At 40.3% G+C, this 143,527-nt stretch overlaps 1 protein-coding gene across 4 annotated transcripts; it reads left to right on the top strand.

The window, feature by feature from the left end:
* The first annotated feature begins 54,872 nt into the window (after positions 1-54,872).
* rnf152 (ring finger protein 152) lies at positions 54,873-125,346 on the top strand. Of its 4 annotated transcripts, none has more exons than XM_085172064.1 (4): positions 54,873-55,271; positions 83,492-83,522; positions 101,517-101,594; positions 123,451-125,346. In XM_085172064.1, exon 4 carries the CDS (start codon positions 123,591-123,593, stop codon positions 124,221-124,223), a length of 633 nt encoding a protein of 210 aa, XP_085028190.1. In that variant the 5' UTR covers positions 54,873-55,271; positions 83,492-83,522; positions 101,517-101,594; positions 123,451-123,590; the 3' UTR covers positions 124,224-125,346. The 4 variants fall into 4 exon arrangements, 2 of the variants coding, with proteins under 2 accessions (XP_085028190.1, XP_085028191.1); XR_014875985.1 differs by lacking the exons at positions 54,873-55,271; positions 83,492-83,522 and adding exons at positions 83,529-83,723; positions 85,221-97,169 and having other exon boundaries at positions 97,568-101,594; positions 123,451-123,594; XR_014875986.1 differs by lacking the exons at positions 54,873-55,271; positions 83,492-83,522 and adding exons at positions 83,529-89,590; positions 89,627-97,169 and having other exon boundaries at positions 97,568-101,594; positions 123,451-123,594.
* The last annotated feature ends 18,181 nt before the right edge of the window (positions 125,347-143,527 follow it).

Genomic DNA, 143,527 nt, shown 5'->3' with positions numbered 1-143,527 from the left:
CTGGAGTTTTCTGGGAATTCAGGGGAGAAATCCCAGCTGGTTTAATTGGACCTGGAAGTTATATCCATATTTAAATACATTTTAAACTCACAAAAATACACCGAATTCAAACAAATCTGCAGTCCTGAGTTTGAAGCGACAGCAAACCTGATGAGACGTCAATTTGTCATGATCTGGGTGATTGGCTGGAAATTTCCACCAGGTTCCCGAGTGTCCTTGGTGTTCGCTCCTAGACATAGCTGCCATGTCTGCGACAGCCTCACTCACCTGGAGCTAATTGAAGCAATCAAGCTGGGGAGATTTAAGCCCTACGCTGGTGTTTTATCTCCGCCTGTTCGTCAGCTGCTCCATTGGCTTCTGGAACCTCTTAACACCCCCTCAATAACGTACCTTCTCTTTGGGAATCTCTCTGTTCCTCACCTGTCTCCCCTCCTGCCATCACACTCCTTAGGAACCAACAGAACTCAGGTTAGCCATCTCACACCATCTAACTCACCCGGACTCACGCCGCCTCCCCCTCAGTGCTTCCTTCACGCCTCCTGCAAGTAAGATGGAAATACAGCCATACTCACCTTCTCCAAAGCTCACCTATGACTTCTGTTCTAATCCCGTTTCCCCAGTGGGACCATTAACATACCAGTCACGGTCCAGTTGCTCCTCCTAGTCCTGTTTCCCCTATTTTGCCCACGCCCACGTTATCACGCCACACACACCAGGCCACTGTGTATTCTTTGCCTAGTTGTTTAGCCACTGCCAAGTATTACCTTGTGATAGTTCAATAAACATTGGTCAAACTTTCTTGCTGCCTCTGCTCAGGGTTACTGCGCTTGGTTTCAGTTCTGGTACTGGTCTTCGGCCCCTTGTGACAGCAGTAGGTTAAAGAGTTCCCTTTTTTCTGGCACTAGAATCAGAATTATGATGTAAATATGCTGCAAAATGTGGGAATCTGTAGAATAAAATGTGTACACATACAAGGATCTCGACTTCAGCTATTTCTTTGCTCTCAGTGCACGTAACAGAGTAGACAACAGAAAATACTGACAACATGACACACAAAACAACACGTCCTGCATATTTATGAGTGCAAAGATGCTGGAATAAATAAGGGATGGATAACTAGTTTCTACATACACAGTATATACTTGAGGTCTTCAAGTGCAAAGCTTTTATTTGGTGGCTCAGGAGGTAGAGCAAGTCATCTACTGATCGGCAGGTGGGTGGTTTGATCCCTGGCTCCCCCTAGTCTGCATGCCAAATATCCTTGGGCAGGATATTAACCCCAAGTTGCTCTCCAATGCATCCATCGGAGTGTAAATGGTAGTTCGTAAGTGCAAAGAAGACAGTGAATGTGATGAATGTGGCATGCTGTGTAGCTGTATAGAGCGCTTTGAGCACTCTGGGATAGTAGAAAAGTGCTATATAAGAATCAGTCCATTTATCATTTATTTGAAAACAAGTACGTGGTTAGAGGTGAAAATTTACTGAACATTAATTTATTTATTGTCATGGTTTAGGGAGGGTCAAGGTTTTTTCCCCCTTCTTTGATGGTCGGCAGGTTCTTGAGCCACCTGGTTTCCCTTCTTCTACCAATGCATCTATTCCTTATCTTATCATCTCTCACCACTACTTAAGGATCAGCCTGAGTCATCATTCTCTGCCAGGGTGGTAAGCTGAGAGCAAGGAGATGAAAAGTAGTCAATAAAATCAATTCTAAAGCATACTGGGAGCCAGAGTTAAACCACTAAAACTGTGCTGTGGTCCCATCTTTACTCTGGTTAGAAGCATAGAAGCCTTGATTACTTAAAAGACTGTAAAAAATTCAGGTTCTTATCTCAAAACTTTTTAGAAATTAACTTAAAAATGAGTGTTAGGGTGATCCTCAGTGAGTAAATTAAAATAGGAGGTTTGAGGCAAAATTTGTCAAACAGGGGTTACAAACTAAACTAATAACTCTTTTGGCTAAACTATAATCTGGGAGTCCAAATTAGGGATGTACCGATACCATTTTTTTGGAAACGAGTATGAGTATGAGTACTTGCATTTCAGTACTCGCCGATACCGAGTACTTAATAAAAACATGATTCAAATTTGCAGGTAACAGCTTTAGTCCTATAATTTAACAAAAACTCGGTGCCTGTGATTAACCCCTTACATGCCACTCAAACATAGACAGGTCTCAGACCGTGGTATCGGTCCCCGGTATCGGGGGACTTTTAACGAGTACGAGTACTTTAGAAAATGTGGTATCGAGGCAACACGTTCTCACTCCCAAAGCGTCACATTTTAGGCTAGGTGACAAATAGTCAACATATTACGTTTTCGGCTACCCACCACGTTCCTAAATGACGACCTCAGAAAAATGAGGAAATATGAGAACCGTATGGACTCAATCTACACGTTCGCTCTTTTTCTTCAAATCATTTAGAAACACGCTATTTAACATAATTAAAGTCATGGTTAAGGTCAGGAAAAAGGTTATGGTTAGGGCTAGGGATAAGGTTAGGTTTAGGGCTGGAATACAGGGCTGGAACGTCTATTACCGCGGGAGCGTCATTGCACTGGATTTCGGCCATAACCTGCCACGTACCATAAGAACGCCGAAGGTCTCCTTTCGCGTTCCTCAGGAACGCCGCGGGACGTGACAAAACGTCGGCATGTTACACCTCGGGAGTGAGAACGGGCTGATCGAGGCCGATACCCGATATCGGTATCGGTGCATCCCTAGTCCAAATGTTAACCTTTTAGGGTGTATAATGGTTCTCCAACCCAGTAGGATACACACTGGACAAATGTTAAAGTAAAATTTTCTTAACCAAGCTCGTCATACCAATAAAGATTTCTTTTCCAGACAGACGTTCACATGAAAAAATAAAATCATGTAAAATAGTCTGTTTCTCTAAATATTAAATGGATCTTATTTTTGAAACATTTCTAAGATGAGCTATGACACCTTCAGACTTTAATGAAGAGAGTCATAACGGCATTTGTTGTACTGGGCAGCAGATTCCTCCATTTTCAAATCGTTCTTTAACTGACACAGTTGCTTCATGACAGTCCAGAACGTTTAATTACTCCAGTTTAAGAGATGATTATGTTTGTTAAAATGAATTAAAACACTGCAGACAGATTTGCAGGAGAACAGGTGTGACTTGGCCCGACTTTGAAGTGATTTGAAGTGTTGGAGTAGATCCAGATCCAGGAATTGCTTTAATGTTGCTAAATAGGCCAAAAATAAATGTTAGGTGTCATATCTTCAAAAAGAGATATTAGATCTAAACAAGAAAGTTCTTAGGCATTATGATGACGTTCTCAAGAAAATACCACAAACCTATCTGGACATCATCTGTATGCAGAGTCTCAATTCATGCACGCTGTGCAGGGGCTACTCTTGTTTCCACAATCAGTATTCCTCCTCGTAAATCATTAAAGTTACTTCTTAATATTTAAAATCTTCCACTGTTTCCTATCTTGCAAACGACACATTGCTGGATTCTTTTTTTGTGAGTTGCCAGAGCTGCTAGATCAGTGAAATAACAGAAACCATTGCACCAGTGTTGCCAAGTGTCACACTTTCATAGTTTGGCTTATTCGCAACCAGCCTAATTATTCATGCTTTTTACTCTGATAATGTATTTCTGAAAACTCAACTAGGATCTGCTTTTAATGACCCATTCACATATCTGTCATTGTTCCAAATTAAAACTTTACTACAGTGCTTTATGGTTTGTTTTGCAATGAAACCTTTTGCTGTTTTCAAGCTCTTCGTGGCCTGCTTGATGAGATACATACTGCTGGGGGAATGACTTTACTGAGATACAGATGCTGGAACTATGAGGCAAAATAAACAAAACAAGGACTTATTCATAAAAAAATGTTTGAATTTTTTTGATCAAATCACATGATTTTAGAGTAAAAATCTAAAGAGGATTATTTATTAAATTATTTTTTTCCTCGTAATTAAGAAAAACTATTACCATCAATTGCTGGAGATAAGAAATCATATTTATAGGATAATAATGATGATGAAGTGGACACACACACACACACACACACAGAGAACAGGACATTCATCTTGTGAAGTAATTATCAGCAGTAAATACTGCTGATTATACTCAGTTCAAGGCATGAAATGAATATTAAGTAGACGTAAATTATCGGCTCGTGGATAAAGAGACATAATCAGCTGCTGAACAGGCATTCAGCAGCCCTGGATTTATGATATACATGACTTAAAGTGGACCTGTTGTGCCTATTTTCTGTCACATATTTGCACTACTTTCAAATAATGAGGTCAGTGTATGTGCAAGTAATCCCCGTGAGGCAAAAATCAGGGTTCGTGCTGCTCTAAACACTCAGTTTCAGTTTTTTTTCTACTACTCAATCTTTATGATGTCAGACAGTGGTGATGTCCCAAATATTGTCATCTAAGCACACAGTCACCTGCTGAACAGGGTAGTCAGGGCTGCCGTGGGAAGGCCTGGGAATGTCTTGGTGTCCCACCAGATGAACTGGGGGATGCTGTGATGAGGGTAGTCTGGGCATCCTCCAGATATGATATGAAAATCTTAGGAGAAATTTTCTTTCATGCTCCTTAATCATTTCTTGGATGTCCATACCCTACATGCAGACTGTTCATGCCCGACCACTCTGAGTACAACTGGCTTGCAGGGAGAGGAGCTTAAACAGCTTCTTTTTAGACAGAAGATGAACAGAAGGGCCGCGCCAAAGTCCAGTATAAGATAAATAAGGATTATTATAAGCTGTGACTCATGCAAAGCTACTGTGGTGTAGTCCAAGAGTTGAAATGTGCATAACAGGTCCACTTTAAGATCACAGTATGACTTATTGAACACTTGAGCTCAGCTTCAAAGACTATAAATAGCTGAGCATGGACTTGTTTTCCTGAGTTGAGCATTGGCAGCACTGCTACCCCACCCGGAGGTAATCAGCTTGGCATCTGGGGCTTTTCAGGCCTGGGCGCAGGGCATTTTACCCAAACAAACACAGCGGGACTGCCAATGACGAGCAAATTCATGACGACGGAGATTGCAAACACGTGTAGCTGGGGCCCTCGAAGAGCTCGGAGGAATGTTGTTTTCCCCGTTAATTTGCAGTAACACGCAGCAGATGTGGCTATCAGAAGCTGAGCGCTCATTTGCAGGAAAGGATTACAGAAGAGGTTAGGAATAGCAAACAATAGCGAGCAGGATGGAGGAATGAGATAATCCTGATTATGTAATGTGGTGGGGAAGTGAGGTGGGGCACTGCGGAGAAACAACACACACACACACACACACACCTGTGAAGCTGCAGCTGCCTCTTTTAGCATTTCATCTGAAAGTTTAGCAGCTGATTACACTGTGACACAGCACGATTTGAGTCAGGAAAAACAGAATTTTCTGGAGCCTATTTTATCTCTTGTTTTCTTTGATGTGTATATTCTGGTGCACTTTGGGTGCTCTTCTGCTGAAAAACAAACAAACACCTGATTTAAGGTAAAATGTCAAGAAAACAACCCTCCAAAGAGCAAGATGTAATATTTGTAATATTTCTTAATGGCACCAGTGAAGACAATGTGCCTGGTTTAAATTTTTTTCCATGTTTGGCATGGTCGAACACTTTAGTGGCGGATATTAGACAACAGGCCACTGCACACGGACTTGTAAAACACCCCCCATCGCTCCTACATGAGCTTGTTTTTCCCTGCAGGAAGCGGCAGGCAGGAAATGAAGGACCTGAAGGACTTTGCTTTTAGTGCCATTTACAGAGGGGATAAAAAAGATTTCTGAGAAACTGTTAGGCAGAGCTTAACACTGATTGGTTCACCATTAAGCAAGCACCGTTGATCAACAATGTATGATTAACACAGCGAACAGCAATGTAAAAGCCATCAAGTTTCCCTCCATAGAAAGGTGGAGGAATGACAGCTTGTTCAGTTATCTTTTAATGAATTCAAAGAAATGTCTAAACATCACCCAAAGACATTTTCACATTTTGTCCTACAAAATAAAACATGTAAATGTCTCACTGGTGAATTTTGAAGCCCGATTGTTAAGATGTAGCTGAGGTGTGTAACTGCAAACCCCTTTGTAACCCTACGGTATGTCATAACATGATGTCCACGTCCCATGAAATGTACACATATGTCATGTTTATGCAGCCTGCAACTGTTGTGATTGGCCTGCTCAGTACTATTCAGTCCTCCTGTTTATTTTTTGCTACTTTTTGCAGTTTTTGCAAGAATAAGTGAGAGAAAAATAATCACAGGGTCAAAAAGGACCCCACAGATGTCAGCAAATTCCTGCAGGGACATTGCCCAAAGTGGAGAATATACACAGTGGCAGAACTTGAAGGGCAGATATGGTTTACCTCCAAGAATACAGAATGGAGATCCAGGAGGGGAAAATATTCCAGGATTTTACATATTTCTGTTGTGCATGGAGCCGCTTATATAACACTGGGACAAGGTAAGACTGAATGCTTTACGTACAAGCTCGAATGCTGGCAGCGTCGTAGGCTTTACAAAGATTTACTGCAGAAATCTAAACCAACAGTCAGTCACACAAGACTAGAGAATGGTTGGTAATCCTATCCCAACCTCCAGTTGCTAGGGGAAAATGTGTATGTACCATTTAGCAAGTGGTTACTGACAATTTCTTGTTCAAGGGTAAATTAGTCACAAAGAGGGTGCCGCACCTGAAACTTGCTTGCCAACTACTTGCAGAATGGTAGTGACACGACTACGTTTCATTGCAAAAACTGTATGGAAAATCCCATTTTTGTCAAGGAATCAGGGTAATGCTTGAAACTGAAGCGCTCCCAAAAAATTACATCAGTTTGTGAGACACAGGGGCTCAGAGGCCTGACTAGGGGGATGTTCAAGTTTCTGCTAACTCAGTGTTGTAGTGGAAAGGAGCCAGCAGAAGCAAGACATCAAACACACAACAAACACATCAGTGTTTCCAGCATCTCTAAAGTTATTTTTCTGTTTGTGTTGGTTTGGTATCAGGTTCTGGTTCATGCTTGGTGGATTTTTCCCCCCATTCTCTCCTTCCACTTAAAATTAGAGGCAGCTTTGCATCTCATTCCAATCACACTCTCGCACTTCAAACCATTGTTCATCTGTAGGATGTTGGGACCAGCTGTGGCTGCAAATCTCCACCAGATCGTTACTTTCACTATGTTGGCAAATAGTCTCTTTCCTTTTCTCTTTTCCTTTTCCTTGCTATAACTCTGTTCCTGGAAAATTGTAACTCACCTAAAAGACTTTCCTGCCTTGCCTCTTGGACAACCCTTCAAATCACCAAAGCCTCGAACTCCACAAAGTCCTGCTCGCTCAGGAAAAGCACCTGCGTGCTGACTCTCCACTGTTCATTTCAGCCAACTCTGGAACGCAGCACGTCCTCTGACATACTCCATTGCCACCATGACCTTCTCGACAGAAGAACTCGGGTGGAGTTAACTCCCCACTGCCTACCAGTATTAACTGTGTCTCTCCCTTTCTGCAGACCCTTCCTGACCATCAGAGTAACTGGTACTTTCTTCCTGCTCAGTTCCTAGACTCAATTCCTTCTTCTTATATCCGGTAACAGTGAAATCGTGACAACACAGAAAGACCGAGCCGATTAGGAACTGAGAATTATCAGCAGACTTTGCTATTTCAATAAGATGCAATATCACAAGCTGTTAAGTGTATCTAGTAGTGTCCAAATATAAAAATAAGAACTTGGAAATGAACTGAATAGATCCCCTTTAATAAATGTCCTGTAATTTAATATCGTCATCCCTAAGCAAACATATGGCAGTAACTGTAAAGATAAGCTGCTGCGTGAACCAAACCTGTCACTCGCTTTTCTCCAACACTTCAGCTCAGACTCACAAAACAGTGGGAGCCTCGCACACTAAGATCTGCAGCCTTTATACTGTCAGACACCATAATGTGCTCTTTCAGCTGAGCCCTCTTTGTGCGTCTCCTGCGATAAGCGCCGCTACATTTTCACCAAAGACGATGAGACTGAAGCACAGATGGCGCGAAAGCCTTGACCATGCTGTCTGCTAAGAGAAAAGAAACTTCTACTGTACTCTCCTTTGCCGTTTTTGAACGATTCACGCTGTGCCGGTGCTTCCGCAACAACGCACACTCACTTTTCACAACCTAATTAAATCTGTGATGCTCAAACCCTGACTCATTTATCTCACAGATGCTTCTCTCAGCTGATGTTCTGATGTGAAGCTAAAATGAATGGTATCGTCACTAGATTTAACGCTTTCCCTGTAAAATTAGCTTATCTTGCAAGTGTGATGAATGAACCTCGAGAGCGAGCAAAAACTTGATCCCCTGCCTGCTTGTTGGAGCCTGTTAACACAAGATATGGAGTTTTCCCCCCCTTTCTTCTCCTGCTTTCCTGCGGCAGGCTGATATAATCCCTCGTGGATAGGAAACAGCTGACCCGGTCACTGATTTCTGGAGACCCTGCTGCGTGTCTATCATGGATTAGTGGAGTTGAATTTGAATCAGAGGTGGGGAGGAGATGCAGCCGATGGGCAGAGGCGCCGTCCAGGTGTGAAAGTGCACACATTTACCGTCATGGTTTGGTTCATCTCAAAATGCATGAAATTTCCTCCCTGGAGATCGTTCCATAACGAGGTCATTAGACCCCTGGACACAGCGGGAGGGAAAAACTCTGCAGTGGTGGATGCGGTTTGCTGGGCTGTTTCTATACACAGTGCATAATGTATTCAGCCATTTCTGCCGGTATTAAAGCTGAAGGTCAGTTTTGTGAAATAAGAAGCAGTCGTCCTCAAAACTCAATTTCTGATTCATTTCAAGGCTGCGACAGGGGTGTTAATACAGCCTCCCAGATATTCAGAGGCCAGTTCATTTAGTACACTGCACAAGTACGCCTCTAACATTTAGCATCTCCTGGTAGGGATTTTCAGTCTCCTTGCAGCTCTGTTGAATAGTTATTTGTCTCCTTGTAACTATTTAGAATCTTTATGAATATTTTGGGCCTTGCTTTGCACGTCTTTGTAGTCATTCTGCTTCTGTTTGTGCACATTGCTGCTTGTAATGATCATTTGTGGTGACTGTGTGTCGTTTTGCAGTTCTTATACTGTGTTTTTGCCTTTCTGTCAATTTTTTTTTATGTCTTGTTAGTTATTCTGTATGTTTTTGAGTCTCTGAGATTGTTTTCCATCTCTATTTAGCGATTTCATTTTTTATTTTTTATTTATTTTTTTATTTATTCATTTATTTTTTGTGTCCCGTTTGGATCTTTAGCCATCAGAATTGTTGTCTCAAGGCCAAGAAAGATGCCAAGCGGATTTATTTTACCAAGTGGATCATCATGGCCTTACCATATTGGTCCATTTGATTGACCTTTATTATAATTATGAATTTATTTTATTTTCGGATGCTACAAACGGGACAGACATGACTGGGGGATAGGACAGGGAGAAAGAATGAAAGAAAGAGAGGGAGAGAAAGAAAAACCGAGGGGAGAAGAGACGGTGAGAAAGGGGGGAAGAAAGAAAGAAAAACAAACAAAACACCTGGATCACCTGTATGGAGAAAAAAAACAGAAGAGAAAGCAAACGAAAAAAGAGCAACATAATAAATACAGCACCATCAAAATAAACTAGCTAGCAGTAGATAACAGTAGATACTAAATATTAAACGATATTGTGCAGCACGCAAGATAGACAGCGCACAATGTGCTTTGAGGTAGCAGCCAAGAAAGGTGTAGTCCGCGTCTTTGTACACCTGTGTGCACACCTGTGTGGATCAGCATGCTTGTATTCCAAAGGTTTCTCCATGTAACGATCTGCTAGGGAGTGTGGGGAGCCATAGCCCCGTCCCCCAGGGCATGAAGCAGGTATGGAGGAGATCCAGGCCCCAGATATCCAGAGGCCCCAGAGTAAGCGATTTCATTTTTTAATAGTTGTTTTTTATTGTTATTCTACAATTGCAATGAATTTCAAATTTTATTCATAAAACAGGACGTAGAAGCTGCACAATTTTAAGAAAAAAACATCGTCTGGTTTTGAATTTGATGACTACAATTTCAAAAAAGCTGGGATAAGGCCATGTTGACCGTGTGGCCTCCTCTCTACTTTTTTAAAGTTATTTTTTAATTTTTAAAAATACTGTATTTGAATTAAATTGTTAAAATGTATTTAGTCTCTATTCTTTTAACAACAGTCTACAAACACAGGGAGATGAAGACACCAGTTGCTGGACTCCTGGGAGAGGAATGTTGACCCATTCTTGGCTGAGATAGGAGTTGCTCCACAGACCTGGGTCTTCTTTGTTGTATTTTTTAGTTTCATGGTGCTCCAAATGTTTACAGCTGAGCTGCAGGCAGGCGAGTTCTACGAAGCCATGCTGTTATAATAGATGCGTCCTCCTCCTCTCTGCAGCATGCATGTCATTTTTTGTGTTTTCACTGTTATTTTGCATGTCTTCAAAATGTGATTTTGCATATCATTGCAGCCTTTTTTGTGTTTTTGTAAGTTATTGTGATCGTTTTTCTTGTTTTCCTAGTGTCTCTCTTATTGTGTTGAATCATTTTGTGTCCTTTTTTAGTCATTTTGCATCTTAGTGGTTACTTTGCGTATTTGTTTTTCTTGTGTCTTTGTAATAATATTGCTCTAATATAGCATCTCTTTCTAGTTATATAAAAAATTACAGTATAATAAGTTTAAAGCTAATAATACATTTTCACTTGCCATCAATTAACATTAAAACTGAAGCTCCTCTATCTTGTATCTGTTGTTGCTCTGTAGTATTTTTTGTGCCTTTTTGTGTGTTTTCAGTCTCATTGGTCTGGTTTAAAATCCTTTTCTGTCTTTTATAATGAGGTCCCTTGACATATAAAAACCTCTGCATGATACGAGCTGTTTGGTGGGCTGGTTCTCTGTACACAGTGTATAATATATTCATCCATCTCCACTTAGCATTAGAACTGAAGGTCAGTTTTCTGACATAAGAAGCAGTGGGCCTCAAAATTCAATTTCTGCTTCATTTCCAGGCTGAGATGTTAATACAGCCTCCGATATATTCAGAGGCCGGTTCACTTTATACTTTGCACACAGCCGCCTGCTGACATGTACTGTACCCACCAGCAGCTCTGCCAGATAGCGCTCGACTTGTACTGTATGTGCTGCCAAGTAAATTAGTGAGAGGTCATTGATCACCCACAGCCTGAGATATATGAGAGAATTAATTAGACACAGAGATCTGAAAGTGAGACAGACAGACAGGAGGACAGGAAAGAGGAAATTTGGGTGAGAAAGTAGAGCGACACCGTGAGATTAACAGTGTCTGCAGAGTGAGATGCAGCGAAAAACACAAACCGAGTGGATTTACAGCTTTTTTTTTTCTTCTTTGAAGACATCCACAGCCAGACTCTTGGTGTTGTCCATCAAGCTGAGACAGTCGTCCCCTCGAGTCTCTCCATGTAGCTCCTCGGGCACTCTATTATCTGAAGATAGTCCCACTATCACAATCAGGGCATCCTGTCTTACAAAGCTCAATCTGCATGACATGTAAAGGACAGCATGCTGCAGATACTGTCAGCATTGTGTCTTAATCCTGATCTGTGTGGGATTTATTCCCCTGAGACAGGTGGGGTGGTTTTTAGATTACATGCCCTTGTCACTGTCCTTCTTTTCTTCCTCTCCCTTCATCCTTAACTCTTGTTTCTGGTGTAAATGTGTGAGTTTTGGTGGGATCAGAGATCTTCCACAGACCTATCTTCCAACACGTATGTCTGATACACTCATCATCGTCCTCCACATGAAAGGATAGGCTTTTCCACGAATCGTTAGGGCTCTGTTGTGTTTCAGTCGTCACCGTCCCGGCAGGCCTGAGTTTGTTTTCCTTCCTTTCTCCCTCTCCCTCTTTATCACCTCTCAGGCGTAGCAGGGGGCTGGTTCTGCAGATTTTTCTCCAGCTTTTCGTACCTCCAGCCGTCCCACCTGGTTGTTATTAGCTCATCAAGCCTGCAGTATTTAAAGACCATCTCAAGCCTCCACATTCTGCTCGATTGTTGCCTCCTCAGTTGTGACCTTGCTCTTTATTTTTTCCCTGGTGCTCTTATCCTCTGTGTTAAGCACATTAAGTTTACCTTTAATGAAACGTGTTGTACTGTATAAATAAAATTGCCATTGCCACAAACAGCTGGAAACTGCTCTATGAATTTTGTTCCTCAGTGAAGGGTTTTTGGATAACTTCTGCAAACTTGACTCACCTGCTCTCACAAGCTGGTCTAATCCTGCTGGGGGAGAAATACCTACCCATTACTCACCTGTTTGCCCACTCCCCCCTCACCTTTGGACTCCTCTGGCCTGCCTCCTTCCATCCTCACAATCTGCTAAAAAAATCCCAGGTCCTGTCCTTTTGAATCAAGACTGTAAATAAACAGTTTTTCTAGTTTGTGGAGTTGTGCTTTAGGATCCATATTTACAGGCATCATGACATCAGTATTTCTGCCTGTCTGGAAACCATCTTTGGAATCATACTCGCAGAAGGAAAAAGAAAGCAACCTTGCCCAAAACCTCACCTCAGTAAAATGAAATGCTCCAGTAACGTCCTCCCTCATTTAAGTCATCCTGTTAAATATGACAGCCCTGGTCAGTGAATTAAGTGTGTATAGCTTTCACCTCCTCACTGATAATAACTCTGATAAAATGAGTCGCCTGTACTTAGTCCCAGAATATAATGTCCAAGCTGCTGGTGTATGACCAAGATGTCATTTTCTAGCTGTATGTGATGCATACCGGCATCATTTTAACACTCTTTTAAAACCTGATCATGATCATTATGACCTGTTTAGTGCCTAAACATAACCTAATACCAAGAAAACAGATATATTCCACCTTAATCTTTGCTACTTTCAGCTCAGTTTCAGTACTGAGAAATGCTGAGAGGGCCAGATGTGGTCAGGAGCTGGGCTTGAGATGGGTTGGGACCACTTATTTTGGCCAGATGTGGCCTAAATCCCACAACACATCTGACATCTGGCTCATATAAAGTGGACCAGTGTGCAAGCTGAGACAACCAAACTCAGCCCAGAGTCAAAGTTTTTAGTTAAAGGCAAAAGTGGCCCTAAGAAAATGACTAATGATTACTAATGAGGTTTTTAGTCCCTAAATCTACAGCAAGCAAATGTGCAATCAGTCTCTGGCTGATACTTTCTATTAATATGCACCTTCAAGTTCCATAAAACCAAGGCGGATGGCTCTCATGGGTATTGTTATTGCTACAACTGGTGCGTCACAGATGCCAAAGGACACATAGTGTGTAATGCTGAGATGGTGAGATGCAGGCAATGATAAAATAACATTACGTGACACGCTGGGATGAGAACATGCTCAAATAACATCCTGTTTTTCAATCAACTCCTCCAATAACTCGAGTCTTTCTGGGGGAAGATGTTCTTTTTCTGTTTGCTTTTTTCTTTTCTGAAATTTAGTTTTGTGCGAATAGGCAGGAAGTCGAAAATGTTTCTGCCAGTCTTATGGACGCCAACAGATACTTGGAAACCAATGCTTGTGCTGGCCAATGAATGAACAAACAAGCAGTTTCCACTTGTCTTTGTTGGTGGCTCAAACTGAGTTTACTCTGGCATAAACAGCCCTCAGGAAGTTGGCATATTCTCACACTCACAAACTTTTACCTTACATGTGTATTTACATACTTCCTGTAAGGTTTGGAAGCCTTTCCATTATCTCTTCATCCAAAACACTTAACGTTCACAATGATCCATCCTAAACCCAACAGTGCAGCAGAGAGCTTTATTCCAATAATTGTATTATTTACAATAAAACGTGCCTCGAGGTACGGAGCCCCGCAGGGGACATGGGAGAAAAAAAAATTAAGACGGACTTTTGCGAGATCTCGCAAAAGTTTTAGCCGCATTCTTCTTCCAGCTCGAAGCCGACCGGGAGGTCGAGGCACGATGTGCCGGGAAAGCGGTGTTCTTCCCGGCTGTAGTAGGTCTCGACCTCCCGTTAGCTTCGAGCTAGTGGGTGTCAGATCTCCGAAAACGTCGGAGCACTTTTGCAAATATGTGATGTCTTGTAAACCGAGCAGGTATCTGATGTTTACACAACTACATTCACGCCTCAAAATATCTTAAAAGTGTATTTTGTGACCCAGAAAGAGTAATATTACAACTAAGTAGCTGCCGCCATTGTTGGAATTCAACTTTTGCCAGATCTCGCAAAAGTTTTGTGAGATCCCAAGTTTGTTTTGCGAGATCTCACAAAAGTCCGTCTTAATTTTTTTTTCTCCCATGTCCCCTGCGGGGCTCCGTATCGAGGTGACTGTTGTTATGACTTGGTGCTATATAAAAAAACTGAATTAAATTCAATCTTCAGAAGTGGATGTCCATACACTCTTGATAAGCTTTTATTTTGGCTATGTCTCTTAAATGAAATCCATGGATTGCTGAACTCACACCAACAGTTCGAAGAACTCTTTTGACAACGTGATAAATGGAGGGTATTTATATAATGTTCTAGTCTAACTGAGCACTCAAAGCACTTTTTAAAACAAAGTTCATTTAGCCAATCACAAACGCATTCATAGGGCTGGATTGGTAATCTGCCAGACCACACATTTACTCACTGGACCACCAATTCAAATCTCTTAATGCACCCAGCCCCTCTTTTACCTTTGCTGTGCAGTCGTGCATCTTGCAGAACAAAGTTAAGTGTGGACATAACTAAGAAGGAGGGATATAATTAAGAAACGGGCAATTCAAGGATTCGAGCAAATTGAATAGCTACTTCGACCATGAGCCACTGCTAATATCTATCTTTTAATTGTCACATGCTGCACTGCAACTAAGAAGTCCCAACGCAGCAACAACTGTGCCAGCCAGATTAAATAGGAAGACGTGAAGTTTGGCGGTAGGAACGTCATATTGTGGGGCTGTTTTTCAGTATATAGCCCTGGCACACTTCATGTAATTGAAGGAAGGATGAATGGAAAAATGTACAGAGACATTCTTCATACAAATCTTCTGCCATTTACCAGGATGGTGAAGATGAAACGAGGGCGAGTGTTTCAGCAGGACAGTAATCCCAAAAATACAGCAAAGGAAACTTGCAATTGGATTCAGAGAAAGAAAATAAAGCCGCTATATTGGCCGAGCCAATCACCTGACCAGAATCCAATTTAAAATCCTTGGCTAGAACTAAAGCTCAGAGTTTATAGAAGAGGCCCACAGAACCTTCGGGATTTAAAGACTCTGTGTGTGGAAGAATGGGTCGAAATCACATCTGAGCAGTGCATGGACTCGTTTCTCCATACAGGCCGTGTATTAAGTACATGTCAGTAAGCCTGGTCAATACTTTTTCCCTGTTCTCATTATTACACAGAACTTAATTTATGGACATCTATGCTTTGATTTTTTTTGCATGTGTGGATTGGATGGATTATTCTCAAAATTGTCAAAGGAGCTTGCAAAGAAAAGCGTCTGGACTTCTTTAAGTTACTTGAAGACGTTTCACCTCTCATCCGAGAAGCTTCTTCAGTTCTAAGGTCAAATGGTGGGGAGTCCCAGATATAAACCTAAGGATGTGAGTGGGCGTTAAGGCGCTTAACGCCCACTCCGCTTTTCTTTGCAAGCTCCTTTGACTACAATGACCTGGATGAACCTTCAGAGACATATTGTCAAAATCCTGTGAGAATTTCATGTCCATAGCACCTTTAGAAATCTTCAGGTATGTATATAATATAAATATAAATCAGGGTCCAGTGTCTTCCACTTCATATGAAGCTGCATTTTAATGTCATTATATTTGGTTATAATGATTTTAAAACTTGGGAAATCAATCCAGTAGTTAATTTTGATGTAAATAAGCTAGCTCCTAAGATGGACATCTTGCAACAGCCTGAATTCACCTATCTATCTATCTAGCTATCTATATATATATATATATACACACATATATTTATTTATTTTTTGGATGCCACCAACCACTCCTATAAGCACCAACAGCACCTGTTAGATGCCATGAGATGAAAATTGCATTGTTTTCCTTAATTCTAACAAACAAACAGGATAACCTGCCAAACCTTTGACATCTTAAATGTCAGGAAAGAATTCCGACATGCCACGCTATTAGTAAATGAATCACAAACACAAACTGTCACAATCTTGGAAGAAGATCTTGGAAGATCTTCTGCTGCACCACAAACATGTTGGTTTGGGAAGAACAGGAGCACAGAGAGGGAGAAAATCAACCTATCAAGTCCTGAGCGTTTGCGTAAACTCCTTCAGGTGATGACTTCAAGAAGCTGTTTGAGAAAAATGAAGAGTTTGCAAAGCAGGAGTCTGCTTTGAAGAATCTAAGACTGAAATATATTTTGCTTTGCTATACTTTTTTCTTGCTTCCCACACAAACCAAAATGTGTTGTTTCATCAATTTTGGTGGATTCCAGTAAACTTCTGTGTGAGGGTTGACACTGCACAAAAAAACTACAAACTGATAATGCGTGAAATCTCTTTTATTCACCTTTTATCTTAATGTGGAAGAAGCTACATTTTCCAGCTTTTCCAGTGCTAATTTGCACCTCAGATTTACTTGGGCGGTGTTTGATCAGACCTTTACTGCAATAATCCCTGAAATTCATCTCAGCTTGGCTTCAAAGGCAGAAATGCTACAGGCTATTCTGCTGATTTAAACTGCATCAGAGAGCCTGTATCCGAGAGGCAACACCAGCGTGGAATCTACAAGGACACAATTAAAGGCTTCATTTTAAATGCTTAAGAATAACGAGGCAAAGACTGGTTACTTTCATCTGTAATTCCCCTTAATTGAAGAGATTGGAAGCACAAGCTGATTCCCCACATCATACTCAGGTACAGTAATTTATCTTTGTTTGTTAACTAAGGCAACGTTCACACTGCAGGTCTTAATGCTCAACTCCGGTTTTTTGATCAAATCCGATTTTTTTGTCTGCTTGTTCACACTACAAATAAAATGCGACAGCAAACGCGCTCTAGTGTGAACCCTCAAAGCGGCCTGCATGCGCAAAAGAAGACGTCACACACAACGCGCTCTGTTTAGACCCAGAGCAAACAGTATTGTTTGACTGATGGTCCTTAATATAAAGACTTCGGACTTTACGTTTCCCAATTTTTGCTTTAAGTTATTTTGTTATTTACATAATAATGTAGATAACCTAATAATGATCCTTATTGCTGTTTTAGAGGAGCGGTGCTTCAAACGATAGTTGCAGATTTCTGTCAGAATCTGCAGATTATACAGTACAAATAAAATGTTCACGTTTCTTCCCAACAGTTTCACTGTCATCTACACCGTTTGGCCAGGAAGTGTTCGCGATGTTTTCTCGGGCGCTTCTCCGGAGCTGATAATTGGCGTCTGTCTTGTGTCAGTGACGTAAAAGACGGATTTAATGCGACATGACCGTTCAAACAGCAGTCGCTTTCTGAAACATCGGATATGTATCGGATTCAGTACCACATATGAAAGTGAGCCAGATCGGATTTGAAAATATCGGATTTGTGCCGTTCACACTGTCATACCATGATCGGATATGGGTCGCATAGGGTCAAAAAATTGGATTTGATGCGCTTTCGCCTGCAGTGTGAACGTAGCCAAAGAGGCAACAGAGTGTTCTGATGAGAAAGTAAATAAATAAAATAGAAACATCTAGAATACAACATAAAATATAAAGTTATTTATGACTTGAGAAAATAATTGAAAACATGTAATATTTGCAGTTTAACAGCCTATAATGCTCTGTGATTTGGTTCAGGCTCAGGCAGGGACAGCCATGTGTGTCACTCTTATGTTACAGTAAAATTTGAGTGTCCACTCTGAGTCAAAGCACGACAGAGACTGTGATGTAGAAGTTCACCCAACAAGGAAAAGACAATCCTCTGTGATTTTAAATTGGTGTAAAGTAGTGTTTTATTAGCAGCACTGTTGCTGTTACACGTGTCTTTCTGTGAACTATGTGAATTTAAAATAAAAAAAAATCATTGTTACATAAGATAATTACCTTAGTTACAGTCTTAGTTACAGTGCCTTAAAGTAAGAAGCTGTTTGCTGTCCAACAGTCCAAGCAGCTCTATCATTACATAAAGAAATTAAACAAACTGTCACATCAGAGCACGTGGGAAAAAGTGATAATGTCCATTTAAGCTTATAAATGTGAATGATGACAAAATCATGCAGCTCAGGACACAAAATTAATTTGGGTTCTAATCCAATCAGACAAAAATAAAAATATTTTTAAATACAAATTTGTGCAAATATATAAACTAAAAATAATCCACATTGTTAAAAAACCATCCAACTTAGCCTGGCTCTGTCATAAAGTCATTCAGTAACCTTAGTGATAGCCATTATCGACAAATAGAGAAAACTTGGAACAGTGGTCAACCTCCCCAAGAGTGCCCGGCCAACCAACATTACTCCATGAGCGTATCAGCTGCATGTCAGGGGGGCAGAAAAGAACACAGACCAATATCTTAAGCACTGCAGGCCTCACTTGCCTCAGTTAAGGTCAGGATTCCTGATTCGACAATGGCAAAAACAACATCTATGGGAGAGATTCAAGGTGAAAACCAATGCCGACCAAAAAGAACACAAACACTCGCCTCGCGTTTGCCAACAAACATCCTGATGATCCACAACACATTTGCAAAAATATTCTGTGGACTGACAAGACAAAAGTTGAACTTTTTGGAAGGTTTAATAGCTTCCCCCCTCTAATAAATTAAATAATCATTTATAAGCTTATAAATAATTTGATCAATTTGAAACATTTAAGTGTGACAAATATGTAAAAAACAAAAAAACAAAGTAGGAAATTAGCAAGGGGGCAAACAGGACTATATACCACATGATTTCAACACTTCTGAATTTTTAAAATTCATCTCAACAAAGATAACAAGGATGTATTACCTTGAATAATTACCTAATGTCAATGTGGCACCAAAATACGAAAGTTAAGGCTTAAAAATGGGGAGATGTGACATCACATGCTGTGAACCAGTATCAGTAAGGTCAGGGATGATCAAAGTCAGCAGGGTTTGTATGGTCCTCATAATAATTCATTGTAATCCATCCAGTTACTGATAGGGTATCAGTGACCGGATGAAGACTTACACTCTAAAAAATATTGTGTTGCCTCAACTTAAAAAATTAAGGCAACGATTTCCACTCAGCTTTTTAAGTTACAAATTTTGCATATTATTAAGTAAATTCAGCAATTTTTACGTTTGGCTAACTCAACTTGTTTAACAAACCAACATGATTTACCTTGACCTCCAAAAGCATAATTAAGTTTATGCAACCTAATATTAATTTAAAATTTCTGGTAAAATTAAGTTGAGAAATTACATTAGTTGATTTAAACCAACTAACTTTTTTACATACATCCTACTCACAATTATCCATGCCAATTAGTTTAGGTTTCCATAGTAACTTTTCTAAAATCACACAAAGCCATTTCACTTATTCCAATTGATTATTTTATTACAAAACATTTTCAAAGTAATACACTTCTGTGTCAATACAACATAAATGAAGCATTACAGCAGCCCTTTAATTATAAATGACTAAGCAAAAAAAAAAAAAAATCTTCATGTACATTAACCCTTTAAAGCCGTACTTACATCTTATGCCATCAGCTTGTCCTAGGTCACGGTTTTCTTCCGCATATAGCTTTGCAAAAACTGCTGAAAAAGCGCTTGCAGCAACACAAACATAATATTCCAGAAACACGCTCCGATCAGCTGTTTGTAACACTTCCTACGGTGGAATAGACGTCAGCGCCCGAAACCGGAAGTGATGTCATTTTCGCGGAAATGTAGTTGTTTTACCATCAGGGCCTCATGATCTATACTGGTGTTTTTAAAAGTTATCTTTGACTTTATGACTTTCTGTGTCGTTTCTGGGATGCTTAGGACTCATATTGCACTAAATAGTATAGTAATAGGAAATAGTTTATTTTGATGCATATGCTGTTATTTTGCAAATTTGCATTATAATATTTATTTTCGTTTTTCCTGTAGTATATGAAAATTGGTGTATTTCAAAAATAAAACTATGAAGACACTCAAAATAAATTTCCTGTGGTGGGAAACTATTTTGTGCAACTTTTTTGTATTTACAGTTTTGAGGGATAAGCCTCTTAAATTTCTCTAACTAGAAATATATGTTAAAAAACAAAAACGGTTTAATTTTTTTGTAGTTTATTGCACTTTTTTGCAATTTATGTAATTACTATGCACTTAATGCATACATATTATTAAAATCTGGGCTATAATGGTTGTATTGATGTATAGCAACTTGAAATGCTCCCAAAAATGGCTCTACAGCATGTAAAAATATAATATAAGCTCTGGCGGACTTTGTTCTATGGTAGGTCTTAAAGGGTTAACATTAACTTAAATTGGTATCAACTTGTTCAGCTTGTTGCATGATCAAGGAAATGACAAAAGATTTTAATGTTCAACAACGGAACAATCCAAAGCTAAGATTATGTGTATTACAAACTTTTCTCAAAACTACACTCATCTAGGACTGCATACAAAAACACAAGAGGCACATCGGTCCAATTCACATTTGTTTCACGACAGAAGTTTGCACTTAAGAGACATTACCCGTGGACTGGCTTTAAGCCCATCAAGTTCCAGAAATACCTTCTGGAATACCTCCAGAGTGTTCTTTACTTGTTTTGGGTAGCTCAGATTGAGAGCGTATATAAGCCCCATCATTAAGGCACATGCTCTGGGCACATCAAGGTCTTCCAGGACTGCTGTTCCTTCAATCACAATTTTAGCGACAGCTGGGAGAGACACTGCTGCACGTCTGCTGACTACAATCTTTACCACTTCTTCTGGGAACTGTTGTTCACCATCCTGGCAAGTAGGTAGTTTAAATAGAAACATGTCAGCATTTTATGTGCCATTTAAAAATAAAACAAAAGAATGCGAGATTCACCTACCAGCCGTTCTCTGAAAAGATCCTCTTCCTTCTCTTTCAGATACACCTTCAGGCGACGGATTGCGACCTCTCTCTTCATTTCCACCGAACTCTGGAGAATAAAAAAAAGCAAAACAAAACTAAAAGTCAAAACTGTTACGTTTATGTGACTTGCGTTGTGCCAAATATTGATTTTAAATATGTTTTTAAAAGAATTAAAGATTTAATCTTTGTAACTTCAATTTAAACTGTTACACACTGGCCTGCTTTAAATTCCCACTTTGCTAGCAGTAGGATGAGGTGAGTAAAAGTAAATGTAACCTAAATTTCATCAACAGCACAATTGCGCTTTTGATGAATAGGACCTGAAGCAGAGGGAGAAATGAATTGTAACTGTAACAACTAATTCATCAATACACCTGCGAGGTACATTATATATCCTTTCCAGTTTTAGTAGGTGGGCTAAATGTTTCTCAATTAAATTAGGCAATTCACCAATTTCTTCATCCTCTGCATTTACTACATCTTCACATGATGGATTTTCATTATGTTCCTCAAGAGGATCATCTCCTGCAGTCAAACGACTGACACACCTCTGTATCAGCTCAGGCTTGAAGTCATCCAATGAGTGAGGAGCGTGTTTTCGGTTCCTATGAGAAGCACATGTTCAACACGTTCCATGAACATTTAAATGAGCAGTAACAATCCCAGTACAGGCAGGGCATAAACAGTCCACCATGGCTATGTCTAAGCCTGTAATGCTTTCAGAGCTCATTCCTTCTTGATGTTTCAAATTTGCAAATTTTGCAAGTCCAATGCATTTTGAAATTTATTGCAACTTTTTGTAATGCAACGAATTATTGAAGCTTTTGAGTTAACAAGCTATTTTAAGTATAAAACCTTCTCTAAAACACTACAATGCAACACTGAAAAGATGAATCACAAAGACTGAACAAAATCGAATTTTAAAATTTACATTTACAGACTGCAGCTTAAACTTGTAATAATGTGCCAAATCCAAATGTGTAAGAGAAATTTCTTGTAAACTATTTATATACTACTGTGGAAGTTTGTTGAAACTCATTTGTACATGTTACACAAACTTAATATTTTCTGTTGTTGATTGATGACAAAAGTATTTTATTCAATATACTCAAACATTTAAGTTAAGGAGCTGTTTTTTAATTTTTGTGTTGCACTGACTTTTAACATTGATTAGTCAACTTACTGAAAATGAACATGTAGACAACTTACTTTTTTTTTTTTTTTTAGCAGAAAAATGCTTTTTTGTTAAGTTCTACCGACAAAAACAACAAATATTTTTTAGAGTGTACCAATGGCCAAATGCTTTGCAGCAAACTAAAGTTGACCTCTGGTGCATTTTTTTCTCTCGCCAAGCATAAACTGATTGTTGTTTCAGAGGCTCAAGGAGCAGCGGCCCCATCTCATCCTCTGTAAAGTGATTACTCTCATTCACAAACATCCATCCCTGCGCAAACACTCTGGGAAAGCAGGTCAGTGGGGGCCTTTTTTTACCTGGGATAAACTCAATCTCATGTCAGAGTATCCAATTATACAGCCTTGCCAGCCTCTTTCAGAACGAGGTCACCTTAACTCCTATCTCTTCCTCATCGAGTTGAGATTGAAAGAGGGGATTTGATTGGATGATAGCAGCCGAAGCAGAAGGTGGTGGCGGTGGGGTATATTGGTAAATTATCATCAACATATCCCGTCTATCTTTTTTAGAAGGATATGCTTAGGGGAAGGTAAGGCCAAGGGAGTAAAGCCAGCTGGAGTGTGAAGCAAAATGGAGCAGTCAGGTGGTCAGTCGAGGGGTGAGTCAGCAGATGTCTTATCGCTTTTCAGCCTGTTTTGTGCAGTTGAGGGTTTGCTTGCTGGAAGGTTTGTGTGAATAAAGATAATACGTAAAGGCTTCAAACGTGTTGTGCCAGTAGTTTAAAAAAAATTATTATTTTCATTCTATTTTTATAATAAACAAATTTTAATTCGAAGCACTAAATGCATAGAAAGTGTAACACTTGCAGCCAGAAGATGATCTGTGGCAGTGTCTCATAAAGGATCAAAGCGTTGCGTTTTTAAAGTTACGATTTAGTATGACGATGCTCTTTATCCTCATAACCATTTCTCATCTTCAGCTTAACCTCCTGACTACCAGCAATGCAAATTTGTCCTCTGTAGAGCACCTTTCTAAACCTGAATATCTCCTATGCACTGCATACTACAGAATTGCCTCCTTTTGGTATCTACAGAGGACATTTAGGGCTTTCCAATGATACCAAATGTGAAGAGGTGGAGCTTTGGGAACTTTAGTTTTTTCATTAAGGAACATGGTGGCCATCGCTGCAAGCACATTTTATGGGAAGAAGAAAAGTAAGTGCATAAAACTTCTCACTGCATACTACAGTATGCAAAAGTTTTGCGAGATCTCGCAAAACTAACTCGGGATCTCACAAAAGTTTTGCGAGATCTCGCAAAACAAACTCGGGATCTCGCAAAAGTTTTGCGAGATCTCGCAAACGTTTTAGCCGCATTCTTCGGACGCTGGCTCGAAGCCGACCGGGAGGTCGAGGCACGATATGCCGGGAAAGCGGTGTTCCTCCCGGCTGTAGTAGGTCTCGACCTCCCGATAGCTCGAAGCTAACAGGAGGTCTCGACCTCCCGTTAGCTTCAAGCTAATGGGAAGAATGCGGCTAAAACTTTTGCGAGATCTCGCAAAACTTTTGCGAGATCCCGAGTTTGTTTTGCGAGATCTCGCAAAACTTTTGCGAGATCCCGAGTTTGTTTTGCGAGATCTCGCAAAAGTTTTGCGAGATCCCGAGTTAGTTTTGCGAGATCTCGCAAAAGTCCGTCTTAATTTTTTTTTTCTCCCATGTCCCCTGCGGGGCTCCGTACATTTCCTCCATTTTGTTCTGTTTTTTTAAATGACCAGAAAAGGAGTCCTTTTTAGAAGCAGAAAGAAATTTATTGCAGTTTGATGAGGGAAACCCAGATCTTGAGTTGTCTGATGGAGAAGATCATAGGGAATAAGCCCTTGAAGAAGAAAGAAGGAGGAGCATCAGGGATGGTACTCAGACCTGAACTTGCTGTCATTAAGTGGTTGGACAGTTGTCATGGCATCCTCTGCCTATGGCAATCAACCTCAGGACAGACGCACAAGATAGTCTAAGAAAAACAAAAGGTTTGTCCATGTGCCAAGTCCACTGGCAATTGCTGAGTACACTACCAACATAGGTGACGTGAACCTTGTTGCCGAATGTTGAGTTTCTACAGGATGGTCTCTCACACTCAGAAATTGACAGTATGTGCAGTTTTCTAATTTTGATCTGGCAATCACCAACTCGTGGCTTCAGTATAGCAGTGACTTGCAGTTTTGGGGGAAGAAACCACTACAGTTCCTTGAGTTCAAACTTCTCCTTGGTGAAGAGTTGAAGCAAATATTTGCCATCAAAGTTCATTTTTACATGTTTGGCCTTCCAATGTCCTCTGCAGTGGACATGTGATATCTAAAAAATGTAAACTTTTTTTTCCCAAAAAATTATTTCAGTCTTTGTGTTTGATATGTTTATTGATTAGCATTCAAATATCTCAGTGAAGACAGAACAAAGATTTACCACAAAGCAAGAAAGCATGAGACAAGGCTAATCAAAAGGTATTGGCTGAAGCATTTGCTTATTACGCCAACCCTTTTAACAAAAGATCTTTTAGCATGCAGCTCCTGTACACAGGGCTCGAAGCAAATAATAAAATTCAATTCAATTCAATTTCATTTATATAGCGCCAAATCACAACAAATGTCGCCTCAAGGCGCTTCATAGATACAGAGAGAAAAGCCCAACAATCATATGACCCCCTATGAGCAAGCACTTTGGCGACAGTGGGAAGGAAGAACTCCCTTTTAACAGGAAGAAACCTCCGGCAGAACCCGGCTCAGGGAGGGGCGGCCATCTGCTGCAACCGGTTGGGGTGAGAGAAGGCAAACAAAGCAAAAACAAAACAAACAAACAAACAAACAAGAAAAAACACCACCACCTTAGTAAGTAACTACATCAAAGCAAAAGAATCAAGAGGTTTTCTGTTTTTTTTTTTGTTTTTTTTTTTTGCTCTTTTCATTCTTGATATATATATTTTTCTAATACTCTATTTTTAAACATATTTTTAAACAAGGAAAATGAACTACACCTTTTTAAATCACTGTCATAACTATTCCACAGGTTAACTCCTCTAACAGAAACACATCTCTGCTTTATATTTGTCCTTATCTTGTTTTTTTTAAAGAAATCTGTTCCCCTTAAGTCATATTGACTCTCTCTGACTTTGAACAGCTTCTGAGTACTGGGGTAAAGCAAGTTATTTTGTGCTTTATACATTATCTGTGCCATTTTATATTCAACTAAATCATAAAATTTCAGGGTATTCAGATTAATAAACAAAATGTTAGTTGGTTCTATATAGTTTGATTGGTTTATAATTCTTATAGCTCTTTTTTGCAACTTGAAAATAGGAAGAGTGTTCGTTTTATATGCATTACCCCATATCTCCAGACAGTAAGTCATATATGGAAGCAACAGAGTACAATAGAGTGTGTATAATGATTTTTTGTTCAGGACATGCTTTGTTTTATAGAGAATAGCAATGGTTTTTGACATTTTTGTTTTCACATGGTTTATATGAGACTTCCAACTCAGCTTATCATCAATTATCACTCCAAGAAATTTATTTTCGTACACTCTTTCAATTTCAATTCCATTAACCCTGATTTTAGATACATTTTTCATTTGTCTAGTGCCAAAAATAATCAATTTTGTTTTCTTTATATTTAATGATAACTTATTTACATCAAACCAGTTTTTTAATATATTTAACTCCTTTTCCGCTGTAGTCAGAAGCTATTCTAGGTTTTTACCTGAGCAATACAGAGTGGTATCATCAGCAAACAATACACATTTTAACAGTTTGGAAATGCTACATATGTCATTTATGTATAATATAAATAATTTAGGGCCCAGCACAGAGCCCTGAGGAACACCACAAGTTACCTTCAACTGCTTAGATTTTACATTATTGAATTCGACATATTGATATCTGTCATCCAGGTAACTTTTCATCCACTTGTATGCTAACCCTCTTATGCCATATCTCTCTAGTTTATTCATTAATATAGAATGATCAATCGTATCAAACGCCTTTTTTAAGTCTATAAAAACACCAACAGTATATTCCTTATTATCTATAGCATTAGATATCCCTTCTACAAGTTCCATCACTGCCATCGAAGTGGACCTTTTCACTCTAAAGCCATATTGGTTATCACTTAGGAGATTATGCTTCTCAATATATTTATCAAGTCTATTAACAAATAACTTTTCTAAAATTTTTGAGAACTGTGGGAGCAGTGATATTGGCCTATAATTGGTAAACTGACTTCTCTCTCCGTTTTTATGGATTGGAATAACTTTTGCTATTTTCATTTGTGAGGGAAATACACCAGTTTGAAAGGACAGATTACAAATGTATGCGAAAGGTTGCACTATATATTCTATAATACTTTTAACTAATATCATGTCAATACCAAAACAGTCAGTGGACTTTTTATTTTTAAATGTCTTCACAATGTTAATTATTTCTCTATGAGTTACAGCACCAATAAACATCTTCTAATTACCTTACAAACATTGGGGGATTTAATTTTTTTTTTGATTGATTTTTTTTCCTGGTAGTCAGGAGATTAAGGTGAATGATGCAGTGGACAGTATAGTTGGGACGTTTGAAGTTTACATGCATCGCCTCCAACTGGTGCAGAACGCTGCTGCTCGCATGCTGACCAGTTCCAAAAAGAGAGACCACATTACTCCGGTCCTCTGCTCTCTCCACTGGCTCCCAGTTGCTTTTAGGATTGATTTTAAAATTTTACTGCTGGTTTTTAAGGTTCTTAACGGTACTGCACCTCCTTACCTGGCAGAACTTCTTAGCATTTACCGCCCCAGGAGATCTTTGAGGTCAGCAGACCTGATGCTTTTAGATGTTCCCAGGTACAGATTAAAGACTAGGGGAGAGAGGGCTTTTGCTGTGGCTGCACCCAGACTGTGGAACAGTTTACCTCCTCACATCAGATTCTCCACAAGCCTAGGAACTTTTAAAACTGCTCTTAAAACTCACCTCTTCTCATTGGCTTTTAGCAAGGTTTAACTTACTGTATTAACTTATTGTTTTATCAGTGAGGTGTTTTATGTACTTGTGTTTTATTGTATTTTATATTTGTATTTTATTGTACAGCACTTTGGTCAGCCTTGGTTGTTTTTAAATGTGCTTTATAAATAAACTTGACTTGACTTGACATGGATGTCATGGGGATTTGGGGCTTTTAAGGATTTCTTTGAATTGTTCTTTTTGCAGGCTGGAACGATTTCACAGCATACATATTAAATGAGTTTAAAAAACAAGAATTGGGTGCATGAGTTTGAATTTATCTTGGATTTTCTCTATTTATACATTTAACTGTACACAGTAGGTTAAATGTATAAACACAGGGTTAGTCACACTTCCATCAGATAATTTTGGTAGCCATCAACAAGCTTCATCCGTCCGTCCATCCATCCATTCATCCATCCATCCAGTCAGTAGCCTAAGCAGAGAAGCTCAGACCTCCCACTCCCTGACCACCTCCTTGAACTTGTCTGAGGGACAATCATGGCATTCCCATTCCAAAACCAGTTCTGATATGTGTTTCGGATCATTGTCCTGTTGGAATACCCGACTGTGTTCAAGTTTCAACCAGCCGGCACCACTGAGTGGAAAACAGCCTCAGAGCATAATGCTACCACCACTCTCCGTGACAGCTGGTGTCAAGAGATTTATTCTAAAGACACTTCTTTAACTAAGAATCAAAAGGTAGAAACACACAGACGCTGCAGCTTTTACTTGCAAGGGCGATCACAGAACGCTCACACCAGAGTGGTGGCCCTGTGACGTGCGCCCTGTTACCGCTCTGGTCTTTATTTATATACAAAAGTAATACAATAGTGAGTAGACAAAGGAATGTTGGTGCGTATGTAGAAGGGAGTGAAGATAAGAGTGGTTCAGGTGTATGTGTGTGTGTTGTGGGATACAGAAGGACGCGGCCCCTCTTCTTGTTAGTGAGCACAGATAAAAGTGTCCAGCTTTCCTCTTGCTGGCAGGAGTGAAACTGCTTGTTCAGCTATTATCGCTGTGAGAAAGAATTTATAAAACAGAAACAAGTCTTGTAGTGGACAACAGTCTAAGTCTTCAAAAGGTCAACATGCATTTTCTATCATATGCAAACTTATATCATTAAAAGCTTATACTGACTACTAAATACAATTTTCCATTGATGCTCTTAACCAACACAGACCATTTTCAGTCCCAGCAGCTTCTCTGGGCAGGTCTGCGGCTACACGAAGACTCTCATCAGTAACATCAAACTATGTGATAAGAATCTTATTTTTGACCAGCACTGTATTATTTTATTATCATTATATTTAATTCAGCTGCTTTTGTGTAACAACATTTGGGATACATGTATATATATTTTATATTTTAAATGTAATTCTTCGGTTTTGAATTTTGAATTTCTCAAAGGTCATTCAATGTTGTTTCTTTCATCTTAAGCGATGTTTAAAAGTCAGCTTTTGAAACATTGCAAACTGTAATTTTCAGCCCGTAACTTGAACTGTTAGCACACACTTTTTTATACTGTATTGATCATTATAACTCACTTTTCACATCAGTGTCTCAGTCCTCACTGGCTCCAGCTAGTTCAGAACACAGTTGTCATGCATAGACCCAAAGAAGTCTTGGTGAAGCTTAAAACAGCGCAAATAATGTATAAAGTAAGAAATAAATTGCTTCCAAAGGAAATCTGTAAATTGTTCATAGAAAGAGAAGGTGGGTATAACTTAAGAGGGAATTTAAAAATACAAAGTGCTAGAACAACTTTAAGAACTATGTCTATCTCAATTGCAGGAGTTAAATTATGGAACAGAAGAAATAAAAGAAAGTAAAAACATTATACCGTTTAAAGTAAAATATAAAAATCTAATTTTAAATAAGTATAAGAATGAAGAAAACGGGGCTAACCCAGGACGGTAATGTTGCTGGTAATGGTGTTGTGGTTCTTTTTGGGTTTTTTTGTTTTGGTTTGTTTGTTTTTCCATAACTTGTGTATCTGCAAATATACACCTTCTGTATTTTTCATATGAAAGAAACTATACTGTGGTGGGGCTTGCTAATTTCTTGTTTTTGATTTATGTATGTTTTGTTTTGTTTTGCTTTACTTTTGTTTCATATGTTGTTTGTTTAATTTAAGACTAAAAAAAAAAATTTAATGAATGAGAGGTAAAACTTGAGGGGGTAGGGACCAGGGTTTTAATAGTTTTGCAATTTTCATTAGTTTTTATTTTTATTTAGTTTTGACTTCAGATTTTCAATTTTATATCAGTTTTAATTAGTTTTTACCAATTGTTTGCTAGTTTAGTTTTTATTTTTTTGAAAATCCTTAGTTTCAGTTTAGTTTTAGTTGTGTTTGCAATAATTAAGTGTAACAAAATCCCAGTTTCATCATATCAGTCATTCTCTTCTGCTTATCCTTCCAGCTACCATACTGCACCCTGGACAGGTCGCCTGTCTGTCGCAGGGCTAACACGCAGAGACAGTCAACTCACATTCCCACCTATGGGTTCTTTAAATAAATAAATAAAGGCAGATGAACAACCATTGATACCAGGCAACTATAAAATGTATATCTTGGCCCCAATGAGACTATTAACTCTTGCAGCACCGGGTGTTCGTAATTTTGGTTCAAGTGAATTGATAAACTTTTTGAAGGTAATTGACTCACACAGTTGTGTAGATATCCCCGTCCTGTTGTCTCGGGATGCATCACGCTGCCTTGCCTGGGGTTAGCTTCTGTTTTCTGGGGATGAGGGTTGAGTGTGCTCCCTTACCTTCTCAAGCTAAGCTAGGTTAGCCTTCTTGTGTGAGCTTTTCAAGTGCACTTTAAGGTTTGTGGGATTTTTTTCCCTTTAGAAATGTCCCTCATAATTTGTCTGTTTCCACTACAAGACACTTGCTTTATCCAAAACACAGTCATATTCAAAGTAATCCCAAACTGGATTCTGGCTCCCGACTTTTCCTGACATGATTCTGCGCGTGGACGGAGCAGCAACACAGACGACTCGACTAACGTGCTGCCACCTGCTGACATAATTAGACACAGCAAGAAATCTGTAAACTAAACTTCATTTTCACCCTTGACTATTGTATGACACGCACACATCAATGAAAACTAAACACATTTTTGCTATAAATTCAGTTAATTTTAGTTAGTTTTGTGAACACTCATTACAGTTTTAGTTAGTTTTCCTTTTTTTGTTTTTATTTTTATCTCCGTTAACAAAAATGTTTTTTCACTTCTAGTTTTCGTTAACAATAATAACCTTGGTAGGGACAAAGTAGTAAATACTTCTGCCTACTCCTTTTCAAACAAATAATGGGATGATATTTTGTAATGATTGTGAAGGCGCATGTTTGAAATGTTTGAAATAAAAATGAACTGAACTGAAGATTACACTCATACATACAACTGATAGCTGTTTGAAAAGGTTTATTTGTAAAGGTGGAATGAGTAATCAGAGAGCCAGTATTTGACTCTAGAGTATTCACAGCTGGAGTTTCTGCTGAACAGGAGAGTAGATGTTAACAGTGGGCAACTGGTATCATCTTGCATATTAATATGATTCTGATGCCTTACTTGCTGTTTTCTTGAATAGGTGATTCAGAGGGGCAGCAGGCAGGCAGACAAGGGGAATTCCAGTCAGGAAATAAGAGATTCAATAGAGAGCAGGCAGGCAGGTGAGCTGCAGGTAAGTCCTTGGTTTTGTAGCTGCAGCGGCTGTTTGGCTCAAACTGGCTGTGCTCATTAAACTTCTTGAAGTTATGCAGGTCAGTGAACTTGGAAGCATAACGCAGGCTTCGGGCAGACAACTGGAGAACAAATGAGAGCAGAGAATTACTGGATGAAACATATGAGAGGAGGCCTATTTACCACCGTGATGGTGGAGCGTAGCAGCACCAGCTGGTTTTTAAATACCATGAGCTGATTAGTCAATGAACTACAGGTGTGGGAGGAAAAAACACAGGAAAAGACAATTCCACCTGCAGGCTGACCTGCGAGGAAGCAGTGGCCCACATCTTCACCTGAGAGCAGGAAGTGACAAGATGGAAGAAAGCATGAGAGAGAAGACAGGGAAGAAAAAAAAGCAAGCCTGCCCGCATCTAAGCTGGTGCTTGCACGTCACTGCTGTTCTGAATGATTATTTTAAAGTCTTTGAGCCTTAAAACAGCTGCTTTTGTGATTTGGTGCTTCATAAATTAAACTGAATTAAGTTCTAAGATTTTATTAATCTGTTTTATTAATTTTATTATCATCTGATCGGTGTATTCTGACTGTTCCATGCTCTTCTTTTAAATCCAGAGACTTCCTCGGCTCATCAGTTTGACTGAATCTATGGTTTAAAACAAACCACAGCTGGTTTTCTATTGTTTTTGGCTTCACTGCATCTGGATCTGTACGCCTCTTTGTAACTGTGTGCTGCACAGGTTAAGCTTTTATTATACAGTTATTATTAACTCACCCATCTAATGGGGGAGTGCATTAGTCAGAGCTCAGCCACACATGTCAGTAAGTGCTCAGTTTTCAAGGCTGTTTAGCTCCTTTGTGAACGTTGTCTGATGATGTTATGAGAAAACTACGGCTCCGCCGCTGATAACAACATGAATGTGCACACACCGCCACAGCTTAGATCATAAAACAAGGAGCACCAGTGATTCACACAAGGTCAGCCTCGGCCCGTGGGCCCTGCTAACTGTAAATCACTCTTGATACCAGCAGCAGCCAAATGCTTAATATGTAAATGTCCTCATCACGGTGGCTGAACCTGGTGCCAAGCTCGCGGGGTGCTATCAGCCGAGGAAGCCCTGCGGTGGTTGGCAGGGAGCAGATGGGGGACGGAGCAGATCCCTCTGATGAGAGAAGTTCACTGATTACACTAATTTAACAGGATGAGCTTCATTTCAGTCTGCTGGATTGGTGGATGTCATACAAGCCCCTCTTTTCTTTTCTTTTTTCTCTGGCTTTGCCTGTCGTGCTGCTGACTTTCATGCTCTTTGATGTTACCAGCAGAACCTGAAATATGAGAGTCTCTGAGTGTATGGATGGACACAGGTGCAGGATATCTATTTCTGCCCTCATGGGAACAATCTGCAAAAATGTACACCTCAGGACTAATTATTTTTTATCTTTGAGGGCCAAAAACCTACACGTGTATCCGATCAGGGTCAAAGTGGAGCCAACCTTCAGCCCAGAAGTCCACTTTTAATATAAATGAAGCCACAAATATAGTACGTAATCTACATTAAACAGTGTGGTAATATGCTGCATCTACTTTTAAATGAGCCCATTAGACCTTGCTACATGTCCCATATTCCATCATTTAATATTTATGAACAAACACATGATGGGGAAAGGGTGAGAAAAAGTGTAATGAGGAATGAAATCATGAAAAATAATTGATGTACAATATAAATACCATTTTGGAAATAGCTAGTGTATTTCTCCAGAGAGAAAAGCTGAAAAATGGAAAATATGTTTTAAAATAATGGCTGGATTTTTATTGGTCTGTCACCTGAGCAGGTGTAAAACTAAGATGTTAAGTTAAAACAATTACCACAATAAAAGCTTCCAAAATATGTAAACAACAATAGAAAATGAGCACCAAAACTGCGCACTGAATAAAACAAGCATAAATATTAAAAGAACCCAACAACATTAATAATAATTTAACATGTTTTCATCTGTGAGATCATTTTGGGAGGGTAATGGCTTGAAGTTCTTAATTGAAAAGGATAATTTAAGTGGAGCACCCTACTGCAAATAACAGCACAGACTCATCACAGTCAAATGCATTGAAGGTCATTAATGTTAATGTGCACTGATGAGACGATCCAGTTGTGTCAATAATCTGCTGGGAAAATGCATCATTTTTGTAGTTTAAATCAAACGATCAAGGTGTGATTGAAACACATACTTCCACCTTAAACTTAAGAGGTTTTACTGTCATTTTATAAATGAGGTAAAATCAAAATTAAACTTTGAGAGCAAAAAGTCAGCAAATCAAAAATCTGGTAAATTCTTAAGAAGAAGGAATGCTCTGATCTGCTCAGCAACACCAAAAGACCTGATAGACCAAAGAAGACAACACAAGTGCATGATGATAGAATTATTTCCATGGTTAAGAAAACCTCCTCCACAGCATCTAATAAAGTCAAGAACAGCTTCAAGGATGTAGGCGTCCCACTGTGAAAGTCTACATCTGTCACGTCCGGTTGTGGCAGACGTGTGGAGTTGTAGAAAGGACCCAAAAGGTGGCAGCTCTGGTGCAGGTGAGTATTTATTTACAGGAGTGGGTACAAACAGCAATGGTGGGTGAACATGAAACTGGAAAACCTAAACTGGGTAAAACTAACAAAACAAACCAGAAACGAAGATGCAGGGAGGTCCGGGGAAATACAAACGGAGAGACGCAGGGAGACCGAGGGGAAACAACACAGACGAACCAGCAACGACTAAGACAGAAGACATGACTTAAAAACACTCAGATGCTGTGTCCCAATTCAGGGTCTGCACGCTTGAAGTACGCATTTCAAGTGTGATTACATCACCGCCACGCGACGACGGCTGTCCCAATTCGAAGTGTACTTGAAATGCATACTCCAAATGCGCCGTCGATTTCCCCAAATATCAAGCGTGGGATATGGACAATTCATAGCGCGGCGGTGGGTGTGGATAATTTTGCCGCAAAATACGGCAGAAGGGAGCGGCCGAAAAGTGAACTGTCAAAAGTAAGTACTGAATATGACGTCACTTATTCATGTGCGAATGTTTAATAATGAAGAACATTAAAACATTGCTGTTGGCCACATGTCGGCAAAGTTATGTGACACTAGTGATGTTTGTACTTTCAGCATTAACTTGGTTTTAAAGCCTCTACTTCTATATGTATATATAGTCGACCTTAATCTTACAGAGAATCTGATGATTTTATGGATAATTAAAGTCAGTCATATATCCACAAACACAACAAGCTGAAAGTCAGTGATATAGATATATATATATATATATCATAATAATCTGACAATACTATAATATTGGCCATATTATATTTACATTACCATAGTGAGATGACTTTAGTCTTATGAACAACATTAACTAATTATTATTTACTAGCTAATCTTAAATGACTGTTCAGTACAGAAATGAAGCCCTTGAATCATGTTTTACAGTCCTGTGGTCTCAGCCTCAGATACTCAACTAATCAAAGTGATGTCATGACAAAAATGAATGACCAACAAAACAATTTTCTCCTTCATTTCTGTCACACAAAGCTGTATGTAACGTGTCTCGCGGTTAGTATCATGGTTGCTAGGCAACCTGAACAGCGCGATGAAGCATATACCGTCCCATTTCACAAGCCTCTCACTTCCGCACTTCTCGTACTTATAGTACGCACCGTACGTAGTACGCGTAGTGCGCGTACTTCAAGCGTGCAGACCCTGAAATGGGATACAGCCAGGGAAACACAGGGAGATTACACACAGGTGGGGGACACAGCTGGGAGTGATTAACGTGACGAGACTAGGGAGGCGAACTGAAAACACTCACATAAGACGCAGACCTTCACAATAAAACAGGAACTTACACATGCAAGGACACAGACTAAGAAATGCGGACTTGATACAGGAACACACGGGCAGAACAGAGTAAACACTAAACAGAGGAAGAACAGAACCAACAATCACACTAATGGAAAACACAAAACGCTGGGTCAAAAGGACCCAGGACCATGACAACATCTACAATCAAGAGATGCCTTCATGAATAGAAACACACTCAACAACAGAAAGGTCAGATTAGACTTCATCAAAACACAGCGATAAGAGCTGGCACATAAATAACAATATTTGAACAGATGAAACTGATGAACTTGATCCAGAACAATGGGAAGAGAAAAGCATGAAGAAGATGAGAAACAGCTCATGATATGATGAATTCTGCATCATCTGTCAGACATGACGTTGCATGACGTGCATATATGGCTGCCAGTGGGTCATTAGTGATAAACAGATTGCTGGGGTTTATTAAAAACTGCTGATAGAAGTAGAAGAAAGAACTGTGAAGTGTGTAGCGGTATACTCTCTGCTCAGACTCACAGAAAAGCTGCAAAACTGATCCTACAGTGCTTCACGTCACCAAAGGTTAATGGCCGAAAACAAACTGCAGAAAAGTCTTTTAAATGAAACAAATGAGATATTTTTCAACGGTCAAGTCAGTCAACTGATCTCAGCCTAATGAAGAAGGTTTTCAGTTACTGAAGACCAGAGATGGGCGCGTTACTGTAATCTGATTACTTTTTTCAGGTAACGAGTAAAGTAAGGGATTACTATTGCAAAAACGGTAATTAGATTACCGTTACTTTCCCGTAGGAACGCTGCGTTACTGCGTTACTAAAACCGTGATTTTTTTTGCGAGAATGTCTCATGACAGTGACGTAAGCGAGTGTGACGTTCGTAACAACAGCTGTGTGCAGATCAACAATGGATCATAAACCGAGTGCGGGGAGAGTATGAGCGTGCAGCGTTTAAAGCGTGGAAGTACTGACCTTACTTTAAGTTTGATTCCATAAAAAGTGACAAAAACATTAGTGTCCATTGTGCGTGGGAAGAAAACCCCTTAACTTCCAAGCAAGCACCGAGTAGCTACTGTGCTAGAATGTGCAGAAAATAAGTTTAAATGTTAAACAAATTTCTTCCAGTCAGTGAATGTTGCATATGATTAAATTTTTGCTTGATGCATAAAATTAAAAGATTAAAAACTAAAAACAAGTTTTAAAAAGAGAGTTTTCCATTTGATTACATTTTGTATGATGGATTATGCAGAAAAAGTAGAACTGGGCTGAAAGATCTATCGCTTTATCAACTATACAGGTTGTAAATCGTGTTTTTAAAAAGTAACTAAGTAACTAAGTAATTAACTACTTTTGAAAATAAGTAATCAGTAAAGTAACGGGATTACTTTGGGGAAGTAATCGGTAATTAGTTACTGATTACTTTTTTCAAGTAACTTGACCAACACTGCTGAAGACAATAGTGAAGCCAAACAGACCCACAAACAACCAGCAGCTGCAGTAAAGGCCTAGAAGACAATCTGAAGGGAGGAAAGTCAGTATTTTGTTTTGTTCACAGGCTCCAGATTCCAGGCGGTCATTGACTTGCAAATCATTTTCATCCAAGCATTAAAAACAATCGTTATATTTAAAATTATGCCAGCTTTTCAAATTACATTTGAGCCTCTGAAAATGAGAGACTGTGTGCAGAAGTGGCTGAAATTCCTAAACACTTTTTTGGGATTAAAGCTGAAAGTCTGCACTTCAGTCACATGTTGATTGTTTGATTTAAAATCCAACAGTGATGTACCGAAGCAATACTAGAAAATCTGTCAACAACGATTTTTTTTTACAAAGTCTAAGAATCAGAGTTACAAGTGGATGCCAATGCAAGTGGCAATGTGCTGCACTAAATATCTCAGTCATGTTTTCTACCACTTCTACGTTTTTGGAATTGAGTTAATTGAGTTAATTGAGTTAATTGGGTTAATTGGGTTATTTGACTAATAATACGACTTGCTTTGTGGTGCAGATGATCCAAGATATCTGATGAGCCAAGAAAACAACATTATGGTGGCTTGAAAATGCAGCTACATCCACCTTTTATAGAGTCCGCCATTAAATCCAGATGTTCTTTCCAGCAGAAAGCCAATTTCCCAAATATAAAAATGTTACTTTACTTTTAAAGGATGGGATCTGTGAAGTATTATACTTGGTTTGCTGTGGAAATCATTTCTAGGCTGCTAAACTATCAGAGTGGAAATGATTGTACATTGGCATTCAAAAATGCTGCTTCTGTCTCCTCGTCCTTCGTTCCCAGACTTTCCATCTGAACGCCTCGCAGCTTGTGACTCTGAACAAACTTCTTTGGACGGGCAAAGAGAGCAGCTGACGAACTGGTTGTCCTGGGAACGCCGCGTGCATGCTCACTTTCCACTCGACATACATTACACTTCCACTTGACATGTACATTACATTACAAGAGACACACGGCGGGGAGGGGGAGAGACAAGGACCAGGAGTTACTTTTCTGAGGATGAGGCTTGTCACAGCACATCACAGAGACAGCCGAGCTGCGAGCACAATAGGCAATTAGAAGCTCCCATGGAAGCGGAGGAGACATGATGTAGCTAATAAGGGAAAATAGAGGAAGGACTGGGTGTAGAAGAGAAGGGGGTGGTTGTTGTTGTTTGGATGTTGCATCCTTTGAAGAGTTTGATCCCGCCAGGAGGAGATTCACCTTAATTTACTTGCAGGAAACATCGGGAGCTTGAAGGGTTTGTGTTTGGGAAGTACACAGCAGCCACGCGCTCTGCTGTGATATCGCAAATTTCTCACAAACACGGCATTAGCCTGCATGCTTCCCTAAATTACTCCATTTATAGCCTGAAGTGGCAGCAGGTGTTTGATTCTTTGTGGTGTAAAAGTCGACAGGAGCGGTGAAAATCTCCGCCGAAGCTTTCCGCCTTTCATCTCAGCCGCCGTCCCGTTTAGAGATGGCAGCAGCTGACCTAATTTTCCAGGAATGTGGATGCTCTGTTTTTAAGCCCATCGATACCCTTTCAATTGGCTGGATGCACGCTGACATATCTGTGTTGTCACATTTGTACCTTGCTGTGGGAAACGCCTTATCCATCATGCAACAGCACTGGGGAGAGGTCTGACCCGCTTCCAAATTCATTTTGCAGGCGTACAAACATAAAGAGCTGCAACAGTTCAACAAGCACAGGTCCTCTGGAAGAACTGAAAGTAATTTATTTTATTGAAGTAACCCTGACCAGAGAGCCAGATTGACGTAGATAAAATAAGTGACGTACCATATATTGAACAGCCAAACAGAAACATGACGCACAAAGTTTTGAAATGTGTTAAAATCCATAAACTCTGATCAATTGATCAATGATCAATTAGATTAATAGGAGATGGCAGTCATGCACTGGGGCTGGAAACAGAAGAAGTTAAAGTTTTCTTCTTCAAACTTTTCCTGCATCTCCCTCTGTGGAGTCTGGGGATCTCTGAGCTGCTACACTGATGTGTGTCACAGCGTGGGAACAGCAGGCCAAACATGGTAAATGGCCTGTATTTGTATAGCGCTTTTACTAGTCCCCCAAAGCGCTTTACACACCCAGTCATCCACCCATTCACTCTCACATTCACACACTGGTGGAGGCAAGCTACAGTTGTAGCCACAGCTGCCCTGGGGCAGACTGACAGAAGCGAGGCTGTCATATCGCGCCATCGGCCCCTCTGGCCAACACCAGTAGGCGGTAGGTGAAGTGTCTCGCCCAAGGACACAACGACCAGGACTGTCCGAGCCGGGGCTCGAACCGGCAACTTTCCGATTACAAGGCGAAATCCCAACTCTTGAGCCACGATCGCCCGAATGCACAAAAACAGCCAATCAAGAACAACCAGACTGGCTGGTATTTCTACTGTTTGTTAGCTTAATACTGAACTTTTTGCATTTCTCAAAGCTTAGTCAGTTTGTCAGTTGTCGTCGCATAAACTGCGAATGCACTGTGCAACTTTGTGCTCCAAATTCTCAGCATTGCTCTGGGCTTTTAGTGATGCTGGTGACTTCACCAATGCACACTCCGTCTTTCACCACAATCCAGATGGAGTAGTGCAGATTGTGATCGATCTGCAGTTTCTTCAAAACCTAGTGGAGCTTTTACTTTGAAGTTAGAAGTATTTACCTATTTGCATTGTTACCAAACCACAATTAGTCAAAGACACAGTTTGACATCTTTACGGTAACAAAGACAGTTAAGGCCTTTTCACACCAAGTGCTTTTGCGACAAAATTAGACGAAATTCAGATGCAAGCTTGTCGTGTATCATCCACAAACACACCAAAAATGTGCTGCTTTTTCAAAAACTTTGTCGTTAAAAAACTGAATTTCAAAATTTGTAATTGATAACTGTTAGAGTCAAATTGCTCAATGTTGCCATTACTGTACTTCAATAAGTCTTAGTTCAAACTATGTGATCAAAGACATTCCTTTGTTTCTGACCCCCAGCCTGTTGAATGGTGAGGCGAGCTGTAGTGTAACTGTAGGCACATCTTATGTGAGGGTTCTGCTTTCTTATTTATTTAGATGCGCTCACCTGTGCTTGTGTATGGTGAGACCGTTAGAGGGGTTAAGCCATATACAGGGTGGGGGAGATGACCCTTTTGTGATCAGCAGGAATGCACCCTCCACATTCTCATACACACACACTCACGTGCACATACACACACACACACACACTCACACACACATGCATACATATACACTCAATGCCTTAGGGGTTATGATGCACCATAGGAGTTTTTTTTACAATGGGTGTTGGTGTAAACTGTGTGTCACAGAAATAAAAGGCTGCTGTTGGGTGATGCTTCTTCAAAGTGGTCTGACACCGAGGGCAGAAGGGCTGCTCTGAGATCCTTCCCTTGCTAGCATGTGAAAACCGGTTGAGCTGTTCTGTCTTGCTTTGTTAACGGGAATAAGTCTGAACGAGCGGGCCACTAGCGGGCCTGTGGAAGCGCAGACCCAACAATAACAAACAATGATGAGCTGGTCACTGTGTTTCTAAACAGTAACTGAGATTCTGGGTTCATCCAGTTCTCACCAGACGCCAGCAGCAGGGAGAATTTCACGGTTTCATCCAGGAGTTGAAGCTGTATCACGATCGCTTTCATGCATATTTCAGGATGTCAGAGGGACAGCTTGAGCTCTTGTCTGCAGAGTTGGGACCACATCTGAGGACTCAGAGAAACTGATTGACCCGAAGCAGCGTCCAGCTGTGTGTCGGAAATAAAATAGTATTTTTTCACTATTTCCATATCGTTGTACATTCAGTACTGATGTGTGTTTTGATCTACGAGCATGCTTGTTGCCAGATCCAGTGGTCTGATTGGTCCGATTGCATGCAAAAAATAGGAAAAATCAAAACAAATCAAGCTAGGTTTGAAAGATCAAAATGCCACAAATTTGTCCTGCAAAATTATGCGATCGGTGTGAACAGTGAACAGTGAATACTTTTAATGCATAATATATTTGCACATTTTACACATCCGGTGTTTAAAGGTCTTTAGTCTGGAAATGTTTTGGAAACAGAGTAAAAAGGTTTTTTTTAAAAGACACCAAAACACCACATGCCAGCCGTTGTGCATCACTTTTGGCTTCATGCTGCTGTTTGACGAAGATGAGCATAAATTCAGTGTAATAAACATTCAAGACTGTTACTCTGTCATAAGTGGTCTCCATCCCTCCAGTTGCTAAGTTTAAGTTATTTATGTTGGACCCCTCCTGGGGTGAAAGAGAGAAAATATAGAACAACAGCACAGGAAGTAAACACACTCACACGCAAATAAATAAATCTATAAACAAACTCTCCACATCCAAATATAAATATAAGTTCATTTGAAAATGTTACGAGTGCTGTATTGTAATATCTTTAGCACATATACAGGCAGATATTTCTGTCTTTGCTACTTAAAATCGTTGTTATGTGTCTGCAGGCTGATGTCAATCTGGGGCCGTCCAACTAATTAGAGGAGGGAGACCCTGATTGGACAATCCAGGAGTGCACACCTTGATAAGGAGACTCACCTGTGGCTGGGCGTGGCTCTCTTCCCTCCTTTGAATTGTTTGGTACATGCGTGAAGTTTCTCTGCTGGCCTTCTTTTGTTTGATAATTGTGGTGGGAGTAAAGTGGACTAGGTAAGTTTGGGGACCCCATACACTTACTCACGTAGAGTCTTTTTGTTAGAAACACTAGGTAAGTAGGTTGGTGCCACCCATGTAATTTTGAGCTTGTTTTGAGTTGAGGTTTAGGGTTTTTCCCTCTTGTTTTTGCTTTTCTAGGATAATAGCTCAGCTAAGTTTTGCATTTGTCGTTTTGGTGTTTTTTGTTTTGTTTTTTGGCACAACCTAACTGTCCCTTTCTCCCCCACATTTGTTGTTTGAATTGGGGTTATTTATTTTGTGAGAGCGCTGCCATTAAACATTTTTAATAACACCTGTACCGAGTTTCCGGAGTTGTTGTGTTATCCCCTCCTGCCCTCGAGGAGACGTAACAATCGTCCAAAAGCTTTCTCAATCTACAGAGTGCACAATACCTGCCACGTCCAATACCACGAAACCATCGAAACCTCATAAATTAACACCCAAAAGAAACATCTAGACTTCACAGGAACACCTGGTTAAATATTCTATCATTTATACAGAAGCTGTTGTTAAAAATCACAGATTTCTAACTTTGCCTCAGGATATCACATCTCCTCATCTCAGCTGCAGCTTTGCTGTACCTGCCATTCACTGCACATAAATAAGTCAATCATGCATAATCAAGTATTTGTTTTAGCTTTGCCATCAATTTAAAAACACTCTTCTCCTGGTTATTCTTCAAGCATCTAGACTTAGGGAAGGGGCATCATTGTGATTTTGAATCCACCGGTTGGCTGAGTGCCGTTTGTGTGGAGTTTGCATGTTCTTCTGGTGTGTTAAGAGTGGGCGAGAACAACCCACAGAATAAAAAATATAACCTTAAAGCACAGGAGGGGAAAAAACATGGGATGATAAACAGACAGGTGACTTTATATATCCAGACACAATGAGGAGAAACAGCTGAAACTACAAGAGCAGGAAAGCAAGACACAGGCTGTATCCCAATTCAGGGTCTGCAGCCTTAAAGTACACAGCCTTAACGGTCCACAAGGGCTGTGTACTCAAAGACCGCTAAGGCCGGAAGTGCGAGGCTTGTGAAATGGGACGGTCTAGCCTCCGTTGCGCTGCCCAGGTTGCCTAGCAACCATGATACTAACAGCTGGAAACGTTTCATACAGCTTTGTTTAACAGAAATGAAGGAAGAAAATCTTTTGTTCATTTGTTTGTTTCTACATGAGCTTTGATCATTCTCTGTAAGATTAAGCTCAGCTATTGAACGGCGTATATTTTAAAGTAAAGGCTTTAAAACCAAGTTAGTACAAACGTCACTAATGTCACATAACTTTGTCGACATGTGGCCAACAGTAATGTTTTAATGTTCTTCGTTATTAAACATTTGCACATAAATAAGTGACATCATATTCAGTACTTACTTAAAGTTTACTCTTCAGGTGCCCCTCATCTGCCGTTTTTTTCGGCAAAATTATCCACACCCACCACTGTGCTATGCATTCTGGGATATGTTGGGCCACGAAGTCTACACCGCCACAGCCTTAAAATTCAGAGAAATGAAGGACGCATTTGAGGGCCGCATTTCCAGCAGCCTTCGAATTGGGACAGCCTTCGTCGCGTCGCGGTGACGTAATCGGCCTTAAAATGCGGCCTTTAAGGCTGCAGACCCTGAATTGGGATACAGCCTAAATATAGGACAAAAGAAACAAAGACTATCAAAATAAAACAGAAAGTAACTAAACAGGGAAGCATCTAAGAGAGACAGGAGGGAAAACCTGAGGTAACAATAACTAGAACTAAGAATCTAACATTATAAGACCAATAGTTAAACTAAGGATCGAACAGAGAATATTAATATTTAATATAGTAATATTTAAAATTTCAAAGTTTAAAAAAGTAAAAAAGAGAACAAACAAAAACAAACCCAGTCTGCGTCTCAGAAGGAGGAAGATGACACTGTTTTCTTCAGGTACTTTGGCTTCCTCCCACAGCTTGTTACGTTAATTGCAAACCTTTCATAGCTCTTATAAAAAAAATAAATATACTATATAACAATACAAATAAGTTGTTTGGCTTTTCTCTTTTATTGAGTTCTCACTCTGGTAATTAAGATATTACCGTTGTCCATTATTATTGTTATATGTGTGTATCTATAACTATGGCCTGTATAAAGTTTAGTTTGTAATTTAGTTTTTTTGATACCAACCTCGCTGATGTATCTTGGTTTTCCACTTTTATCTTTTCGTTTATTTGTTGGAAATAAACAAATCCATCTGAATGGCAGTCTAAAAGAAGCAGGAAAAGCTCGAAGAACGAGAGGTACACAAACAGAAATTAGAGACAGCAGCAGCAATGAACACAACACAGACAATAACAAAAGAGGGAACAGAACAAAAGCAGCCGGTAAAACCACAACGAGAAACGAGAGACAGAAGTAAAAGCAACAGAGGTGGTCGCTGACATTTTTCAGCTATAATTGGTTTTAAGACTTAAAGGCAAAAAAGCAGATCTAACACAGCTGATGATGTTGATGTGAGTCAGACAGCGATAAAACCAACCAACATAGCATAATGTGGAATACTTATGCACAATAATTTGACTACTATAGCACCTAAGCAAATACTAACAATAGGTGTGTTTCCCCTGAACAAATAGTCTGAGCAGAAGAGCAGAATAGCTCTGCTTTCTTTCTCCTCCTACACTGATGCTACACCTTTTGTCAGCAATAACGCAGCAGCTTCCCCATCAACAATGAACACTGACAGTCTGCCCAGGCACCCTGCAAAATGTATAGACTTAGACTGTAAAGACTGTAAAGAATTATTTGACCTGTCCTTAAGTTTTTGGTATTCATGGACAGTGTTGGGAAGGTTACTTTTAAAATGTATTCCATTACAGAATACAGAATACATGCCCCAAAATGTATTCTGTAACGTATTCCATTACGTTACTCAATGAGAGTAACGTATTCTGAATACTTTGGATTACTTAATATATTATCATGCTGTTTACAACTACGTGAATGTACTATTGCTGTGATTTATTACTGTTACTGAAGGTCCGCGGCTCCGAACCGTAGTAAAGGGACCTCTGGCTAATACGGTGGGTTCTGTGTCGGGCTTGTAGCTGAAAACTAGCTTTACTTTGTTGTCTGGGTCAACTTTGCTAGCAGAGACAGAGAGAGGAGTTGAAAGGCTGCTCCAACAGAACTTAGTGTTTTTGGAGGAAAACACGAACACGGTGTACAGTCGAGTCTTAATAGCTTACTTACAACTGGGCTCGTCAGGCACTCTTCTTGGCTGCAGTGGTTATTATTATATTTACATGCTTCCAGCTCCCGTTTTTGCTCGATGACAGCTCATACTTTTCCTTTTTCTCCCTCCCTCGCTCACAGACACATAACGTGTATGGCAGTCCATTCTCCCTGCAGCACGGACTACACTGCCTATGATGCTACATTCTTTAGAGCTATACCTGTAGCATTCTGCCTATTAGCTTAGCACAACAACAACAGGCACTCTCTCACCCAGGAAACACGCAGAGAGAGAACGTCACCCTGTAACCATGGCAACCGTAACGCTGCCACCTGGAACAACAGAACGTAGCTGTCAAACAAAACCCAAACAGTCCTGACCCGCCACAATATGAAACAGGGAAGTACCGCCGTGTAATCCATTTATTTCAACAAAGTAACTGTATTCTAAATACCACCTTTTTAAACGGTAACTGTAACGGAATACAGTTACTCATATTTTGTATTTTAAATACGTAACGGCGGTACATGTATTCCGTTACTCCCCAACACTGTACATGGATGATGCCTAAGAAACACTGGGAGACACAAAATGCACATTTGAATGGAGGAATCAGGAAGAAGCTGAGAATTCAAGCTTTTGAAGCCCGATAAATAAGACAGTTACAATCCTGCTGACACAGATGATGCTGATAATTTGTGTAGCATTATGAGTCCTCAGGAGAGGCTCTTGATGAGGCTGCAGCATTTCAGCACTGGAAAGGATATTCAGAGAAGGCCTGACGGTTGGAGAAATGTTCACAATAGATAATAATTCTTAAGATAAATACCGAATTGATCCTGCCCTGCTCTATCCAACCTTAATTACCACACCAGATTGCTAGTTCTGGACAATTTAGCAGCAGCTTCGATAACACACAATTGCAATATTATTGCTCTTTCCATCAATATTGGAAGGGTTCAGCAGGAATCCCAGCCATCTGATTTTTTCTGCACATCCAAGAAGGAAATGTCAGATATTTCGAGCTATGCAAGGTGCAGCTGTTCTTATCTTATAGTGGCGAGGTCCCCAAAACAGCGCTGTGTAGGGTGACCAGATGTCCCTCCTTATGTAGGACTGCGCAATATTTTTAGCCCTTGTCCTCCTGGCCCACATATTAAGACAATGCCCCACATTTTGATTGTCTCTGCTTTTCTAAAGTCAATACTGTAGGACAAGACAGTTTTCTAAGATCTGGCTTAAAAAGAAATCCAGCTGCAAAAAAGAGGAAATTTCCAATGTGTGTGTGAAACAGGTTGAAGGTGATTATTATTATCTGAATAATTATTTCCTGCTCAAAATAATAAATATCAGCTGAAATACCAATAAACAGCAGTTTGGGCTCTACTGATTCAGACTGGACTACAGTCAGGGTATAGTGTGGTATGACCTACAGTCCCAAATCCAAAATGATTCAATTTTAGATGATGCAGAGAAAAGCGTTCACAAAGAAGTGGCAGAATCCAGACGATGTTTAACACTGATGTAATGCTTTCAGAGAGAGGAGGAGCCATACCAGAGGCAGGGAGAGTAAAATCCAAATATTTATTCCAGGCTTAAGAGCAGATAAAAGATACAGAATGACTGGAAACCAGAGGATTGTGCTATAAAGCAGAATTTTGGGTTAACTTTTAGGATGAACTGTTACAATGATGGTTCACTTACTGGTGTAAGTTATGCGACAGATCTGGTTCAGAGCAGGTTGTTTTTGAGATAAGAAATGTGCAAGGACAAACCAACCGCCTACTGGCCTATTAATACTCTGGAAAATAGCATCACGAGGCCTGGAAGATGCTCAGATATCAGTGTGTTGACAATAAGAGGCTCTTTGTCTTTCTCTAATGAGCATCAGTAACAAATATGATTCTTAGATGAATCTGTTTTCTTGCCTCATATCAAAGTTGCATGTAGTCCCACATGGTCAGCCTCCTGCCTTTAGCAAACATGCTGAGGGCCTCTTAACTGCTCCTATAAAACCAAAGGTGATCCCAGGCTTTTAAGTTGTGGCTGCTAAACTTTGGAAGCGTCAGTGCGTCGGGTAGGCTAACCTACCCGACGCACTGACGAAGCACTTTGTGACTGTATGTTTTAAAAAGTGCTCTACAAATAAAAGTATTATTATTGCCAGATTACGTCTATGTTTGAATTCTATTTCTAGATTAATTCTTGCTTTCAGGCCATTAAACACCTTTGCTGAAAGAGTAAGAGCTAAACCGGCCCTGTGTCCATCTAAATATTACATTATAGAAATAATAATTACAGTATGACATTTATTCAGTGCACTCTCACATATACTCTCACGTACACATGTGCTGCTTTCAGCCTATATTGTGGCTTCAACCGTATTTTTCTAATATCATATTTTTATGTTTCTTATGTGAATCAGCTGCTCTGCTGCTGTCCATGGACATGCTGATATATCTGATTGGATAAGGAAATGATAATTTGGGTGAGGTGAATTGCTTCATAGTGCAGGAATGCATGAGAAAATAAACTAATAATAAACAGAAAAAAATGGAAACTGAAAGCTGGAACGGTCAACTTGACAAAGTGCAAAGATAATCTGGCAAGTGGGAGGTGGACAACTGGTGTATGCACGAAGAAGGTGGTGCAGACACTGAACAAAGAGCAGAAAAACTGTCTGAAACTGAAGTACAAGTGGCAGAAATGAAAAACTATTGCCAAAAATAACTTGAACAAAGACAATAAGAGACTAAACTTTAAAAAATGCCTTACAGGAGTGATATAAATTGTTTAAATTACATTTTATGCAAACATAATTAAGAAAGAAGTGCATGGTGGCACGGTGGTTAGCACTGTTGCCGCACAGCAAGAAGGTCCTGAGTTCAATTCCACCATCAGGCCGGGGTCTTTCTGTGTGGAGTTTGCATGTTCTCCCCGTGTTTGCGTGGGTTCCCTCCGGGTACTCCGGCTTCCTCCCACCGTCCAAAGGCATGCAGCTTGTGGGGATAGGTTAATTGGATAATCCAAATTGTCACTAGGTGTGAATGTGCGAATGAATGTGAGTGTGAATGGTTGTCTGTCCCTGTGTGTTGGCCCTGCGACAGACTGGTGACCTGTCCAGGGTGTACCCCGCCTCTCACCCTATGACAGCTGGGATAGGCTCCAGCGCCCCCCGCGACCCTGAAAAAGGAGAAGCGGAAGCGAATGGTTGGATGGATAATTAAGAAATGTTGTTAATGTTTTCCAAATATGGTCATTCAATATGTTCAGGGAAGACACGAGCATCCAAGCTTGTAATATCCACTACACTACACTTTTGGTTGTTTGCTTTTACGGGTCCACAGTACATCATTTATCTGCATCTCACCCTGTTCCTACCATCCTCACTTAGCACACCAACCCCCTACCCTACATCTTGCTTCACTTCACTACATCCATGAATGTTCTGTGGTCTTCCTCTTATTTTCTTGTCTGGCAGCACAATATTTACCACTCAGTCCAATATATGCACTCTTCCTTCTCTGCATGTCCAAGCACTAGCACTTTTTGGTTCTGATAGAACCAAGTTAGAAAAAGGCAATTAGCTGCTTTTATTAAAGAAAAATCAGAGTTTGAAAATAGACCTCTTTTCCTTGACCAAAATGTTCTTTTTGTTTGTTTTTTTAAGCCACTAGAGTTTGTGGTGTGAGAGTCGAGTGCTTTGTACACCCACTATCCACCCCCACCTCCTCCTTCTGACACTGATGTAGTTTGTAAATGCTTCTCCTCATTTATTTTAAATCAAAGCTGCTTCTGGATGTGATCCAGAAGGAATTATATGTCAGCTAAACTGGGAAAATAATTTATCTGCAATGAAATATTAGAGCCAGGACAAGTTAAGAAAAGGAAGAAAAACTAATCCATGCGTTGACCATAAGCAGATATGATCAAGGGCAACAACAATCATTGCTAAATCTAGGACGTAAAGAATAGTTCGTCAGAATTTTGTGATGAAAACTTCTTAAAGTGCTCTTTCCCCACCTAGCATAGTAAAGGGCAAGACGTTGTTTGACATTTTTTCTGTTGTACATTTACAAACTTGTTTTTGATCACTGTTGATTCCTTATGATCAAGTCTTGAAAGACTGAGCCTTGTATGATGGATATTATAAGCCTCAGCCACACGGGCCTAGAACCCGCTGCAACCTCCTGTTATAGGGAAAAAAATGTATATTTCCTGACCAGTTGGCAAGTGGTTGCTAGCAGTCACAAGGTGGATGTAGCTCCAGAGGTAGAGCAGGCCATCTACTAATTGGAAGGTTGGTGGTTTGATCCCTTGCTGATCCAGTCTGCATGGACATAGTCTTGGGAAAGATACTTACCCCAAGTTGCTTTCTAATCCATTTAGTGTGAATGTTAGAGAGCACATACACAGAAAAAGCGCTTTTACGAATGAAGCAAGTTGTATAAAGCACTTTCAGTGCTCAGAGGAGAAAAGTGCTATGTAAGAACCAGATCACATGTAGTTGGCACCAAAGATGCTGATGTTTCTGCAAAAGTTGAGAAAAGAGCACAGCAGAAATGGAAAAGGTTCTCTTTCAAAGTAAAAACTGTACCTCACAACTGCAACCAACATCTTTCAAAATGCACAGTTTGCTCTATTTCCTGTTTATCTTGCACTTTGCACAGTAGAGTAGAATAGTTGGCGAGTGTTCGCTAACAACTTGATGTCTTCCATGCAAATGTGTGCAAATGACCAAAACAATGAAAGGAGGCTCTTGGTCCTGCACTGTATGCCTCTTTGTGACCTAGCGACACCAACAACCTCCATCGACCATTAATACTTTGTGTTGATCATACACCAGCCTCTAGATCTTTGTGACTGGGATCTGATGTGTCATCTGTTAGTCAAGTCAAGTCACGTCAGTCTTATCTTATCAGTCAAACTGGGCAGTTTAACCTCACGGACAGTGTCCAGGAACCTTAAGAGCTTTTTCTCTTTGCTTGTTAAGTGAAGATGTGTTGAATGTGTTTCTGTCCATGTGTCTCCTGCACTGGCTGAGGCTCTCAACTTTTAAACCTGATCCAGTGATTTGATTTCCTTTTCTGAATAGACAAGAACTCCCAAAACTTTTCAGTTGGCCTCTCCAGCTTTATTTGTACTATTCATGTGCAGTTTTTCCTCTAAGCCAAGTTTACAGGTTAAGAAATCCTCCCGCAGCGGTTGCTCGCGTGTCCGGTGAGCTGCTGCAGGGCTATCGATCAAGAGAGATGAAGACTGAAGGTTGCATCCTGCCTGTCTGTGTGTTTATTTAGCCTACAGTAAGGAGGGGAGCGTGTCTACCGAATGCCAATTAAGCCAGTGATGGTCAGATCATTGTCACGCTGCGCTGATGACTGGCAGGTCTGACAAGCTGGCTGAGCCGTGCATGTGGTTCCTTTAATTAACTGCATGTGGGCGGACAGAGCGAATGTGCATGTCAATGGAGAGCAAGCTTCGTATCTTTTTTGTAGAACAAAGGATAAGAAATTGGGGCAGCGTAAAGCTTCACTGCTCTCTGACAGAGTAAAGTGAACGCTCTTCTATAAGTTGGTCTCCTGAGGACAATTTTTTGGTTTCTGCCAAGCATTTTGTTTGTAAGTGCAAAGCAGAATGGACAGCATTTAAGTGAGGGTAAGCTAATGCTTAGCTTTGCTCTCCCGTGACAAGTGCACGTCTCTATCACAGGCTCACTCATGTATTTGAACCAGTGAGTCCCATGGGCTGCAGCCAGATTTAGGCACCAAAAAGTCAGCATTAGCATTTCAGATGTCCTATCTGTTTTCATTAACTCAATCTTGCATGAGACTTCCCAAACTTCCCTGGAGCCCGAAGCTCTGTCAGACATTTGTGGACTCCAGGGGGAGGTTGCCATTTCAGAGTCTTGATGCATCACAGATTCAAACTCCTTATCCTCCATAATTAAAGCAAATGTGTTAAAGGCTGCAGCAATACAATCATTGAACTCTAGCGGGACCGAGGCTCAGGTCTGCATTACAGGTGGCTTCAAAGAAACTTAAGCACACACATTCACACATACAGTATATCTAAGATCTTTTTCAATGCATCCCAAGGCCCCCTTTTAATAATTTAACTGAGAGACTTCCCTGCATCTACATCAGCTGTCTGCTTATGAGCTGCATTTGCCATTACTTTTAATTACTCATCACATTTAATCCTAATGTTCAATCTGGTGCTGGTGAAATCACTTTTGAAGCAAATCAAAGCTCCTTCACTGACAGAAAGTGGTTATAATACACCCATAATACTCTCAGAGGATCAGACTTTAACAATTATGGTAGTTTTTGAATTTCCTATGAGGGAATATGGCAATATTCTCATCTTCTGCAATCTATTATATTAAATAGAAACTTCTTTTACTCTCTTAGAGTGCCTGGTGTTGTGATTAAAGAAAGTTTTTACTGCATCTTTGCTTTTATTTGACTGAGTAACAATTGGTTCGAATAAGGCAACTTTAGTGAGCAGAACCACCTACTGCAAAATTATATATATACAACAGCATATATATATGTGTGTGTGTAAACAACAGCAACAGTTAGGCTGTTTAGGTTAGCCTCAGGGTCGTTTAGCAACAATAGAGGTGTTTGGTGACCAGTGGGCCCCCACCTACTGCTTAATCTATCAGGCTCATGCTAACAGGCCAGTTGTTTTCATTTCCATTTGAATGGCTACTAAAATGTACTCCTTTGCCTATTTATAGGTCATTTGCATTCTCATCAGTATTAAATGGGGATAACAAAGGATTTTATAGGACATGTCGTGTAGATGGGGGTGTAATTACAGGTACAGTAAAATCATCATTGGAGAAAGAAAGCAATGAAATTTGAGCTTATCCAAACCATAATCATAGTTTTACTGCATAAAATTAAGCAAACAGTGACAGAAAATAAAAGTGGGAAGGCAAAACTACAACTTAAGTGTAAACCTGGACTGAGACTCAAACATTCTGGGTGAAAAGTCTGAGTTGAGCCTCTGTTTATACTCTGAGTGGATTACAAACAAGTAGAACAGGCCATCGTATCACTAACAGTCCATCCGGGGTGGCTGTAGCTCAGGTCATCTACTGATCGGAAGGTTGGTGGTTCGATTCCTGGCTTCCCCTAGTCTGCATGCCAAATATCCTTGGGCAAGATACTAACCCCAAATTGCTCTCCGATGCATCCATCGGAGTTTGAATGTGTGTGAATGTTATCTAGAAAGCACCTAGAGAAATGTGCTTGTGCGAATGGGTGTGAATGGGTGAATGCACAAGTTGTGTAAAGCGCTTTGAGTGCTCAGAAGAGTAGAAAAGCGCTATATAAGAACCAGTCCATTTACCATTTACCATTTACCATGTCCACAACAAAGTCCGCTGCCTGGAATGCATGTTGGTGCACTGTAATGTTATTGGACAAATCTTTACAGTCACAGAAGCCTAGCAGGCATATGGACATCCCCACGAGCCTCGTGCTCACCGTCTAATGACGAAATTGACATCACTTGAAAGTAAACTCAAAGCCAAATTCCACTGCCTTCCCTCCAGTTATTTAAAAGAGACTTTTGTTATTCTTTTAAACTGCAACACACTGATCAGCCACAATATTAAAAGCACCCACCCAAAGCTATGATTATTACAGATCTATTGGTTATTGCTTGTGCATAACCATAACCATTCAATGCTCGCACTTTAGGCATGCTTGACTCGCTGCAGCCTTGTGTGGAGGTGTCACAACAGGAAACAAAGCAATTCTGAATGTTTCTTCATGGCTTTCTGCAGAATGTTTCATCTTTCCCAATTAGAAAAGAAAACGATCTCCCTCAGCACGATCTGGGAATCCTTATGCTCCCGCAGAGACCAACTTTCTTACAGGCTCTTGCCTCCAGCTTGCTTGCTCCAGTAGACATGGCATCAGAAGGACAGGCAGTGAACATATCCTGCCTATAATATGACAAGGCAGCCAATCCTTTGGGTCCTTGAGTTGTGGGGCTTCCAGGCTGGCATATACCATGATGTGGTGGTGTAGAGTGTAGAGGACCCAATCTACAGAATCCTAGATTAAACCCACAAAGAAGAAGAAGAAGAAGTGGCAAAAAACAAACAAACAAGGAGCACAGGCTGGTAAAATAACAGACAATGCACTAAAGATGGAGGCAGGGCTGTATTAATACATCTATATTGTTAGATTGGAAGCAGTAGCTGAATGAAACACAAGTAAAAGTGATGAAGATATTCAGACAGAGAGAAGTTAAATCTCAAAGCAAGGAGACACTAAAACAAAATGTAATTACAAACAAATACGATGATTTGCAAATCTCATAAACACATTTGATTAATTTTTCTGAAAATACATTTTCAGAAAATTGTACATGTCAATTGTACAGTTTTCTGAAAAACAGAAGGTCATTTTGAACAGCTGCTAGACGTAAATGGTCTTTGGCGCAGAGAACACGGCAGTGTTTGTTAGCATCCAATATTGATTTTCAGCCTTGTCCCTTACACACAGAGATTTCTTCATATTCTCTCTGGATGACTGTGACAAAGTGGAGGAGCAGTTGTAATGCTCTCCATTTGTCCCATATGTGTTTACCTTTTCTTTGCACATTATACACATTATTCTGTTTCTATGTATTTGCTATGATTTGCTATTTGTCATGTAACATTGCTTCACTCACTATCCCGGGTTTGTTTGTGTAAGCGTTCTGTTGCCGGCAAATCAAACATTCTGCAAATTAAGCTAAATACTCAGTTATGTTTCTTTATATTTTATTATGTTACAGATTAAGTCATTTGTTCATACTTTGTCTTTTCAGTCCTCATAAGGGTCAGGTGTGGGGAAACGCCCACCGGCATTTCCTTATTTTAAAGTCCTGATGATGTCATATATGACATCAGTAGGTCAAACCAAGTGGAGGGGTTTCTTTGTCCATAGAAATGCTTCCTTTTGTTTGTGTTAAGGTTTAAAGGGATTTTTTGAATGTTTTTCCTTTCGTTAATACTGCCATTTAGTTGTGTAAATGTGCATGTTAGAAGTGTGTAGAGGTTTTGTGTTTTTGGATAATCTGTGTAGAGTTTTAGATCCCTCAGTTTGAGTGAGTGGTACTAGCTGGGCAATTGGAGGGAAATTGATGGCCCTATTTAAAGCCAGTCTCTACCAGATGCAGGAGAGAGGAGAGGTGAGCTGTGTCACCAGATCCATGTTTTGTTAATAGAGTTTATTTGGGGGGAAGTTTTGTTAAGTTACATTAAATTAAGTTCACTGTAAATAAATTGCTCACCCTGGAACCCTGAAATGTCTGCATAGTCTGCTCCCCTACCACCTTCCTTGACGTTCGAGTCTGACTACTTCACAATGACATTCAAAGTCTTGATTCAACAATTTGTAGATGGAGTTTTGCTGATTTTGTAAACCTCTGCCCATCTCTACTTCTGAGAAACTCTGCCTCTCAAAGATGCTCTTTTTAGACTCCATCTGTAACTGACCACTTCCCATTTAACCTAATTAGTTGCAAAATATTCCTCCAGCTGTTTATTTTAGTACCACTTACATTTCCAACCCTTTGCTTCCCCTGCTACAACATTAATGAGTTCTGATACCGCCATGAAATTCAAAACGAGCTAATATTTTAATGTATCAGTTTAAACATTTCATATGTTCTCTATGTTGTATTTTGTGAATAAAATAGGGGTTTATGATATTTGCAAACTGTTCCTGTTTTTGAACTAAAGCAGGACATGGAAAGAAACTAAACTTTCAAAGTGAAGCAGGAAGAAAGTAAAAGAGAAATACTGATCACACAGACAAGATGATTCAGGCGGGGAAACACTGAGGGAACTAAAAATACCACTTTGACCAAGACCTACAGTGCATGAAGAGAATTATCATGAAAAGGAATCAAGAATAAGAAAAAATCATAATGACAAACAAGAATCTGAACCACAAAACCCTGGGATCATGGATGCTCAGTCAAAACAGCCCTGGTGTTTAGGTGGGTGGTAGATCCATAGTTTGTAGTTGAATGTCAGCCACTACAGCTGGCAGTGTTTTTATAGTTGAGGTTCACTGGCTTATGACATTTCACAGCCGCCCTTATATGGCGTGACAACGACCGGAGCTTCGTTGTTGTTGGAGGAGGCCGCCTGCTGGAGCTATACATGGAAATGGCATGCAAGTGGGAACAGCCTTTAGGAAGAAATGGATATAGGAGGAGATTTAGCTTAAAATTGCCTAACTTAACTTAGCTTGCCTCCACCAGTGTGTGAATGGGTGGATGACTGGGTGTGTAAAGCACTTTGGGGTCCCTAGTAAAAGCGCTATACAAATACAGACCATTTACCATTTAAATTTAATGACTGCGTGAATGGGCAGGCACTTAAAATGTAAAATGGAGGCCACTTAAAAAGTAGGACAACCAAGTTAAAGGATCTTGGGTAACCACGGGGGTTGTTAGGGCTTAAAAGGGGGCACAAATAAATCTATGTGACTGGACTGGACGGGAGACCAGAGGTGAAACTGGGTCAAACATCGTGGGCTTTTGTGTATCTAGGGTTCGGATTAATTGATATAATAAGGCGTGAAAGGAGGTGGGGGTGGTTGCGTGGGGTGTAGACATGCCCCAGCTTTTCTGAATGGCACTTGTCAAAAAGGACAGACTGTACCCCTCCTCCTCCTCCGGGCATCTGTTTCCACTTTAAAACCGCACATGCCTTTTGCAGAGCAGTTAGAGCCCCAGAGGAGCTCGGGAGTGCAGCAGGACCCGCATCACATCGCAGCGCAGCCTGTTTTACTCTGATACCTGCAGCCTGTGATGTATTTATTTATACACATTATTTTGTCTTCCCCTGACAGTGAGAGGGCGTATCCGCTTTGAGAAGGAGGCTGAGCGAGTACAGCGTGAGTGCAAGGAGTGGGAGGGCTGGTTGGAAACACGGGATGAAAACAGTGGAGAGCCACGCCGCCCACTAAACAAGCCGAAGCGCGTACCAACAATTTCGCAACCACCTCTTCTGCTGCTGCTGCTGCTGCCCTGCTTAAATCTACAGAGGAGCGGTGGAGAGCAGACATCCGCCGTCATACATCAGGCAGACAGAGGAACTAACAAAAGGTAAGCGCCGTGTCTCTCTTTCTCTTATCTCTTAAAATGGTGATTTGGTGAGTGAAGCCTGGTCTAAGGGGTTCGAAACACAGAAGAAACAAGTTATCATGAGGGAGAGGATTGCTTTGTTTTGTCGTGCAAAGGTAGGAGCAGCATCCCCGTTGTTTGGCTTTGTCTGCTCACTTTTGCGTGCGCATTGTGCTCGGTGATTCGCGCAACACGGAATGCATGATAGTGACTTTATTTAGGTACTTATTTTAGGAAAATGAGTATTTTAGCAGTGTGCACTTCTGCAAAAGCACAAGAAGTTCCTGTACGAGCGGATTTACCTTCCTCTTTGTTTCTTTATCGCACTTCCTTTGTGTTGTTATCAGGATCCCTGCGCCTTCATCAAACTGCCCTTACCAGTATGCACTTCGGTAATTGGGTCTGCTCAGCTTTATCTGCCCGCTGTGTTTACTGAGACTGCGAGCATTCCTGTTTAAACGCCAATGTCCTCAAACACTGCCTGAATTTTATTCTGTAAATGGTTTTTAACAACCGACAATAAGTGAAGCGCCCCAGCTGTGCCACAGGCCATCCATGTTGTGCTTTACGCAGCGCTTGTTGTGCCTTTTCAGCAAGAAGACACAGGGTCATTTCACGAAACTGTGCACTCTGATTACCACTAATCTAAATGTAAAAGTTGATCTAACCCAGTCTTAATCTTCCCTATGACATTGTCATTTATTTATTTATTTTTTCAGCTGCCAGACTTCATGCAGCGTTTAGGATGTTTGCGCTCCTACCTAATTTTGGGCTTTAGCTTAATTATCTGGAACTATTATCACAGTTTTATTTCCCTGTTGCGCAAATAATTAAACGTTTACTGGTTTATAACCTGTACTCCCCCCCCCCCTTTTTTTTTTAACAAAAAAAAAAAAAAATACACGCAGTTCAGTGTAATCAGTGTGTCAGACACTTTCAGCAGGCGACAGTCTGTCAGCTCTTCCAAATGTGAGAATTTGGCTGCTAAATTTAATTATTTGAAAAATACCAAGAAGTTTGAATGCCAGTAAGGCAGTGAAGGATCCATTTCAAAGGGCCACAGGGTTGACAGTGAACTGTAGCCTTTTATATAAAGTTAAATTTAAAAAAAGGTGTGAAAAGAATCTGCATTGTCTAATAACCAGCAGGGTGTGACTCCTCTGGTTTCTAATCCATTGTTGAAATCTATGGGAAAACAGCCCCAGGCCTCTTGAGCCTGACTAACCACTTTCCTTTATGGGATTTACGTATTATTTAATATGATATGATGATTATTTTGTAATTCTTGGTCACAAATTAGAGTAAAAAATCAGAAGAACAGAGGGTATGCTTAAGAAGAGGGTTACTTTGTCATTGACAGGTAAGTGAGCGTAGCTACTGTTTCTTGTCCTGCACTCGTCAACCTGGTTTCAAATTGCTAGGATAAATGCAAAAAAGCTTTGTAAACATGACTCAATAAACCAGTGCTCCAGGTCTGTTTGCAGTGTTGCTTACTATTCTTACCACTATTAGCTTGTGACACATGTCAGTTGGTTGAGTTAGCACACTTTTAAATAAGTCTTATGTTTGCAGGCTAGCATTAGATTTATCAGAGTGTTGAGTTGGCTCACTCCAAACAAGTTGCATATTAGTTACTATAATAGCAAGTTGCTAACCTAAGTTAGCCACTTGAACTAGCTTTATCTTAAAAGATCAGATATTAGCACTTAAATGTTAGCTTTGTCAGTGGTTTGCTATATAGGAGATATATATATATATATATATATATATAGATATAGATATATATATATATATATATATATATATATATCTATATATATATCTATATATATATATATAGATATATATATATATATATCTATATATATAGATATATATATATATATCTATATATATATCTATATATATCTATATATATAGATATATATATATATATCTATATATATCTATATAGATATATATATATATATATATATATATATATATATATACACATATACACAGTGGGGCAAAAAAGTATTTAGTCAGCCACCGATTGTGCAAGTTCCCCCACTTAAAATGATGACAGAGGTCAGTAATTTGCACCAGAGGTACACTTCAACTGTGAGAGACAGAATGTGAAAAAAAAATCCATGAATTCACATGGTAGGATTTGTAAAGAATTTATTCGTAAATCAGGGTGGAAAATAAGTATTTGGTCACCTCAAACAAGGAAAATCCCTGGCTCTCACAGACCTGTAACGTCTTCTGTAAGAAGCTTTTCTGTCCCCCACTCGTTACCTGTATGAATGGCACCTGTTTGACCTCATCATCTGTATAAAAGACACCTGTCCACAGCCTCAACCAGTCAGACTCCAAACTCCGCCATGGCCAAGACCAAAGAGCTTTCGAAGGACACCAGGAAAAGAATTGTAGACCTGCACCAGACTGGGAAGAGTGAATCTACAATAGGCAAGCAGCTTGGTGTGAAAAAATCAACTGTGGGAGCAATCATCAGAAAATGGAAGACATACAAGACCACTGATAATCTCCCTCGATCTGGGGCTCCACGCAAGATCTCATCCCGTGGGGTCAAAATGATCATGAGAACGGTGAGCAAAGATCCCAGAACCACACGGGGGGACCTGGTGAATGACCTGCAGAGAGCTGGGACCAAAGTAACAAAGGTCACCATCAGTAACACACTACAACGGCAGGGAATCAAATCCCGCAGTGCCAGACGTGTTCCGCTGCTGAAGCCAGTGCATGTCCAGGTCCGTCTGAAGTTTGCCAGAGAGCACATGGATGATACAGCAGAGGATTGGGAGAATGTCATGTGGTCAGATGAAACCAAAGTAGAACTTTTTGGTATAAACTCAACTCGTCGTGTTTGGAGGAAGAAGAATACTGAGTTGCATCCCAAGAACACCATACCTACTGTGAAGCATAGGGGTGGAAACATCATGCTATGGGGCTGTTTTTCTGCCAAGGGGACAGGACGACTGATCCGTGTTAAGGACAGAATGAATGGGGCCAAGTATCGTGAGATTTTGAGCCAAAACCTCCTTCCATCAGTGAGAACTTTGAAGATGAAACGAGGCTGGGTCTTCCAACATGACAATGATCCAAAACACACCGCCCGGGCAACAAAGGAGTGGCTCCGTAAGAAGCATTTGAAAGTCCTGGAGTGGCCTAGCCAGTCTCCAGACCTCAACCCCATAGAAAATCTGTGGCGGGAGTTGAAAGTCCGTGTTGCTCGGCGACAGCCCCAAAACATCACTGCTCTTGAGAAGATCTGCATGGAGGAATGGGCCAAAATACCAGCTACTGTGTGTGCAAACCTGGTAAAGACCTATAGTAAATGTTTGACCTCTGTTATTGCCAACAAAGGTTATGTTACAAAGTATTGAGTTGTATTTTTGTTATTGACCAAATACTTATTTTCCACCCTGATTTACGAATAAATTCTTTACAAATCCTACCATGTGAATTCATGGATTTTTTTTTTCACATTCTGTCTCTCACAGTTGAAGTGTACCTCTGGTGCAAATTACTGGCCTCTGTCATCATTTTAAGTGGGGGAACTTGCACAATCGGTGGCTGACTAAATACTTTTTTGCCCCACTATGTGTGTATGTATGTATGTATGTATGTATGTATGTATATATATATATATATATAAGTTTTATTAGCTATATAGGCCACGTGTTAGCTAATTTTAGGTTGTTGAGTTAATGCTAATGCTAATTTGATTAAATATTAATGAAATAACAGTAGTTTTGGTAGATTGTTGGGTTGGTTCACGTTTATTAGATAACAGCTAGCATTAACTGATTCAGTTAAGCACATTTTTACCTGGTAGTTTCTACGTAAATTGTTGGAGTGGTTTAATTTTGTGTGCAAAAGTTCTCTTAATTCAGGCTTATTAAACAGTTGGTGCAGCTAGGTCCAGGGCCTTTTGCCTGGTTATACCTGCCAAACTGGCAGGATTTAATGTTAATGACATTAATTGAAATTAATTAACAGTGTTTATCAAAGGCTGTTTAAACGAACAGGGTTCGGCGTTGGTGACTCATCAGGAGATGTTGCAGAAATAAGTGCAAGCAAGTAGGCATGGTACAGAAAAAACAGAATATCAGACTGAGTGCAGCAGGAGAAATGTTTAACTTTAAGAGTTCCTTCAGTGCAGTCATCCTGCTACAACCTTACACTTATATTATTAAAAGACAAAATATCTCCCCAAGTTACACAGTTTTCATCCATTGGCTCAAACTAGCTTTATATTGCTGCAGTTTTGTTTCTTCTTTGCCAACACCATCTAATTAGAAGTTGTTCCTCCAAACAAAAGCCACATGTATTCATAAGTTGCTTGTTTGCTGGGAAGAGTTGTGGTAACCCGTCAACCTGCCTGAAAAGAAAGTTTGGCAGTGAGAGTCAAAACAAATCTGATTGTACTCTGTACTTGAAATGTGATGGATTTGACAAGCTTGGTCAAACAAACCAAACAAAAACAAACCAAAAAAATGTACATGTTCTCCTCTCACAGATTTGGGCTTGCAGTAATTTAAAAGCTGCTGAGGTATTTCACAGAGACATTGCGGTCTTTGTTTTAGGCAAAAAGAACAAAAGTCTGGAGCTGCAGTTTAGGTGTATCACTTAATTCAAGGAAGCAGACGTGCAAACATTTTATAGTGCTTTGTATGTGAGAAATAAACACACGGAGTGAAAATCTCATAAATCTTAGGAAGTAATGCAAATGGAATGTTTTTTTTCCTCCTCCGGATATGTGGTCATACTAGATGGTCAAAAGTATATGGACAGGTTTTACGTATACTAGTTTGGACTAGAGGGAAGCCTTAAAGATGACTTGCTTTGCTCATTTACAGCTGTGCATTTTCATCCTTGTTTCGAGTGAATTTTCATGCACACAGTTGAAATTAATCTATATTTGTCTTCCTCTGGTCCTTGTCGCAGCCCCCTTTTAAGCCAACGTTCTTTTAGTAACAAATCACAGCGATTTTAACAGACTTTCAAGGGAACAATGTAACATCTCTGCCCTACATTTGCATGCAGTCCTTGTTAGAAGTCCAGGTTATGCAGAGTCGCAGACTTCAGCACCAGTGCGACTAAATCTCTGGGGGAGTATGTCGCCTTATATCACCAACACTTACCAATATTTACTTGGCTTCATTCAGCAGCTGCCTGCCTTCTGCGAGCAGTCAGAGGGAATGAAGGTAAACACTGCCTTTAAGTTTGCTGAGGCAAGGATCCTTAGAAACATGCACAGCTTTCAGACTGTCCTCTGGAGAGCCTAACTCGTCCTGGCATCTTATTCCAGCTGCTTGTCTCTTTCTCTGCTCTCGGGTAGACGTTTGATATTTAACATCATGAAATGTTGCACGTTCGTTCAGTGTCAGTTGAAACGGGGAGATTATTTTCAACCCTGCAGGTTAAGGTTTTTGTAACAGCTTGCTGGTGCTGGGTTTTTGACTTCAGAATTATTTACGGCATAGATTTACCAATGCTCACTGAAAGATTCCTCACAGGTTTTTTATTCATATTTGTAGAATAGAACAGTTGCTACACATCCGTGATGTGATATTCCCATTCCACCACATCCCAAAGATGCTCTTTTGGATTGAGGTCATGAGTGACCGTGGAGGTCACTGGAGGTCAAGTGAGGGTCGTCATACAGTGAACTCATTATCATGTCATGATGCTCAGCTTGTGCGGAGTCCAGAGCGTGCCTAGAGAATAGGGCTGCCACAAACGATTATTTTGATAGTCGACTAGTCACCGATTATTTTTGCGATTAGTCGACTAATCAGATCATGCATCCATTGGACGTAAAACGTACAGCTTATTGCACCAGCAGCATCTGCTGCTCTTATATAACTATCATTAGCTTACAGCTTTAAGTGTTTAAGGTATGTGCTAACTAAAAATAAAGACAAGATGATAGTTTATTAAATTTTAATGAAATTTGCAGATTGTTTCGGTGAAGTTTAATAAACTCCTTGCTATCTAAAATGTAACAGGACACCGGAGTATATTCTCGAGCATCTCACACTTCTGATAATCAGTTGTCTGCTTGACGTTTATTCAGCTGTGTAAAAACTATAACTTTAATCTCAGCCAAACCGATTTACTCAGGAACAAATAAAATACTAAAAAAGCCAAACAATAACATTCTTAAGTTATCTAAGTGACTTATATATATTTAACCTGAGTAGCGAAAGACGGCGGTGGGTTTGAAAATGATTTGTCGGGAGTCCGGTGTTCTCACGGCTCTAGTTAGCCTAGCCCCCGGTTAGCTATCGAGCTAGTGGGTAACAGACGTCTCCGAAAACGTCGGAGCGCTTTTGAAAATATGTGGTGTCTTGATAAACTGAACAGATATTTGAGGTTTACACAGCTACATTCTCGCCTGAAAATATGTTAAACGTTTATTTTGTGACCCAGAAAGAATAATAAGAGTAATATTAAAACTAACTAGCTGCCGCCATTGTTGGAAACTGAGCTGGGCTGCGCTATGAATTCTGGGACACAGCTTCTTCTTCTTCGGGGTTTAACGGCAGCTGGCATCCTTGTACATGCAGTGCTGCCATCTTCTGTTTTAGTCCGTTATTACACTCTTAAATCCTACTACTTATTCCTGCGTCTTTTGGGATCTTACAAAGCTTCAAACGACGCGTCGACTATTAAATCAGTCGACGTAATCGTGACTAGTCGACTAATTGTGGCAGCCCTACTAGAGAATATCCTCCATGATCAGACTGAACCACTCATACAAGGAAGGATGGATCCACGTTTTCATGTCATTTATATGAAATTCTGAACCTACAATCTGAATGTTGGAGCAGAAATCAAGACTCATCACACCAGGCAATGTTTATTTCAATTTTCTATTCTCCAACTTTGGTGAACTTGTGTGAACAGCCGCCTCAGATGCTTCTTAGCTGACAGGAGTGGTCTTCTGCTGCTGTAGCCCATCTGCTTCAAGGTTTGAGGTGCACTCAGAGATGCTCTTCTGCAGGCTGTGGTCATAATGAGGTGTTATTTGAGTTACCATTGCTTTCTGTTATGTTCAGAGCTCTAGCATGAGTAAGGTATTTTCATCCGATGAACTGTCACTCACTGGATATTTTATCTTTTTCAAATCGGTCTCTGTAAACTCTAGAGATGGTTTTGTGTGAACGTCCCTGTGCATCAGCAGAACCATGCAACATTCAAAGTCACATATATCAGTTTTCTTCCCCATTCTGCTGTTCAATTTGCTCTCCGACAGGTTATTTTGACCATGCTTTGAATTGCTGCCACATGATTGGTTGATTAGACATTTGCACTAACAAACAGTTGAAGAGGTGTGCATTCACAAAAATTCAACAAATTGCCTACGCATCAAACCACGAGCAAAGGCATGAGCATAACAACTGATCTTTGATCCTGTATAGCTCACAGCCCTGCCTTCTCGTGTAAATTTTAACACGCATAAATCACAAACTTACTTTGCATTTATTTTCTGCACCTACACTGATTGGTGAGCCACAGTTGGAGTTTGCAAAGATTCATTTTGAGTTGGTTAAATATGACAGGTAGGTCAAATTTGAGGCATTTGATATATCAACCTGATGCTAATGCAATATTAATAAACATCCTCCTTAACCAGATATTTTTCCCCCCTTGTTTCTGTTAGCTCTCTGGGGATCTTCAGTCCAGCTCTCTGTGCTCCCTCCATACATCATTTCTCTCTTTTTTTCTCTTTCCATTTTCCAAAAGCGCACTTCCGCTGTCTCCTCCATTAATTTCTCCTCTCCCAGGACGTTGGCAGGTCCGCTTCCACCTTTCCCTCTGCTTCATTTGCATCTTGGCTCCACACGGCTGCCCAAGTGTTTTCTGGGAGTCAGGTGGCTAATTGGTTCCCATCTGTTGGGAGAAGGCGGCCTTTACGGGATGGTGGGTAATTTGTGTCAGGAGTTTTACCATATTGATTGAGTTCTTTCCTTTTGTTTCCTTTATGCTGCCTGAGCTCTGTTTTCTGCTGCTCTGCCTTTCATAGAAGTGAAGACTGTTCTCCTGCAAGCTTTATTTTCACTTGTTTCTGAGGAGAAGTACATCAAGGCTTGTGCTTCAATGTTTGGCTGCTTCTGTGTGTTAATAGTTTCACAATCCTTATCTGCAGCATGAGTTTCTCTCTGTGTAAAGATAACTCTGAGAGGAGGAAGTGGTTGGATCTAGCATGGGCCCAGCAAACCAAAACAGGAAGTGGCAGGAAACACTGAAACGCTTGTTGAGACACACGTGAGAGCCATGAAAAGGACATTTTGTTTACTTTGGAGCTACCTGAAGTCGGGGACATAATTTCACACAGCAGCCCAGGAGACTGCTGGCTCTCTTCCATACAGCACTTTACTGCAGCAGTTTAACATTCAGTATTAACAGAGATGACTGTGTTTAGCCTCAGGGGGCTGCAAAGAACCAGCATGGTGAGGGGTGAGGGCGGGGGGAGGGGTGGCGGTGTCTGGGCTGAGCCAGTGTGGGCAAACGACAGACTGACTGCAGTGTTAAGTTGGAGCGTTGCAGATTCTGTGATAACTTACCAAATGATGGGGTGCCTGGCAAGGACGAGATGCTCTCTGGTTGTACCCTAAAGCTGTTGATTTGGTGGATTCATGACTATTGGCATATTCTACCTTAGTGGTGCAACGGATCAAAAATCTCACAGTTCGGATCGGATCACGGTTTTAAGTCACGTATCGGATCAATTTTCGGATCAGCAAAAAAATGAAAAAAGACAAAAATTTAACATTTACTTTTTTACTTATTGAAGTATTTTTTTTGCCTGTTAAAAACATTCAACTCAAGACTCATTCCACCCAATTATTTAAAAAAAAAAAAAAAAGGTATAATATAGGGCTTTGTATCTACCACTCAATTCAATTCAATTTTATTTATAAAGCACCAAATCACAACAACAGCCGCCTCGAGGCGCTTTATATTGTAAGGTCGACCCTACAATAATACATACCGCTCATTATATTGCACTCCGCTGTGATCGGATTGATCAGATCGGATTACGGATCAACCGTGATCCGTTGCACCACTATTCTCCCTCACTATCATCGCCTCTCGGCTGTATTAACTTTGCTAACTTTGCATTTGATATGTGTTTTTAGTTTTCATTCAAAGGATTTATTGCAGACAAGTTGCAACATCTGGGCCACTTGATGCTGTGTTTGTAAGAATATCAAGCATGTCTGTCGTATTCTATCTTTTGAAGTGTTTTTATTGCAATTATGTAACCAGTAATATAGTTTGCCATGTGGTGCAGTTAGTCTGCAAATTCCAAGCCTCCCCCCCCCCCCAAAAAAAAGCGGTCATTATGTAAGTGCAAAAAACTGTAGTTCCTTTAGTGGCCACTGGAGTCACTCCCATTTATAAGAAAGTGGTTAAAGCTTAAAAATGAATGTGATTGATGCTTTGATTTAGGGCATGGGCAGCTGTAGCCAACCAGTGTGTTTGGCTGATGGAGTGTTTTTAAGAGTTGTAATATAATTTTCTGTGAGGTACAGAACATCCAATAAGTTTGTGGTTCAGTTTTAGTGAGTAAATTTCTAGTATTTTATTTATATCCTACTAATCTGCGTCTCTGTGTGTTACAACTATAAGTTGATAAATGCAGGTTGGCTGCGTTTGCTGATAACTTGGCGCTCCTCTTGTCCAAATATGGGCACATCTAGCTCCCAAAAACCCACATAGCAGCAGCCATGATGCAAACATTTAAGTACAACAAACAAAGTTTGTTGAGTAACTGGTTTCCTGTTCAGTATTCTGGAGTCATATGACTGCTAACCACATGATGTTGACTAACTTTAAGTTCCCAAACTATAATAAATATGACGTGTCTGGGAAGTATTGACAGGTGTCTCAATCTGGTAGATAAATATAAAAAAAAGAGACCGCAAACTGAAAAATGCCACCAGCTACAGGTTGAGACGGCAGTCGGTTTGTATTCTTCTGATACATCAGTCGCCTTCCTTCTCCACTTGTGAACATTTGTGCATCACATCCTGTATCTGTAAACCTGCTAGAGTGAAGTTTTATGACATTTTATTAAAATTACAAAGGCTCAATGATGAAATCCATGTTTTGCCCCCTGAATGTGTTGTTGTATAAAGACCTTTTTCACACTGCACATTCTGCGTCTTCATGTTATTAATGTAATGACTGAAAAAGCATTTGTATGTTTGTGTTATTATTAAAAAAAACTGAACAAGATTAAGTGTTTTCAGGAGACATTTGCATAACAAGAAGAGGGAAATAAACCCCTGCCACAAATGAGCTTCATTTAATGTGGATCTGAGCACCAAACAAGCGTTTAGGGAGAACTTTAAGGTTATAGAAAGATTTTAAGCGCCCACTCATTAAATATTCCTTGATTAAATACCTTTTACTGTCTGTTTTTAATGGACCTAATTTGCAACTAAATAAACATTTGTGTCAGGTAATTTTCTTTTAGTCTCTTAGCTGATTGCTTTGAACGTATTTGGCACTTTTTTTTATATGATTTTGTTTTTATTCTCTGACAGAAAAATTAAAACATTTTCTCCTTCATTTCTTATTTTGAAGTGTTTCTTTTCAGATTTCAGCAGTACTTTATGATCTACATTACCTTCATATAATGCTTAAGTATTATATTACTGTATGTTTTCATCTCCTGCCGTTACCTCTGACTGTTCAGGACAAGCTCTCAATCATCTGTGTGTTTCTACTCATAAAGTTCATCACACCATCCCCTCTGAGAGAGCCGCCGGTGATGAATCAATTTCAAGCTTTTCTTGAGAGCTCCCCGACACTCGGTGGGGTGCCAGTGTTGACCTTGTGTAATGAGGGAAGGTTTCCATATCTGCAAGTTATAAAATAAAAAAAGTGAATAGCATGAGGAGATGGTGAATGGTGCACTGCTTGGGTAAATTTAATTTGGCATAAAAGAAAAAGGAAAGAGGAGAGAAATGATGAGCTGGCGTGTGGCAGTTGAGGGAAGATGAGAGAAGTAAGTGACATTGTTAGAGCACCACAAATTGAGACGCTTTCAGAGAATTGCACACATCAGTATGTTTTAATGCCGTTATCGTTTTTACTTTCCTGATATCAAGGATTTGATTGCTTGCACCAGGCTTGTGAGCTGATACCGCCGTGTTTCTCCTTCCCGCGGCCTGACAGTCGATTTGTTTAGCTGCTGTAATCTAAAATGACTTGCATGCATGCATAGAGACTCGTACATCCATCCTTAATGACACCATTTAATGCTTTTTTTTTTCCCCTTTGGAGGAGTGCTGTGTACCTGTGGCCACGGATTCCTGAAAAGGATCCAATTTGATTCAATCACACTCTGTCCTGGTGTTCCTGTTGTTTGGTGGGTGTCTCCGCCAATGATGGATTCAGTTATTTCCATTCGCGGGATGCATTGTAAACGGTGACGAATGGTGCAGGCTAATGCATCATGTGTTGTCAAGGAGAATCATTTACCTTGCCTTCACAATCCATTAAGCCGATGAGAAGAAGAAAAGTTGGATGTGCAGCTGTGGTTTCTCTCTGACACTGACAGAAGATGGACTGAACGGGATCTGTGGATTCTGCAGTTTATATGTAATGCGCGTGCCATTGTGAACATTAAGTTCAGTGTATGAAATGCAGTTTGATGGCTGACGGTTCTTTACATTTAGTCTTTGCTGAAAATTGGCTCCAAAACAAATGTGCTGACGCTACTTCAACATCTGATCAGCTCGACTGTTGTGTGGATTTCCGTCTTGGACTCTAGCAAGGAAAAATATGTACAAAGTATCTGATATCAAAATCTCGCTTGTTGAGATTTGAGCCTGTACAAACCTGAGCTGGAGACCATAACTTATGCTATTGTTCCTGTTGGTAAGGTGAAGAGTGTGACAGGTACAGTACTGTGCAAAAATCTTAACCTGGACTTTGTCTGCTTTTTCACATATTGTAAGTCCAGGCCTTGAACTTGACCTTTTTCTGATGATTCTTTTTAAACCAACATTGAATTCTTTGAGCAAAGGGTTTACTAGATATCATACTGCTGTATTATCCATCCATCTAGAAGCTTTAAAAAAATCAATAAATTTTTTTTATACAACAGAAAAGAAATGAACATTGTGCTTATTCTTTTGTAATGGAAATGAAAGTGAAAGAAGAGCCCATTCTCACTCCCGGGGCGTAGCATAGCGACGTTTTGTCACGTCCCGTGGCGTTCCCGAGGAATGCAAAAGGTGACCTTCCGCGTTGTTATGGTCTACACGGGGTTATGGCTGAATTCCAGTGGAATGACGGTCCCGCGGTAATAGACGTTCCAGCCGTAACCTTATCCCTAACTAGGGATGGGTATTGATAAGATTTTCACGATTCCGATTCCATTTTCGATTCTGTTTAACGATTCGATTCTTTATCGATTCTCTTATCGATTCTTTTTAAAAAAGGAGAACACTAAGGTCTAATAGCTTAGAACTTTGTTTTAGATCTTCTCTTTGAACAAGATAGAAATTTAGGAGTAACATGGCCTTACAAACCCAACAGTGAGATCTTAACAGATCCAACCTACGGCTCTTCAATGGGGTGTCACTGGGTCCCCAGGAAAAAAATTGTAAATGTAAAATAATAAAATAAATATTCTTCTGTAGCAATAACAAAGTATAACATAAATTATTCTGTAGCAATTACACAAGAATATCCAGTAATGTCCCTGCCTACAATTAAACACATTCACTTACCGAAAATCATCTGCTGTGGCAAATGGGTGCAAGGCTTTGACCACAAACTGAGTCACTGCTCGGTGACATTCGTCTATCCTGGCCTGAAAGGAGACGCTACGGTAGACTGCAGCGAGAACTGCCAGCATCTGAGCCAGACTCTGTCTCTCTCATCATGGTCACCTAAATGCACAGTAATGGCAGGTTTTTTAATAAGGCAGATCGCGCTAACATAATATGCACTGTTAGTTGATTATTTACCTGCAGCATTAACGGGAGAGGACGTGCAAACGTTACCGCTGCTGCTGGGTTGAGATTCATGAGTCCGGAGCGGAATTAAAAACACGACATTCATTTAAGGTCATCGTGTGTTTTGTGAGCAAATGCTTTTGCATATTCGTAGTGTTTCCTCCCTTAAATGAAATATCTACTTTTCAAGTATTGCAAGTTGCCCTGTTGTCTTCCCTTCTTGTAAAGTATAACCAAACTTTTTAGCGTTTGAGCCGCTTAGGCGCCGTGTTTCCTGCCAGGTAAATGACACTCCGCAACGTGGTGATGTCATTCGGGGCGACTGGAATCGATAAGGGAATCGTTTGCAAAAATGGCAAACAATTCCAAGGAATTGAAACAGTGGGAACCGGTTCTCCACAAGAACCGGTTTTCGATACCCATCCCTATCCCTAACCATAACCTTATTCCTAACATTAACGAGACGTTAAATGATGTAAAATAGTGTTTTCCAAAGCGATTTGAAGAAAATGAACGAACATGTGTAGATTGAGTCCAAACGGTTCTCACATGTTCTCCTTTTTCCGATGTCGTGATTTTAGGAACGTGTTGGGTACCCGAAAATGTAATATGTTGACGATTTGTCACCAGCGTAAAATGTTACGCTTTGGGAGTGAGAGCGTGTGGTGAGAGGTACAGCATTCAAATACAGCTCACTGTCACTAAGAATGAATTGTGGAGTTGTTGACTCAAGTGTTAAATGGATAACAATATATCCATTAAGACAAGTGCAGGGTGCCCTTAATTAAACAAGTCATCATCAGCTTTCTCTATTGTGTTAGCCAAGGAGAGCCACTTTGTTTAGATAATTATTAGAGAAGAGATAATTTGGCACTTGTGTTTGTGTAATGGTGGTCCGTTGACCCACAGGGCTTGATCAGGCAAGCGCTGGACGACTAAACTGTGTCGATTGGGATGACTTTTTCTACGGAGCTGCCATATTGTGACCACAGAAAGTGATTTTTATAGTGCTTGTTCACTATTTGAATACCCCCCTTGTAGTTCCTGGGGCAGGTCCACCTACTCAGCCATGCTTTTTTAATAAGTTGGTCTCCCACGGTGATTTAGCCACAGTGTCAGGCAGTAACTGAGTAAAATATTCATATCTGCTGCCCTTTCTCTGTTTACCCAGGTAGTGAGCTAGTGAGCATTTGAGATGCTTATTTGAGGAATTATGCAGCGAATGCTTCATTTATATATAATGTGAGTGGCGTTGCATGTCACAAACTTTGGTAGTCGCGGTTGCTAATTAGCTGAGAAACAGTCAAGCTGGGCTTCTTCTCACTGATTTGACAAAAGGCTCAGGTCCAAATGACCTATTACCTACTGATTATTTGGTTATAATGCAATCGACTGCTGGCATTCATGTTGCAGATTAGCAGAGATATCTCACCCATGTCTTAACAGGCCTGAGCTGTAGTAAAACCCGAACCATGTCAAAATCTTCAGGTTTAAATGTTTTAGGTGATTATTGTAAATGCATTTTAATTAGACACTATTAGGGATACTTCCAAAAAGAATTCTTTGCATAATAATCAGGCATCCAAGGGCTGATTCAAAATATGGTCTGTAATTCTGAACACGAGCTTCAGTTATTTTTAGGTCAATAGTGTCGCTTTAGTGAAAACCATATAAAAGCAACTTCATATTCCAAAAAGACGTCTATAGTAATATGACTCCTCAGTCTTGTAGTTTGATCAACTCAGCAAATATTTGCTAGTTTTCCTCAGTTTCTCGGTCAAATGATAGCGATGGAGGCAGTTTCAGGCTTCACAGCGAAACTTTGCCTGCTAACGGTGACATCACCATGTGTGATGTCACTACATCCATCTTTTATGTACAGCTGGGGCCTCAAACTCTAGTCCTCCCCTTTAGATTTACTTGAGTACAGTTAGGGGTTGCCACGTAAGCATGCAGTCAGGTTCTATAGTCTTACTAATGACCTTTTAATTTTATTCAGGTATGTTGCAACAAGGACACATGGAAATGTTTAGGACACAGCCCGGAGTTTGAGACCTCTGGTGTACAGTATGTGGTCTCACACAAGATTTAAAGCCAGCACACATAATATTAGACCACACAGTATTTTTCTGCACTTCTTTTTATATTATAGAATAGAATTAGAATAGAATTCAACTTTATTGTCATTGCACATGTCACAGGTACAGGGCAACGAAATGCAGTTTGCATCCATCCAGAAGTGCTTTAGCCAAGATATTATTGAGGTACATACCAGCCCATGAGTTTTGTGTACCGCTGTTGAATTTTATTCAAACTAGATGTCATCCATTTCAAAGTAACAGCAGCAAAAAATGCAGAACTTTTTCTTTTTTTTGGTAGTTGTTTTCTCCTTTTTGCTCTTTTGCATTTAAATGCGAAGTATCCACATGTTCTTTGCAGAGCAGTCATTGTAGTGCTAAAAAAGAGCGAAGGGCTAAAAGCAAGATACCATCGCAAGGGTTGAACTGATGGGAATAAGGTGTTAATAAATGCATAATTAAGTTTTTAAGTGTGCAAAGCTCACTTTACGGTGGTAATTGTTAATGGGCTGAATTGAGGAGCTTTAATAAAACAAGGGTGTGTTGTGCGATTTGTGAAATGATCCAGATATGATTGATGAGCTGGACTGTAAATGGTCGATTTACGGTGAAAGACGTATGTCCTGAATGCTGGGATTTGCATGATGAGATGGCGTCGGCTGGCGTCGGGGTTGGGATTTCAATGTCTGAGGCAGACGTTGGAGGATTGATGGATGTTTTGTATTGGAGACGTATGAGGCTGTGAAGCATTGTTGAGCTGTGAAAAATCTGGAGCGCACAACTCTCCACTGTGCAGCGAGTGATGTATCGAGAGCTGGCAAGACGCCTCTGGGAGTCGTTCGTCGGGCAGTTCAGGCGACGTGACTCTACGCCTCACCTTTTGACCTTTTAATGAACTGCAACCAAAGGACTCGCGAGTTTATGCCCTGCTCGGCTCAGGTGTGATCACCGCTTGTCATGTGACCTGTTTTTCATTTTTATTTAAAGCTTGACAGATTTCAACCATCCGTTCTCCGGTTGGGCTGAAGCCTCGGCTTGCTCGTCACGCAGCCGTGTGCTCAGCATCAGCTAGACACCTGACCCACTTTTCTTTTATTCCAACATCTGGGGCCGTCTGCCTCGATTTGACGCCTCGCGCATGCCTTCGTTATTCATTACGGGGATGTGACACAATCTGTGACAGCTGCTCTTCATGAAGGCATCATGAGAGAAGAAATATAAACAGCAGCAGCATATGGCGCCTTAAATGATGTTACAGATGCTCTAAAAAGATAAACCCTGTTTGTTTATTACTTATTTTTTCTCTTTATCTTTATCTCTTTGCACACACATCTTATTTGACCGGGGGACTGAATTAGAAAGCCATAACAGAAGCTAAAAATTAGGCTTCTGCAGTTGTTCTGTGTATTTCTTTTTTCATATTCTGTGCCAGGTTCTGGCAAACTGAGGCCCGGGAGGTGAGTTGTTAATGTTGTTGTTATCCCGGGAAATGTGCTTTATTTTTTTCAGGGTGACCTCTCCTTTTGAACCTTTTGGAGCTTTTTGGGGGACGTTCTGTGGAAATGGCTGCATGCTGTTTTGTGTCTGTAGGGTAGAGGAGTCACAACGCACTCCTGCCGTGATTGAGTTTTTATTTTTTTTTATTTTTTGTACGTAGGACAAAACCCCAAAAGGCATGCAGCTTGATGGTGCAAAGGGAGGAGGAAGAGAAGATCAGTGATAACGGAAAGTTTAGAAGAAGGGCACATAAAAGGTAGATGAGCAGCAGAGGCGTGCATTTGATTTTTAATTATGCTTGAGGCGTAGCTCCAAGTCCATCAGCCCAACTCTTTGGTCCTGGGTTACATAGCTTTGAACCATTCCTTATTACTAGGATACCTGGTTTTTTGGAAGTTACTTCAAAGTTAATGCTATGGTGACGAGCCTGCAGAGAAATAACCTGCTGTGTCTGTGAAGCTGGGAAAATATTCATACTAAACCTACAAAATACTTCACTTTAATAACCAGGTTTGAATTTAGTAAAATAAAAGTGTCTCGACAGCTGTCATGATCAGCAGGATGGTCCGTAACAAAGGATAAGACTGATGCTGATAAACTGTGACTTCATGTGACAGCTCACCTGTCTAACGTGAAGGAAAGTAACCTTCGCAGTCTTGTTTAATGTTAGCTCCTGAGTGATTTTGCCCTCGACGTCCTCGTTCATCAGAATGCATAAATGCACGGATCTTTCTAACTTTAGAAACTCTTGTGTCCTGCTGCTCTCTAAAAGCTGTAATGTTGATTTGTAGGCATGTTGTCAAGCCTGTATGCTAAATGTTTCGCTCTCTTTGCAGCAAGCTTACCAATGTAAGGCTTAAGAAATGTTAATAGACAAAATGCTATAGGCACAGTTTAAAAGTGATTTTTGGCATTAATTCAGATTATTTCATAAGAAAGGTAAAATTGGGCATAATAAATACAAAGGCAACTGATGTAAGACAAAGTAGGAGACACTGTCCCTATTCCTGGAGACCTTGTGCATCGAAATCTTGCACAAAAAAAAAAGTGCATATGCAAAATTACCATTGGATTTATTAAATGTGCACACTGGCCTAGGGGTGGGCAATATATCGTATCTACTAGATGTATTTGGAACTGCATGTAATTCATTCAGGGTTTTTTTTGGTCTTTTTTTTTTAATCCCACATGTTGCGAAGGCATCACTAACTCCCCCCGCCTAATCGGAAAATGTTCTGCCTGCCACACTGCGCTGAGCATGCGTGTTTACCAGATAGGGGGGAAAAAAATGGCGACAACAGCACTTTCAGATGAGCGAGGGAATGAGACTAACTGAAGAGGAGTCAGATGAGCTAGTTCCAAATAGAAACAGCACTGGATCAATGATCTGGCAGTGGTTTGGATTTCACAAGAAGAATGTTGAACAAAATGTAATAATTTTCAAGAAAGGTGGAGCACCATGAATTTATTCTACCACCTGAAAAGTCATCCACTGCAAAATGAAGAATGCTTTAAACTCCGCATATCATCATCTCCCCACACACCAAAGAAAATGTCAAATGTTTTTATTTTGAATTATTCTATTTTGTCTCCTAAATTCTTACTTGGTGTACTTTTTTGTCGCTTTAAACATTTTTTTTGTTAAATGTCTAGTGTTGACCACACAAAGAGACGCACTGTGAAAATATTGTAATTTGAGAAAAACCTCTGTGTGCAGCTGATGGTTAAAAAATGGTTAAAATAAAACATTTAAACTCATTTTGATTTTTTTTTTATTCAAAGTAGGAAAAAATATTGAATTTTGGATTTGAATGAGGATGCCAGTGCAGTTTTGGGCATTATATGGTTGAGAATAATTCAATTCAATTCAATTCAATTTTATTTATATAGCGCCAAATCACAACAAAAGTCGCCTCAAGGCGCTTCATAGATACAGAGAAAAACCCAACAATCGTATGACCCCCTATGAGCAAGCACTTTGGCCAACCAGAGCTCAGGGAGGGGCGGCCATCTGTTGCGACCGGTTGGGGCGAGACAAGAAAAACAGGATAAAGACATGCTGTGGAAGAGAGACAGAGATTAATAACAGATACGATTCAATACAGAGAGGTCTGTTAATACATAGTGAGTGAGAAAGGTGACTGGAAAGGAAAAACTCAATGCATCATGGGAATCCCCCGGCAGCCTACATCTATTGCAGCATAACTAAGGGAGGATTCAGGGTCACCTGGTCCAGCCCTAACTATATGCTTTAGCAAAAAGGAAAGTTTGAAGCCTAATCTTAAAAGTAGAGATAGTGTCTGTCTCCCGAATCCAAACTGGAAGCTGGTTCCACAGAAGAGGGGCCTGAAAACTGAAGGCTCTCCCTCCCATTCTACTTTTAAATACTCTAGGAACAACAAGTAGGCCTGCAGAGCGAGAGTGAAGTGCTCTAATAGGGTGATATGGTACTACAAGGTCATTAAGATAAGATGGGGCCTGATTATTTAAGACCTTGTATGTGAGGAGCAGGATTTTGAATTCAATTCTGGATTTAACAGGAAGCCAATGAAGGGAAGCCAAAACAGGAGAAATCTGCTCTCTCTTTCTAGTCCCTGTCAGTACTCTTGCTGCAGCATTTTGGATTAACTGAAGGCTTTTCAGTGAGTTTTTTGGACATCCTGATAATAATGAATTACAGTCGTCCAGCCTGGAAGTAATAAATAAATGAACTAGTTTTTCAGCGTCACTCTGAGACATAACATTTGTTTTTGGAGGTTATTTGAACATATCATGATATATATCGTGTATTGTGGAGAAAAAAATAGCCCGACAAGCCTACACTGGCCTATATTGCTCTTTAACCAACAGATTTCTATAATCTGCAAACACTTTTCATACCATTTATACACTGACACAACCCCATTTCCAAGCAGAGAAAGTGGTGACAGTGTTGTAAGAAAGTAGTTTGGACATCAAAGTTGATTTTAAAAAAAGACTAATAGACAACAGCAGGTATTTTACTGCCCGTGAAAACAGGAGAAAAAAATCGACAAGTCATCTAATCTACAAGAAATGGCTAAAATTGAGCTCAGCTACTGGAAGAAAGATTAACTGTACAAATACTGTGTATTTTTCTGAGCCCTTTGAAACCATCAGTCACATTCTTTAATAATCAGATCATGTTGCTAAAATGTGGTGCACTTCCTGCTGTAGTTGGCATTGCAAACACACTGTCCTAGATCAGTTTGCAGAGTGTGGCTAACGTTAGCAGTGCAGCTGTGCAGAATTGCTCCACATAGACATTGTTCCAACTGAGTGTTTAAATATCAGTAAAAATCTGATTCCATCATTTTAGTACTGCAGATCCGCGCTGGTTCATGCTTCTGCTATGTTTATTTTCCAACTCGCTGTCAACTTCCTCTCGCAGAAAGATGGAGGGGAGCTCGTTTCTGTTGGATATCCCTCTGTTAGTCGCCAGTGGCATTATAAAAACTTAGAAGCAACAGTTTACTGGTGTAAAACATCCATTAAATATGAATATCTAGCTGACTAGTATTTAGCAATATTTAATCGTCTAGTTGACTAGCGAGCTTTAAAACAAACGGCAGCCATGTTTACATGGAAACAAGTAACCAGATCAAAAGCCTGACCAAAAAAAAGCTTAATGTAAACACACTAGTTGGTAGATTCTGACCTGATCAGACTCGTTTGGAACAAAATTTCTGTCTGATTAAGACAGGTGGTTTATACAAATCATTAATTAGATTGGCTGTAAAGACGCCTTTGTATGTTTGATGTGAAATTATTGTGGTTTTTCTGGCAAGTTAGACATTTGTATTGTACAATCACACGTAATTATATTGTATTGTAACTATTTGATGTATCTTCTGGGTCTAAAAGGTTAGGGCAATCCAGAAGAGCCATAAATCTGCTTTCTTTCTAATGACTAGCAGGTACAGCCACTGCAAAAGGTTATTTTGGTTTACAGAAATCTTGGGAAAAATGGTCCTTGGGCTCCACTGATCCCTGGTCTCAGTAAACGCCAAAGCAATGTGTCTAGTGTCCTTGGTTTCTCAGTCAGATCTATCAAACATGTTCAGATTGACGCTTTACAGCTGGATTTGCCAAGTGATGTGTGATATTGGGATAAAATAAGATTTCATGTTAAAATTTGTTTTCATTGGAGTTTTTTTTTTTAAATCCACCATGTATGAGTGACTGAGCTTTGTGCCAGATGATGCCAGTCAGCCTTTCCTTCCGTCCTTCATCATTAGTCCACTGCTCCACATTTTGAGTCAGGTCTTTCTGTGCTGCAGCTATTTAACGGTAATAAAGATGTACTGTCTTTGGATTCCCCAGTGCTCACTCTGTTCAGCTCTGCCAGCGAACCTGTCCTCGTAGCCAGATTTATATGCTTGGCAGCCATTCCTCGGATCATTGTTGGACATAAAACAAGCCATGGGTGGAGGGGTTGGAGGTGGAGAGGATGCTCAAATGAATAACTTTCATTTCTTTTCTTTCATTCTCACCCAGAAAGGAGTCATTCCTGAGATTAGATGTCACAAATGTGATTGGTTTTGGTATTAATAGACTAGTCTGTCATATATGCTGATATTATGTACTGCTTCCTACACCGTCCATCTACCTGGACTCTAATGTGTCTTTACTGCTGCCAGGAAGCACTACAGTGACTTTAATCCCTCTTTTTCCTTTTTTCCCTCTACCTGTTTTTAAGTCTGAGTCAGCGCTCAAACAGAATGACAAACTGGGCCCAGCCGCCTTCCCTTCTGCTGCATTAGACGTCTGAGTGGCTGTGGATCACCATGGTGGGTGGCGAGGCTTTGCCCAGCACCTTGCCGATGGGGAGGTTGATGGTTGCATGTGGAGCAGCGTGAAATGACCCTTTTGATGCACACACTTTAAACACACATAAACATAGAGCTTAGTGTGGCTGTGGGTCAAGATGTTATATTTTTCTTGTTTTAAACATTTAAATATGCAGGTTTTAGTTGATTAAAAGCAAAATCCTGAAACGTTGTTTTGATTCAAAGATTTTTGCAAATGTGTACAGAATACGTTCATTTTTATGAACATGTTAAGATCGCACTCAATTAAATAGACAAGTATGCATTTTTGCAAGTCTTTAACGTTGACTCCGTAAGGTGGTAGAAAAGGTCCTTTTAAGGGTTTTGGTGGCTATTGTAGGGCTGTGCGATATGACAAAAATCCCGTATACCAATATAAGACATATACATAGCCCGTCCTTTAGGAATAAGGTCCTCGATTTGTTTTGACTGGTCTTTCTGTCTCAACAGGGTCTTCAGCTTTATTGTGAAAGGTTTATGTGGAAAATAAATAAGCGGACGGCAGAGCCACACGCTGGGTTTAACTTCATTGTTGCTAACGACAAAGCGTAAAAACAGCCGTTTGTCCGCCCGTAGTGTGGTTATTTTAAATATAAGGGAAAGGGGAAACTTTAAGAAATTAACATAGCTACTACAGTGACTAGAGGTGGGAATCACCATACATCCCACGATATGATATTATCACAATACTTAACGCACGATACGATATTATTGCAATTTTTAAAAATATTTTGCGATATTCAGATTCTGTACATAAAGGTAAACTTTATCAATATTCATTTTATCTAATATCAAAGTTTCACACTCAGTCTTTCTCTCATTTCAGTTTTATTGTTGACAAACTGAACAGTTTGTATTACAGTCTAGTCCAACTTAACTGAATCAACCATCTGGTACAATTATAGCTATTCTGAACTATGCAGTTTATGAAAACTATGCAGCCCCTTCAGCAACTGAAGAATTTGAAAGTAAATTAAAACAAAATATAATTTTGCATTAAATAAAAAAAGTTTTACACTTAATTCAAATAAAACATGTCTTAAATTAAAATAAGTAAACTGTCATGTTTATTGCTGCCATAAAAAAGTTAAACACATTTGGACAGTGAAGGAATGTCAGGATTCTTGCTCAGAAAAAGGATCAACATGCTCTGAAGTCAGAGCACAAAAACGTTTTTGTAACAAAATATCGATTTCTGCTGATACATTAATAGCAAACAAAATATCACGATACTACACAGTATAGATTTTTTTCCCCACCCCTAACGGTGACCGTCAAAGCGATGAAAAATTATAGCTGTAAACAGTTTATTTTGCGACACCATGAAACAAACAATAGCGTAAAATGAAACGGTCAACGTCTTTATATTCGTCCGATATATATCGTTATATCGAACAGCTCTGGGCTATTGGTAAAAAAAAATAATGGAAGTTGCATGTTGTTTTTTTGTTTTGTTTTTTAACATATGAATGCTATGCTTGTAGGTTTTTCTTCAAAGATAATTTTCTGTTTTGTAAATCTATATACACTCACCAACCACCTCATTAGCTGCATCTTGCTAGTACCTTGTTGGACTTCCCTTTTGCCTTGAGTGCTGCCTTAAATCTTCACAGGATAGATTCAACAAGTTGCTGGAAACGTTCCTTGGAGGTTTTGATACATGATAGCGTCACACAGTCACGCATGATGATGATCTCCCATTGCACCACATTCCATCTGGTAACTGTGGAGGCCATTTGAGAACAGTGTTGTCATGTTCAAGAAACCAGTTTAAGATGATCTGCTCATAAATCACTGAGTTATCTATGTTGGTGTTATTTTGAGCTTAATAAGGACACATCAGCTGGAAGTGGTATATTATTTATTTAGGTTCCCATCAAGGAAAAACTCTGCCAGCGTGAAACGACTTAATCAAAGGTTCGTTAATGAATTTCCCTGAATCTTTCTAAAGGTCATGCTGGTGATCTGCAGCTGTGTGTGGCTCAACAGTAGGTTTGAAAGACAGGATGACAAGTCATTTAAAGAGCAGGAAAGAGTGGCTAAAGATGATCGACCAGCTGCTTTCAAGGCAGTGGATCTATATTGTAGTCTTTTTTTTTTTTTTTTTGTGCAGCTTTTAAGCATTCAGACAGTGTTGCTCTTGCTGCTGTGAGAGATGTGTATCATTTGCGCTTTCTGGGAAACATCGTGGTTTATTTGCTGCAAGTCTTTGATGAGCTGTAATAAATTATTATTTTTTTAACAGACAAATTGAACACTGTGTTTGGAGCGCACTTCAAATCCAGATCAAATCCAACTGGAGCCCATCAGTGGCTTTTAGGTAAAAAGGAAAAAAGTACTCCTACTATGCATATATTATTTTAAAAGCCTGTTGTATTGGAAGTAAACCAAACAATGAAAGCAGGCATGTCAAGCGCATCAGGTGTCTCTTCTCTTTCGGCTCCAAACCCTCATTTGTCTTTGCCTTAATGGGACAGCCGATTGTTTTCCTCCTTGTGAGCATGTTTCCACACAATTTGAATTAATTGGATTGTAAATTGATCCTACTTTGGAGCCAAAACCCTGGAAGCCATAGCTTTGGCTGCGTACAACGGTTTAATCTGAATACTAAATGTTATTAAAAGCCTCCCCTGCTTCGCCCGTGTAGGACAGTGTGTACCTGGTAATGAGAAAAAAGCCCAGAGGGCTTATTGCATTCATTGTGCAACAGCATGGTATAATTCAGTAATTAATTGCCTTAGTGCCTGCATGTTGCTGTAATGTTTTCAAGATAAACACTATGACGTAGTTCCAGTTAAATGGCTCTTGTGGCTCATGCTAACTTTGCATTTACCACCTCTGCTTGGAAGTATCCCCAGATGGTGACCTCATATGCAGGCAGCAAAATGGCCATCCCAGGCAGCTAATATATGTATTTACCTTGGATCTGTCAGAATGGCAAATATACACATGTAAAAACCAGCTTTCTAGAAAGAGTTTTTGGAACCTTTTTGTGACAACCACTTCAGAGGCATGTGGTACCGTTTACAGAAAGGCAATGAGAGCTCAGAAACACAGATAACCTTTATTTAAAAAGGAAAGAAAAACAACCATGTTAAGTTAAACTTTGTACATTTTGGCCAACCAAGTGGTTTCACAGCTGCTAATCAAACAATTATATCAAGTTATTAAGTTGGTTACGTCATACAAGTTGGCCGAGGTGTTCAGTGAGAGAATGCTCATTTGTTACAACGATAAATGAAAGCATTTGTTTACTTGCCAATGCTAGCTTTGTTTCACACAAAGCACAGAAGGTAACTGATCTGAGAGCAGTGAAAGCAGAGCCAGCAGTGGCTTAGCTAGCATGCTAATCTCCGACAGTCTTCCATCACAGAGCAGAGGTTTATCCACACTTCACATGTGCAATCAAGCTTTATTAATAGGAGATGGAGACAGAAGTCCATGAGATTTTAGTAGTTCTGTAATCAAGTTTGCTTCCAGAAACAATATCCAACTGCAATCACAAGATGGCAGAGATCTAAAGGATGGATGCAATGAGAGGATGAGAGAAGCTTTATGACAGAGTACTGTTTGAGATGAAAGATTTCTTTCACTTAATTTAGGCCTATTTATTTAGAGTCCACTGCACAAGCACTTCCTGCCTTGCTTGCTCTGATAGAATGTCAGCGTTCAAATCTTTATAACACAGGTGGAGTTTGCAAAGTTAGCATAATCAGTGAAGTTATAATCGCACAGTATTGAAAAATCTCGGTTGAAATAAAGTTGCAATATACTTAAAACAGAGAATTTGGTGCTTTACTTTCTTTTTTATTGGTTGAATCAGCATTGTGTAAAACAGACTGTGTAATATATGGATGTCCACACCTCTACACCACACATCAGTTAAACATGTTTTGCAGTTTCACTGCTGCCATGTACATATGTCCCAGTTAGCTAAGCAACAGATGCATAAAATACTAGAATTCCAGCCAAAAACGGCCTCCAGTGGAATCACAGGTAGTATAAAAAGAGGGATGTTACCACTTTTTGATGAGAGGTGATTAGATAAGGAGTATATCCTGGTGACTGACACCATGGACTAATAAGGAAAGAGTTTACTGACCTCACAACATCTCACAAACATCTATAGGGCCGAAGTCCTTTTGCAACCACAGTTATTGGCCCCTGGTAGCTTCACTTTAAAGACCTTTATACTATCTGTGGTCGGGAGACTAGTCATTGAAAGCAGCCAAGCAACAACTCCAGTATTGGAATGGATAAGCTATTAAAAACAAACCAAAAAACAACAACTCTATAGAGTTGTCCTAAAAAGAGAAGATAAAATAAGAGAGATTTATAGTGTTTTTCACTGTATCAATCTCTGTATTTACGACGATGTTTGTGCAAGTTTTCCCATGAATTAAGGAGGACATAAGGTACAGACACACAAATATTCATACATACATATACTACAATGATGATATGATGTGATTAAATGGGGTTGTAGACTAACTCGTCTACTAATCGGAAGGTTATTTGTTCGATCTCCCTCCAGTCTCCATGCCAATAGGTGATGGAGATTACCGAATTTCCCAGAGGAACCCACCCGAGGGATTAATAAAGTTTTATCTTATCTTATCTCAATAATTCTTGGGCAACAAATCAACCCCAAGCTGAATGTTTGTAAAAGTTAGATAAAAAGAACTTGAACATAGAAAAAAGTGCTTGGATGAATGGATGAATGTGGCATGTTGTACAAAGTTCTTTGAGTGCTCAGGTAGAGTTGAAAAGCGCTACATAACAACATGTCCACTTAACCTTTATAGTAGGATGTACTGTTTTTAACGTTGGGCAGTCACCTGAGACTATTATGAAGGTGCCACATGTTTTATTATCTTAACATCCCTTAAAGACCTTATTATCCTTGGTGAGCAGGTTTTTCCTGTGTACACTATACATGCACTTATTAATATTCTGCTCCCAGTAGTAAGAGCTCAGTGTGATGTTTGCATTATACGAGGAGCTCATTGACCTTAATTTGCATGCATCCATGATTGATGGTATTTACCTGCCTTTTTATGAATGGCCTTTTTATAGCTGGTGCTCTCCACGAGAGCATGGATGAAGTGTGGCCTGAAAGATGAAAGATTTTTTCCCCTCCTTTCTGTCTTGCACTTTTATTAAGATCACATTTAGCTGTTTAAGAAAGAACAATGAGAAAAAAGACTTTAATGTGTCTGGTCTGTTTTAGCTCATTTTCTATTCTTCTAAATTCTCTCTAAACCTTGTGTTTGTTTACTTTTGAAAGCTCTCTTTCCAAGAGAGAAGTTCTTCTATCAAAAACACATTTCATTTCATTTTAAACCCCTCCCCTCACAGACACACACGCGGCATCTTATTTTGCTCCACCGGTGGCAGAATTTTAATTCTCTCCTTGCAAAACCTCATCGCCTATTGTGCTTCACTATTCAGAGTACAGCGCTGCTTCTTCTCATCTCGCCAGCTCTGCTTACACAGCCAAAGCTCGAAGGAGCGAAAGACGCTCCCCACAATGTAGATGACAGGATAAAGGGAGAAGGAGACGGAGAATGAATGGGGAAGGGGAGCGAAAAGAATGGAGAGAGTGATAGAACGAGAAGCGAAAAGGCCAGGGAGGGAGGAGAAGCCATGTCTCCTTTGTCTTGACATTTCTCTGCGTCTCTCCTCTGGGAATGAACACCTCGATATAAATGTTCCACACATAAGATTGAGTGGGATAGGAGGAAGAGGAGGAGGGCTTGTTTGATGTGCATTAGTTATTACAGAGTCTGCGTATAATTTGGTTTGGGGTTGATGTAATTAAAGGGTTCGGGCCTCAGCAGTTTTCCTCAGACTAATTTGTTTAGGAAGTGCTGATTCCCCCACCGGCCGCCGGTGACGATAGAGCGACTCTGCTGCAGCTGTTGCTGGTGGTCATGGCAACAGGAGGGCCCACAGGTGTCCATATTGATATCTCTGTCGAGCTAGCTGCCTCCTCAGCGGGACTGCATTCACATTCAGCACTTTGCAGCTGGTGCTGTTAATCCACACAGTGGCTGGAAAGGACATCCACATGCTAAATTCTCTAAGAGATGAGGTGGTATTTAGAGGGCGGTACTCATTTACACCTGGGAAAAGGTTGTATCCCACTAATAAAATTATATTAACTGCTTATAAAAACTGAAAGGAAATCATGCTAATTAGTGAGCCTTAATCCAGCACACTTGTCTGAATTGCTTTCCAGACGGTTAGCTGTGTAGCTCCTGAACAAGCAGCAGCAATTAGACATGAACCTACCAGAAACTGCAGTTCCACTAGTGGCCACTTGAGGCTGGCCCCAAAAGTGAGTCAATCCCCAGAGACATTTAGACAAAGCATGTTACAAAAAAACAGTTTTTCGATAGTTTCCCTCTTCATGATCACTCTGATCTTGATGCTGGAGGTATGGACGTGGTGTATTTGACTGACAACTGGTATCTGCTCACTAATCTGTGGACCTCTTTTAATGGATTATCTGACTGATTTTGTGGTTGGTTTGTGTGATACACGCCATCCTAAATGTTTGTGCTTCAGTTTTGATGTGTGAAATTCTCATGTTTTATTGGTCTGTTACTAATTTGCAGGTGTCCCTGTCTGTTCTTTGTACCTGTGCAATTCATAGTAGTTTACCTTCTCACACAAAGGGTGACAGCCTGGTGGCTATGTTGTCTTATATACAGTCTATGCTCCTGAAGCAGATTATATAAAAAAAATGACACTAAGATTAAATTTTTTGTTTCTTTGTTTTTCAGAAAGAATAAACACAGGAGTCCGACGACGCTGGTGAGTGAAGTTTATTTAAGTAGAATTGTTTTTAACTTTTAGTAATTGTTAATGAACATTTTGCATTTCAGATGTGAACTTATGATGTGTGAAATGGAGCATGCTAAAAAAAACATTTGAGAAACAGGGATGATTTCTGCTTATTTCATAGTAACCTTTAGGTTCTATTAATTTCACTGGACTACACAGCAAATCCAGCATGTCCAAATTAACACTGTCAGATTTGATTTCAACACTTTTAAAGTGTCTATATGGGTCCACACCAGAGAGTGTTAATTTAACTCTTTTTGGAGAGTTGGTATGTTAACTCTGATTTAGTGTTAAACACCAAATCTCTCTGGAGTTGATAATTTAACACTTGGTGTTAAGAGTTTATATATTAACTCTCAAAGAGTATTTTAGTTTAACTACGTAAGAGTTATCTTCTAATTAATTCTAAAAAGCGGGAATTTTACTGTTCTGAACTTCTAGAAATTTCTTTTGGAAATAAACATTTACTAAAAAGACGCAATGGTTTTTGAAAAACATTTATTCTGAACTGTGCACCACAATTTCAAAACATTTTCTGAAAGATGTAACAGTGTACATGTTCTCACTTTCATTAGAATTTCGTTTATCAAAAGGTCTGACATAGGTGAGCTGGTAAATGCAAATAACAGCATTCTCATCACTTATTTCAATAAATACAAAATACAATATGCATGTCCTTCATTCATCACTTTGTGGAACTTCAACGCACTTCTGCTCTCCCCCATATTCCATCTTCACAAGCATATCCTATGTGGAGATTGAATAAAAATTAGTTGACACTAATTAATGGCACAAATCAATTGCAGCACAGTAAAAAAAAAAAGGAATCCTTTTTGAGCGATTACTTGTGTAAAGTATTTTCCCAAAAGACAAGGACACAGACAACAGGTAATACTGAACTAAATGTAAAACCTCAACCTTTTTCATTTTTACCTAAACCGTGTGCACAAAACTCTGGAGGGATCTAAGTGCTAACGTAGAACCCAGTCAGGACGTCTGCTAATGCTGTTTGCTCGTTTTTTATGGGAGATCGTTTTCAGGCTTCAAGTAGCACCATTATATCAACATTTCACATTCTAGACATTGTTTTAAGTGTATTTGACCAAAAAATTTGACTGAAAATTCACATGCAAGCTTTTTTTCAAGGCTGTGCTATTTGCCGAAAACAATACCTTTCAGCTAGCTAAAACAGAATATTATGCTATCACCGAGCAACATGGCTAATGCCTTTCACACAGCTTTGTCTCAACTCCAAAGAGCCACAGAAGTAAAAGCTAATAATAACAATAATTGAAACAATCTTTGAAAACATGACTTACCAAGCATGGCAAACAACTCAAATATGTAGAGCAAAATGTTCTGAAACGGCTTCACTTCAGCTTCGATTGGAGCCGTGCTGGGGGCGGAGTCTGTGAATTTACTCTATTGGTGTCATAGCCCCTGTAGGAGTTCAGAGTTAAGAGGTCAAGAGTTAATGTTTCCATTGGAACACCTCCAGATTTGAAATAGAAACACTCATTTTTAACACTCGATTTTAACTACTATCATTTTACACCTCAGAGTTACATTAAAAGAATGTGACTCTACTTAGAGTAAAATTAACTCTAAGACTACTAACACCAAAACATTTAACACTTTTGAATTTGCTGTGTACTTTTTATATTAAAGTATTTTATTTTATTCCTAATTCTTTCATTGACTTTCAGTGATGGTTCCCATTAGTTTGTACCTTTGGTTTTCATTATTATCTTTTTCTTGATGCACGCTCAATCATCCAGGTAAGTAAATCCTAAAACGTTGATTTTGTTCATCTGGACGTTTTCAGTGGAAGAAACGTTTCGTCGCTCATCCAAGCGACTTCTTCAGTCTCAGCTGACTGCAGGTTTCCCCAACCTTATAAACAGTACATTTGCAGAATGACTGAAACCAGCCCAATTAAAGAACAAAGGGCTGTGAGGTCAGTTTTTTTGATCATTAATATGGAAATTGTCCACTCCGCAGTCAAATGAAAGACTTAAAATTGCACATGAATGGACAGGTATGTGTGACGTCAGAGAGGAATGTTGCTTCTTTTAAGTTTGAAATGGGAACCGTTTTGAAATGATAAAAATGGCACATCTGAAAAGATCATTGCATTAGTTTAGTGTCTGAGATAGGAAAAGTTTGATTTCAGGTGTCAAAGCCAAGTCAGACTGGCAGATACTGCCAATGTGTTAATTCTCAAAAACCACAAATTGCACTCCCGATGAACTTGTCTAGCTATCTGAAAAAATTTACATTGCAGCTGGTCTTTAAGGGAAGTTAAAGACCAGCTGGTCCTCACTGGCCATGAGGACCATTCACAGAGAGTTGGGGAATTTGTGATGGCGATACTCAAAATAAACAAATAATAAATAAAATAAAAACATTTATTCACTGCGAAAAAGGATAAAAAAAAATCTCTCAATTTTGGTTTCATTATTACACTTCAGCTGTCACATGACAGCTGGGATAGGCTCCAGCGCCCCCCGCGACCCTGAAAAGGATAAGCGGAAGCGAATGGATGGATGGATGGATATTACACTTTAAGTTTAATAAACAGGCAAGTTGTACTGAGATGATGCAACGCTTGCACAGCACATGGACATTGCATAGACTTGTCTGAATAACAAGTGCTGAATTTTGTAATATAATCTGCTGTGCTACAAGCATGTCACATCCACAGAGTAAAGGCAGGAGAGCCACCCCAAAGTAGATTTCCAAAGAGTCTGAGGGAGGGAGATTTGAAGAAACAGGAAAACGGCTCGTTTCTGACAGAAGATGAGATGATGAGCTGCACAAAGAGCTAAAAGTTGCATGCATTTTCAGTTGTCTGACAACAGAAACATAAATAAGAACAGCTTTTTTGGGAATTCAGCTGTATTGAAATACATTGTATGGGGGGCCTGGATCTCCTCCATGCCTGCTTCATGCCCTGGGGGACGGGGCTATGGCTCTCTACATCCTCTAGCAGACCATTACATGGGGAAACCATTTGAATACAAGCGCGCCGATCCACACAGGTGTGCACACGGGTGTTCACTGTTCGTAGACTTAAATCACACCTTTCTTGGCTGCTACTTCAAAGCACATTGTGCGCTGTCTGTCCTGCGTGCTGCACAACAACATTCAATATTTAGTATTTACTGCTGTTTACACTTAGCTAGATTAATGCGATGGTGTTGTGTATAGTATGTTGCATTGTTTTGTTTTTTTTGCTTGTTTTCTATTCTTTTTCTCTCAACAGGTGATCCCGGAGATATTTTTTCTTCCCCCCTTTCTCACTGTCCCTCTCCCCTTCTGTTTTTCTTTTCCTTCCTCTTTCTTTCTCCCTTTCCTATCCCTCACTCATGTCTGTCCCGTCTGTAACAACTGAAAATAAAATAAATAATAAAAACAAAGGTCGATCAAATGGACCAATACGGCAATGCCATGATGATCCATTTGGCAAAATAAATCCATTGGGTATCCTTGTTGGTCTTCAGACAACAATTCGGACGGCTAAAGAACCAAATGGGACAGGCAGAAAAAAAAAAAAAAAAAAAGAGCTAAAAGTTCACTTTCAAAAAGAGTTCTCATCCAATATTGTGTCATGTACAAACTGCATGCTGGTACCTGATATGATTGCAAAAATGACTGATTGCACAAAAAGTTAATTTGCCTTTTTATGTTGTTTTTCTGTGGAAAAATCTAACGAGCTAATCAGCCTTAATCACAAAATGAGGCTGATGAGATGTGTCATTCATTTTTTAACTACAACAACATGGGTTCCCTCCAAATAAAAATCTGCCGCGTGTTACAGTACAAACACATCCTCGCTCGCATGAAAGGATGAGTTGGATTTGAGAAGTTGTGAGTGCTGGCAGGGTTTTGGGTTTGTGCGAGTGTGATGCTTGTGGTTTTCTTTGATTTAAAGCCTCGCAGTCTGGCGGGGACAGCTAGAGTAAGCGTGCTGTGTTCACGTGCACTTGATGTCACCTTGCAGGATTTCTCTGGGCATTAAAGTTGACTCATACTGGAGTCGGGAGCTGCGGGAATGTGAAGTTCAGCTACAGAGATGATGATGAGTCTCAATTCAGCCTGAAATGAAAATGCAACGTTTTGAGACGTGAACTCAGTTTCTCTGTGAAAGCATCTTCATACTCATGCAACTACATGATTCTTACTAGACACTGTGGTTATATCTTAAAATTGCTGCCATTATTTCTTATAATTTTACCATTTTGCACTAATACGTTCTTCAGTTCTGCTATGGCAGACTGCAGCTTTTGGGATTGGTTTTCTCTGCGAGGTATTTGATGAAAGCAAAGCTTTGCCTACATCTCGAGGCCTAAACTCGGCAGGTTGAGAACCGATCCCGCTGCTCTGCTTCCTGCCGATGATAATCTGTCCACTCCTCGGGTGGCCTGAATGAAAGCAGGAGCTGGCTGACAGATCAAACAAACCACCTCCTTGCTTTCCTGCTTGATTTTTCTGGGAAAATAAATAGTTTTCGGCTTTGCTGACAAAGAAAATCACAGGTGGAAAACAGTTGCTAACTATGTGCAGGTGGAGGTTTCATTTTGTGAGCTGCAGGTCTGATAATCACTCAATCTGTAAGTGGTACTGATAAATTCTCAAGTCCTCTCAGGAAAAATTTAGACAGACTTGCTGTTTTTGAAATCCCGGAGGCATCCACGATGTCCATACGTCGCCTCCCCTGACTGTTTACTTCGTGCTGGACCAGGCAGGTGTTTCATGTATAAATTATGCCCATTAGCTCTAACTAAATCGAACACTGGAAGCAAAGAATAAAAGATGTTTCCAGCCTTCTCTAATTCAAATGGCTTTGTAGATTTACTCTGTTCAGTCATGCATTTAGTGAATCTCCTCTCAGTGCAGAGAAAGCTGGCTCACCCATAATAATCTTTTGTTGGCCAACTGTGTTTTTAAGGCCACCAAGCTGCTAACCATGAGTGCACCATTAGTACTCATGGTTAATTCTCTTTTAATGCCATCTGGAGCAACCAGTTAAACTGAATGAGCTGAAATCTGTGTGAGTTTCACAATTAAAGTATGGAAACACCAGGTGATAGAAAAACATCATTAATAATCCACAAGGATCCACTCCAGGAGAGTGGGGTTTAACTCCCAATGCTTATGCTTTTGTCTAATTTGTTGTTAGATTATTTTTGTGGTAAAGTGGACTTTGTTACAATGTTAATCACATTAAAAGCTCTATTTTCTGAGATACCAGCTGACGAGTCCAAACTTATAGAATATAGTGCGCGCCTGCAACCCTGAAAAGAAATGCAGTGTTTCCCGCACAAAGATTTTTTCAAATTTAAATGTAGCAATGATAAGTTGTGATAATCCTAAAAACTAACTACACCCCAACAGCTGTTAGAACTACCTTCAACAGCTCTCTTAAGATCTTGCCACATCATTTAAACGAGCTTAATATCTGGCTTTGACGGGATCATTCCTTCTCTCACCCCAACCGGTCGCAGCAGATGGCCGCCCCTCCCTGAGCCTGGTTCTGCCGGAGGTTTCTTCCTGTTAAAAGGGAGTTTTTCCCTCCCACTGTCGCCAAAGTGCTTGCTCATAGGGGGTCATATGATTGTTGGGCTTTTCTCTGTATCTATGAAGCGCCTTGAGGCGACATTTGTTGTGATTTGGCGCTATATAAATAAAATTGAATTGAATTGAATTGAATTGCAACACCTCAATTCTTGGTTGACTCAGTCACTGCAAAGTGTCCGGGTCCTGTGGTTGCAAAACGGGCCCAAATCATCACCCCTCAGCCACAGCGCTGACAGTTGGTGTGCGGTGTTTCAACTGACAGGATGTGGTTGGTGATGCTGTCCACTATCAGCCAACATCTTCACTCTGGTCTTGCCTGTCCAAAGGACATTGTTGAAGAAGTCTTTCTTTCTTACATGTCTGTATTTTTGGCTGTGTGAAAAGAAATGCAGTGTTTCCTACACAGATTTTACATGGTATGACTCCACAGGTATATTTGGTGATGCATTTTAGGTTTAGTTTAGTAAGGGGTGGCTGTAGCTCAGGTGGCAGAGCAGGTCAGGCTGCATGCCAAATATCCTTGGGCAAGATACTAACCCCATGTTTGCCTACTGGTGGTGGTCAGAGGGCCCGGTGGCGCCAGTGTCCGGCAGCCTCGCCTCTGTCAGTGCGCCCCAGTGTGGCTACAATGTAGCTTGCCTGTGTGTGTGAATGGGTGAATGACTGAATGTAGTGTGAAGCGCTTTGGGGTCCTTAGGGACTAGAAAAGCGCTATACAAATGCAGGCCAATTACCATTTAGTTTAAAAGGTTTAGTTGCTGCTAACCAGCAAGCCTTTGCTGTTCGTCTATTTTGCTACTGTAAGGAGGACACACTGGAGATGCCATCAGCTGGCTCTCCAGTGAGTCTCGTGTCACATGGCTTGAGCCTTCACGGCCTGCTGAAACATGGTTGAAGTTTCAAATAATGAGGTACGCCTATGTAGATGTAATCCCTAAAGCTTTGGCTTCACACATTTTTTTTTTTTTTTTTTTTTTTTTACATTTCTTTATGATGTCAAGGACGGAATAGGATTTCTTTGGACTGTAAAGCATGCAAAGCTACTCTATAGTCCAAGACGAATGAAAAATGAGCATAATAGGCCCCCATTTAAAACTTTTTTATGAATATAATTGCGTTGAAGTAGCTTCTTCACTCTAATCCTCTAATTAAACTGTATTAAAATGGCTTCACATATCTCTGTCCATGTAGTGACACTTAAATGCTCTTTAATATTACAGCACTTAAACTTACAGTATAACATTTATGCTATCTTGTATCATACTGCCATAAAAGTTGCTTTCAGATCATTGTTGTAGTGGAGTTCATATGAAGGGAATACAAAAGAATTCATGAGACAGCTGTGTGCGTGACAGCAAGCTAACATGGCTACGAATACGAGCTCCAGAAATATATATGACCCATATTCATGTCTCGTGGGACTGACTTCACTCAGTTCATCCTCTGGTGATGTCTTCAAGCTTGATGTATGTCTTTCTTGCTGGCGTCTCATATCTCATTTGTGCTTGTTGTACTCTTTTTTTTTTTTTTTTTATTCCCCGCCCCCCTCACCACATGCTGTCAGTGTGTCCCTTGGCCTGTTGATTGAAACATGCCCGCAGTCTGTCTGACGACATTCAATGCCAAGCGGCTGATTTATTTGCTCTGTAACACACCGATCCTCCTGCTGTGAAACCCCCCTCCACTCTGCTTCCATTTGAGGAATCTTGGAGTGGATGTGGTGCATTTCATCAGACGTTGACGCTGTAAAACAGCTTTCCTCCTTCTCGCTTCTGGCTGCTGAGCTGTCACTTGCTGAGATGGCATTGTGCTCTTCATTGACTGCACCTTTGTGTGTTTGTCTGGTCCTTTACAACCGTCTCATCGGATGTCATGGCCATTGATTAACTCGACAGGCCTCGTCAGAGCTTGTTATCCCGTCCATTTTCTTGCCAACTGCTCGAGTCATTAACATTTAGGTTACTGCGCAGAATGCCTCAGCAGGTGTTAATGTAGCTCATTTTCCTCAACAGCGTCCATCCACACCTGTGCTGCTGTCCGAGAACAGCGTGTGCTGTGCAAGTGTGATAAAGAAAAGCAGCACATCACAAACACTCTGAAGTCTGTGCATCTTACAAAAGACGAAATTAATGATTGAGTCACTTTCTGATGCTTTGTTAATCAGCTGATTGCATTTGGGTTGCCAGGTTGTCGCAGATCCTCTTCAGTCAACTCTTAAAATAAACTGAATGACCAGCTGAAATCTGTCCATTCGTATGTCCATCCACTCAATCGTCCATCCATCCATCCATCCACTCACTCATCCTCCCACTCACCCATTCATCCACAAATCCATCTGTCCATCCATCCATCCGTCCGTCCATCCACTCACCCATCTACCCACTCACCCATCCATCCATTCATCCACAAATCCATCTGTCCATCCATCCATCCGTCCGTCCATCCACTCACCCATCTACCCACTCACCCACCCATCCATTTATTCATCCATCCACAAATCCGTCCGTTCATCCACTCACCCATCCATTCATCCATCCACCCATCCATCCATCCGTCCATCCACTCACCCATCTACCCACTCACCCACCCATCCACCAATCCATCCGTCCATCCACTCACCCATCTACCCACTCACCCACCCACCCATCCATTCGTTCATCCATCCACCAATCTGTCCGTTCATCCACTCACCCATCCGTTCATCCATCCACCCATCCATCCATCCGTCCATCTACCCACTCACCCACCCATCCACCAATCCATCCACCAATCCATCCGTCCATCCACTCACCCATCTACCCACTCACCCACCCATCCATTTATTCATCCATCCACCAATCCGTCCGTTCATCCATTCATCCATCCACCCATCCGTCCATCCACTCACCCATCTACCCACTCACCCACCCATCCACCAATCCATCCGTCCATCCACTCACCCATCTACCCACTCACCCACCCATCCACCAATCCATCCGTCCATCCACTCACCCATCTACCCACTCACCCACCCATCCATTCATTCATCCATCCACCAATCCGTCCGTTCATCCACTCACCCATCCATTCATCCATCCATCTAGTACTGATTTTCTGGGTTGTGGTCATGGCGGCAGTAGCTGGCAGAAAACTCCAGACCTCCCTCTCACCAAAAGCCGCCTCCAGCTCGTCTATGGGACAAACGTAATCTTTCTGGTTTGCCCTGGGTCTACCTCACAGCCTCTTCTCGCTACGATACGCCAGGGAATACACTGCTCATCCATCCATCACTACCCTATGACCACATAGATCGGCCGGTAAATTGTCAGCAGCTCTCTTTACCACCGTTCCTGTAAACCATCCGTTTGTCAATCACCCACTCATGAACAAGACCCCGAGATACTTAAACTCCTCCACTTCTATTAGAACTACATTATCTACTAATGTATTCAGACAAGGTCACGTCTGTTTTATACAGTTATTATATACTACACTGGGCTACAATTAAAATGACAAAATGCACTTTAAATTTTAAACTGGGTCAAATTTTTCTGCATCCCCCCCCAAAAAAGAGAATATGTAGGACAAATTAGAGGATCTCATCCAGGCTGGTTTGTGATGGTTTCTTTTTTTGGTGCGAGCCACTGCAATGATGTCACAGTGTGTAGGAGGAAGTGGTGCACTCAAACACAGGGACATCTTTGTACGTAATATTCACATATCACCTGACGTCTGCAGGTCAAAGGACTGTCCTCCTGGTTTCTCTTACCATGGAGGTGTTTCTTTAATACAAGCTACATGTTGTTGACCACTACAGCCACAGCTCTCTCTGTCAGCTGCAGGTCTTTCCGGAAACCAATTGTTTCCCCAGGTTGTCCACTGCCAAGCCCGAGAATTGGCTTTACAAAAGGAGCTCTGTGAGGCTGAACCAATTTCATCAGAGGCACCTTGAAAGCATGTGTGCACAGGTACCCTTTCACATGTTTGGCCTCAGGAGACACCACTGAAGGTCAAGCGTGTCAGCTGTGAATGTGCAATATGTGTGTTTGTGTGTGTCTGTGTGTTTTGTGTTTGACATTTGCCTTTTTTTTCCTTTTTTTTTTTTTTAATAGTAGCTCACTCAGCTGCGGGGCTCTTGTGTGTTGCACTGCTTTAAAGAGAGGGGTGATCTACAGGAGAGAGTGGTGTTGGAGGTGGAGGTAATCAGGGGTTTGTCAGCGGTCGTATCTGTGTGATGTCTGTACAGGTCAAAGGTGCATCATTCAGCTCATGTGGATGTAGAGACAATGACACGAGCCTCTCTGCCTCTAGTTTTGTTCTTTGTCTTTCCCACTAACTACCCCCCACTCTCTGTTACATTGCAAAGGGTCGTAATACAAGATGGATTAACCTCCCGTTAGGCCAGAATAAAACAAGCAGCTGAGACTATCAGAGATTTTTTTTTACTGCAGTAGAGGCTTTCATTATTTCTGTTTATCTCCTGAACAGTCATTCGCTTAAGAGTCCACATCTGAGTTTCTCCTATAATGGATGAAATTGCCATTTATTAAACGTGCCACAGTGCTTCGTCTGTCAGCTCCTAAAAACAATACAGTCATCAATCTCAGACGTGCTCTTGGCAGAAGTTTGGTCCATTTTCAGCATCCTCTCCTACCATACGATGATACTTGAACTTTGCTGATATTTGAAAGATTAGCATCTTTCCTGTGCTAATATTTCATAGACTGGTACATGTGTAGTGCTTTCCCACAATATCTGATTACTTCAAGTGCTTTTAACCAACTATTTATACACTCACACATCAGGGGCAATTCAGGGTTCAGTATCTTCCCCCAAGGAAACTTTAACATACAGCAGTGCTCTGTGTTTGCAACATCATGACATATAATCTTTAGCTAGTTAGCTAACTGTTGTTGTTAGAAGAGTCTTTGTATTACTGCTGTATTTCTGAAGCTTGCATTTGCACTAAATTATGTTTACACACCTCTGCCAACTGTATCCTGACAATCGGTCATTAGTCACTCTGACATGTTCATGCGTTTCTTTCTGGTAGTTATTGTGCAAATTAAGTGGTACTTAAATGAATCACAGGCAGCCACAGACCTGATCTGATCTAAAACGCGTTCTTTAAGTCTTTTACCACCAAGAAATGGTCAAAATCTCCCTTTTTGATAACTGGCATGAATAAAAAAAACAACAACGCAGCCTTTGTTGGGTCCGTCCATGCCTTGTGCCAGGGTGCAGGATTAAACCACGACTTCAGATGACCTCGACATGCTCACAGATCAACACCACGATTCCCCGACATGCTCGGGTGTAACGAGCAACACCTGACACCACGACAACAACACGCCGTCAGGCTTTAATCCTGTCAAATTGCCACCACTGGTCTGTTTTCTAAAGCCCTTTATCTGCCTCGCCTGCCCATTCACTAACATGCATAAGCTCCCAGAGTCACTGTGCATCCTATATCCTCCCCACCAGGGCCCATTATCTTAAGTGAGTGCTGATAGGATGCGAGGGGTAATCCAAACGAGCAGCAAAAGTGTGTTTGAGATCTGACTCGTAATCTAGCTTGTATAAAAATTGCGTGAGTAATATGTTCTAAATTTCCCTCTATGTGTTCATATAAACCAAACCTGTATATGTGAGAGCTGCGGGGCTTTGATGTTGCTACTCAGCTGTCCGACACATCAACTCCATGCTCTTTTTAAACACAGCAAACACAGCGAGCTTGCCAGTGAGGGATAAGGCATGTAGGAATATCAAAGCCTTTTTATTTGGCAACATCTGGGGACATTTTCTGGAGGCTGACTGCAACAGAAACTAATGAAAGCTGCCCTTAAAGTGGGAATTATGCACGTCAAGGTTCCTCTGGAGAGGAGTCTCTTTAGCGCTGGCAAGCTGTTTTACAATCCCCATACTGAGGACTGCTTCTTATTTCAAAACCAGCCCCGTGTTTTCACTTCTACAGAAAAAGGAGAGGCTTCGAGGCTGAGCCGTTTTTTTTTTCTTTTCATTTCGTTTTCTTGATGTGTGTTGATGTGCAAATAGTTGTCAAAGCCGTAGTTCCCTGTCTGAGGTCGGAAACACCAAGACTATATATTTCCTTTCTGGTTGGCACAGGTTGCCGATTTAATGGGATCATAACAGATTCTCAAGTCTTGTTATCTCAGCCAGACATGTTCTAATATTTCATATATGTAAAGGTAATAACCTTGCGTTCATTTCGCAACTCGCTTTTACAGAAATGTGATACAATGTATGCCTTAGTCTATTAAATAAACTGCGAGGGTGCCAGAGTTCATCCCTGACAGTATCTGATAGTGTTTTTTCTTTTAGATACTTCTTCTTATCAGTTGCACCAAAAACACGATTCAGGACTTTCTGTGTAGGCTTCACAGCAACATCAAGGATCACTTGATGCTGCTGGAAAGTAGATGAGTGGAAAGAACAGCTTTCAGTTCTTCCCACTCATTGAGATCAGCTGCAATCTTGTCATGGTCTCAGGGATTGTGAATATTTTTTTTCTTTGCTTCCCTCGGTCTTTTCTATGTCTGTGCCTTTGCCTTTCTCTTTACGCAGTTACTTTTCTGTCTGTGTCTCTTTTACTTCCTGTCTCTGTCTTCCCTCTGGTTAACTGTTCTCCCATGCTGTTATTTCTTTCCTTGCACCGGTATATGTCTTGTTCTCTAATTAGTGCACTTTGTAAACACAGTAACTGTCCGCTTTGTTTGTTACACCTTGGTAGTACCAATTATGATCTCTTTTTGCTTTCTTAAGTCTTCATCACATAGATTCAACAAGCTGTTGTATGTATTCCTCCAAGATTTTGGTCCATATTGACACGATACTCTCACAGATTTGCAGATTTATTAGCAGCACATCTGTGATGAAAATATCTCATTCCACCACATCTCAAAGGTGCTACATTGGATTGAGATCTAGTGATTATGGAGGCCATTTGTGTATGTTGAATTCTTTGTAATGTTCTAGAAACCAGCTGCGTGACATGGTGTGTTATCCTGCTATGAGCAGCTATCAGCTGAAAGATGCTCAGTTGGTACCCGGGGACCTAAAGTGTCAAGAAAACACACTGCTGCTCCACCAACACCAGCCTGAAGTGTTGATACAAGGCGGAATGGATCTATACTTCCATGTTGTTCATCCAACACGTTCTCACTCCCGAGGCGTAACATTTCACGCTGGTGACAAATCGTCAACATATTACGTTTTCGGCTACCCACCACGTTCCTAAATGACGACCTCGGAAAAAATGAGGAAATATGAGAACCGTATGGACTCAATCTACACATGTTCGCTCTTTTTCTTCAAATCGCTTAGAAACACGCTATTTAACATCATTAAAGTCCTGGTTAAGCTCAGGAAAAAGGTTATGGTTAGGGCTAGGGATAAGGTTAGGTTTAGGGCTGGAATACAGGGCTGGAACGTCTATTACCGCGGGAGCGTCATTGCACTGGATTTCGGCCATAACCCGCCGCGTACCATAAGAACGCTGAAGGTCTCCTTTCAAGTTCCTCAGGAACGCCGCAGGACGTGACAAAACGTCGGCATGTTACGCCTCGGGAGTGAGAACGGGCTGTGTTTATCCTAAAAATGACCCTACCATCCAGGTGTTGCAGCAAAAATCGAGATTCATTAGACTAGGCAATATTTGTCTAGTCTTCTGCTGTCCAGTTTTGAATTGTAGCCTCTGTGTCCTGTTCTTCCCAAGAGGAGAGGCACCCAACAGGAAACAGACTGTGGTCCTCTAGTGTAATGGCAAAAGAGGACCACATTGTGCTAAAAATGTGCTTCAAGGTTTGACATGTTGTGCATTCAGAGATGCTCTTCTGCATACCTTTGTTCAAATTAATGGTTATTTAAGTTACTGTTGCAGTCCTCTTAGCTTGACCCAGTCTGGTCACTTCCCTTTGACATCTGGCATCAACAGGGTACCTCAGATGGATTCTCATCTTTTGTTATGTCGTCTGCCGGTGTCTTATATTTGGGTCCTTTCTCTCAGTACAATGATATATTTACAATCAGATGTCTTAGGTTGCACGGTGGCACGGTGGTTAGCACTGTTGCCGCACAGCAAGAAGGTCCTGAGTTCAATTCCAACATCAGGCCGGGGTCTTTCTGTGTGGAGTTTGCATGTTCTCCCCGTGTTTGCGTGGGTTCTCTCCGGGTACTCCGGCTTCCTCCCACCGTCCAAAGACATGCAGCTTGTGGGGATAGGTTAATTGGATAATCCAAATTGCCATTAGGTGTGAATGTGCGAGTGAATGTGAGCGCGAATGGTTGTCTGTCCCTGTGTGTTGGCCCTGCGACAGACTGGCGACCTGTCCAGGGTGTACCCCGCCTCTCGCCCTATGACAGCTGGGATAGGCTCCAGCGCCCCCCGCGACCCTGAAAAGGATAAGCGGAAGCGAATGGATGGATGGATGTCTTAGGTTGGAGCCATTACTTCCAGTAACAATACTTTGTAAAGATATATGCACTGATCATTTTCTCTTATTCTAAATGGCCATAAAATCTAAACTTTAACTAAACAGCCCCCAACAAAGCTATTAGAGGACAAAGGGAAATCGGGGCTGCAAGGAAGATGAATTTAGAGAAATCAAAACAAGTTTTGGTGAATTAAACAGTACAAATGTGTAAAATTGACTTTTTATTAATAAAAATGAGTCTAAAAGGCCATAATGTCACCTTTTCCTAACAGAACTGAATGTTACCATTGATTAAAGGTGACACAGTATCTTTCCATTTATTTGTTGATAAGTCTTGTTAAGAGATCAAGAGGTTACTGTATCGGTTTGCACTGCGTCCTGATGGATTTATTAGTAGTTGTCCTGACCTGTGACTCAGGAGCTACCTGCCAATCAGGGTATTGACTCGCTTTGTGTTTTCACCAGCTGAAGGTGTCCACGCTGACATCGGTCTCTGTGGAATATTTCTATCCTAGGCTGAGTGCCAAACATGTCCTCAGCCTCAACACAGTCTGTCTCACTAAAAGAGATGAACGGGGAGGGAGAGAGGCAACATCCCGGCCATTCCTCAAAGTCTAAACTGTGTTAGCAGGTGGCGAACTTATGAAATACTGTTTAACTCGCTTTTCCCATTTTTATCTATAAACTGGCCACATAGTCCTTCAAAACAATAGCCTTTACTTTCCCTAATGTAGAATGTGTTTGAGGAGTTTTGTTTCATTTGCAGTTTTACAACACAGGCAGCTTTCCTTTGTCCTTCCAGAGACACCACAGCTGCTACTTAAAGATTTCTGCTCTCTGTTCTGGTGTTTCTTCTTTTCCTTGTTTTTAAGATTTCAATTTTCACTTGAAACAGAAGGATTAAATAGTCTTAATTGGTTTATACTCAAAGGATTTAGGATTATAATATAGAGTTACGTCATCTTGCCTGAAAGTCAATGTTATTGGGGGTGAAAACAGAGCTTTCTAAGACTGGTGCTTATTGAAAAATATCTTCAAGCACACAGAAACAAAAAGACAGGTTTACCCTGACGTATCTGGAGCCTACTTGCTACGAAGAACAATATTGAGTCGTAATTAAGGTTCAGAATGTGGAACGAAGGCCTTTGGTTCTTCTTTGATGATTAGAGATGGCAAAAAACTTTTCCTCTTGAAGATTTTCTCTTGAGGTAAGTGATGCCAGTGCACATCATTTGAGGTTGGAGTCTTAAGATAAGATAAGAGTTGATGGGCTGTCAGTTTAAGAGCTTTGATAAGCCAGTTATGTTATGTGTGCTACCAAAAGTGACATTGTTGCTCACAGTGTCTAACTTTGCATTTTATAATCTGAGTTTATTCACTTTCTGGCTGAAAGTTTGGGAGACTAGAGCACAACAAACTAATGGCTTAGTCATACAGGCCTAGGCAGTGACCCCCTGGCAACCTCTGGGGGCGAGGAAAAAATGTGCATTCCCATTTCCAACCAATTTCCAAGTGGTTGCTAACCTTGGCACAGTTGCTTTAGACAGTTTCAGTTAGGCTTGGTTGTTAATAGTTTGCATGGTACACACTGATTTGTCTGCAAACACTCACAAGCTACCCACTGTTTCCAATTTCCGGTTTGGATTGCACTTTTCAGATTCACTCCAGCCCGTTAGCCTTCAAAGTAAAAGCTTTGCCTTATTGTGGTAACTAACCCCTTTCAAAAGGTGTAAACAATATAAAGCAAACTTGCAAAAGGAATAAAACTATTCCAAGAGCCTTCCTCAAAACTTTCTCAAAAAGATGGAAAAATAAAAGGAACTTAAGGAAACAATAAAAAGATGCAAAACAAGAACATGTTACAAAGAAAATCATGAATCACTGACTATAAAGATGCAATCCAGCCCTGAAGAGATGCAGAACAAAAATAATGAAAAATAATGAGATACAAAAAGACCTCACTTCAAGACTGAGTAGAAAGAGATAAAAAAAGACTAAGATATCATAATTAGAAACAAAATGGGCAATGGAAGAGCGGGGGGGTCCTTTACATATCAGTACTCATGGTTCGCTCATCTCAGTAGATACGATTTTGCAGTACTTTTTTTTTTTTTTTTTTTGCAGTACCTTAAAACACTGGAATTAAAGGTGATATTTACCACCATCCTCTCAGCACTTTACAGCTGGATTCAGAGCAGAGTTTCCTGTTTTTATTTCCCTCCATCCCACTCGACACATGCTGAATTTTACTGAGGGGAAAGCGAGAGAGGAAAGTGAGCCGAACTGGAAATCGCATTACACGTTTCCGCGAGGACTTGGAGGGAAAACAACCTGTTGTTGTTGCCAATGCCAGACAGAAAAACCCTCGAGCAAGTGTCAAAGTGGCACACGGTTCTTTTTCATCCTGTGTCAGAAAATATTCCAACTTGTTCACACGTGTAACCCCAACCTGCCAGCGTTTTCAGAAGTAAGATTGGCAGGAAGTTATTTTTTTTTATGAAACGTGTATAAATGTTGTGTTGACAGTAAAAGCATGAAAAGACAAAAACTGGGATGTTTTCCACATTTCCCCAAACCATCAGATATACTTTAATGCCTGTTTACAATACGGCTTACTGAGCTGTCATTGGTACAGGACGCAGTTCATTTCTGACATCTGTCTTTGGACCAATTGCTTGGCAACAGCACATACTCCATCATCCTACGACTTCGTCATCTCAGGCCACTCAATCCTCCTCGAGGCTTTTCATGTTATTCACAACGATGCTCCTGTGTTTCATTGGCATGTTAAGTCTCGATTTCATTAAATGGAAACTGGCTATTATGCATTTGCTTTAATGGCGGTTTGACACGATTGCAGCTAATGGGACGGGCGTTACTCTGAAAAGGAAAATAATCCATCATTTAAATACAGCTTATAGGGAGGAAATTAATGCATGGAGGTTGAACTTGCTGTTGGATAACACCGGATCTGTGGAGTGCCTCTTAGTAAAGAGTCGGCGGCATTACACAGCCGATAATGGCATGTCTGAGTGCTAATAATGAATGTAAAGATGAGTTTCACAAGTAGACATTTTCTTATCCGACACCTGTGATCTAATATATTCTTATTTTACTGTAAAGATGAGATTTGTGTTTGTGAAGTTGAGTTTGAAACATGATTTTGTTTTTATGTTAGCATAGCAGGGCAGGGATAGCTCAGTAGGTAGAGTGGTTGCCCCATGATCGGAAGGTCGGGGGTTCGACTCCCCTGAACGGCTACACCTGAGCAAGGTACCGTCCCTACACACTGCTCCCCGGGCGCTGCATTGGTGGCTGCCCACTGCTTCACTGGGTGAATGGGTTAAATGCAGAGGAGCAATTTCTCTATGGGGACTAACACATACACATTATTATTATTATTATTATAATTAATGCTAAGCTGTACCCATCCATGATTAAACTTTTTTTAACATTGTGGATTGCTCCCTTTTTCAAAAAAAGTTTAAATGTCTCTAGATCTTGATCAAGAGTGATTGGATAGCAAATCCATATTCAAACACTCAGCTGTGGTGTTGAGCTTTAGTTGGAGACCAAAACAATAGTTTGTTTAGTGTGGCTGGGTTCAGCCCAGATTGAGGAGTTTGTGGTCTAGATTTGGTGATCTGGTCAGGATCCGTTGGTCATCTGAGCATGTCGGGGGGGAGGGGGCACCAGGGTTGGAACCAGTGATGTTATTAAGCCATAAATAGACAAGTTATTTTTGGCAGTTCTTCAGCGATCAGAGGCCGATCCCCTCAAACTGTAGGTGTGCCTGACCTGAGATTCTTTAGCAAAATATGAAATAAGTGGATCATCAGTTCACTCCAGAAATACAGGTTTTAACCCCTAAACTTCCTCAGGCCTCCATAGAGGCAGCTCTTAAATCAGGGCCAGTACTGACAGTTTGTCTTTTGTCCTTTTCTCCTAACAGCGATCCTTTTGCCCCTGATTCATTTGTGATTTGGGCACCACGACTGATCGGAATAAGTTGGAATCCGCTTCTGTCTGGGTGAGTTTGTACTGCCTGTCGAGAGACCCTAAAGACACTCGTTAGACTCTGGTTTGCCTTTATTTTCTCCGCATTTGGTCATGTCACACATAAGTTACATACTTGAAATCACTAATTTTATGCTCTGCTCTTTACTATATTTAGTCTTTTGTTTATCTTGCATGACAGTCACCAACATGGCAGTCCTGCCCCTTTTAGCTCCAGAAATGATAGCCGATGTGTTTGAGAGTGAATTTGACATTTCAGACATATACAGACTATATTTGACCTGACCATAAAACTTGCTGTCCTACAGAAATTGTGTAGTATTTAGAAGGAAGTGCTGCATTTAATGAGAACAAGCATTAAAGTCAAACTATAGTTCATGAATTAAAGATATAACAACGCCGTACTTACCGGCTTTAAGAAGCTTGTACCTGTAAGCATTAATTGGTGAACTATGGTTACCTGTAGTTTGTCTTGTTTGTCTGTAAAATCTCATTAAGTACCAGCTGAGTGGTCGTAAAATTTGGAAAACGAAAAACCAAAAGAGTGCAACACAAACAGGAAATGATGGTTCATCTCCAAAGTAAAAGTTGCTCCCTCTAAAACATGTTGGCACGCCTTTTGCTTTCATGGTGAACTTTCTTCATATGCAGTTTGCGTCGCACTTTTTCCCTACAGCTCAGAGAAGAGCAGGACAGTATTTGTAGACAACGTCACTTCCATTCAAGCTACAACTACAATTGCAACAATATGTTAGCAACCAACGCAATCACAGGGAGGCTTTTGAAAACCAGTTTGGGAATATAAATGTTTCTCTTGTGGTTTTTGGTTGCCACGGGATCACGGACTGGTCTGGTGTGACTCAGTTTTAGCAAACACTCAGAATTTTTCCCCTCACAACCGGCGGCTAACAGCTGGTTGATGACTAATCTCTGGGCCTTTATTCTCTTCTCACAGGTAATTTCATTTGGTTAGTGGTCACATGTCTGCAAAATACTTTTACCACTATTTTTTTTTTGCCACATAGATTTCAATTTAGTGTCTTTCTCTAATCAGAATCATAAGAAACCTGTCTAAACTCTGCTGGTGTCATTATTCTACCAAATGAAAATTTCCATTTCCTTCATACTGATAAGGTAAACCTTGCTTATTGCAGCAATTACTGCCGAGTAAAACAAAAAGAAAATATTTGTTTACGTCCTGTGAAATAATTAACTTGTCACAAAGCATTAAATTACACTGAAATACGCAGAATTAATCCTCAGGCCTTCTTCTGGTTTTCTTGTGCGTGTGGGAGTAGACGACGTTTGTTTGCGTTCGCCCATAATTAACGTGTCAAAGCGCCGGCGACGATATAGAGGTGTTAATGGTGACAAGGTGACATGTAAAGGTTTGAGGGCAGCTCTAAAAATATGCCGCTGTCACCTCATCAGTTCTCCCACCGCCGGTCGTTTCCCCGACGCCCTCGGAGCGAGTCTTTGACAAAACATCCACGATATGACAACCCGTGTCTCCTAACAACGTGCCACGGTTTCCAAACGCGCTTCAAACTGACTGACAGACTCTTGAAAGCGTTAGCTGGCAGCGCTGCCGTCGATGGATGTGCGAGCCAAGGTGCAGGTTGAAGAGGAGGCGATACGTGTGACGACTCTCTAATCGACTGGTTCTTTTTTTCTTCTTCTTCTTCTTTTTTTTTCCCTGAATGTTTTCCTGCCGAGCTTCTAAAAGACACTCAACTGGAGTTTTTAGAGCTTGTGCAGTGAAAATGCTGCAAATGGACGCACACATACATGAACACCTACACCAACACGCACACAAATTCCTGCTGTGCTGCTTCCTGATGTGCGAATGAGCTCATACTGAGGGATCAGGGGTCGAGGTGCATTATCTCAGGTACCAGAGAGTCTTATTTACCACTTCCTGTCAGCAGTGGCGGTCCTAGCCTGTTAGGCGCCCTGGGCGAACACCCCCTCTGGCGCCCCCCCCCCCCCCCAAACACACACACACACACATACACACATACATATGAAGAGGGAGAGAGTATGCATAGTGTGCAAACGGCTACTAAACAGACATCATACTTCGTCATACAATGAGAACAGGACAAATCAACAATTGACACTAATTAATATTATATTATTGTATATATTGTTTGGAGTTTAGTCTGTTACTGTTACTATTTTTACCATTTCATCTTGGAGGAACTGTAACCCAAATAATTTCCTTAGGGATTAAGAAAGTATTCTGATTCTTAATGTTTTAGGATACATGACCTGCCATTATCCAATGACACATCTGCTTACCTGTGTCTTTTGCTCGTTCCTCCTTGTAGGAGCCATAATTAAATGTATTGAATTTTAAGGATCACTGGGTTTTTATTTGTTTGGTTGCTATGGTGATGTGTAACGGGAGTCACGTGGGTGCTAGCGGCGACATTAAGAGGGCGTTGTTAGTCTGTCATTCACTGGTTTGATTTTGACAGAGAGGAGGACTGGGTAGCCGTAGTTTTTGTTGACCGCAGCACAACGAGTTTCCCCTTGTTGAATTAGAGCCTGTGATATTTTAAGAGTTTGAATCGCGAGCCGATCACATTGCTCTGTAAACTTTTCAAGCACTTTAATAAACAAGCAAGCAATTCCACCTCTGGCATTACTGCGTAAAGTTGACAGCGCGTCAGGCAAATAGGCAGGCTCCATCCCCGGCCTCTAGCGACTGTGGAAGTCGCTACACTCCTCTTCTTTTCTCTTTTTTTAAACTTTAAAAACGGGTTGTGTGTGAGACTTTAAATAAACAAAATATAAAATATACATTTTAAATTGTTATTGATCCCTTTACCCCGAGTCCTAAAGTGTGTATATATATATATATATATATATATATATATATATATTTTTACTCTTAAATATTTATTTTTGTTTTCTTGCACTGCTGTAACTGGAGCCTCGTCGTCTCGTCTCTCTATATACTGGACTGTATGTAGCGGAGATGACAATAAAGTTTACTTTGACTTCAGCAGCGAGCAGGCGCACCGAGGGCTCTTACGCTCACTTTTCGTGTATAGAATTTTGAAAAAACATCGGTGCAAATTATAAGTCTGTATCATGATGTCTGGTGTTTTCGTGTTTGTTTTTATTTTTGTTTTATTTCGAGAGTTGGTAATTTTTGCTGCTCCAGCCAATCCCCCGTCGCCCCGCCCTCTCCTCCCTGTGCCGCAAGCAGCAGGCGCACCTCGCAAACGGAGGGCGCCCTTACTCCCATGGGCTATAGAAAATCGATCGGTGCCTATGCCATTCCCAATATGGGCTCGCATGATGTCGGGGCAGCATGAGTACAAGCTATTTTTTTTTTTTTTTACCGATGCCCGTGATGCCGCCCCCCACCACGATGCCGCCCCGGGCAACCGCCCGTGTCGCCCGTATCTAAAACCGCTACTGCCTGTCAGGCTTAAACCCACGAATCAGGGCACAAACACACAGAGACAGAGAACAGCTCTTCTTCATACACCTGTGATTATGGTTTCTGTTTTTTTTTTTCTCTCAAATGTCTTCTCACAGCCTCACAGCCTGTCCTTAAATGCCATCACCTCGCCTGTGAACTCCGTTATTTAATAAGTGAATTGAAGTGTTTCATTCTGCAGCGAGATGTGCTCCATTTGAAGACCTGATGGTACAAAATGATTTCTGCCATGAGAGGAAAAAAGCACATTATGAGCTATGAGTCATCTGGAGACTGCATTAACCTCTGAAAGTTTTTCTTTTTTTCTTTTTTTTTTTTGAAATATTATTCAAACTTTTTTTTTCTTCCAGGAAACAACATAAAATAATAACAGCGCCATTGTCCCACAGTTGATAATTTGTGTGATCCTCATTTACATAATTTCTGTAAGCAGATTAGCTTAATTAAAACTGTCAGTGCTGTTTTTGAAGTTTAGCCAGAGCTGCTGCGCTTGCCTTTATCTCCAAGCTCCTGGATCTTTCTTTGAATCTGCAGATGTAGATCGAGCCTCCGGCTGCTGTAGTCGCAGCGATGACCTTTTTTCTGCTTTAAAAATTGCATGTTTTCTCAGGATAGAGATGCCTCTCATCAAAGAGCAGAGAGGAGCATTGATTAGTTTTCCAGAGGGAGTTTTTTGGACTTACTGTGACCTCTGTGAAAGTTGAAGGGATGCATCATGCCTATGCTGTAGTCATAGGCAGTTTAAAGGACGGACGAAGCTTCGTGGGCTGAAACGTGAAGCCAATCCTGAAAGCGACTTAAACTGGGCTTCTTCTTAATGGCCAGCAGCAGTTGAGTCCTCTGCTCAATCGATCTGTTATTTCACTAAAAAGATTTTTGAGGCTTTTACAAGGTCAGTGTGCAAGTTTATAGTCTCATACATTAAAACGTGATGCACATATTCTGTTGTTGTAGTCAGAAAAGTTAATAAACCAGGGAAAGCATCCAGTTTCATGTTGTTGACTGCAAAGATTGTCAACTCAAGTCTTCATAACCAGTCTGTGGCTTCAGTAGAAGTGTTCTTTCTGGTCTTATATTTATTGGAGAAAGCGATACATTTAAAAAAAAAAAATCAGTTTTAAGTCCAATCCAATTTTATTTATAAAGCACTTTAAAATACCCAGCACAGGAACAAAGTGCTGTACAGAAAATAAGTTAAAACAATAGAATAACAGAAAACAGCAAAATAAATAAATAAAACACATAAAACATAAAATTAAAACAGCCCTATATTAAAACAAAAACAAGATAAAACAGCATCGAATCACCTAAAAACAACTAAAATAAAAAATAAAAATAAAAATAAAAACCAACATCTCACATGGTGTCAAAGGCCAGGGTAAAGAGGTGGGTTTTCAAGAGTGACTTAAAAACAGATAAAGAACTGGCTCTGATCTCTAAAGGAAGCTCGTTCCACAGTTTTGGAGCTGCTACAGCAAAAGCACGATCACCTCTAAGTTTACGCCCAGTCCTGGGTTTATAAGTTTATAAGGTTGAATTATCCATCTGTAATATAATGGACTGTGTAAGTCACTGTAAATCATCCTGGGATGAATTGTTGTTATGCTTTATAATTAAACTACAGTTGAAGCTGAAATGCAGCTGACTTTAGTTTTGTCTAAATTCTAACTGGCTTTTATAGCTGATTTTAAGTTTTTGTACCTGGAGAGAGGTACTGGATGAAGTCGGTTCTCACCAGGTAACCTCCCAGCATTGCGGGAGTTGATGTGACGGACAGTGCTGCACAGGCAGACCTATGCTGGTGGAGGGAATCCATCCAGCAGCTCTGCCAGCTCTGACTCTCTCTGGCTTCTCAAGCTGGAAATTGCCATAATGTATCCTGCAGTGGTCGGCTGCACAGACCTCTTTCAGACGCTCCATCTGCTCTGCTGACACACATATACACAGTGCAACACTATCACATTATGTGTGATGCACAGAAAGAAACGCGCAGATACAACAGTGTCAGCTAATGTGTGCACGTAATATATGCTTAGATACGCAGAGGAAAACGGTACGATTACTAATGTGGACTCAGGTTTGGTTAAGCTGCTGTTGTAAAGAAGCATTAAGGAAGCAGCAGTTTGCACTTTGATCACAGCGAGAAGCTTAGAAACAAACTCAGCTTGGAGTCGTTCTTCCCAATTCTGGGGCAGAAATTCTTCTGTCTTCAGTAACTCGTTATCTTTGGTTCACCAAGCATCTCTACTTTCTTTTCTTCACCCTCTACTGTATCTGTCTTTACTGTTGAAAGCAGCACAGTAACCCAGCAGCTAGCTGGCATTACCCATCATGCATTGTGACAGTGCGTGTATCATTGTGTTTGGTCTGTTCAATAGGCTTAGCTGCAGATTTGTAATTCTTCTTTTGCATGAATGTTTAAGATTTATATCATTTAGTGCAGCGGTCCCCAACCCCCGGGCCTCGGATCGGTACCGGTCCGTGAGTCGTTTGGTACCGTGCCGCGAGAGTTGAGGCTCAGGTGTCAAATGTATAGTTTTCAGGGTTTTTATCGGTTTTCAGCGTTATTTTGTTATCGTTTTTATCGTTAACTCGGTTTTCCTGGGTCTTTTCACGTGTGTTATGAATAAATTTTCTTTTTTTCGGTACCAGTACTAGTTTTATTTTGTTGTATTTATCCGCGACACGTTAAAGGCCGGTCCATGAAAATATTGTCGGGCATAAACTGGTCCGTGGCGCAAAAAAGGTTGGAGACCGCTGATTTAGTGTAACAAGAAAAAAAAACCTTCCCCATGTTCTTTTCGGTGATACTAGTGACCAATAATAAAATGTGCCCGTGACATTTTAAAAGCCACAGTTTAGATCTTTTCTGTTCACCAGTACTCCAAAACCTAAAATCCCACATGTACTGATTCCAATGTTCAAGAGTAAGGCTGATGTAGAGCTGTAGCTACTACAGAGCAATAAAGCTGATGAGCCATGAAGCTATGGGAAAGAGTTGTTGAAGCTAAGTTGAGAGGAGAGGTGATGATCAGCGAGCAGCACTACTGATGTTTCCTTTGAGGGTGTTGATGGAGAAGTGTAGAGAGGTCAGAAGGAGTTTCATGGTGTTATTGTGGCTTTAGAGAAAGCATATGATAAACTACCAAGAGAGGAACTGTGGCACACCATAACGAAGCCAGGAGAGGCAGAGAGGTAAGCGAGGGTGGTGCAGGACAGTTGTGATGTTTGTGATAGGAGTGACAGATGGGTTCAAGGTGGGGGTGGGATTACATCACAGATCTGAGCACTTTTTTGTTTGCAGTGGTGGTGGACAGACTGCTAGATGAGGCTGGCCGGGAGTCTCCGTGGACTATGATGTTTACAGATAATATTGATCTGTAGTAAGGGTGGGGAGCAGGTGGAAGAGAGCCTGGAGAGTAGGGCTGGGTATCGTCACTGATTTCTAGAATCGATTCAATTCCGATTCACAAGGTCCCGAATCGATTCGATCCACAATTGATTTAATTCGATTCGATTCACTTTGATTTGAATCTGGGAAATTTTGACAGTCAGAAATATTATAATTCAGATCAGTACATTTACATATTTTTGTATCTATAAAAAGGAAGCTGACACACGCAAGACTTTATCAAAGGTGTGAGCGTCACAGCAGATGCCTTTGTGTCAAAGCAGCTGAAGATAAAACAGAAACACATGAAGGTGATTTTTCCTGGCCTGGGATTTTATAAAAATATTCTGCAGTACATCAAAAACAAAAGAAAACCATTAATCAACATATGAACATTACCTCTGAAGTTACAGCGGTTTTATTAGAGACACGGCTGAGCGTTTTGCATTTTGCATAATTCTAAAAAGTTTAAATTTGTTCAGTATTGAACGGCAGAAATTAGGTTTTCTTTTCGGAAGTATATAAAACGAAAAAAAAACCCATCGGCTGACAGCGCTGTAAACAAAGGTAGACTTGTGCGTAACAAGCAAGCGAATAATGAAGAAAACAGTACAGAGAGAGAGAGGGGGAGAGCGAGAGAGCGAGAGAGAGAGAGCTGTGCATCGTGGTTGAAGCAAAACAGTAAAAGTCAGAGTGAATACATGACGATGTTTATGTGAAGCGTAGTTTGGATCTTCTTTTGCTGCTGGTTCGGTCAATAATGTTTGGAGGGAGATAAAACTAACAGCTTTAGAATCAGCGCAAAAAGGGCGTAAACACAAAGCGCGGACCTGCCGACAGATCAGAATCAGCGAGCTGTCGGCTTTCAGCCCCGACCGTGTCTGTGCGGTCAGGTGAGAAAGGCGACATCTCTCTGATTCTGATCCGCAGTCCCCGCTGTGTGTTTACGTCTTTGTGCAGAATCCGTGTTCCTGCTCTGATTTACTGTCTTAGCTGTTTGGTGGTTGTTGAAATTTTGTGAGGTTTCACCTGAGATTCTGGCATTTCGGGCAAAATAAATTTATATTAAAAAATCGATTCAGGATTTTAATGAATCGATTTTACGTTATCCAAGCCAGAATCGATTTTAATCGATAAATCAATTATAAAAACCCACCCCTACTGGAGAGGTGGAGGTATGCTGTAGAGAGAAGAGGAATGAGTGTCAGTAGAAGCTTGAAAGAATACATGTGTATGAATGAGAGGGAGATGGGTACAAGAAGCAAATAGAGTAAGGTGGATAAAATTTGCATACAAGAAACAGTGGAGAAGAGAGGCAAAGAGCAGAGTGCCGGCAGGGTGGAGTGGGTGGAGATGAAAGAATGAAAGGGAACATTTACAAGATAAGTCCTGCAAGTAAGTCCTGCTATTATCTAAGATTCGGAGACTGTAGCATGGACAAGACAGGAGGCCAAACTGAAGATGATAAGATTTTTATTGTGGTTTCCATTGAGTGGAATGGACAGGATAAACAAGAAGCACATCAGCTCAGATTAAGCAGTTTAGAGACAAAGTTAGAGAGGAAAGAGTTTGGACAAGTGCACAAGAGGGATCGTGGATGCATTGAACAAAGGATGTTGAAAATGGAGGTTCCTGGCAGGAGTAAAAGTGGAAGACCACAGAAAAGGTTTATGGATGTAGTGAAGGAGGACATGCAGACAGTTGTTAGGACAGGTGAGATGGAGGCAGATGTGGTGACCACTAAAAGGAATAGCAAAAAGATGAATGAATTTATACCACACAGGACTGTACAGAACATCACAACTTTTTAGGTGTGTCCCCTTAACACTTGAACCTCTGCACTGTGCCCATTAGGATCAAAAACAGGTCCTCATTCTGTACTCTACTCTTGAGCCCACACGCACATATGTACTGTAAAATATAACGTCTCAAGGACAGCCTGTTCTTTGCCCTTCTCGCCTGTGCAGTTAACATGAAATGTGTATGAAAAATGGGCTGCAGTTTAACGAAATTGATGAGTTTTGGATTAAAACACACGCACATACGCGCGCGCACACACAGCTGCCTGAGCCTTAACCCCAGCAGCTCCTGCTTGATCACTTCACCTTCAGTTAAATGTACTCTGGAGGAGAAGTGTTGAGACCCATCCAGACTCGTGATGTGTGGGAGAGAAAATCGACACAGCAGCTTTATGCAAACGCTGCCTCAGCACAATGCCTGCAGTCCTGACACACAGCAGAGGAGAGCGCGTTTGATTTGGCATGTTTATTCGCACTGTAACATTTATGTCGCTGCAAAGAGCCTGCAGCTGAAAACATGAATGTTGATGGAAAGATTAAAAAAATTGGAATACATTAGTGACGATTAGCTGCAGTAAAACCAACACTTTATCCCCATTTGTCTGTCATGTCACGGAATACATTAAAGCGGTGACGTTGGCACTCTGCAGCTATGCTGGTCAGTTTATTTGACACTGAAGGCGACACAGGTGAAAAAAGCAAAGTGGGGTGGAGGTGAGCGATGAGTTCCAGCAGTGAGCTACATCAGCGTCTGTCTGTGTTATTAAAAGCAAATCTGGATGCAGTTGTGGACGAATAAGTGGGTTAACTGGATGAAACTGGTTTTTCACAGGTTGAATTGATCGTTTTTTAGCAATGGTAGCAGGGCCACAGCACAGATTTCCACACTAATTTTCACACTAATCAGTAGTAACCTATTGCAGTGACCCTGGAGGCAACACTGCCATTTCATAGATGTTTGCCGGGGAGAACGCAGGTGCTTCAGCTCTTTGATGTTGGTTTGAGTTGTTTGTTCATGATAGAGGATCAGAAGCGAATTTATTGTTAGGAAGCTGCTGCAGAAATAAGTTTTCAGTGTATTTCTGCAGCAGAAATACGCTTATTTGAAACTCTTCAAATAAGTGTCTTTTATCCTGTCTTCCTTCTCTCACCCCAACCGGTCGCAGCAGATGGCCCCGCCCCTCCCTGAGCCTGGTTCTGCCGGAGGTTTCTTCCTGTTAAAAGGGAGTTTTTCCTTCCCACTGTTGCCAAAGTGCTTGCTCATAGGGGGTCATATGATTGTTGGGTTTTTCGCCTTGAGGCGACTTTTGTTGTGATTTGGCGCTATATAAATAAAATTGAATTGAATTTTCCAGATTGTTCTGACTAAACTGTTACATTCACTGGCAACGTTATGAAGGACACCTGCACAACTCCTCATTGATGCAAATATGTGATTGGCAGCAATTTAGCATGCAGATGTGGTTGAGAAGTACTGGTGTGAGTATTTCAGCAACTGTTGATCTGCTGGGATTTTCCCACACAACTAAGGTTTTTTAAAAAATGATCCACAAAAGAGAAAATATCCAGTAGAGGTGGAAATCACCATACATCCCACGATACGATATTATCACAATACTTAACGCACGATACGATATTATTGCAATTTTTAAAAATATTTTGCGATATTCAGATTCTGTACATAAAGGTAAACTTTATCAATATTAATTTTATCTAATATCAAAGTCTCACACTCAGTCTTTCTCTCATTTCAGTTTTATTGTTGACAAACTGAACGGTTTGTATTACAGTCTAGTCCAACTTAACTGAATCAACCATCTGGTACAATTATAGCTATTCTGAACTATGCAGTTTATGAAAACTATGCAGCCCCTTCAGCAACTGAAGAATTTGAAAGTAAATTAAAACTAAATATAATTTTACATTAAATAAAAAAGTTTTAAACTTTATTGCTGCCATAAAAAAGTTAAACACATTTGGACAGTGAAGGAATGTCAGGATTCTTGCTCAGAAAAAGGATCAACATGCTCTGAAGTCAGAGCACAAAAACCTTTTTGTAACAAAATATCGATTTCTGCTGTCCCTGTATCGATACATTATTAGCAAACAAAATATCATGATACTACACAGTATCGATTTTTTCCCCCACCCCTAATATCCAGTGAGTGTTGTTTCTCTGGGTGAAAATGTGTTGTTGATGTCAGAGGTCAGCAGAGAACGGCCGGACTGCTTTGAGCGGATAGGAAGGCAACAGTAGCTCAAACAACCATTTATTACATCCAATGTATCCAGAAGAACATCAATGAATGCGCAACAAATCAAAGCTTGAAGCTACAGCAGCAGAAAACCACACTGCATGGCACTCCTGTCAGCTAAGAACAGGAAACTGAGTCTATAATTCAAACAGGCTCACCCACACGGGACAGCAGAGGATTAAAGACACGCTGTCTGGTCTGTTGAGTCTCTGCTGCAACACGGTGGTAACATGATGGTAGGCTCAGGATGTGGCTTAAGTAACATGGAAGCATGAATCCATCCTGCCTTGTTTCAACAGTTCAGGCTGCTGCTGGTGATGGTGGTGTAATGTAGTGGAGGATATTTTCAGATTGTTTAAATTCTGGCTTCTTATCAGATTTATTATCTTTATAAAGTCTGACAAATTGTCAAAGACCTGATTTGGAAGCAGTGACATGTGAGAAAATCATAAGTTATGATCAGCTGTTCTCATAAAGATTATGACGGCCAAATGCAACCATTTATGGGACACTTGTGTTCAATATGACATTAATTAGCTTAATTTTCATTTCGAGTGCTTTAATTTTCTCATTTTTAGACTTTTAGATACATGAACCCGTGTCCAGTCCTCCTGCCAGTAATGTTTGTGGTTTTATTTGTTCTCATCTTCAAAGTAAAAAGAAAAATTAAAAATAGATCAGTTTCTGATTGCGGTCTAATTTTTTCCAACCTCAATCTGGGCAAATCTGGTTGAAATCTGACAAAAACATTGAGCTGACAGCATTGATTTAATTGTTTTTTTTGTTTGTTTGTTTTTTTTAAATGTCATTTTGTTAGTGTACAAGAACACTTCAGTTCCTAAGAGATCTGGTTAGCAGTGACATAGGATCCTTTAGACACATGAACACAAAGTTTGTGTGTCAGTTTGTTAGTTGTTGGCTCTTTTGGGTCGAGGTGTTGCATTTGTTTCGACCTCACCTGAGTTTTATTGTCTGTAGTATTTTAAAAAACCAAATATGCCAAAACAAACTATCAACCCTTTCAGTAATGTCCTTTGTCTTCTGCTCTTTCGTCTCCCTCGAGCTCACACTGTACATCATCAGCTCACCGACATTTCATGGGTGCAAACCGCCGGATTAGCAAAGCTCGGATGATCTGATATCCTCGTGTTGGTGTTGTTCCCAGATCATCATGAAAATGTTGTTCCAGGTTCAACATTGCAAGTGACCAATCAGAATGTTGTGACGTTATTCTTTTGCGCACCAACCCATTCGTGCATTTATGAAATTCCAATGTTGCAAGGACAATATCAGTTCTGCTTAGCGTTTATTAAAGGGTTAGGGTTAGGGTCCGTTGATCGGTGGACAAAGGCGGTTTCTCGCAGCTTAAGTACAGTTTTTTGTTTTACGCCGTTTTTTCCCGAAGTCGCAAAAGTATGACATCACAACATTCTGATTGGTCACTTGCAATGTTGATCCTGGAACAACCTTTAGTATGATGATCTGGGAACAACACCAACACGAGGATATCAGATCGTGCAGCAAAGCTCTCCCCAACGCTGCTTCCAGCTTCTTTATTATGTCGGCCATGTGGAGCTGTGGCTGTTGTGGTTATTTTTAACTCCTGTCTGCGAGAAGGAACACTTTTTCTGTCCTCCTCCTCGTTTGTGTGCGGAGGCCCCGTGGGGAGGGGTTGTTTTCTGTTGGTCACTCCCAGAGGACCGCAGGCGCGATGGGCCTATGGAGGCTGCCGCTCGGTCACTCTGCATCGTTACTAAATCGGACATCATTCCCTCCTCCCACACTGTAAACTTTCCTTCAAACAAACCGTCTCCAGGTGCGCTTCAGTCTCAGGTTGCTGTTGTTCAACGCTGCTCCTGAAGCCTTTTGTGGAGATTTCGTTGTTGCGTATCCACAGTATGTAGGTGTGACAGTAAGTGGGTCAGCCAGGTTGTCCTGGTTACAGCTCAGTTGAATCGATAAATCATATTGTTAAGTCGCAGCCGCGTTTGGTCCTCCAGCTCCCTGCTGTTATTTCATGACCTCACAACGCTCCTCGAGAGCAGACGAGGACTTTTTTTTCCTTACAGGCTGAGAAAATGATGCCGTGTGGCTGATTTTCTATTATCATCCCTCTCCATTTTCAGGGAACAACAACAACAAAAACAACTAAAATCCAGACATGACAGATTGTGACGATGATGGTGACAGATTTTGGAAAATGATGGCGATTAATCCAAAACATAAATAATCAATGCTAATTATAGACACTGACTTTATTTAATCCCACACTGGGGAAATTCACTCATCACCGCAAGTGACAGAATAAAATTAGAGATGTATTAGAAAAATAAAAATATTAAAAAATATAAATAAGAAAAATAGAGTAGCGTACGCAAAATACTATACTATGCACAGATAGTTATAATTTACACCGTGGTGGTGGTTGTTGTGTACATAAAGTGCATTGGGAATGATAATGATACACGTGTACTTTTATCCCGTGTGGGTAATTTACGTCTCTTTCTGTTTCTCAGAACTGCAACCAAATCTCTTCTGTAATATTAAAACTAAAAAAAAGACTTTAAAGAACTTTCTTTATTCACACAAATGTTAAAAAAATACAAAGTTACATTATCCTCACTTTGAGATAAAAGTATACAAATTCATGCCTCTAAATATCTAAATGGTGCTGCAGGCAATGTAAAAGATAGACAAAGCTTTCAGGTCTGCAAAGTTAAGCTAACAGAGGAAGAATGTTAAACCTGCACTCTGTTAAAGACCACTAGGGGGCAATACTTGTGGTTGCAAAAAGGTCTGTGGGAAAAGAGCCTTCTGCTGACCTCTGTGAACACTTTAAAGAGGAGTTTGTGGGCTCTGTCTTAAACAGAGGTTGCTCTGTGCTGTATCTAATCCCGAGTGTCCCGTTCTGCCCACTCCCCGGTTGGACTACGCTCACACTCCGCTGAACGATCCGAGCTTGAGCACGCATCAGTTCGTCTCTGCTTTTTCCATGGAAACACTCACTCTTGCAGTTACAATTGCAATTTCGTTTAACCTCCTAGGACCTGGCGTCCACATATGTGGACATCACATTTTGGGTTATTTAGACCAAAATACTCAATTTAGCTCTACATGGGCCTGATATCCACTAACGAGGACATTATACTGCTACTGTTCTATCAAAATTTTAAACGAATATCCTCATATGTGGCTCTTATTTTTCTTCAAAACAAAAATAAGATACAATCATCAGGCCCCAATATGCCCAAATATCAAAGAGAAATTAAAAATCCATGTCGTGGAAGAGTTCGGGTCTTTGGAGGTTAAAGCTTTAAAGCTAGCTACACAATCTGAAGAACGACATTTTTATCACTAAAGAGAACAAAGAGAAGGGCTAAATCGCACATCCTGATTGGGCTAGACCAACGGACTTTTTTTAAAATAATTTTTATAGTTAATTCAGTTTCCCTGGGTCTTTTCCTGTGTGTTATAAATAAATCTTTTTTTGGTACTGGTTTTATTTTGTAGTATCTGTGATACCTTAAAAGCCGGTCTGTGAACATATTGTCAGGCATAAACCAATCCGTGGCGCAAAAAAGGTTGGGGACCGCTGGGCTAGACCCAAAACCATCAGGGTAGATGCCAACTGCAGTCACCCCTTAGCCCAAGTGGAGCCAATGTCCTCCTGAGTCATCTAGTTGTTGCAACCAGATGCACTTAACAGTGTTTGTACTTATGTATTAAATTAATTTTTGTTAGCCCTTCTCAGGCTTCATATCTTACACAGCTACAGAAAGAATGCTTTAATTAACATTTGAACTACACTCTGAACACAAACACACCAGAACTGCTGTAATTACTACAGCAGTTCATGGCGGTCTGTTACTGTCTAACCCTTAAAACACAAACATTGTTTATATGTGGATCTGTAACGTGGCTTCAAGGTCTAAACACAGTATAACAACACAATATATGTATAACAAGGAAATTAATGAAGCGTGGGAGTGTGTGGAAGTTTCTATAGTCAAAATATGTTATTCTAATTATTATTATATTATTAAATTAAACAAGTGTGTGAGCAAAAAGTAAAAGGCACCAGGGAAAACTAGTAAAGTTTAGTATAAATGCAATAAATAAGGCTCATTGTTTGCATTAATAGATCTAATGATTTATTGTAGATCGTATAAATGACTGCAGGAACCACCAACCACTGACCTTTCACACACTGTGGTTGGCCAGTATTGGACTCAAAAACCACAATAGTTACAGGTTGTGTCGATGCAGAATTTCCTGAGAGTTAAATTTCCAGAGGGAGTGATGTCAGGTTACATCGAAGGGTTTCGGAGTGGGTTTGTGGTTATGACTCACTCAACTGTACAGCACAGGCTATTCATTCAAACCTGCTATCGTATTAGTCTTTTTGACAATTTGATTAAACTAAAACAAAGTGCACTTTTCTTATTTTACAAGTCTATGCTGTATTTTTATATCACGTGGCTTTATTTTCATCAATGGCGTCGACAAAATGCGTAGAAAGGAAAAAGGCCAAAGGGAGGAGAGCGAAAAAGTCACTTGGAAAGTGAAAATCCTGAACTGATGTAAAGCAGAGGAGGAAAGGATTTGCAGTCAGAAGGGAAGAAAAGAGGGAGAGCGACTGGGTGTATGGGAATATTGAGCCACAAAGCATTTATGTCAGATCAAAGCTAATCCTTATCTTTGGGAGAAGGATTCAGTAATACCCTGAGCTGTCTTTCCCCCCCTCAAGGGCAGGTTTCTGTCTCCGTCTCTCTCTGCTCTTCTTGCTCACTTTTCCATGGAACTAGGGGAAATTTTCTGCACCTTTTCCCAGCTTTCACTCAGTGTGGAGAAACTGGGTCAGCTGGGGAGTGCAGAGTGAGGAGGAGGAGGAGGAGGAATTGAGGGTCTAGCCTCCAGACTCAGCTGGAGAGGGAGTTTTGCCTCAGGGGGTGCTGGTGCTGGTGCTGAAGGCAGGGGAGGGAGGCGGGGCGGCCGAGTGGAGGATGCTGACGACAGACACTAGAGATGCTCCACGACAGGACTCTCTCAAGATCTCATCATAACTTTCTGAAGGAAAGTGCAACATTGTACCAACATACTTGGACTTGCCTAATGAAGCTGCGATATTATTATTTAGTCAAATGATCATTAACACATCACCTTCTGGGTTTTAGCCTCTGAAATGCCCAGCCTGATGCTTTCACGAACTCTGCAATTAAAACATTACATGTAATATATATCACATGTTCATGTGTTAGAGTTATTGGTCTTTTTCCAGCTTGCTTTGCATCCCATTTTCTTAGTTTTGCTTTGGTTTCACTTTCTCGCTTTACAGACCAATTGGTGACCCCATGGTAACCTCCACATGCTAGGATATCAAATGCAATCCTTGACTGGTTGGTGAATGGTTGCTTGCTGCAATTAGGTGAAATCAGTAGTAAAGAGTGTGCAGCAAAAAACGTCGCTAACAGATTGCTGCAGTCACCTGTTGTTTGCATGTAAAGCTTGCCGACTAGTTTCTGAGTGGTAGTGAAGCTGAAAAGAGTGCAGAACATTCACCTTCAAAATATCTGCGCATCACGCATCTTCTATCAAATTGCTATAGTGGTGAATCCCTAAAAATTAAAGCTAAATAGAATCAGTAATCATATTCAGAAAAGAGCTTAACAGTCTTGCAAATCTGGGAAAGGTTTTGTTGCTTCTTTATTCTGGAAAGCGTTCGTTTAGGTGGCTCAGCCCTCTGATCAGGATTCCTCTTGCATGCATCCCTAAGGAGGTGTTCTGGTTAGGGCAATTTGGAGGAAACCCCAGGGCGAACCTTGAATACACTGGAGGGATTAGGCTTCCCATCTGGCTATGCAGGATCCCTCAGGAAGAGCTGCAGGATGTGATTATGCATGAGGGTGCCTAGGCTACTGCTTTCTTACAGCATATATTGATGACTCAGTCAGTGAAATTATTTAAAACAGACCAGCCTGTCCTTTTTTTCGTTGTGGTTGTTATTTAACGCCACTCAAGGTCGAATGTGATCATCTGTTTTCACTCAAGTGAACCAAACTAAAAGAAGACTGAATATAGCGCTCCAAGCACGCTTAGTGTGAACTCATTCTTATCTGTCACTGCTACATCAATGTCCCCACAGGGCCAGAGGATGAGTTTAATTGCCTAAGATCTTGTTTTTGATAACAGTGTAAGATGCGCAGTGTTGCAGGGCAATCAGTGGTCACCTTTTTCCCCATTTCTGTCAACACTTTATTTTGCCAACCACCACTCACCCTTTTCGTCCTCGACGTCGGCCCACAGTCATGCCCGGACGGACGCCGACGGCGCCGAGATGGCAGCGTAGAGAAAGATAGATGTACCCTTCCCTCCTCAGCAGTTTTCACACTTGACAATGTGAGCGAGAAAATAAAATATAAAGTCAGCAGGGCCCTGTTTGGTATTCATTGTTTCCTTGGTGCTATTTTGACAGGGTTTAATCATCTGCAAAAGCAAACTATCACAGCTTCCGCATGGATTAACACGGTAGAGACGTGATTATGCAGGAGGAGGAGGAGGAAGAAACTGTTTATGGAGTTTGCGGCCTGAAGGAGAAAAGAATTAGCTGTGGTTAACAAAGACACCGACAACGAGTCTTGTGAACTCGCCTCTTCTGCAGTCCACTGCCGGCTGATGTGTAGAGTGTCTGTTGCATATCACGACTCCTCATCCTTCATGATGCATTGTTGTATTTTGACCACTGCCCTTGTACCTTCCCTTCTTCTAGGCCTCTTATCTGTGCATATGTCACATCTGTTCCTCTTACAGACTCATGTTGCATTTAGTGATTTGACATGACTCTTACAGCATCTTTGCAAGTTCTGAAAGCTCCTCTAATACAAAGCAGCAGCCGCACAGCTTGAAGGTCCAATAAGAGCAGCAAACGATGGCATTTGGTTAATTCTCCCGGTGATTTTGTTTTTGCTGCAGTAGCAAGCAGATTGCACAAAACTACTTTGTTTTGTCAACATGAATGCAAAATCCAGAACAGGAGGTACTCATTAGCTGAACCACAATACATGCATGGTTTACAGACAATTATGAGATAGGAGGCTGTTAATTTTTAACGGCACGTGGCGCTGTCAAGCCTCCTCAAAATCAGATCCAGCAGATTAATACTTTTAAATAGATTAAACAGACATTGAACATTTAGGAAGAAGTTGGATGTTTTTTTATTTATTAGTTAAAGTTGCTTCGATATCTGAAATCATCGGAGCCAATCATATTTAAACATATTTTTAATTAATGGGACAGGAAGTTGTAAACAAGAAAAGTGAAAAGTCCAGTACAGTTCTGCATTACTTTGACTGAGAAACTGAAGAGTAAGCTGATATATAACCGCTTATTGGAGCATAATCACATTCAGCACAGGCATGTGGACGTTAAACCGCCATGAAAGATGGCTCTTAGCATTAGCAACACTAATCACATATAAAAGCAATATTTTAACTTCATCCATGAGATTATAATAAGTTTTGAGTGTCAAAAAGTCAGATTTTTGCAAAAATGCGATTTCAAACCTATAGTCCCTATGAAGGTCACATAAAACCATTCAATACAGGCACACAACAAAGCACTCATTATAAAATACATATTACTGTATTTAATACCAGCCCGTTCTCACTCCCGAGTAGTGATGGGATTTCCGGCTCTTTTTAGAGATCCAGCTCTTTCGGCTCGGCTCACTAAAAAGAGCCGGCTCTTTCGGCTCTGAACCGGCTCTTCAGGTTGTTTTGTTGCTTTAATTATTTAATCATTAACAATAATATAAAATTATGCAGAAAAGGAATTACTAATGTAAAAAAAGTGGTTTTATTTATATATGTTTATATATGGCCCCTAGAGACAAAGCACATACAAACTCTAAAGCATATACAAACTCCAAAAAGCACGTACAAACTCCAAAACACATTTCTAGCGTTTACTGAACTTCCAAAACAGAGCTACCCAGATCACTTAAATTACACAATTGAAAACATGTGTGTATTGTTTGTGTATTTATAGACAAGCACTCATATTTATTCAAATAAGTTAATTTACCTGTTACTACCACACACCAAATCCGGTTGTTGATACTTCCTGGCTTGTGTAGCCACTAGGTAACAAAAGATCAACACTGCGCCCTAGAAACCTGGAGCACTTCTGTTGTCATTTGTACGTGTTTTGGACTTTGTACGTGCTTCTGCGTTTTTACGTGTTTTGGACTTTGTACGTGCTTCTGAGTTTTTACGTGTTTTGGACTTTGTACGTGCTTCTGAGTTTTTACGTGTTTTGGAGTTTGTACGCGCTTCTGAGTTTTTACGTGTTTTGGAGTTTTTACGCGTTTTGGAGTTTGTACATGCTTAGGAGTTTGTACGTGTTTTGGAGTTTGTACGTGCTTTGTCTCTAAGGTCCACCATAAATATACTTTATTTATTCACTCCACATAAAATGTAATAAATAAATCATATAATACAAAAAACAACTATTTACATTTTAAACTTTTAACTATTTAAATTTTCAGCTTTTTCCTTTTAAACAAATTTAACGTGAAACAACACAAAACACTGCAAACCACAACACAATTAAACATAAATTAAAATATTAAAACAAAAAGAAGATGCACATTCTGTCATATGGGCCTGCATGATTTCTGAATCCTTTATCATCTGCAACTGAAAATAGCGGATGATTATTATACCTTTCTAATGTGACGTTGTTGTCCCTCGCTCTCTTTCTCTCTGGCTCTGTTCCTGTGCTACTGAGTGTAACTAACACCCCTCCCCCTCTGCCCAGCGCAAAGTACAGGCCGCGCATGCGGAGTTTAGCGGAAAAAAGGTTGAGAGAGAGGGTTAAAAAAAAAAAAAAAAAAAACCCAAAAAACCTCATGGCTCCCAATAAGGAGCCGGCTCGCGTCGTTCACTTCAAAGAGTCGGCTCTAAGAGCCATTTCGTTCGCGAACGACCCATCACTACTCCCGAGGCGTAACATGGCGACGTTTTGTCACGTCCCGCGGCGTTCCTGAGGAACGCAAAAGGAGACCTTCGGCGTTCTTATGGTACGCGGCGGGTTATGGCTGAAATCCAGTGCAATGACGCTCCCGCGGTAATAGACGTTCCAGCCCTGTATTCCAGCCCTAAACCTAACCTTTTTCCTGATGTTAACCAGGACTTTAATGATGTGAAATAGCGTGTTTCTAAGCGATTTGAAGAAAAAGAGTGAACATGTGTAGATTGAGTCCGTATGGTTCTCATATTTCCTCATTTTTCCAAGGTCGTCATTTAGGAACGTGGTGGGTAGCCGAAAACGTAATATGTTGACGATTTGTCACCTAGCGTAAAATGTTACGCTTTGGGAGTGAGAACGTGTTGTTAATACATATTAAAGTAATACATTTTAAATGCTAACATTTAGGTCATGACATGACATGATATAACTGTTTAGAAAAAAGGCCTCGTGCCTTTGCTGTTATTATATCAGGGAAAGGTTCTTGTTTTCTTGTTTTGAAGTTTGCAAAGAAAGCATTGCATCAAAAACCTCAGTGTTTGCTGTGGCTGAGTGCCAAGGTTGTTTGCAGTCTTTCATGTTTCTCCGAAAATACTAATTAAGCAAATACAGTTTTTAAGTGTGTGTTTCACTAGTGCTTAGAGTAGCTGAACAGTGTTTGTAGCCAAAAACGTGACTCAATCTTCGATTGCGGCCACACACTAGAAATCAAAGCAATCAAAACGAGGTTTTCTTTTGCCAGCCAGTTGGGAAATACATATTTTTCCTTGGTGACAGGCTGCATGCATATGGTTGTGTCCAGTCTCCAGTTCTTGGGCCTTTTTCACTTGTTCTACATTATCACGTCACACGTCCCAAATTACAGACAAATCATGTGGTTAGTGGTCACATGTCTGCAAATCCTCAATATGGTGCTACATCGGAAACCTCGTCGCAATTGCATTAGTCACTATCAGATTGCCAGTCAGTCACTGACTGGTCTGTAGGCCTGTGTGACTCTGGAACTGGTCTCTAAATTTGATGTTTAACAGGATCTCAGTTTTTCTAGTGTTGCACTTTGCAGACAGTCTCTGAACAAAAAATCTTTGCCACTTTTGCAACAACTTAACTTTTATAAATACTGGTCTCATGTGTTTATGCTCTCAGTTATTAGTTTTAAAGTGGATGATAAAGCACTACATGCTTGACTGACACGTTTCTAGAATATGAGTCTGCTGCACTCTCGCAGTCAGATCTACTCCTAACTTGTCATTAAAAAAAACTTGATGTCAAACTCCAAAATGCCAAACCTTCAGACCAATAGACACTATCAAGGTGACGTGTCCATTTTTATAAACAGCCTATGTTGCCATCACTGGTAATCACTTTCTAACTTCTGTACAGGTAAAAATAGCCAGCCTGCACACTCATATTTTACAACAATGAATTGATGTTTTATAAAAAAAAGATGGTGTCTGATGGAAATTTAGCCTACTTCCTGTGCTGATTAAAGCTTGGGAACAAGTGAGTCAGTTGACCTTTTAGTTGCTGTTTCAAAAGGTCAAACACACACCGCTCAGCTCAGCAGCACGGTTTCTAAAAGCCGCAGTAATTGCAGGCAAAAGCACCGGTGCAGTCATGAAAGGTTGGGTTTGGGCACAAAAAACAAGACGTTTCTGCATCAGAGAAATGGTAAATATTGGAGCCGATGTTTGAGTATTCAACGATGAGCAAGCTACCGAGAGATGAGTTTTTGGTGAAAAGACTTTAAGCAAACAGCAGCTGCACTGTGTCCTTTTCCTCTCCAGAGTCAGAAGTGTTGTAGTTCCTGCTGATGCTGCAGACTCTTGATATCAAATGATGAATATCAAAAAGAAGAGATCCTCAGTAGATAGTTCTGCAATGTGCGTACAAAACCTTGAATTCTTATTGATGTTGTGTTTTTCCTTTTTTTCTTTCTGTTGCAGATGAAGGGCCATGTTGCCCCCAAAGGGCCGTAATATCACTGTGAAGTCGTGAACGGAACCAGCTCTGCTTTCCCCTGCGTTTCTTCTAGAGCCGATTAAATTGTGTTTTCCCTCTTGTGAAAATACCTTTTTTCCTGGAAATGGAGACTCTTTCCCAGGATTCGATGCTCGAGTGTCAGATCTGCTTTAACTACTACAGCCCCCGACGGCGACCCAAACTCCTGGATTGCCGACACACATGCTGTTCGGTGTGTTTGACCCAAATGCGTAGCAGCCAGAAGGAGATCCGCTGCCCATGGTGTCGTGGCGTCACCAAGCTCCCCCCGGGCCTGTCAGTGTCTCACCTCCCGGATGACCCAGACATCATCACCGTCATCGCCATCCCTCACACCTCTGAGCACACGCCTGTCTTTATTCGCCTCCCCAGCAATGGCTGCTACATGCTTCCCATCGCTAAAGACCGGGCACTGGGCCTGCCAGGGGAGCTGGGATGTCGCTTCTTGCCCGGCAGCCAGCAGAAGGGGGTGACAGTGGTGACTGTGCCCGAGGAGCAGCCACTGGGTCTGGCTATGGGTCTAGACGGTGTAGGTTTGGAGGGAAGTGAGGGAGAGAGGAGGGTTACTGGTCCAGTGGGAGGAGCGGGAAAGGGCTCCACATGGTCTGGAGTGTGCACAGTGATCCTGGTGGCGTGTGTGCTGCTCTTCCTCCTGGGCATCGTGCTGCACAACATGTCCTGCATCTCCAAACGCTTCACTGTTATTTCCTGCGGCTGAGGGAGGCCGCTGCAGACCCCCCTCAGGATTCCCTCCCACCAGCCCTGCCTCTCCTCAGGGTGGGACTCTGTTAAGGAGAGGGAACTAAACTCACATCGAGGGCATTAAAGGAAACTACAGTGCAGTGTAGAGAGACAGTGATGATAAAGAAGAAGAGGGCAGGAAGGAGAGCCACAAACTGGTCTAATGTTGTGGAGTTTTTTTAATCGAAATGGAAATATGCATTTAAATCTTCACTCTCCTCTCATTGGACAGCACTCTGCTGGCGTTGAAACACCCACCTTTCTCCATTCCTTCCATTTTTCCTGAAAGAACGCTTTGGGAATCCCTACAGATACGTTTCTGGCCCGCCGATTTGTTTTTGGCTGGAAGCTGTGCTGACACTCACACTCGCTGTGGTTGGATTGCCCGTTTAGTCTGTGGTTTGTAGAAATGCATCATCATAGAGTTGTTTAGATGAACGCCCGCTCCGATGTCTCCAGCTGGTGCTGCAGTACAGGTAGTCCGGACTTGGCCGCTCACCGTTCCCTGATGTTGCAGGAATTAACTGTGCAGGATTTTCTTCTGCCTCCTCCAGCCTGAATATTCTGGGGAGCTAAAATCAATTTTCTCTTTTTTTTTTTTTTCTTTTTTTTTGGCAAAAACACAACCTGTGCAGAACAAACTGTTGCTGTGATGATAGTTCCACATAGTTAGTAAAGGCTGCGTTGTCAAAAATATGGATTGTAATGTTCATACATACCAGCTGAAATACAAACACAGGTAGTACAGAGTTGTGTTATTAGGGCTTTAAGAAATAAACAATGTTAAATGAATTGATTGTCATTGGTTCCAGCCTCTCATATATCAGGTTTTTCTGTCTTATATTACTGTACGATAAATACTCTTGTACTTTGGCCTGTTGTTTGCACACAAAAACAATCTAAAGCTGTCACTTAGGATTGCCAATTAACTCATAATTGACAGAGACTTAGTATAAGCAATTTAATGAAGAAATTAAGACCTTGAATTGGTATTAATTTAAATGAAAATGAGCATTTGGAGGAATAATTTAGCTTCACTTCAGGCAATTGGATGAGAAGTTCAGCATCACCTCCTTATCTGTCTTGTAGCTAGAGAGAAGGGATATCTTTGCAAGAAAAACACGTTGCACTAGCTTGAGAGCATCAGAACCTCTCTTTGAAGTTAGCTAGGCTAACGCTTTCCCCTTGTGTCCGTGTAACTAGCTAGCGGGTTAGCTTTCAAAATAAAGCTCTAAAAAATAAAACATTTGAACATCAAGACGTGGCAATATAGAGCTTACCTGTGAGGGTATATTTGTTAACTTTAAAGTTAACTTAATTTTAATAGTTAATGAATGTTTAAAATTTACATTTTTCCCCTCAAATTAGCTGATTGGCTAGCTTTCTACATGTCTGCCTGTTTTAAAAGAAAAATCACAACTTGATATTTTCTATTCATATTTTTACTTCTTTTTTCATTTGTTCTTCTTTAAAGAAAAATAATCAGAAAACATTTTTCTTTAATTCGAGAATTTGGATATATTAAAAAAGAAATCAAATTTTTGAACTTTAAAGCAAGCAAGGCTAGCTGGTTTCCCCGTTTGAGCTGAGCTCCAGCTGTGAATGGACAGATACAGTGATGCTGATCCTCTCATCAAATAATCTGCAAGGAAGCAAACCAGCTCATAAAAATAGGAATATTTGAGAGTTTTCAAAATTGCAGCATTCTTCTGTTTTATTATTTTCAGTTTTTATGTTTTTGATGTTTATTCATGTGATTGAATTTGTTCATTTGCTTTTTCACCCTGACCCGCCTCATACTGACTCCATCCTCTAAAGCCAGATCCTCCAGGCCTTCGCCAGCAGCCCACATGCCATCTTCCTCCACCTTCTCATCTTCCCCTTAATTCTGAAACTGCTTTGTATATGGGCTGAACTGTAAAACAATGAGTTTATGTATGTGAGTAACAAGTTAGGAGTGGGAGGCCGCTGTAAGGTTACTGTTAATGAGGGCTGTATTGATTTATCTGCTTTTGAATATTTCACTGCAGAGGTGGATGTTTCCGGACTCATTTTATTCCCACTTTTGTATGTTGAGGCAAGCATTTTGTCTGCTTACTGTAAATCAGTAGATGTACAGTACACATAAACAGGGTAAACGCTTTTGTACAGCAGTCTCATCATGTACAGAATGATTGTAATTGTCATTTTTGATCATTTCCTTTTTCTTTGACATATTTTAGCCTTTTTTGTGTGTTTGAGCTTAAATAAACATGAGTTATTCAGGGCGCTCAGATTTGTTTCACCACACCAATGACAAACATGAGAAAAATAATGTTTAATATAATACTCTAGGTTTATTTGAGACACCTAAACTATAAAATGACTTTTACCCTGACAAACAAACTAGAAGAAATATTATTTGATTTATACTCAATATTTATTGGTTTGGATTCATATCAGCGTGATTTTATCGACTGCCGCCAAAGTAAGAATTCCAAACTGTCCAAATAAATTTGGAGATTAAATCAAACGTGCTTCAGATATTTTGCCTTTCAGCTCTGCGACACTCTCCTGAAAAGGCGTTCAGGGTGCAGAGGGGGCAGCTGTTTGTTCTGCAGATGCAGGGATAGATGGAGTTAAGTTCAGCCAAAATGGTTTGTGTCGTGCTGGTTGCTATGAAACAGCGCTGAAGGCCCTTTTGAAGTTGCTCAAAGTTGAAATATTTTCCGCTCCTAGCACTCTGTGTTCTATATGCTCTAAAGAACTTTCTAATTTCTCAACACTTGGGGTTGAAGTGGTGTTTTGAGGAGAAAGCTTTCTCCAAGATTAAAAAAAAAAAAAGTTGGATTTTATTTATGCCTGTTAGTTGTAGATAATGGCTTATTATTGCTTAATAAACATTAATAAATTGTTATTCATTTCTTAAAATGTCATCATTGCCTTTAAATCATCAAAAAGATCCTCTAATGGACCTTGCAACCCAAAGCCATTATTACTGTTAACATTTAAAAACACCCATATCTCAGTGCCTAATGTAGAATCACAGCATTTCTACTGGGAACTTGAGTCAAAATGTCAGTTTAAAGCATTACAAGTATGTCATGCACAGTTTTATTACCATAATGTGGCATGACTGCTACTTTTAATCCACAAGAGCAATGCTGAAGGGGGCAAGTGGAGGATGTGCTCTTAAAGACCAGCTTAACCCATATGGCTTTATTCAGCAATGCTTCATAAGGTCAAATATATCTGCTGAAGTTTTTTTTGTATCTATGTCTCAGATATCTGTGGAGTCTTTGGGCTTAAAAGAGACAAAAACAAAAAAATATCCAACTCGGCCAACCTGTTGTCAAGTACTACACACTTAGTCCACACTAGATAGTATTTTTGTAGCTGAAAGTTTTTGCCAAACAACTTATCTTTGGCTGATGTTCCCACACAGCACAGCCATCCATTTAAATGGCAGGTTTAATACCAATATCCACCCTAAGGCCTATAAGGACTGACTTCTCACAGTGTTCACCTGTCTGAGGAGTCCTTGAAAACTAAGGTTATTTTTAATTTCTTTAGAGCCAAGAACTTAAAGGACCAACTGTCTCACTGGAACATCTTATAGGCTTTTGTCTTAAAGACTGAACAAAGGGAAAACATGGCTGCTTCTCCCATACTTGCTGTTTTTCAGTAACCTTATAGGTAACATCATTGCACTTTGAACTGTGGGTAAATTTAAGCAAGACATACGTGCAGTTTTTTCTGGTGCAGTTGGTGTAGGAACAACAACCAGTCTTCACAAGGCAAGCTAACAGAGGAGTGTTACCAACTTTTATGATGAACTTTACATCAAAGTGCACAAACTACCATGTTGCTCTGTCAGTGATGTTGTTTGGTTGACACTGTTGATGCCAGGAATGTGCGTAATGCCCCTCAATATCCATGAATCTGTGATGTGGACATTTGGATTGAGCTGTAAGTATGAGTTGGATAGGGTTGAAGAAGGTCATCAACCCAGCAGCAGGCCCAGTTTTGTGCATGGGGGCATTTTTGTTTACTCCAGGAAGTTTACTCAAGTGCACGTTTCTAACTAAACAGTCTGAAACAGACTCTGTGAGGGTGGCATGAGGACCTGACATCTTTATTGGGAGCTGTGCTCAGACCCTAGCACCGTTCACCTCAATCGTCATTCAGCTCGTTCACACTGAGCACATGTGACAAACGTGAAAGGTTGCTTTTTGTTAGCAATTAAAGTTTATTCTGAAAAACACAAAACAGACCAACTTGAATTGACAGATTGATTTATAAACAATCAATCTGAATAAATATCAAGCATCGATGATGGCATACTAAGACCTGTAGCATGGTCCAGAAGCAGTAGTAGGATTATAAATAAGATCCAGCACCGATCCATTGAGTGTTTGGTGACCATTAGCTTTTGATCTGCTACAAACCTCATAGCTCTAAATGTGATGCCTATATGTAATAGTTTCAGTATCCAGACTAAGAACATTAGTTTTAATCATAAATTATTAGTGATAAAGTGGAAGAATATAAATTTAAAACGCCAAATAAAACCAACATTAACTGTGAAAATGTGCATTTGTGGTGTGGCCAAGATCTATGTTACGGTTTACTGAGCAATGGGCCGCCATGAAGAAGACTTCAGAAGCAGAAAAAACAGGTTAATGAAAACAAGCCCATCTTTTTCTTTTATCCATCCATCATCAAGTTTTCATGTGATGTAAGCTAAAGACAGAGGATGAAATCCACCTGGAAGAAAGTCTTGTTCCTCCTATTATACTACCATTTCATCTTTTCATTCTCCCTCCACTGACTGAAAGAGAAACCAAATCACGTCGCTGAATCTCCTTCTTATTCTCTGTGTTAATTGTTTTATTTCTGTTCCAATCAAAATGTGCCCTGTACTTCCTGTTTTCTTTCTTTTTTTTAAAAAAACTAACAAAAAACAAAGCAAAAACAGAAACTTAAGGACAGAAGTGTAGAGGGAGGCTTGTCATTTCTGTGCCTGTGTGTTTGTACAATGCCGTGAAGTTCCTGTTGTAGTTTCCTGTGTGTGTCAGCTCTGATGATGGCTGACAAAGCAAGCAGCAGCTGTTTTTAGTGAAATATTAAAGCAAACACTGAATCTAAGCAAGAACTCTGACTGTCTTTAATTGAACCTCCATTGCACCTATTTTCTGCTGATATATCAACTTTTTTATTAAAAGAAATTGAGCCATGTAAAAGATTTAAAACAAAAGCATATCCCCTGTTGCTTTATGTATTGAAATCCCATACGTCATGGTTGAGTAAACTCTGTGGAGAGCAGACTCCCTTTTGTTTACCCTCTTTTCTTTTTTATTTATTGATATAGTGGCACCGTGGTAATTAAGGCTCCCCAGGGGCCAACTGCATCCAGCCTTGCTGCAGTAAAACACCTCTGTTTCTTACAGGCAGCAGCTGCTGCTAATGATGGCCACAGTTACAGAGACTTTTGTAGAGTTTAAATGGTTCTAACAGGTTACACAAACCCATGAAATTAAACAGTCCTTGGGGCTTAATTCTTGACCACTAGAGTAAATACTAATAGCATTTCATAAAGCTAGGACTGTCTCCACACCAGCTTTACACTGTTTTTGGGGATTGCTGCTAAGGTCATATTCTAGAAACCTGGCTGACCTCAACTTCTTGTACAGGGGTATTTGTGCCTCACTTTGAGTGTCACAGGTTAAATCCCAATCATTGTACATGACAACACGACTCAGGAGAGCAGTAGAAGCCAACTGCATGGATCTGACATCATTCGGACATGAGTCCTAATAGAAAGAGAAGTGAACCAGCCGGAGAGGAAGAGCTGTCTAACCCATAGGAACTAAGAGGCAGGCTAGAGGAGGTGCATGTGTTGTGGAAAATAGGGCAACTACACTTGGTGGTTGGCAGCTGTTGGCCTGAAAGTGGAGCTTGAACTTCATTCATAACTTTGGTTACAGTCAAAAGTTCCAAAACACATAATAAAAATAGACGAAGCTCAAGGATGACCTGGAAGAAGACTTTACAGCTGAAAAACATCAGCCAAAATATTTTGGATTGATTTTCTGCAGTATTAGTTCAGTTTACAATCAAGACTATATTGGTCCTCCATTGAAATGCTGGATTCAGGTAACATACAAACAGTGTTGGGGAGTAACGGAATACATGTACCGCCGTTACGTATTTAAAATACAAAATATGAGTAACTGTATTCCGTTACAGTTACCGTTTAAAAAGGTGGTATTTAGAATACAGTTACTTTGTTGAAATAAATGGATTACACGGCGGTACTTCCCTGTTTCATATTGTGGCGGGTCAGGACTGTTTGGGTTTTGTTTGACAGCTACGTTCTGTTGTTCCAGGTGGCAGCGTTACGGTTGCCATGGTTACAGGGTAACGCCCTCTCTCTGTTTCCTGGGTGAGAGAGCGCCTGTTGTTGTTGTGCTAAGCTAATAGGCAGAATGCTACCGGTATAGCTCTAAAGAATGTAGCATCATAGGCAGTGTAGTCCGTGCTGCAGGGAGAATGGACTGTCATACAAGTTATGTGTCTGTGAGCGAGGGAGGGAGAAAAAGGAAAAGTACGAGCTGTCATCGAGCAAAAACGGGAGCTGGAAGCATGTAAATATAATAATAACCACTGCAGCCAAGAAGAGAGCCTGACGAGCCCAGTTGTAAGTAAGCTATTAAGACTCGACTGTACACCGTGTTCGTGTTTTCCTCCAAAAACAATAAGTTCCTTTGGTGCAGCCTTTCAACGCCTCTCTCTGTCTCTAGCTAGCAAAGTTGACCCAAACAACAAAGTAAAGCTAGTTTTCAGCTACGAGCCCGACACAGAACCCACCGTATTAGCCAGAGGTCCCTTTACTACGGTTCGGAGCCGCGGACCTTCAGTAACAGTAATAAATCACAGCAATAGTACATTCACGTAGTTGTAAACAGCATGATAATATATTAAGTAATCCAAAGTATTTAGAATACGTTACTCTCATTGAGTAACGTAACGGAATACGTTACAGAATACATTTTGGGGCATGTATTCTGTATTCTGTAATGGAATACATTTTAAAAGTAACCTTCCCAACACTGCATACAAATGTATAGGGATTAACAAAAAATGCAATTTATTAAATCTGTCCGAGAAAGCAAAGGACACTTGTGTGCAAGTGCCATGTCATTCACATATTATGACCACCCTAATGTCTTTTGGTAAAATGAATATTATGCTACATTCGGTAAGATTTAAATTCACATAAATTTATCACGAAATTGTTTATTGAGGTTATAGGTCAAAGGAGATTATTTTCCCACTGGTTCCTGTATAATCAGACTTCGTTTTGGAACATGTCACTGGAACTGCTGGCCATTAGAAAACATGCAGGATAAAGGGACTTTCTTAATGGTTTCAGTTTTCATGCCTGTTCGCTATATTTATCTTGTACATGTGGCCTAGAAGAGCAACACAAACAGTGCTGTGAGGTGTAAGGAGTTAAAAAAATCATAATGAAGTCAGAAATGAAAACAAGCATAGAAGCATTTCAGTCAAAACAGTGTCTAGACTAAAATTAGTCATGTGCAATCAAAACTGAGCTGTAACCTGTAGATTTAAATGGTCCTGTTTATTCTCATTAGATCCCTTCTGATGTAAAAGAGAAAACATACACAGACATGGCAGGAGGTCATTTACACCCCAGAAAGAAAACAAATGAATATAATAAATTACAGACGCCCAGATGTGGATATAATTCTTTACAAAATGTTTCAGCTTTGTGTTGTTTCTTTAAATTCTACAACTTTTCTACCTTATGTATATTTCAAAGTAACAGTAACAGTACACAGGCAACTGTTTCTATCTTTGCAACTTAAAATAACTACATTCAAGCAAATGATGACACTCACCTCAAGATTTACCAAGTTAAGGAGTGTACATAAACAACCAGCACATTCAACACCTTGAAATCTGCATTGGCATTACTGGAACTCCAAAAATCAAATTTCTAAGCCTTGCCAATTACCTTCTAATGTAATCGTCTAGACTACACAGGACATTTTCCAATCTGAGTTCCTTCTTAACTATTATAATATTAGAAATAAATATCAGAGTAGAGCTACAGCTCTGACTCATGTATCAATGCTGCTAAGATCATCTGATTTTTAAAAACAAATCTAAACTAAACTAAAACTACTGTAAATGTGCTTCAACAGATAATAAAAAGTCTGTAGTTTTAGTTAAGGTACTATTAAGTGCTTTGCTAGCCTGCACCACTTTTTAATAACTTTTCGCATATAAAAACGAAATGTTTTAACGAGATAAACGCAATCTTCCACTATGATACAGAATTTCCAAATTTTTAAGAGCATTTTCACACCTGTAGTTCGTTTAGTCTGGTCCGAATCAGTTGCTGAGTCTGTAAATTTGTAGCTTTTCCATGTGGTTTATCTGGTTTTCACAGCAAAAAATCCAAGTGAACAAAAATGTGTCACTACAAACCACCTGAGAATGTTCAGTCTGCTCACTGGCCAGATCTGTTTGAGGCGGAGCAACAAAATGAGAAACTTGAGAATTTACTTTCATTTCATGGCTGGTTTTTAGGCCTTACAGACCTTTGCGCATCTATATCTGTACCTCCCCTCATTGAGAATACAAAGCATACAAGACATTTTCTGTAGCTCACACTAAAGTAAGGTAATGTACACCTTGTAGTTGGTTTGGTTCAGGGTCAGATCATTTTAACACCATAAATGAACTGCTCTGAAACCGTACTGAAACCGGCTTCTCCAAAAGGGTTGGTACGGCTGTTTTGGTCTGCACCTGAGTGTGATTTTTGCATTCACACCTGCACCAATGAACTGCACCAAGAGGGGGGGGGGACCCGAGTTAGATTTAAATGTGATTTTCATAATTCACCTCTTTCAGAAATTATAATGTTTGTATTAGTATTAATATTTGGATCTAGTTTTCAGTCAGCACTACTGCGTCTAAAGTCTTCTGAAGCTCTGTTTCTGACTCCACCAATACCACAGTGTCATCTGTGTCAGACAGTCAGATCTTATACTACAAATAGAAGTTAATTAAATTATGTACAGCAAACATGTGATCTAATGTTTAATAACCTGCCTTAAAACCTACTTGGTCATCGCCAAGGAAACCCATTTAGTTAAATAAGAAGTCAAACACTTTTTAAATATGGAAGTAAATCCTTTTCTGATACAACTAAGGAGTGTAATTACTCTTTAGTTGTCTGTACAGATGTTAACTCCTTTACCACAATATAATGGTTCGATAATTCCTATTGTCCAGTTTCTTGGTATAATCCCTGTCCTCTGCACCAGAAAAACATGCTAACATCTAATATCTCAACACTCTTAATTTAAACAGAAACATCGCCCAACTGATTAAAACATCCAGAAGTATGTTTTATACAATCTATAGGAATAGAAACATTAAGAATAGAATAAAATGTTGTCACCTTTCCATTGCTTCAAATCAAATCCGTTTCCACTCTCCTAAATCTCTAATTACATTATTCCTGAATGAATGACTTTCATGGTCGTTGTAATGTTTTCTGGAGATGCTTCTTGTTCATGTTCTCACGGTCTCAAGGTAGCATCTCAGGGTGGATTACCACAGTAGATCGATAATTTGATTATACCCATGCATACAAGTGGTCTGTAATTTAGAGGCATGCCACATAAACCCTTCCCACGCAGCAAGAAAAACAGGCAGAAGGTTGTTGCTATTCAGACTGTGAAGCCAAAATGGAAATTCAAAGATCTTTCCAGTATCTTGTTTATGTAGAAAGTTAAAGCTTCCAGCGTTCCTCATCTGCCCTTTTCAGCATGATGTAACTTTTGTAAAATATCAACTCAATATTTTTTTAAGTGTCACCATGGAGACCATTCCTGAAACGCCCTGCAGCACATCTGAAATTGCAAGCATTGTCTTGAGCGTTCAGTAGTCAGTGGTGCTTGGATTTGCACTTATAGGAATGCTGCCAAATTCAATATTTAAATAAAAAACGTTTGAGATGAATGCCCGGCAGATACGATTTATCACAACAGGAGTCTCATTTAGGGTATTACACAGTCTGTTTTGTGTAAACTTCTCCAAGATGAGTCTGTCCCTGTGTGTTGGCCCTGTGACAGACTGGCGACCTGTCCAGGGTGTACCCTGCCTCTCGCCCTATGACAGCTGGGATAGGCTCCAGCGCCCCCCGCGACCCTGAAAAGGATAAGCGGAAGCGAATGGATGGATGGATGGATAGTGAAGGAGGACAAGCGGAGGATTGTGTGACAGAGGAGGGTGATCTGCTCTGATGACCCCTAAAGAAAGCAGCCAAAAGAAGAAGAAAGATTTGGAAATGGTCTCGGGCAGACTCAGACCCAGGCCAGTGCAGGATCTTCGGTACATGAGCTGCCAGCTCAACTAGCAAGAGCCTGGGCAGCATCTTTAATGTTGAAAATCAACCAGATTGCAGGGTTTAATGTCTTTCCCTCCACATCTGCTCTGCGCAGCCTTCATAAAAATTGACCTGGAACTATTTTAAGCAAAGTGGATTATACAGCTGCTTCTATTACACAAAATACATATAAAGATACTTTATTTATGTCAAGACTTGTGAAAATCCTCACAAATATAATAAAGAAGTAGGATGCTATGTCTCTCCCTAAAGCTTATTCAGAATTATCCTCCCTTTAATTCAAACTACAATTCACAAAATGAACATTATGTTGTATTCAGTAAGAGTCAAAACTATTGACTACTTTTGAACATAAACTCAGCAGAAAAGTCTTTACTGTGGTCATGGATCAAAAGAGGAGGAAGGTCATTTCCCCACAAACTCACAAACAAAATGAAATCTGACTGTATGGATCTGTCTGAGCAAGATTACGCAGAATGAACAAGCCAAATTTCATGGCTTAGTAGAGTTGTGAAACAATGCAAAAGACGTATCCATTTAGTTTAGTTTCTGGATTGCTGTCTCTGAAATAGTAAAATAAGGGCCTGACCTCTGACCTTAGACATTCTTTCTGAGATTGTTTTATTTGGACTTTTGATGCCCAAAGTTGTCCCTGTATAATACTTTCTTTTATTTTCGCCCCTTGACCACTGTGCCTTCCTTTGAAAAGAGAAACAGGAAACACAGAAAACCAGTTACCCACCTCTCATTTTTGTCCCACTCCAGTAGTCCCAATTTGTGACCAATTAGCCCCCCCACCCCCCACCCAGCATGGTACAATACTGTATTTTAAACCAGCTTGTTTGCACTACTTTCGCTGCTCACCTCAAACCTGCACCTGGCTTTGCTGGAGGTTTCTTGCTGTTAAATTGAGGTTTTTCCTTCCCACTGTCGCTAAAATAGAATAGAATAGAATAGAATAGAATAGGACAATCCTTTAATTGTCCCACAAGTGGAAATTTGGTTACATTCTGGTTAAACTGTAGCTCATAGGGTTTCATTGATTGTTTGGGTTTTCTCTATATGGTTGTATGGTCTTTAAGTTACATTATAAAGTGTGTTGAACCAATTGTTGTGATTTGGTGTCATATAAAACTGAACTGAATTGGACTGTTAAATAGTATCTTACAAGACATCCATTGTGACAACTAAATATGTTATTTTTAAAGAGTCCAACCACCTTCCTAAACTTGTTTTTAAAAAATAAATTCTGCATTTATGTAATGGAATACATGATTTTATGCTTTTTCAGCCAAAAATAAACTTATCCTAAATGTAAACATAGAAACTGAATGCAATTTTACACAGCTATAAGCTGCATACCAGGATTAAACTAAAGATGAAATCCAAATGTAACTTGGTAAAGTTTGCTAATCCTCACCTGGATGGCTGCTCATTTACATTTTTTCTGAGTCAGAAGTGAGAAATTCTAGCTTCGTCATATCTCTGGCACACAGCGTTAAAGGTCTGTCACAGGGACTACTTTTCTGTATCACTGTATTATGTGAGCGCTCTCGAGGATGTATCATGGATTCTTGGCATAAGCTTGCGAGACTGTCATCCGTTTAAGCCTGGCAGAAGATGAGACTTCTCTTCCTCACACTGGGGAAAGAGAAAAAAAAAGTTATGGTTCCCATTTATAGGAGGCAGTGTTGGGTGACAGTGTGCAACAGAGTGAATAAAAGCAATATCAATTTTTCAGCGAACACTCTTACAGTATGTCAGGCAACTGGAAACTTAAATATTTGAAAGGATTAAGGGACAAAGTTCTGCGTTACCCAAGCAGAGGTGTACATCATGTGCATGTTTTAGGCCTGGAAGTTTGTTTTAAAAGACATGCAGAGGATAACGGGTGAACTTTTGAGTGACTGAAGTGCAAAATACAATGCATGATGGTTAGCATGCACCAGCAGCAACTCTGCTTTAAACAGTCCTAGTGAACATCTAATTAATTTTCATCATTCAAGTAAGGGATACTTTTTAATTTCATGTATATGTCACATAGATTTTAAGTGCTAAACAGCGCCTTGTTCCATGAAATTAACCTGACTGTCAGACAAAGCCTTTTGGGCGCTCTTTTAGGGTTACTTGTGACGATTTAACTGCAAATACAGTGTTGACAATACAAAGAAGGATTTGTGAGTTTTAATCCTAGGTTTTCAAGATTATGAAGGTGTTTTTGATGGGATACATTTTCATGGTAACCCCAGATAACAGATCAACAGGTACAACTTATCGATTCTTTGTAAAATAGTGTTGCCATTCCTGGAAGAAACTCCCATTTTTACTTTATTCCTTGGTTTGTTTGTACTGGCTGCAAGATAAAGAAATAGTTGTAGGCATTACTATAGTATATCATATAGTATAATATAGGCTATAATATTGATATATCCGCCTATTATTAGCCTTGCATCTATTGCGTTAATTGAGGCTGTCGTTGTTTTTACGTGATGGAAGTGTAAGGCAGTGACTGGAATAGGTCACAAGGTGTTGCTGTTGAGCTGCATATACATTGTAAATTTTAGCAATTTTGACCATTTGTCCTCTGCAGGACACCGTAGTTCAGATTTCTCGTTCGCGCGGGCGCCATCTTGGTTCAGTGTTTACTGTGATTTGCAAAGGTAAGCACTGCCAGTGGTGTACTGCATTGGTTTTTTGTTTAAAAATAAGTGTTCCACTGTGTAAAATGGCGGTTTGCTAAGCATATATTTTGTTTATTGAGAGGTTCATGTGCTGTCTGATGAGAGTATGAGCAGTTTGTGTGCATGTTCCATTTTGTAATATCTGCCGCAATTTCGGGCTACATTCCCGCTAGTTAGCAGAGCACTCATTCGGGCAAAGTAATGCAAGATGAAGCATTAGCTTTTCAGCTACAGTTTGCTGGTAGTCCAGCTATGTTAGTTTTGTGTCATACACATTCCTGAGACCGAGGAATTTTGTAAAGACATGATTATTTTTGCTTAATGTGTTTTTTATATATTTGTTGTTGTCTTTTACTATGTTGATAATCACGCAGTGTTTACTGTGATTTGCAAAGGGGCAGCAGCAGAGTTGGAGTGGTGTTTGCCCCAGCATCTGAATAAACGGCGCGATCCGAGCCACAAATTGAACGCCTGTGTCCGACTGGTCTCTCTACTGTGCACCCCAATCCAACACAAACTTACACAACGCAGAGTCCGGGGTGTAGGGAGGCCCCTGCACTGGTTGGGTTACAGAAGTTTATCTAATAGAAACAGCAGTTGGATTGGCTTGTGGTGTCCTGGACACCAAATATTGAGCCACTTCAGAAAAGGATCGTTCTCTGGTTGACTAGGATTTCAGTCACTAGGATTTCATCTTAGGATCAGGAGTTTTTCAAAGCAAGTAATCCAAACCACGCAGCAACATATTAACCTCATGTTGTTCTCTTAGTTGAGGTCATTTACATCCAAAGTCATACCAGAGCTGTACATTTCATTTTTTAGATATTAGATAAAAGATGTTAAACTTAATTGTTACATTTGGGAGAAGGTGGGCTGAGTGAAAGCCTTGCTGCTCATTTAGTCTTTTTTTTTATAATGATAAAAATCATGACCCCAAAATACTTTTACCGTTTGCAGTTTTTCCTGAGCTTGTAAGCAGTTTTCTTCTTTAGGATACACTAGAACACTTTTAAGCTGCCTGCTTTGATTGCCGCCTCGGGACATACAGTGCCTCTAATATCAAAGAAAAACAAACAGAATTTCAGAATTTTGGCATCAGATAGTTTCTGGTGCTCTGACTTCTGGGTTCTCTCACTCAGTTCAGATGAGGTTTAACTACGTTGTGGTTGGCCATCCTGTACACCACTTTTCATCTCTTTCTCATATTCGCACAATGGTGTGGAAAACTTTCTAATATTATAATTTGATCTTAATCCATGACATCAGCTGTTCTGGTGCCAATATAACCGTCCATGCTTCTGATTGGTCAGATACTGCTCAGCTCAATAGGGAAATCCTAGGTTGACTAGCTGATTTGATAACCACCTTTGCATGACCAGTTCTTAGAATAAGAATAGAATAGAATAGAAATCCTGGGTATGTTAAATATGATTTGTTCATAAAGAGGAATTTCTGCTGAATTCCTCTTTATTGGTTGCTGATAAAAGAGTCTTCTGGTGAGTTCAGATCTGATCTTTCCTTCCTTCTTTATCCGGGAGAAGCTGCAGCCGACCTGACCCGACCCAGCCGGGGACGATCAAACAAATTGAAAAATGACAGGCTCAGAAAAATGACCCTCACTTCGCTGGCAAATACAGACGAGAGAAAATCAATTCTGTTGCTGATGAGATCGTTGCTTTGGCACGCGCAGGTGTGGGTAATGACAGGTTAATTAGTCTGCTTGTGTGGGGTAGTAGCAGAAACTGATGGCTGGTGGGTTTTTCAGAGTACAATGGCCCCTCATTTGCATTTTGACAGCATCCACAATGCAGGAGAGCCTCACCAATCAATCTCATGAAATTCATCTTTTTCTGGCCAGCTGAAGGCTTGATTGAGGACTCTTAATGGAGCAGTTTTAGATTTCTTTGGGCTTTGAATTTAATAATATTTATTTTTAAAGCAAACTTTGAAGAGGCGGACCCCGAGGTCATTTTATCCTGCTGAATTTAACTCCCACCATCAGGACAGAGTTTAGTTATATGGTAATTTAAGTGGGAAGAGAAGGGGGGAAAGTAATGAACAGATTTCCTTCCAAATTCAATTAAAAATGACACCCACTCTCAGCAAATGATTGAATATCGGGCCAAAGTGTTTTTACTTGAAAGCCAGCAAAGAAATGAGTCTGCTGAAGACCTTTGCTTGCATAATTTCTCAATGATTTTAATGTTTTATATACTGACCCGTGACACCAAGGCTTTTTAAAAATCACACTGGATTTGGGGTCTGCAGATTTTTATTTTTCGGAATCACTTTAGATGACTTCATTATTCATTGGGAGCTACTTGACACTGTGATCCCTGAAAAGATGAGCTGTGTACTTGCAGAAACATTTCTGTGTCATATCTGGCTTTTAGGGTGACATTTAAAAATGCATTTTAAGATGGCACTGACAGAGCTCGCGTTCAGGGTCATTACAAAGATAAAAACTTTGTTTGATTGTAGAATGGATCGTAATCTGCAGCTAGAAAGATTGAACAAACCAGTGCCAATAAACTGTAAGATAAGGATCGTCTCTTTGCCTGTGGACAGTCATGTTTGGGGTATTAGGCTACGTTCACTCCGCAGGTCTTAACGCTCAATTCCGATTTTTTGATCAAATCCGATTTTTTTGTCTGCTCCTTCACACTACAAATAAAATGCGACAGCAAACGCGCTCTAGTGTGAATGCTCAAAGCGGCCCGCATGCGCAAAAGAAGACGTCACACACAACACGCTCTGTTTAGACCCAGAGCAAACAGTATTGTTTGACTGATGGCCTTAATATAAAGACTTCGGACTTTACGTTTCCCAATTTTTGCTTTAGGTTATTTTGTTATTTACATAATAATGTAAATAACCTAATAATGATCCTTATTGCTGTTTTAGAGAGGAGCGGTGCTTCAAAGGATAGTTGAAGATTTCTGTCAGAATCTGCAGATTATACAGTACAAATAAAATGTTCACGTTTCTCCAACGTTGTCTTCCCAACAGTTTCACCGGATGGCCAGGACGCGTTCACGATGTCTTCTCAGGGCGCTTCTCTGGCGCTGATAATTGGCGTCTGTCTTGTGTCGGTGACGATTTAATGCGACTTGACCATTCAAACAGCAATCGCTTTCTAAAACATCGGATATGTATCGGATTCAGTACCACATACGAAAGTGACCCAGATCTGATTTGAAAATATCAGATTTGTGCCGTTCACACTGTCAAACCATGATCGGATATGGGTCGCATAGGGTCAAAAAAATCGGATTTGATGCGCTTTCGCCTGCAGTGTGAACGTAGCCTTAGTCGGTTTGCTGTGGTGACTGGCTTCTTTTTTGACTTCCAAAGTCAAACTATGAAGTCAGTGAAGGGAAACGGAGACGGTGATAATAAACACAAGAGGTAATGAGGAAAGAGGAAACACAGCTGAAACTAATCAGGAAAGACCAGGTTAGGGAAGTGAACTACATGCCAAACATGCAAGATACAAGTTACCAAAATAAAACAGGAGATAACCAAACAAGAAAACATCACTGATGGAGACGTGTCACGCAAAGATGGAACTCGAGGGAAAAGATAATACACAAATCCAGGGATCAATATAAACCGAAAGAAAACCAAGAACCACAGTGAAGCTGCATTCGTTTCAGCTTTTTTGCACTTGCATTTCTCAAGTTGGTATCTCTTTGTTGTATTTTGTGCATTGAACTAAAACAGTATTACTTATGGATCTAGATAGGAACCACAATACCCCGATGTTTATCTAGTTTGATTTAGCTTCCTGTTCAGGAAATGACCATCACCGCGTCATTCCTGCTTCTTTGTTTCCTCGGAATGTTCTGGGAACGACATGTTGCGGTCTACAGCAAGTCTTTTGCTCAGACATACTCTCGCTGTGACCTTTCCCACAATCAGGGCAGATGGCCAAACACACCCTGGATTGCTTCCAATTTTCATTCTTTGAAGAGATGGCACACTCTCGGCAGCTTTGCACTTCTGCCTTGAAAAACAAGTTGAGATGATGTTATTTGGAGCTTCTGCTAACTTTAGAACAGAATTCAGAACCGTGTCTGAAAGTTTGAGGGCTAACAAAGGGCTCATTGGGGGATCATAAAAAGAAAAAAAGGGATTCAAGTTTTAATGGAAAAACCAGCTCCTGTGTGTTTGTCTCATTTTCTTCAGAGGATGCCCACGAGGTAAGGATGGGGTATGAACAGATGGTATGTTTTATCACCGGCGAGCACTCAGCTCTCATGCTTTTCTTTGAACATGAGTATTGTTCACTTCAAGTGAAGCCCAAATTGACTTCCTTCCTCCCTGAGCTCTATCCCCTCCCTGCTGCTTCGCTCCTGGAAATCCCTGTCTGACACTGACAATACCCCGATTCCCCCGAGCAATTACACTTCAAGGACTTAATCACACCGTTTCACACTCTCCTCTTTTATTGCTCCGGGATTCTTGCTCGATTCTCCTCGATTTTACTTCTCCAATTGACTTCCCAGCTTTGACTTAATTACCGGTTTGACAGACAGTGTTTCTTTTTCCTTCCTAGTCTGCCTGTGTACACATCAGCGTCTTTTTATCATTAAGAAGGGGTGTCAAGGATCGCAGAGAAGCCTGTTAAGAGACTAAAGGCTTAATTAAGGAGTTTAGACAGCCGAGAGCACTGCTTGCCTAAGTGGCCCTTTAGTTGGAAAGTTCTGTCAATCTTGGCAGCATCATTGGGGGTGAAGATGGGAAGAGAACACGATGGTTGCCATGGGTTTAAAGCTTTCACTCAGCCCACTACTTTAGCTTCTTTAAAATACTCGGATTCCTCATGCAACATTTAAAACCCCCTCTTACCACAGAACGTACGGGTTAGGTCTCAAGTAGTGCAGAAAATTATTCAACAGCGTTTTTAATATTCAATTAATGCATTTGAAAATACAAAATATTTTTAAGTTACAGCTGTGCAGCTTCTTGATATCTAATCTCTAATCATTGAAAGGCTTTAGGATCTTTCCGTGCTGCCCCTATAATGAGAGCCCATCTGAGCCCTGTAGTAGTCCACACACCCAGGATGCGATCCTCTGTACCGTATCAGTACAGAAGCTCAGAGATTCACAGATTAAACATGATGAGATGTTTCTACACTTTTAAAAACTGAAAACTGATGAAACTTCAGGACAAAAGTTTGGAAAAAGCTCTCAGATTTCTTTGCTTCTGGTTTTGACTTCTTCTCTTGGTTTTTAAGTGTATTATTATTGTTGTTGTTATTATTATTGTTGTTATTATTATTATTATTGTTATTGTTATTATCATTATTATTGTTGTTATTATTATTATTGTTGTTATTGTTATTATTATTGTTATTGTTATTGTTATTATCATTATTATTGTTGTTATTATTATTGTTGTTGTTATTGTTATTATTATTATTATTATTATTGTTGTTGTTGTTATTGTTATTATCATTATTATTATTATTATCATTATTATTATTATTATTATTATTGTTATTGTTATTATCATTATTATTATCATTATTATTATTATTATCATTATTATCATTATTATTATTATTATCATTATTATTATTATTATCATTATTATCATTATTATTATTATTATCATTATTATTATTATTATTATTATTATTATTATTATTATTATTATCATTATTATCATTATTATTATTATTATCATTATTATTATTATTATCATTATTATTATTATTATTGTTATTGTTATTATCATTATTATTATTATTATCATTATTATCATTATTATTATTATTATCATTATTATTATTATTATTATTATTATTATTATTATTATTGTTATTATCCTCCTATATAAGCACCAACGTGGAGATTTTGTCTGAGTGGAGGTACCTATTTTTTTGGAGAATACCACAGTGAGTAGCCATGCACCCAGTTAGTATATTCTGTTGGAATATGGGTTTTTGCGTGGTCTGTGAGGGGTTTCCACCAGCTGTGAACGTGCTGCCTTGCAGTACTCCAATATCTCAGTGGTGCATTGGACGCAAATGACCTATTTCCAGTGTCGGTCGAATGTTGATTGGTTGACAAGTGGGCCGAACCAGGGAAGAAAGTGAGAAGCACAAACAATATACAATAATAAGTAAATCAAAGATAAAGAAAACACAGCATGAAAGGTGCAGTG

Source organism: Neolamprologus multifasciatus, chromosome 9 (assembly GCF_963576455.1).
Source record: "Neolamprologus multifasciatus chromosome 9, fNeoMul1.2, whole genome shotgun sequence".
Taxonomy (NCBI): Eukaryota; Metazoa; Chordata; class Actinopteri; order Cichliformes; family Cichlidae; genus Neolamprologus; species Neolamprologus multifasciatus.
Note: the sequence above shows the minus strand (reverse complement) of the source record. Positions and strands in the feature narration are given on the sequence as shown.

Excerpts from the sequence above, each read along its gene's own strand:
- rnf152 (XM_085172065.1), top strand. The coding sequence starts at position 123,591 with ATGGAGACTCTTTCCCAGGATTCGATGCTCGAGTGTCAGATCTGCTTT.